Genomic DNA, 144,179 nt, shown 5'->3' on the forward strand with positions numbered 1-144,179 from the left:
CTCATAAGGAGCTCAGACAAACCCTTCCACAGGCCTGCCATTACAGCCTGCGTGAAATAGTTCACACACTATTTCACAGCCATTTTCACTGCATTTCAGTAACTTATAAGTAACCTATATGTCTAACCTTCATTTACTGAAGGTTAGGTGCCAAGTCACTAAGTGTGGGGGCACCCTTGCACGAGCAAAGGTGCCCCCCCATAGTTCAGGGCCAATTCCCGGAACTTTGTGAGTGAGGGGATGCCATTACACGGGTGCACTACATAGAGGTCAATACCTATATATAGCTTCACAATGGTAACTCCGAATATGGCCATGTAAGGTGTCTGAGATCATGGAATTGTTCCCCCATTCCAAATATAGTATTGGGGAGCCAAATCCATTCATCCTGGAGCCTCCACCATGGACATCCTCTGGAAATGCTTTGAAGGACACAGATGGTGCCCTCCTTGCATAAGCCAGTCTACACCTGTTCAGGGACCCCAAGTCCCTGCTCTGGCACGAAACTGGACAAAGGAAAGGGGAGTGACCACTCCCCTGTCCATCACCACCCCAAGGGTGGTGCCCAGAGCTCCTCCAGTGTGTCCCAGACTACAGCCATTTTGCTTTCCAAGGTGTGGGGACACTCTGGAGGCCTCTGAGTGGCCAGTGCCAGCAGGTGACGTCAGAGACCCCTCCTGATAGGCCCGTACCTGATAAGGTAGCCAATCCCCCTCTCAGGGCTATTTAGGGTCTCTCCTGTGGGTTTCTGTTCAAATTCTGCTTGCACCTTTCCATCAGGAATCCTCTGCAACTACTACTTCATCCTCTGACCTCAGATCGACCGCAGACTGCTCCAGGAACCGCTGTAACAGCAACAAAGTATGCACAAGGGCTACTTTTCCTCTGCAACTTCAGCTCTGGCCAGCAACTGCAACTGTTTCCACGGTGTGCACTCTCTGGGGACTCCCTGTCTTCACCCTACACTAGAAGGACCGAAGAAATCTCCCGTGGGGTGACGGAGTCACTCCCCTGCTGAAGCAGGCACCTTCTAAGTTGACAACCGGTTCTCTTGGACTCCTCTCCTGGTGATGAGCATGCTCCCTTGAACACAGAGGGTAGACCCATTTGACACAGACTGTCCTGAGGTCCTGCTGTCCAATTTGGAGGAGGTAAGACCTTGCCTTCCCCGAGAACGACAGTACCCCTGTGCATTGCATCTTCTTCACCTCCTGAGGCTTCTTTGCCTTATTTGCAAAATTCCTTTCTGCACTGCCTGGCCCAGGTCCCTAGCACTTTATCCTGTGACGCTCAACTCCCTGAGTTGTTCTCCGGCATCTTGGGACCTTCCTTTGTAGTGCTGCACCAACTGCATTTTGCACCTCATTTGTCCCCGTGTCCTGGGACTCCCGTGGGTGCTATCTGGTGTTCTGAGGGCTCTCTAAAGTGCTGAGAGACCCCTCTTCCTCCTCACACACAGTTGAGCACCACAGGTCTCTCCTGGGTCCAGATAGTTTCACTTTGATGCAAAACGCGACTTTCCCGGAACCAAGGTTTGTTGGAGGAATCCAGAGCCAAAAAATTTCTGCATCGTGTGACATCCAGTGCTTCATGAAGGAACTCACTAACATCTTCTTTGGGTGCATTTCTGCAGTTTTCGTCCAACCAGGGACTCTTCTTTTGCACCCTTTTCTGGGTTGGCAGGGGCTCCTGTCCTTCCTGGATCTTCTTTCGACTTCTGGACTTGGTCTCATTCCTTTGCATGTCTTTAGGTCCAGGAATCCACCATTTGCTGTTTGCAGTCTTGCTTGGTTCTTGCAATAACTCTAATCAAAACTTGTAGTGTGTCCTAAGGAAACTTACAGTGCTTTACTCCTGCTTTTCTGGGCTCTTGGGTGAGGTAATTTACATACCTTTACTGTATTCTTACTCTCCCAGTGATTCTGCACACACTACACTTGTATAGGGGGGAATTTGTGGTGCACATTCCACTTTCTTAGTATATGGTTTGTGTTGCCCCTAGACCTATTTTCTCCCATTGCATTCTATAGCATTTCCTGTTGTTTGCACTATCCTATGTCTAATTACTTACCTTATTTTGGTGTCTAGTGTACATGTTGTGTATAGTACTTACCTCCAGAAGGAGTATCGCCTCTAAGATATTTCTGGCCATGTGTCACCCAAATAAACTAATTTTACTTTTGGTAACACTGATTATTGTCTTTACCTGTGTATAAGTACTGTATAACTGTAAGTGGTATTGAAGGAGCTTTGCATGTCTCCTAGTTCAGCCTAAGCTGCTCTGCTACAGCTACCTCTATCTGCCTAAGCTGCTAGAACACTACTACATTTCGCTAATAATGGATAACTGGATCTGGTGTAAGGTGTAAGTAACCAAGATACCCACTACAAGCCAGGCCAGCCTCCTACCCCAGTTAGTAAGCTTACTGAAGGATTAATAGCCCCTGTAGTAAGCCCAACTATTCCTTTTCCTATGTCTGCCGCTATAGATACAATGCCCTTTCAGACTTGGACTGTCTCCCAGTAGTGGTACATCAAACAGCAGCCCAGGGAAGTAGCCGGAACCTCACACCTGTTAAGGATGAATCTCCAGGTCCTAATCAAGGGTTACCTATCTCTGTACTAAGCTGGCACATTGCAAATCTGAAGACGTAAATTGAAAATGCTGACAGGTGAGTTATTATTAATCAGACCTATATATATATATATATATATATATATATATATATATATATATATATATATATATCTACACACACATATAAATATATTATGTTATATTATATTAAATCAATGGAACCTGTTATCTGTTTATCGTTAGATCCTTCCTACTGTGAGAGATTCCTTCTTTTTCACTTCTTTTTTCATTTCAAAGCAGGAACTATATGGTGACTGTTATGTTTTAACAGTGATCCTGGTCTGTTGGGGGGTCAGCTTTGCCCTGCCCTTGTGATAACATTAGTGAGCAATAACTGCTACATTTTATGTTCTTTAATAGTTGTTTTATTTTTTTGCACAGATACTTTCTGAAGATATTACTAAAGAGCAAGGGGCATTAGAGATGTAGAGATGCTTTGTTACATCTACAATTTTTTTAACTCCCTCAATATATGTTTTTTGGTTAGCACCTTTCTCAAATCTGCAGTAAGAACTAGAAATTCTTTTTGAAAATCTTTGACTTTGTAAACTGTTAGTATTTTTCAAAAAGGTACTTATTATTTGTCTTTGTACATGATTTTCATAATTGTCATTTTAGAATAATAGACGCTCCACACAGCGAGGTATGTGAATTACATATCCTTAGTAGTTGCTAACCTTTGTGTTTCCTGGCTGATTTTGCCACCTCTTTGAAAGTGCACTTCATGAAATTGCAGGAACTTTATACTTACATAGTTTACACAGAAACAACACATTATCACATCAGGGCAGTTCTCAGACAACACATTTTGTTATAAAACAACACGCTGCCATAACCAAGTTTAGAAGGAATATTCCAGCCAGCAATCTCATGCTTTCCCATGTCATTGCAGCTCTTCTGAATTTGGCCTTGTCGCTCCATCCACTTGGGAGGACTGCCTGCAGACGAACATGCAAACCGTTGCTTATTATTCAGGTATGGGGGACTTCCTTGCAGAGGGTAGTGTGGGCAGATTATGGCTCACACTGCTAATTCTCTCATGTAGATTTTTAGTAGTGCAGGTACTGATTTTAGATTCACTAGTGAGACAGTATGTTGAGACTTTTTATCTGTTTCAAGTTCCTTGTCACAATGATATTTGCATTGTATTGTGTTTCATCTCTCTAATAATGGCAATCCATGCCTCTTTACATAGAACGCAGTTGCTTCATTAAATGTACTGTTTGTCTTTGCATGCATGAGGCCTATGTAACTGAAAGAAAGGGATGAGATCTGTTATACCACAACCTTCCTGAGGAGTCTGAGTGTCATGCGCCAGGCTGCCACAAATCACCTTTACTTCTGAGTTTGGGTGGGGTGCTGCTAGCTAGCCAAAAGGGTTAGACTGACGGTTGCCAGACAGTGTGGGATAGACTCAGTCCCCTACACACAGTGCTGCTGCCACCCCAGATTAGCAGTCTTGTCCCAATGATGAAAGTCCTACAACATGGCACCACCAATATTGGTTAGGCACTAACTTTGTTGATCTCCCAAGTATCTCTTCCCTGTATGTGTTAAAGGCACCTTAATTACCTTATACAGAGACGTCGGTGGTATGACGGAAATATCCTCTTCAGCTAACTAGGTATCACTTATTTTAGGCTGTAAGTTGCTAAAGCTTAAACATTAAAAAAAGGATTTCACCATAACTGGTCTTTCTATCTCTGAACTGACCATTTTTTTAAATATGGCGGACCCTCAATGGGTAGCAATTGCAACAAACATGAGACTCCCACTCACATAACATTTATTAAATCATGGGCTCACCACTGAGGAATTCATGTTCATAGTAGAGGCACAGGAAGCTTACAGAACTGAAATTTCTTACTCTTGGGTCACTTAGGGGGTATACAATGCATTGTCTTTTATCACGATTTTCTCTGTTTTGCTCTTCCATGACCTAACAAGGCTGAATAAAGATCTTTTGATTATTTTGATGATGATGATGACTAACGCTAGGCTCCTTTGTGTGTGCTGAATACAAACTCTTTGAAATGTAAGTAGTAACAACTCCGCCCCAAACATCCTGGCAGGATGGCCCATACTGTCCACACCAAGTCCCTATTGTTCACTGTCTAAGTCCAATATGCATTCTTAGTGGGGGAGCCTTTATCAGGCCCAGGTAGTTAAACATTCCTGAAAAACCTTAGAAGCTTTCGGGCGAGAAACTGCCACGTTTCTAAAAATGGCATTTTCAAAATCATAATCTACAATCTCACATTGCCATTGAAGAGGATTGTAAGTTACTATTAATTTGAATCCAAACATAACATTTCTACCTGTTCCCAGTAAAACAAATTAGCACATATTAATTGTAATGAGGTAATTAAATGCTATCCAAAGGGAGAGATAGCCCTTACAGTAGTAAAAAAACACAAATTTAGGAGTTTTTCACTATCAGGACATGTACAATTTGCAAACACATGTCCTACTTGTAAAATACAATGCATGGTGTCCTAGGGGCTGTTTAGGGCCTACCTGAGGGGTGACATATGTATTGAGAAGGAGGATTTATTAAGGACAAAAACCTTATTTTGTTAGGTTAAAAAGGCACACTATAGAGCAGAGGTCTTCAATCTGGGGGGCGGGCCCCCCTAGGGGGGCCTCAAGTGCTCCCAGGGGGGGCGCCAAACTCTGCCCAAAAGAAATATTATACAGATAACATGCCTTTGTTTTAAGCAGAAGCATGTTACTGCAGTTTTAAAAAGGTAACAGTACTTAACTGCAATGTTTAAATAGGTTTAGACATATTTAAACACTGCCATCTTTCTAAAATAATTGTGAAAAATTCTGAGGAGGCCCAATGATTTTTATTTTTCAACTGGGGGGGCGCAGCATTAAAAAGTTTGAAGACCGCTGCTATAGAGACATAAATAAATTACATGTGCCACTCAGGTGTAGGCTTATTTACCATGTTTTAGGGAGAGAGACCAATTACTTTAGCAGTGGTTAACAGAGCCAAAATGCACAGATTCCAAATGCCAACAAAAACAAAATTCAGAAAAGAAGAGAAGTGAAGTCAAAATATTTGGAGTGACTCTGCAGAGAAAACCAAGTGCAGTACAGTAGTGGTAGACCTGTCATTATTGGTACAGCTTTTCCCCCAAACATCTTGCCTTCACCCCTCCTGTTTTCTCAAATTTGTTTTTCTTGCAGCTTGAGGCCTCCTTTTTCTCCAGAGGATGAACCTTCTGCTTGAAGCCTGTCATACTCTCAGTGCAGGAAGACTGAACGTGCTCACCTAATCCTAGACTAACCTGAGTGATTCCAAGGGCCAGTTGGCTGACTTCATCTTCTGAGCTACAGGAAGACAAAAAGTTCCAGAGGTCTCCCTTTAACTGCCCATCTGACCTGCTGCAACTGGACCTGCCTTGACCTGAAACTTGACCTGCTAAAATGAGTCTCCACAAGAGGTGCTTTCCCAGGTCCTGGACCTTTAGCTGGCATCAGAGTGCACTCCTCATTGAAGAAAGGCAAAATCCTGATGTTTTGCAGTCTTCATGACCTTGAAAGGGCCTGTTGGTGCTAAGACTCTGCTACCTGGAATGTCTGCCAATGCAAGGTTTAGGTGAACTAGACTCTTCATGCTACTACCCATGACAACCAGCAGCACAAGATCTGCACTCCGTGCTAAAGCAACGACAGCCCGCAGTGACCGCTGACATGAAGCTGCAGCATCAACCATCTATGACACTCAACCGGATATTCATGCTACAGCTATAATCATCTGTGACATCAGGCCTGCTCTTCATGCTAAAGTGATGACTATGCATGGCACTCTCTCTGCTCCTTGAGGTCTCCTCTACTGCAAACTGAACTCTTTGTGTACAACTTTGAAGGTAACTTTTTCAGTGGGACTAACGTGGTCCCTGTATCCAACCTGTCCTCTATCCCAGTATGCATGATATTGTGACTTTTCCTCAGTCTAGCAAGAGCAGATGACCCTCAGTGGAACTTTGTGCTTTTAGATGCTATACTTACCTAAAACTCTGAGACTGCATATCTCCAGTCATACTGTTTGATTTGTTGTCATTCTGGTATCATTTTATTTATTAAAATGTCTAAATTGTTGGTGGTGTGATCTCACTTAATTATGGTCTAAGTACTGCATAAATACCTAACACAGGGTCTCTAAGTTAAGCCTGACTGTTTTTTGGTGGTTCACCTTGACAAGGATTGTGGCTGTTGCTTAAGTAGAGTTCCCCCCTCATCCAAAAAGCCAATTTCTTACAGGTGATTTGTGTGAATGTGCAACAATCTAAGAGTATGTCAGTGACTTAGGGCCTCATTACGACTCTGGTGATCTTTTGGGAAGACCGCCGTGGTGGTGGCTGCCAAAACACTGCCATGTTGGCGGTATTCCAACCGCCGTGTTGAGAGTCACACTGTGAAGTCTGCCAAAAACAGGCCAAAATCCTGAAACTACCAGGACACTTGAAGATTGAAAAGAGGCTATCCCACCACCAGCACCGCCAGCCTGACAAAAATCCTCTCATCAGATTACAATCCATAAATCATGACAGTGGTTCTTCCATGGCTGAAAACCATTGACAGAGTGAACCACAGCGGTCTCAACTCACATCACACAGAACACCACATTGGATAGTTTGAATACCCCACCACTGACACACACCCACTCACTCAACACACCTACACACTGCACTTTATAACTCACCCCTACACAACCCACAATCCTTTGCAAACAGAACGCCACTCACAGCCAAAGAGAACTAATAACTATACCAAATTTAGCACAAAAAAAACCTTTGCCACCTATACACATTTCACCATGCATACATCCCACATCTGCACAACATTCACAGCACACAATTTACTATCACACACAATACACAACAACTGTCACCCATTCATATCACAGCACCAACACCTCATCACTAACATTTCCTTCTACCTTTTGTCTAACACTACCTCACTGTCTTTACCCCCACCACTAACATATCCCCACAAAAATCACACATGTTTCACTGAGGATGAGTTGAGGATCATGATGGGTGAAATTGTCAGGGTAGAGCCACACCTTTTCGAAGCACAGGTCCAGCAAACATCACCAGGCCACTCATGTAGGCAGCAATCCATGCACAAGGGAGGGGGGAAGTACAATCAATGACATCCAGGCACCAGCTGGCAGTACTCAAAATTGTTGAGGGCTCCCACCTTATCCCCCTACTTTCACATCTTATGAGGAGAATGTCTTGGACATCCTGTATCCTGACACCTAAATGTTTTGTTATGCATGCTCCCTCACTACCTTTATCAACCTCAATTACAAAACTACCCACAACCCCACTGTGCCAAGTGTACAAATACCCCTATCTGGAATCCAATGTACAATAAACTTACCTGGGTCACACAGCCCTTGGGAATGGCATGTTAAGTCCTAGGAACTGATAGCACTACAATTCCCAGAAGGCAATATTCCACCATAACGAAAACCAGAGCAATGCACCAAATTTGAGATGTCCTGTATGTGAAACTAACAACCAATGTAACCCATCATGAACGTTTCACTGTGAAACAGTTTATGGCAATAAAAGCAATGCAATGGCCCATTATGATTACAAGCAGAACACAGCTACAGCTTGTAGGAGGCTGGCCTGGCTTGTAGTGGGTAGCAGAGGTACTTACACCTTGTGCCAGGTCCAGTTATCCCTTATTAGTGTAGAAGAGGTGTTTCTAGCAGCTTAGGCTGATAGAAGGCAGCTATGGCAAAGCAGCATAGGCTGAACTAGGAGACATGTACAGTTCCTACTATACCACTGGTGTCATATGCACAATATCATAAGAAAACACAATACAGAGTTACTAAAAAGTAAAGGTACTTTATTTTTATGACAATATGCCAAAAGTATCTCAGTAAGTACCCTCAGTATGAGGATAAGATATATACACAAGATATATGTACACAAACCACAATTAGGTAAGTAATAGCAAGAAAAGTAATGCAAACAGTGTAGAATTACAATAGATTGCAATAGGAGCACATAGGTATAGGGGCAACACAAACCATATACTCCAAAAGTGGGATGCGAACCACGAATGGACCCCAAACATATGTGAGCTTGTAGAGGGTCGCCGGGACTGTAAGAAAACAGTGAGGGTTAGAAAAATAGCCCACCCCAAGACCCTGAAAAGTAGGTGTGAAGTGCACCTACTACCCCCAGAGAGCACAGAAGTCGTGATAGGGGGATTCTGCAGGAAGAACAAACACCAGCAATGCTACAACAGTGGATTTCTGGACCTGAGTACCTGTAAGACCAGGGGACCAAGTCCAATAGTCGCGACAGTGTCGAGAGTGGGCAGGAGCCCAGGAAATGCCAGCTGAGGGTGCAAGGAAGCTGCCACCTGTTGGAAGAAGCTTGGAATTCAGCAAGAAAAAAGAGGACTAGGAACTTCTCCTTTGAAGGATGGATGCCACACGTCGCGATGAAGCTTGCAGAGGTGTTTCCATGCAGAAAGACCGCAAACAAGACTTGCTAGCTGCAAGGGTTGCGGTAGAGGATTTTGGGTGCTGCTGTGTCCCAGGAAGGACCAGGATATTGCCACTTGGAGAAGGAGACAGAGGGGGCGCTCAGCAACTCAGAGAGCCCTCACAGAAGCAGGCAGCACCCGCAAAAGTACCCCAACAGGCACTTAGAAGAAAAGTGAGCTGGAGTCCACACAAAGTCACAAAAGGGAGTCCCACGATGCCGGAGGACAACTCAAAAGGTTGTGCACTGCAGGAAGGAGTGCCGGGGACCCAGGCTTGGCTGTGCACAAAGGAAATCCTGGAAGAGTGCACAGGAGCCGGAGCAGCTGCAAACCACGTGGTACACAGCAATGCAGTCTAGCATGGGGAGGCAAGGACTTACCTCCACCAAACTTCGACTGAAGAGTCACTGGACTGTGGGAGTCACTTGGACAGAGTTGCTGTGTTCCAGGGACCACGCTCGTCAGGATGAGAGGGGACCCAGAGGACCAGTGTTGCAGTCTTTTGGTGCCTGCCTTAGCAGGGGGAAAATTCCGTTGACCCACTGGAGATTTCTTTGAAGCTTCTGGTGCAGGGTGAAGGCAGGCTACCCCCAGAGCATGCACCACCAGGAAACAGTTGAGAAAGCCGGCAGGATTAGGCGCTATTATGTGGTTGGTAGTCGTCTTGCTACTTTGTTGCGGTTTTGCAGGCGTCCTGAGCAGTCAGTGGTCGATCCTTTGGTAGAAGGTGAAGAGGGAGATGCAGAGGAACTCTGGTGAGCTCTTGCATTCGTTATCTGAAGAATTCCCCAAAGCAGAGACCCTAAATAGCCAGAAAAAGAGGTTTGGCTACCAGGTTAGGAGGATTGGCTACCAAGAGAGGTAAGAGCCTATCAGAAGGAGCCTCTGACGTCACCTGCTGGCACTGGCCACTCAGAGCTGTCCAGTGTGCCCCCAACACCTCTGTTTCCAAGATGTCAGAGGTCTGGGACACACTGGAGGAGCTCTGGGCACATCCCCTGGGAGGTGCAGGTCAGGGGAGTGGTTACTCCCCTTTCCTTTGTCCAGTTTTGCACCAGAGCAGGGCTGGGGGATTTCTGAACCGGTGTAGACTGGCTTATGCAGAGATGGGCACAATTTGTGCCCATCAAAGCATTTCCAGAGGCTGGGGGAGGCTACTCCTCCCCAGCCCTTCACATCTATTTCGAAAGGGAGAGGGTGTAACACCTTCTCTCAGAGGAAACCCTTTGTTCTGCCTTCCTGGGCCAGGGCTGCCTGGACCCCAGGAGGGCAGAAACCTGTCTGAGGGGTGGGCAGCAGTAGCAGCTGCAGTGGAGACCCTGGAAAGGCAGTTTGGCAGTACCCGGGTACTCTGCTAGAGACCCGGGGATCATGGAATTGTCCCCCCAATACCAGAATGGTATTGGGGTGACAATTCCATAATCTTAGACATGTTACATGGTCATGTTCGGAGTTACCATTGTGATGCTATACATAGGGAGCTACCTATGTATAGTGCACACGTGTAATGGTGTCCCCGCACTCACAAAGTCTGGGGAATTTGCCCTGAACGATGTGGGGGCACCTTGGCTAGTGCCAGGGTGCCCACACACTAAGTAACTTTGCACCCAACCTTCACCAGGTGAAGGTTAGACATAGAGGTGACTTATAAGTTACTTAAGTGCAGTGGTAAATGGCTGTGAAACAATGTGGGCATTATTTTACTCAGGCTGCAGTGGCAGGCCTGTGTAAGAATTGTCAGAGCTCCCTATGGGTGGTAAAAGAAATGCTGCAGCCCATAGGGATCTCCTGGAACCCCAATACCCTGGTGTTAGACCTGACATGCCTTAGGGTGGTCACCTCTAACTTTTTGCCTGCCTCCCTCCACTTTTTGGACCCTGTTTTGCTGGCTTTTAGACTCTGCGCACTTTACCACTGCTAACCAGTGCTAAAGTGCATATACTCTCTCCCTTTTTAAACATGGTAACTTTGGATCATACCTGATTGGACTATTTAATTTACTTCTAAGTCCCTAGTAATGTGCACTATATGTGCCTAGGGCCTGTAGATTAAATGCTACTAGTGGGCCTGCAGCACTGGTTGTGCCACCCACTTACGTAGCCCCCTTAGCCTTGTCTCAGGCCAGCCATTGCAAGGCCTGTGTGTGCAGTTTTACTGCCACTTCGACTTGGCATTTAAAAGTACTTGCCAAGCCTAGAACTCCCCTTTTTCTACATATAAGTCACCCCTAATGTGTGCCCTAGGTAACCCCTAGAGCAGGGTGCTGTGTGGATAGAAGGCAGGACATGTACCTGTGTAGTTATATGTCCTGGTATTCTAAATTCGTTTTTACACTACTGTGAGGCCTGCTGCCTTCATAGGCTAACATTGGGGCTTCCCTCATACATTGTTGAAGTGGCAGCTGCTGATCTGAAAGGAGCAGGAAGGTCATATTTAGTATGGCCAGAATGGTAATACAAAATCCTGCTGACTGGTGAAGTCGGATTTAATATTACTATTCTAGAAATGCCACTTTTAGAAAGTGAGCATTTCTTTGCAATTAAATCTTTCTGTGCCTTACAATCCACGTCTGGCTGGGCTTGGTTGACAGCTCCTTGTGCATTCACTCAGACACACCCCAAACACAGGGTACTCAGCCTCACTTGCATACATCTGCATTTTGAATGGGTCTTCCTGGGCTGGGAGGGTGGAGAGCCTGCTCTCACACAAAGCACTGCCACACCCCCTACTGGGACCCTGGCAGACAGGATTGAACTGAAAGGGGACCTGGTGCACTTCTTAGCCACTCTTTGAAATCTCCCCCACTTCAAAGGCACATTTGGGTATAAAACAGGGCCTCTGCCCTACCTCCTCAGACACTTGCTGGAGAAGAAACCTGAACCAGAAACTACATCCTGCCAAGAAGAACTGCCAGGCTGCTGAAAGGACTCACCTGTCTGCTTTCTACAAAGGACTGCTGCCTTGCTGTTGGCCTGCTGCCTTGCTGAACTCTTGTCTGGCTGTGAAAGTGTTCTCCAAGGGCTTGGATAGAGCTTGCCTCCTGTTCCCTGAAGTCTCAGGACCAAAAAGACTTCTCTTTTTCACTTGGAAGCTTCGTGCGCCAAAATTTTCGACACACAGCTTGTTCCGCGGTGAGAAAAATGCCGCACACCGACGCTGATCGACGCAACGCCTTCGGGACGACCGGAACTTCGACGCACGTCCTTGCAAGGACAACGGCGCCCGAACTCCAGAGGAGAAATCGACGCAACGCCTGCCGTGAGAGCGAAACTACGACGCACAGCCCCGCAGAACGACGCGCAGCCGGAAAACATGCAGGAGAATCCACGCACAGACCCGGGACATCTGGTAATCCCCACGATCCACAGAAAAAGACTGTCCGCGCGCCGGAAAACGACACACGACTTCGCTGCGTGAAAAATAACGACGCAAGTCCATGTGTGCTGGGGAGAAATCTACGCACACACCATTTTTCTTCTTCTGCGGCCCTCTGCGGAGATTTTCCACTCCAAACCAGGTACTTTGTGCTTGAAAGAGACTTTGTTTGCTTTCTAAAGACTTAAGACACTTTATATCACTTTTCAGTGATATCTTTACAAATTCACATTGCAACTTTATTCGTTTTGACCTACAATTATCCTGATAAATATTATATATTTTTCTAAACACTGTGTGGTGTATTTTTGTGGTGCTATATGGTGGTATTGTATGATTTATTGCACAAATACTTTACACATTGCCTTCTAAATTAAGCCTGACTGCTCGTGCCAAGCTACCAGAGGGTGGGCACAGGCTAATTTTGGATTGTGTGTGACTTACCCTGACTAGAGTGAGGGTTCTTGCTTGGACAGAGGGTAACCTGACTGCCAACCAAAAACCCAATTTCTAACACCTGGGTACCTCAGTACCATATACAAGGGAATTATATGGGTGTACCAGTATGCCAATGTGAATTGGTAAATTTAGTCACTAGCCTGTTAGTGACAAATTTGGAAAGCAGAAAGAGCATAACCACTGAGATTCTGGTTTGCAGAGCCTCAGTGAGACAGTTAGGCATCACACAGGGAACACATATAGGCCACAAACTTATGAGCACTGAGGCCCTGGCTAGCAGGATCCCACTGACACATAACAAACATACTGACAACATAGGGTTTTCACTATGAGCACTCGGCCCTGGCTAGCAGGGTCCCAGTGATACAGTGAAAACACCCTGACATATACTCACAAACAGGCATAAATTGGGGGTAACAAGGCTAGAAAGAGGCTACTTTCCCACACAGCTGGGTGCCTAATCAAACTGCCCTTAGAAAGAAGATTCCAAAGACTGAAATTTACTTACCTGGAGTGGAAATCTAGATGCCAAATTGGACGCACATGCAGTACATCCAGACAAAGGTCAATGTCAATTGCATACTCCTATACTTTGTCCCTACTCTGACACTATTGTACATTGTTCAGCTTTTAGTGCCATGTATCATACCATACACTTCACTAGGCAAAAAAGATTAACACCCATGTCATTAGTCAGACAACATTAGAGGGTATCATCAGTCATATAACTACCACCATAGTTTAACATGTTTGAGCAACGTGTATGGTATTGAAGTGCCCGAGTCCCATTTCATTCTAACTAAGAATTGTTAGCAGCTGTTATTGTCATTTCTGGGGATCATGTTAAGGCATTGTATGTATCTCACACAACATCAGTACTACTCAAACTCAAACATAACTTGTTGTATCACTTACTGCAACTGTGTGTTCCACTTCTCCCACAGGTAACCTATTATATGTGGGTGTATGGACATCAATACATGTGCATAGTCAGACATTCAGGTCTGATACATGGTAGATAGTGTGTAATCTAACTTCCTCTATATACAACATAGATTGCAGCATGTCCAACAATAATGGTGTGAGTAATGTTTATAGAGTCATACCATGTTATGGACAATCATGTGGCCTGGTCATGAGTGTTTAGTCAATACCTGGTACTTTCTCCTTTTGTCTGCGGCAGGCATGCAGGTCAGAGCCCATCAAAAAAAGGGAATCTGGCATGCCATTGCCAAGCAAGTGGGGACCCTGGGGTTCCACAGCCACTGAAGCACACACTGTACTAAGCAGGGGGAGGACCTGAGATGCTGGGCTCTGAAAACCACAGAGGCCAAGCTGGGGATGTCCTCCTAACGAGGGATGGGTGCCCGTCGGACCTTGATCCCCCTAATGGCCTGTATTTTGGTGGTGGCCTACCATGAGTTGGATGGGAGTTTGAGAGCAGCATAGAAGACACAAAGGGGTAAATACTGACCACACACATTTACATCCCTCTGCCGGTTCAGTGTATGATGTGTAAGTATTTAAGCTGTGAGAATGTGGTAATAGCTAAAGCAAAGGGTCTCCTAGGAACTTCTAGGTGTACTGTTTATAACATTGATATATAGGTGTTGACATTCTATTGTATACAGGGACATAAAACTCACCCATGTTAACCCTTTGTATTAAAGCGTGTGGTGATACACATGTGACTGTGTCATATGTGTAACACTATACTGCTTTACATGTAGCCTGTTCTGTCATCCTTCCCACCTACTGATCTATACTCCAGATATCCTGTTGGTAATTTGTCCAGGTCTTTGGTCTCTGTCCATTCCTTTTCCAATGGATCTAGCTCTATGTGCAACATAGGGTCTGACAGCTGAGAAACAGGCATATTAATCATGAGTTGTGAATTAGATGTAAAGTTCATGTGAGGGTGTGATCTCAATCTGAAATTGCACGTCATACTTGCTACACTAACTCAGCGGTGTGAAGAGTTCCTTTAGCTAATGTATGACATCTGGTAATAGACTGAGATTTGGAGTATGTATGAATTTGAAATCAAAGTTAACATTAATTCCCATTGATGGTTTGTTGTTTCACATTGATGCTCTGTATAGGGACACAGTTTTTATGTTGACAAAACATCTTGCACAGGAAAAGTTTGTGTTATAGCTTTACTGATAGGATGGTGATGTAGTGGTCAGATAGATGGCTTATGTTGTGTGTGACATTGCTGTCATATAAGGCTATGGAAAGTATGTTGTTATGACATGATGTTGGCTCAAAATGGTTTCTACCTAGGGGTGTTTTACACATAGATGTGATGTTACTGTTGTGTATGGTGTAATGTATGTGTGTGTAAAGAATGTGATGACTCTACCTCTATCTCTGTTTCTCAGCATCAGCATCAGAAGGCAAAGGAGATGGGCACAGCAGAAAGAGGAAGCTGCTGTCCACAGGGCCCGAAGTCATGATACCACCAACACAGAGGGACCGTGTGGCCCGGAGGGCGAGGGGAGTACAACGGGGGAGGCAGGATCCAGTTCTTCATCTTCGGAATCCTCCTCCAGTGGATAATTCCTGTCAGCGGCAGACTCATCTGGAACCACACCAGCCCCATCTAAGTCTACCACCCCCCTACTACCACCACCCTCCCTGTAGCTCATCACCCATTTGGCTATGCCCACTCACCTGAGAGGGTGGCCGTCTCCTTTGCCCTGCTCCTGTCAGCCCTGCTGCTCTCAGTGAGAAGGCTATTAACCTACTGAGGTCAATCTCTGTAGGTCAGTCGACCATTGTGAATGCCACCCAGGGACATGCAACTTAGATCCAACAGAGTAATGCTTTCATAGAGGGCATTCACCATACACTGCCTGGATTACAGAGATCCTTTCAGGCTCTGACCTCCACACTGATGGCAGCCAGTAACCCTTTGTCTCCCGTCCCCCTCCACCTTCCACTTCCCAATCCCAAACCACTCTTCCCTGAACCAGCCAAAGCACACAGACAGGTATGCATCCACCTCAACATCCAAGGGTAGCTCAGGCAAACATAAGCACCACAAGACACACCACCAGCATGCACACAAGCAAAATTTAGATGTACACAGAGCAAAAGTCACAACCTGCCCTTACACCCCTATCACCCAAGCATCACTGACAGCACACCTGATACAATTGCATATACTACACCAACATTCACAGATCCAGCCACTACACCAATCCTACCCACAGACAGGAAAACAGCATTCCCTCAGACATCCACCTCAGTCATCACACCTCCCGACACAACAACCACTGACACACCTACATGCAGTACATCCACCATACCTGAAATCACCACACTAACAGATACCCACCCACCACAGCATCCCTCAGCATCTCCACCCTCCTGAGCCCAAGACACATAAACTTCCTCACTCACCCACCCAACAGACACCCACCACACACAAACATACTGCACACAAGCATGCAGACAAGACATCCACACTAACACCTCACACAACCACTCCCTCTCCCGCCACATCCAAACCCTTTCGCTATGACTGTTCCTCTGTGTCTAAATAAGCTTTCCTTTCTGAGTTATCCCTTTTCCCTACTCTTCTCTCGCCAAATGACACCCCTAAATGTTCAGTGACCCTCCCAAAGTCTGGCTCTTCCACCTCTAAGACCTCCCGTGCCCCCCCTGTAAGTACCCGTGCCCCTCCCCCTGCCAAGAAGTCTACCCCTCCCAAAAAATCCCAACCCTCCCAAAACCTAAAACAAGGCCAACCCCCCCACAGTCCCCACACAGGCCCCAGACCACCATCTCCCCAGAGCTACAATAAAAGTATGAAGGGGGTCTGTTCCAGACCCCCAGCGCCGGGGACCATCATCTCCTCGGAGCTACATCACATTAGAGGGGGTTTGCACGGTCCCCCTAGAGAAGACAATGATGGCCTGGTGACCCCATTTCTGAGGACCAGCTCCTGCTATGTCCCGGGGTGCCCACCTCTGGGATGTAGCTGTTTGCTCTGACTTGGCAGGAGTTTTGACAGCTTTGACGGCCATGCTTGGCAGCGGTTGGATTAACGTATATTAATGAAAATTACTTTACGTTCATAAACCATAGAAATTCACTAATAAAAACAGGTTATGGGATGTGTTAGCTAGGAGATAGAATTTAAAAAAACACATTAAAAATTAACTTAAAAACCAAAGGTTTCAGGGACGTTAAAGTTAGGTTCTGAATTTATTCGTGCAAAATCTTAGAAATTCACCAGTTACAGTTATCTCAAGCAACTATAACTCATGCCTTAAGGTAGCTATAACTTGCGCACTCGCCATGCACTGATAATAACCCTAGATATTACAGCAGTAATGACCTCTTGTATAACATCATTGATACTATCACTGTAACATTTGTTGTAAAATTATTCACAAAAAAACTGCATGGTGTGACGCGAGTTATAGTTACCTTAGGGCATGAGTTATAGTTACTTGAAATACCTATAACTGTTGAATTTCTAAGGTTTTTTTCGAGTACATTCAGAAACTTTCTATAATATCCCTGTAACCTTTGTTTTTTAAAGTGAATTTCTAAGTTATTTTATTCTATTTTTAACTATAACGTCCTTGTAACCTTTGTTTTTTTAGTACACTTATATATATATATGTATATATATCCCAACAACTCCATATAATAAATGCTGGCTCAGGTTTGTCCATGTCCACTTGCATGAGTGTCTACTTTTTGGAGTTTTTGAGACATTTTCACTGGTTGGCGCTCCACCCCTCAAGGGCCTTCAGTCACATTCTTCTTCGAGCACTGTTTAGCACATGTAAATATATATTGAGCCCTGCACAAGCCAAGCTTTCATGTGGGTTCTGTGTGCCACTCTCATTCTAATCTCCTGCACCAAGAATTAAAGACAAAATATTAACATTTGATGTAAAGCAGACAGCCATTTAATAGCTGAAATGCAGAATGAGAAACCAGAAAAGCTGGAATCAATTCTGGCTTCCCTATGTTGTAGGAAATATAAAAACATATTTGAACTGCTGTGAATATAAAATGTGAAAACACCCCCCAACATCAAGCACCAATAGAGGCTAAATTGCCGTTCACAAATAAAAATTAGTTTAGGCCAAAACCCTCACTTACACAAGCAAGGTGAAAGGTTCATTCAAGGATGTAGCGGAGGAAGGAACACGTAAGGGTTATCTGTGAAAAGGCCAACTCATGTCTGACCAACCTACAGGTATTTACAATATTAGCACACAAATTCCTGGCACACTCCCTGTGCCTACAAACAGATTACAGACTGATTAGACACTAGGCACATAAATTAATTAGCCCAAAGCACACAGGTACCTGTCTTACAATGGGTGCAGGGAAGAAACCAAATCCCGAGCACACGGGAATCTCGGATACACAATGATGTCAGCACACACTTCAAATAAATTACATTTACAAAAAACGCAAGTACGCATTCATAGGTCAAAGAATGCTAGGTCATAAACCTTTATTGAATGTATAATAAAGAGTGAGTAATGTCTTATCTTAGGAATTAAGGGGTTGTTGGGGTTTCAAGTGTTTTCCATTTTCATCTGTAAACTTGCAAATTATCTCTTGTTAGTCTTGTGTAATAAAGTATTGTACTTAATTGTATAAAGTCTATGAACAGGTATTTGAAAAAAAACGTAGAGGCAGGACATGCAGGGCTGAGCTGTAGTCTGCAGTGTTTTTCTCCCTGTCATGACAGTTAGTAAATACTGTCTTTGGAACTGCCAAGAGGAGTCTGTGTGTACATTTCTGAGCAGGAGAGCATATTCTTTCACCCTGTGACAGTTGGTGAGCCAGCCAGGAGGTTCCTTTGTGCCCCCAACTGATGGCTGGTGCTATAAGACTGCCTGCCCCAAGATGCAGAGAGACCTTTGCACACAAACTTGATGAGGTAAGCAGAAGCCCAGTTAATTGAAGTTCTGCTTGTGCCTGGGGAATTGGGAAGGTTCTGGAACCGTCATGTCCTTACAGCTGTGGACAATGAAACCACGATTCTCGTTTAAATATGCACTCCTCTTGTCAGTACTAAATGCAAAGTTAACTGTAATATAAGAGCATGCAATCTGTTTTTATTGGTGAAAGGTTTTGTACATGTGTTGCGCAGCCTATGGAAATATATGTCTTGGTGAATTTGAAAGACCAGAAGGGCACTGAATGCAATTTTTTTTCTTTTTTCTTTTTTTTAAGGATTGCGTGCATGTGCTGTACAACCAACAGAAATATATGTCTTTGTATATTTGTAAAGCTAGAAGGGCACCGCAAGCGATTTGTTTTTTATTGTTGAAGGATTGCGCAACAGCAAAAATATACCTCTTTGTGAATTTGTAAGGCCAGAATGGCACCACATGGAATTTTTATTTTTATTTTTGAAGGGTTGTATATATGTGTTGCATGTTGCATTAATATATACATTGCATGTAATGAAAACTTATACTGTAATGTGTCCCATAAGACTTGGTAGATTAACTAAAAAATGAAAGCCTATTGTAAAAATGGTAAAGTAGAAGTATATGAAATGATTTGCCACGAGAAAGGTCATGTGAGTCTACTTTAAAATTATTGGTGTCTGGTAGCATAGTAAGGACACCTGAACATGGCGACCCCCTTACAACATATGTAGAAGGTATTCCCCAGTGACTGAAAAAAATACCAAAAGTATAACCATAAGTGGTTTAAAGCCACGCAAAAGCATACGTATCCTTGGCCAAAATAAGGAACATTCAGTGATAGAGTAATTGAGCATGTTGTCAAATACCTTCAATGTAAATATGCAGGAGCCAAATTAAGGAAAGGAGAAGCCACTTTAGCGTTATGGAAATTATCTTGTGAAGATTCAAAAGATTCCTCATAGGAAGTCAGGAAGAGACCTCGAGTCCCCATCTGTTCCCCCACCCCCATATCACCCTACAATCACTACGCCCACAGTGCCCAGCATCTCCACATTAGTGCAGCTGCAAGAAATCACTGTCAGATTTAAAAACCCTGAAATTGAAACCCCTACTCACTCCCGTGAAGGTACCACCAAGGTGACCCCAGGAATACCAACACTAAAGAGGACAAACACTCTTAGACGGCAAACTAGAATAGTGGATCCACAATGTTCAGGGCAATTAGAGGCACAGGTCATGCTGCTTCTAGACCCTACCTTTCCCCAAGAGGAGAAAAGAGCAGCGTTTAAGGGATAGCGATGACCAATCATATACGTCATAAGCAAAGTTGAGGTTGCTACAGAAAAGGGACACTTCAGGTAGAGTAATTAGTAATCAAATGTCAACTCCACAGCAAACGGATGCAGGGAAGGCAGGATGGAGCATCTATGTGCATGGGGCTGTAGAGATAATGGGACAACCATTATCTCGAGTAAGGGAACATTAATAAATAAGGACTGAAAGTAGTTATCGTTCTTGGCAGAAGAGGAAGGGAGGCATAGTAGTCTCACCTTGGAGTGTGCAGAGCTGGCTATCATGCAGTGAGAACAGGGATGAGACAAGTGAAATAAGGAGAGAAGGGCATGAGGATGACTGTACAGGCTTAACTCTGAGGAGTTTTGGGGAATTAGTGGACAGAATAGAATCCATATGCCAGCGTGTGGAGAGCATGGTTGAATTCCTCTAAAACCAAGAAGTAAGTCACCATATTTACAGTCTACAAGAAAGACCACTCATTGACCTAGATTGCACGAGGGGCACATTGAGACGGCCTAACTCAATTGATGCAAGGGGAAGAGAATGATATGTGCTCCTTATAATCAAGAAGCCCTGAGCTACAGAGCTTGCATGGCTACAGTTCCTAAGCACCTATGGCCAGCCGGACCCCTGAATGGGTTCAAGCAAGGGCACAGGGATAGATGACTCTTCTCACCAGAGCCACCCAATGAATGAGTGCTCAAGCAAATTCATGCAGCAGAGGCCTCACCACCAGTGAGACTGTCACTGAAAGAGAGGATAGTTGGCATTTTGTTGTACCATTTGTAGACAATTTAGCAGACTGAACAGAGTGGTTAGCTCCACAAATGAGCCCTTGGTCAGAAGAGGGTTCTTCGTCATTAGTGAAAGCAAAACATTTTGGCGTAGTCATCAGTCTGTCTGAGAGTGGAGTTGGAGATTGGAAATGCACGATTTAAAAGTGTAAATGTATTTTTTTGTTGTTGTTTACATCATGGAAAATGTTGAAGACTGCATTCTGTATGGTGATGGTGATCCAAATTGGGACTACCTTTACATGAGGAAATGTCTGCATATGTGGCAGAAGTACACCAGAGAGCATCATCCCCAGCACGCCACCACCTCTTTCCATTAGATACCACTGATGCATAAGGGCCTGGGGCACCACATTTTGTTCCATGGCCACAAATGGACAAGGAAAACCTCAGTAAATAGTTGCCACTGCTTACAGAGTGAGCAGGAAAAAGGATCAGATCATTTGAGAAGCAAATTGCAAGCATCACCCTGGTAGTAGGGGACGTAAAAAGCTTGCTTAGTTTCCTCATTGGGGCCGAAACAGACATAGGTGGTCATTACAACCCTGGCGGACGGTGTTAAAGCTGCGGTAATACCGCAAACAGGCCGGCGGACAAAAAAATGGAATTACGACCCTGGCGAAAACCGCCAACAAAGACAGCCACTTTAACACATCGCCCGCCTGGGCGGTACAGACAAACAGCGCGGCGGGCACCTCCAACAGACTGGTGGAAGACAATTTACCGCCCACACTATCACAACACACCAATCCGCCACCTTTTCCGGGGCGGATTCACCGTGGATAAAAACACGGCGGAAACAGCTTTTGCAATGGGAAAACGCTCACCTCAACACATCCCACGAGGAACGAGGACTCCATGGACCCGGAACTACAAATCTTACCTGCCCTTGCATTCCTGCTCATCTACGACCAACAGCGACGTAGGCGCAGAACATACCGGTGAGTACTGCACCTACGACACGGGGAGGCAAAAGTTACGGGGACACCCACCAAACACCCCCAACCCCACCCTTGCATATTACAACATACACACCAATGCAGTCACAAAAATCATAGTAACAACCCACAAGCCCCCCGGAAGAATGCAATGACAAAGCGAATAGCGCCCAAACTTTGTATTTAGCCAATATACAACTCATTAAAAAATATACGGATACATATCACGAAATCTGTCAAAAATAAATGTACAAAACAAGAAGTAGTGCAGATATGTACACAACAATGTCCGTGCACCAACAGTCCAAAAATGCATGGGCGACGCCCACAATAGATACCTGACCAAAATCCGAGAGAACACTGCCGGGGCATCAGATAGAAACACTACAGGCACCTCAGGGGGAAGGGAAGGGGGGGCACCTCAGCCACATGAATGCGAAGCCAGATCCACGACGGGGCTCCATGCCCATTGATGTATCCTGGGGAGTGCAAAGCCACAGTCTCTCAAGTCTCTACAGTGGGTGGGTTGCCCACTGTGCCATCCTGGGGAGTGCAAAGCCACAGTCTCTCAAGTCACTACAGTGGGTGGTTTGCCCACTGTGCCATCCTGGGGAGTGCAAAGCCACAGTCTCTCAAGTGTCTACAGTGGGTGGGTTGCCCACTGTGCCATCCTGGGGAGTGCAAAGCCACAGTCTCTCAAGTCTCTACAGTGGGTGGATTTCCCACTGCCATATCCTGGGGAGTGCAAAGCCACAGTCTCTCAGGTAGATGCAGGTCTCCACTGGTTCTGGAGGGGGACTGGTGCCCAGACTGGATGAGTCTCCCCGTGAAAGTACCTGTCCTGTCACTGTCCCAGCTGCACATGAGAGAACGATGCCTGATGTGCCGGACTACTGTATTCATACCCACACGGTCTTTGCCCTGTTCAGCGGTGTTCACCATGGCGGTCTTGGCCTTGTTCAGCGGTGCTTTGCCATGGCTGCCTATGGACTGTTCAGCAGTGCTTTGCCATGGCGGTCTTTGCCCTGTTCAGCGGTCTTCACCATGGCGGTCTTGGCCTTGTTCAGCGGTGCTTTGCCATGGCGGTCTTTGCCCTGTTCAGCGGTCTTCACCATGGCGGTCTTGGCCTTTTCAGCGGTGCTTTGCCATGGCTGCCTATGGACTGTTCAGCGGTAGCCTAAGATGGCGGTTCAGATACTGACATTGGTGTGTGGCATGACGTTCCATCATTGCCCAGCGGGGCTGTGAGATTCTGGACCCTCCTCGGCTGTGACTCCGGCGGTTGCGGTGGTCTCCTGACCAGTAACGATACTTGAGCCCTCCTGGGCTATGACTCTGGCGGTGGTCTCCTGACCAGTAACGATACTTGAGCCCTCCTGGGCTATGACTCTGGCGGTGGTCTCCTGACAAGTAACGAGGGTGCTGGCGGTTGTGTCTGGACTGCCGGAAATGATGGCGTACTTCTCCGCCGTGACACTCACAACAGGTTGGGGAGACTTCCTCGGGACCTTCCTCACCTTCTTTTGAGTTACAGATGACTCACCAATCGCCTTGGATCCCATTTCACTGTTTGTACCACCAGGAGTCTTGACACGGTCCCGTCGTCCAATCTCCAATTTCGAGCCTTCCCAGGGGGTGGGCTGACAGTGCCTTGGCTCCGGGTCCTACTGCCTGCCCTGGTGGACGGGGCACTCCAAAAATCTGGAACACGCACCACTTGTACTGGAGGCATTTTGGCTGAGGCGCTATGACGGGACTGATGAATTGAAGGGGGGGGGGCAAAAAGGTCAATTTGACATAGGGACAGTTTCTGACGTACACTGGGATGGGTAGTTGGAGGGGCTCTGGGAGTGGAGGAAGAGGAGGTGGTTGTAGGAGGTGTCAATTTAGGTGTTTTGGGTGCAGGTGCAGGTACTGGAGGCTGTCGTGAGGTGGATTTATGTTGGGTGAGTGATTGCCGGCGTTTGTGTACTTTGGGAGGGGGCGTCACAGACACTCTGGGAGAGGACACAGGGGACGTGTATATGGCAGTGGAGGTGGTGAGTGCAGGTGAGCGGCTTGTGGTGCTGGGTGTCCTGGTGCCTGTAGATGTGGTGCATGCAGGTGTGTGTGTAGACGAGACTGGGAGGGAGGAGGGAGAAGAGGAGGAGGGGGACACAGTGGAGACAGTGGATGTTGCTGTGTCTGTATGGGTCTGATGCTTGTGTGAGTGCTTGTGGTGAGTGTGGTGCCTAAGTTTGCTTGAGCTACATTTGGGTGTTGACTTGTGTGCATGCTGGTCTAGAGGTGTGCTTGGGATGGGCTGGGGTACAGGGGATTGGGTCTGGGTGGACGAAGTTGGAGGGGGGAGGCTGGACACAGGGACAATGGCTGCCATCAGTGCTGAGGTCAGAGATTGCAGGGTTCGCTGAAGGACAGCCTGACCAGAATGAATGCCTTCCAGGAATGCATTACCGTGTTTCAACTCTCATTCTACACCCTGGATGGCATTCACAATGGTAGACTGCCCAACAGTGAGTGACCTGAGGAGGTCAATGGCCTCCTCACTGAGGGCAGCAGGGGTGACAGGGGCAGGGCCTGAGGTGCCTGGGGCGAAGGTGATGCCCACCCTCCTGGGTGAGCGGGCACGGGGCGAACGCTGAGGGGCTGCTGGGAGGGCGGTGCTGGTAGGGGAGGTGGCGGCTGTACCTGTAGAAGTGGGGCGCACAGATGGTTCCGCCACCACAGGGGAGCTCCCATCGGGGGACGAGTCCGTATCACTGTTTGGTGATCCTGTGGCAGACGTGAAGCTCCCCTCGCCCTCCGTCCCACTGGTGAAATCAGAGTCTGTGGTGTGGCCCTCCATGGCCATGTGGGATGCAGCTCCCTCGTGCTCCGGTGCCACTGTACCTCCGCCTGATGATGCTGATGTACAGAAGGGCAGGGAGAGCAGAGAAAGGGTGGAGACAGAAGAAAGAGAGTTTTAGTGCATGGCATACCGCTACCATTGGCGGACAAGACAAACGCAGCAGCCCCCTGCATTACGCCGTGCTCCTGCCCTCTGCACATGCAATTCCTGGGAAATAGCCTACATGGCAATGGTAGACATCTGCCCACATGGATGGCAAAGGGGCAACTATACATCAATTTGAGTTTTTTTTGAGCTGGGGTAGAATGCCACATGGCCTACATAACGAAGGGGCCTTGCCTACCTAACTCGCCCTGGCCTAGGGACACCCACAGCCCACCACCCCCACCCAGACAGCTCCACAGCACGCAAAGTCCATTGCATGAGGTTGAACTCACCCCCTTGTGTCTGCTGTGATGTCCTTAAGCGCCCATCCAACTCCGGGTAGGCCACCGCCAGGATCCGGAACATCAGGGGGGTAATGGTGCGACGGGCACCCCTCCCACATTGGGAGGCCATCCCCAGCTGAGCCTCCGCCGTCTTCTTGCTGCAGCGGCAAATGTCCTCCCATCTCTTCTGGCAGTGGGTGCCCCGTCTCTGGTGGGCCCCCAGGGTCCGGACCTCCTTGGCGATGGCATGCCAAATGTCCCTCTTCTGGTGGGCGCTGACCTACATGACATGCACAAGGAAAGAGGAACAGTCATTACCTACTGCACCGTTGTTGTAATTGGCCCCCTCCCAACTCTATCCCTGTGGCCCATTCATCCCCATGCATGACTGTTCTATGTACTCTGCCCCCTTCCCTCATCCACCCAGCCCTCTCCACCCAGGCCTAGCCCATACAACATGCTCCTGTGTACTAACCTGTTGGTCTGGAGGACCGTAGAGTAGCGTGTACTGGGGGAGGACCCCATCCACAAGTTTCTCCAACTCCTGTGCAGTGAAGGCAGGGGCCCTTTCCCCAGACGCAGCAGCCATTGTCGCTTCCAGACCGAGGTCACAGCAGCACTAGCAGTGTAGGTCCTCTCCTGTCGAAGGTCAGGTATCTAGTGATTGAACAGATAGAAAATGGTGGTGACGTCCGCGGCGGTGATGTCCGCGGCGGTGCACATCATCACCGCCAGCGCACCTGTTCATTGGCTCCTGGGACCCATAGGGTCCAATGTTAACCAATGCATCATTGCGCCGCGCCCTACGACCGCCTACCGCGACGGTGTGCAACGCCAGCGCAGTTACCCCACAATTCCATTGTCCCATTTTAGAGGTCAGGCAGCCGTCATTTCAGGGTCCCGCATGGCTTAATTTACTACTGCGTCACACATACTGAGGCCTACACTCAAAACCTTTTCCGGATGGGTTAATTGTCTGGTGTAGTCTTGTGTATGACTGTGGGTACATACCTGGAGGAATGCTGACAGTTTTTTCGCTGTTGTCCTTCTCAGGCACCGTCAGTTGGGACATATTGGAAGATGGGGGAATCCGCCGGTGTACCGACCGCTGGTGGACCTGTTGACAATGGAAGAGCGACATGTCATCGTGTCCTACCGGTTTGACCGTGCCACAATCCGGGAACTATGTACCCAGTTGGAGTCTGACCTGATGTCACCAATCCGCCATCCGACTGGAATACCCCCTGACGTGCAGGTGCTGTCAGTGCTCCATTTCTTAGCAAGTGGGTCTTTTCAGACAACAATGGCCATGGCATCAGGGATGTCCCAGCCTATGTTTTCCAACGTCTTGTCCAGAGTGTTGGTTGCCCTGCTGAAACACTTAAGGAGATACATCATTTTCCCTGAGGTGGTGGATTTGCCTACAGTGAAAGGTGACTTCTATGCCCTTGGACATATCCCCAACGTCATAGGTGCCATTGATGGGACCCATGTAGCTCTGGTCCCCCCCGCAGGAATGAACAGGTGTACAGGAACCGGAAGAGTTATCATTCGATGAATGTCCAGATGGTCTGTTTGGCAGACCAGTACATCTCACAGGTAAATGCAATGTTCCCTGGCTCAGTGCATGACGCCTACATCCTGCGGAATAGCAGCATCCCTGATATGATGGGTGAACTCCAGAGGCACCGTGTATGGCTATTGGGGGACTCTGGTTACCCCAACCTGTCCTGGCTACTGACCCCAGTGAGGAATCCCAGGACCAGGGCAGAGGAACGCTACAATGAGGCCCATGGGCGGACTAGGAGGGTAATCGAGCGGACCTTCGGCCTCCTGAAGGCCAGGTTCAGGTGCCTCCATATGACAGGTGGGTCCCTATTCTACTCACCGAAGAAAGTGTGCGACATCATCATCGCCTGCTCCATGCTACATAACTTGGCATTGCGACGCCAGCTGCCTTTTCTGCAGGAGGATGATCCAGATGACGGTGTTGTTGCAGCGGGGGAGCCTGGGGAGCCTGTGGACAGTGATGAGGATGAAACTGATGAAGATGAAAACGACAACAGGGAGTCAGTCATACAGCAATATTTTCAATGAGACACAGGTGAGTACAATTTCATGTTTCACATTATATTACATCTCACACGTCTACCTCTATCCTGTACCTACATTTCACTCCCTATTTGTTAACTGAGTCGTCCCCTTCTATTTCAGTTTCACTAATGTGTTGACCTACGTGTCAACAGCTTGCACCCTTGAAAGGCTTGTGATGTGTGACATAGGTATGTTGACCTTCCAATGGCTAACCTTTTTTAACACTGTAATTGACAATACAAAGTTCACAATCATTGACTGACTCCAATATTATTGAGGTTTCAAGGGTGCTTATTGAAGTGCATAAAAATGTAGGGGGGTTGTGAAATGGGGAGAGGTCATGGTGGAATAATGTCCAGTCTATTAGTCTCACAGGTACATTGCACATCTGGCCATTGGAAGTGGAGCTGGGGCAGTTCCAATCTGGACAGGGTAACAAAGTGGGACAGTGGGGGGACAATCAAGGTAGTCTTATTTCCTGGCGGGGGTCTTGCCATCTTGCTGTGTCCTGTTCCTGGATCTCAGGGCCCGCTTTCGTGGTGGTTGTCCGTCTGCAGGGGGTTGGGTGCTGGTGTGGTGGTCCTGTGGCCGGGCCTCCTGTCCACTAGCGCCGGCGGAGGTGATGGGCAGTTCGTCGTCCTGGCTAGTGTCAGGGGCCCCTTGAAGTGCCACGGAGTCCCTCAAAGTCTTTTGAATGTCCATCAGCACCCCTACGATGGTGCCCAGGGAGGAGCCGATGGTCCTGAGCTCCTCCCTGAACCCCAAATACTGCTCCTCCTGCAGGCGCAGGGTCTCCTGCAACTTGTCCAGGACCGTTGCCATCGTCTCCTGGGAGTGGTGGTATGCTCCCATGATGGAGGATAGGGCCTCGTGGAGAGTGGGTTCCCTTTGCCTGTCCTCCCTCTGTCGCACATCAGCCCTCCCAGTTCCCCTGTGTTCCTGTGCCTCCGTCCCCTGGACCGTGTGCCCACTACCACTACCCACTACCACAGGTCCCTGTTGTTGTTGGGGTGGTGGGTTAGCCTGGGTGCCCTGTAGTGGTGGACACACCGCTGATTGACCTGTCCTGGGTAGGGAGGTATGGGTCCGCTGGGTGGGTGCTGTGCGGGTGTTCCCAGAGGGTGGCAGTTCGGTGTTGGGCTGTGGCTGGGCAAGGGGAACCGACTGTCCTTAGGCCCACGATGGTCCGGGCTGTTCATCAAGATCCAGTAGGGCAGAGCTGCTGTCGTCACTGTGGGCCTCTTCTGGGGGTGGAGTGGTGTTGTCTGGACCCTCTGGTGTGGTGACGGTCTTTCGGGTTCCTGCAGGGGTATGAGAACATGATTATTGCATGTGTGTGTTTCATGGTGTACTATGGATGGGTGTGCGTGAACCCCAGTGCAGGCATTCCTGTGTGGGGGCTTGTGTGGTGATGGTTGGGGGGTGTTGTGGGTCTGTTCAGTGGACATGCTTTAGTGATGGGTGTCCATGCTTAGTTGTGTCATGCAGGTCTTGGGGATGGGATGGGTGGTTGGTGTTATGGGTAGATTAGTGAGGAGTTAGGGTGATAGGGGAGGGTGTGAGGGTTCGAGTGTGTGATAGCATGCAGGTAGGGTGGGGGATATGATAGTGAAGATTAGACTTACCAGTGTCCGTTCCTCTGATGACTCCTTCGAGACCCTCAGGATGCAAGATGGACAAGACTTGCTCCTCCCATGTTGTTAGTTGTGGGGGAGGAGGTGGGGGTCCGCCGCCAGTCCGCTGTACCGCGATGTGGTGCCTGGATACCGTTGAACGCACCTTCCCCCATAGGTCGTTCCACCTCTTCCTGATGTCCTCCCTATTTCTTGGGTGCTGTCCCACAGCGTTGACCCTGTCGACTATTCTTTGCCATAGCTCCATCTTCCTGGCTATGGATGTGTACTGTACCTGTGCGCCAAATAGCTGTGGCTCTACCCTGATGATTTCCTCCACCATGACCCTGAGCTCCTCCTCGGAGAAGCGGGGGTGTCTTTGGCGTGACATGGGGTGGTGTGTGTGATGTGTGGTGGGTGTATGTGTTGATGAGTGTGGTGGGTGTAGTGGTATGTGGTGTTTTGTGCGTGGATGTTGTGTGGGTGATGGTGTAGTGTGCCTCTGTGTGATGGTGTTATCTATTCTGTGCTGTCTCTCCCTGGCCTTCGTCTCTAATTTGTGGTCGTAGGGGTTTGTGGGTGATGTGAGTGTGTGTTTTATATTGTATTGGATGTGTGGGAGTGGTGTTTGTATGTGTATCAGGTGTGTGTATTTTGAATTGTCCTACGTGGCGGTGTTTTGGAGAGGTGTGTGTATTTTGAGCGCGGCGGTGTGTACCACCAATGGAATACCGTGAATGAAAGACCGCGTGGATTCGTGGGTCGTAATAGCATGGGCGTGTTTCTGTTGGCGTGGAGGTGGAGGATTTGTTTCCGCATATTTATTGCTGACCTTTGGTGTGGCGGACTTGTGTGGGTGTCTGAATTTCTGCGGATTCCGTGATGTGTGTCATAATAGCTGTGGCGGTCTCCCGCCGCCGCAGCGGTGTATTGGCGGTCTTTGGCACGGCGGTAAGCGGCTTTTACCGCCAATGTTGTAATGACCCCCATAGTATTTCAAAAAGCTGGAGTTAGAAATGTGACCCTTACTGAGACCACGTTTGATGCATCGCAATTTAACCTGGTCAAACTGTGGTGTGGGATCAGCTGAGGAAAACGTACCTCAAAAGACCAGACACTGGATCACTCATGACTCAGTCTATGCAACTGAATAAGGATCACACACAGTACATCAATAAAATTAAAGAAAAGTGGACCCAGGAAGTTGGTCATGGCTGGGAAGTGACGGGGTAATGCTGAGTTATTCTATAATATAATTAAGAAAGGATTGCTGTCTAGCGTACAGGACAGCCTAGATAACATAGTGGCACTCGAAGCCAAGCCATGGAAAAACATTCAAGCACACATCATCCGTTTTCACAAGAAGACGCAGGAAAAGGAGAAAAGCAAACAGAAAGTAGCAGAGAAATAGGCAGCCAAGTTGGTGCAGCAGAAGTTAGTGAAGAAGGGAGCCATGGAAGTTGCTGTAGTGGCAGCAACCACTCACATAACTGCAATATTCGTGGGAACGGTCCTGGGGGGGTCACCCAACTACAGTACACACAGCAGCAGGATGATATAATATTGTAAGGAAATAGTAGAGGGCGACAAGGAGGTGTAGGAAGAAGTAGGATGAGTCCTCCAAGAAGGGGTCAAGCATGCTACTATTGTTAGAGGTTTAGGCATCTTATTAGAGACTGTAGCGTGAAGAGGTGGGATGAGAAAAATGGAAGAATGAGAATTTATGGTCCATCCGGAAATATAACAGTGCAGCCACAGTAGAATCCACAGATCACAAATGTGCCCCAGACACCATTGTAAAATGTGCAGTCACCAGGAATGCCCCAAGTGCAGCAAGGACCGCCTCAACAGATCGCTCAAGTACCCACACCAGTAAACCCACCCCAAAATGGACAAGGAGGGCTGGCTGTGAGGGGGGAAATCCTTTCCTGGTAAACCATCACAGAGTATTACCATATGTCCAATCTTGTCAGTGACATGGCCAGATGAGGAACCCACTGTGACAGTGCCCATTAATGAAAAGAGTTATGCATTCGTCATAGATACAGGAACTTCAAAATCCCATATTAAAGCAGGAAGACTCCCGATTTCCAACAGATCCATGGATACACAGGGATTCTCTGAGGAAGTTATAAGGGTTCCTTTTACCAAACCAGTAGAGATAGAAGTAGGGGGGAGACATAGTGACAGCAGTTTACTGTTCTCACCAGCTGTCCCCGTGAATTTGTTAGGCAGAGACTTGATGGCAAAATTGAATATGACCAGTTATTTTAAGCCAGATGGTAGAATGATTTGTTCCACCCTCCAGAGTGATGGTGCTAACAATGGACTGCTCCAGCACAGACCGGACTAGCGCATGACCTGCTGATGTGGAGGCATTTACTGAAGCAGCAAGGACAGGACCCTGAACTATCAAAAGCAGAGGTAATATTACAGATAGAGGCTTTGTAACTAACACTTACCTATGGCGCCTTGACAATCAGTGACCATGATGGTACTTTGTTGTTATGTGTCATCTTTCTTGAGCCAGGAAAGATGATTAGAGAGAGAGATACTGTAAGACAAGCTATTTGATGATAGCCCCAAGAAAAGGATTATACTTTTCCAAGATGACATACCACTAAGGACTGTACTGGAGGTCAGAATGCCCACACCAAGCAGAGCTTTGGACTCACAAGAAGAAGCTGATCTGTCACAGGTGCCAGACGTCCTGTGGACTTAGGGTCCTCACAATGTCGGCCTCATCGCACTACTGCTCCATTCCAGATTACATTGAATGAAGGTAGTAAAACAATACATGTTGTCCAAGGTAGCAGAGGAGGGCAGCACCCCCACTATACAGTCACTACTGGGACAGGGAGTAATAGACCCTGGTGTGTCACCTCACCCTTTAACATCCTTATATACCCGGTTAACAATAAAAAATGATTGGTCAAGTTTCCAATGTGACAGCGCTCTCTTGCAATATGTCGAGGACATATTGGTTTGTAGACCTACAGAGCAGGGTGTAAAAGGGACACTATGGGCCAGATTTAAGAGGGCCTAGCGATATCCTAATGACATATTAATATCTTTTTTGTTTGCGCTAATATGGCATGTTGGCCAAAAACGCAGTGCCATATTTACAAAGTTGTACAATGCTTGCATTGCGCCACTTTGTATCCCTTGTGCCACATTATGCCTGCGCCAGGCACAATGTACGCAAGGGGGCGTTCCCCCATTGGGGGTGGGGGCAAAAAAATGGTGCAAAGAAATCTAAGACAATTCTTTGCAGCATTTATTTCGGCACTTTTAATGCCTGCTCAGAGCAGGCATTAAAAGGATGCTCCCATTGGTTACAATGGGCCCCGGGGTGCTTTGCTGGATTAGCGTCTTTTTTTTTACATTAATGCTGCAAAGCACCAAACTAGCATAACAAATTCTGACATTATTTCTCTAACTACTGCCGTGTTGTGTTGTATATTAAATACGGCACGCACATGGTGGCATTAGGGGGGTGCAAGAAAAGTGGCACTGCTCTAGGGGCACTAGGGGCAGCACCACTTTTAATAAATATGCCCCTATATCTCTTCTAACCACTCTTGCCCAGACAGGATACAAAGTGGAGAAGGGAAAAATTCAGTACTATATGGAAGAAGTCAACTGACAAATTACTATCAGCATCTGGTAGACATGTAACAGATGAAGGGCCAGCATCCATTTGCCAAATATTAGAGCCACAAATGGTCAGAGGAATGCAGATGTTTCTGGGCCTCTGTAACTACGTGAGACAATGGGTATTAGGTTATAGCATTCTAATAGCCCCATTATTGCCGGCTAGCAAGCAGGTAAGAAATAAGGACAATAAAATCATGTGGACACCACAGATGAGGGAAATTTTCTAGAAATTGAAGGATGAGATAACAAATGCTCCCGTCCTGGGAAGTCCTGATTACACCAAGGAGTTCCACCTATTCTGCCACTGCAATGGTCAGGTGATGACAGCCGTCCTCACACAGAAGTACCCACTAGGACACAAACCAATTGCGTACTTCAGTGGGCTGCTGGGCGCAGTCATGAAAGGACACCAACCCTGTGAACAAGCTCTGACCACTGCAGCATTTGCAGTACAGAAAAGCACCCCCATAGTTAAGGGGGCAACAATGATGCTCTACGCAGAACATGCAGTGTTTGCTATAATCCAGAAGGCCAAGTCAACCCTGACTACTCAAAGAGAGTCTGGATATGAGGCAATAATGTCACTACCATTCTTGAAGGTTGTGAAGTGTCATTCAGTCAATCTTGCAACATTGTTTGCCCACCCAATATTAAACCCAATCAAGGATGAGCACAACTGTATGACATATGGGCCCTCATTACAAACCTGGCGGTTGGTGATAAAGTGGTGGTAATACTGCCAACAGGCTGGCGGTAAATGCTGCTAAATTATGGCCATGGCAGAAACAGCTGAGACAGACAACCCCTTTAACACCCTGACCGCCAGGGCAGAATCAACAGGCACCACAGTGGTAACCGCCTACAGACAGGCAGAAGCCAATGTTCCGCCCACTGTATTAAGACACAGGAAACCGGCACCTTTTCCGGGGCGGTACCAACGACATCAAAAGCCTGGCAGAAACAGATCTCAGAAGTCAAAGGCCTCACCTGTGGAGACTCAGGGAAGAACCATGACGCCATGGAGCCCGAGCTTCACATATTCCCAATGTTGATTTACGTCCTGCTCCGCTATGAACACCAACAACGGTGAAGACGACCACGGTGAGTACAGCTGCCTAGCACACAGGGGAGGTGGGGAAGAAAAAGATAGTGACACACACACGCAACACGCAACACTCCCACCGCCAACACCATACACACAAGCAGATGCAGCAACATAACATATTTACCCTGTACCCCTCAGGAACAATGCAAGGACAACTCCAATAGATAAAAGTGAGTGTAATAAGATAAAATAGCAGCAATACGTGCATCCAAATAAAAAAGTTTATACATATTTACAAATGAAGGGACACTGCCTAGTCCTCAATGTTATTGGGCCACAGGGCCACATTACAAAGTCCAAGGCCCCACTCACTCCTGCAACAACACAGAGAGAACACTGCAGGGGCATCAGGTTGAAAATAGGTAGGCACCTCAGGGGGACGGGGAACGGGGGGCACCTCAGCTGGCAGATGGTCCAACGCCACTAGTCCTGGAGGTGGCAACATGCCCTGTGCTTTGTCCTGGGGTGTACAAGGCCACAGTTTCTCAAGTTGGTGACTTGCCCACTAGTTCTGGAGGGGGCAACATGCCCATTGCTTTGTCCAGGGGATTGCAAGGCCACAGTCTCTCAAGTGGATGGCTTCTCCACTGGTACTGGAGGGGGCAACATGCCCTGTGCTTTGTCCTGGGGAGTGCAAGTCTACAGTCTCTCAAGTGGCCGACTTGCCCACTGGTTCTGGAGGGGGCAACATGCCCATTGCTTTGTCCTGGGGAGTGCAAGGCCACAGTCTCTCAAGTGGGTGACTTGCCCACTGGTTCTGGAGGGGGCAACATGCCCATTGCTTTGTCCTGGGGAGTGCAAGGCCACAGTCTCTCACGTGGGTGACTTGCCCACTGGTTCTGAAGGGGGCAACATGCCCATTGCTTTGTCCTGGGGAGTGCAAGGCCACAGCCTCTCAAATGGATGGCTTCTCCACTGGTTCTGGAGGGGGCATCGTGCCCAGTGAGCTTCATCCTAGGGGGATGGGGTGAGTGTGTGTCATCCCGACTGGTTCTGGAGGGGGCTTCGTGCCCTGTGATCTTCATCCTGGGGAGGATGGGGTGAGTGGATGGCATCTCCACTGGCTCTGGAGGGGGCATCATGCCCTGTGATCTTCAACCTGGGGAGGATAGGGTGAGTTGGTGTCATCCCCTCTAGCTCTAGAGGGGGCATTGTGCCCTGTGATGCAAATCTTGGGGAGTGCAAGGTCACAGTCTCTCAGGTGGGTGTCATACCCACAGGATTTGCAGGGGGCAGGCTGCACAACAGACCATGGAGGCAGGTCTTCAGAATGTCCGCCTGCGGTGACAGCTGTTCAGTAGTGGCAGTGTGCTGCTGCTGGTAGTGGTGGGGGAGGGTCCAGCCCATCCCCTGCAGCCTCGGACGGCTGCCCACTGGTGCTGCTGCTGCTAGTGCTAGTTGTAGTGGGAGGTCTCAGCCCATCCCCTGCAGCCTCTGACTGCTGCCCACTGGTGCTGCTGCTGATGGTGGTGCTGGTGGTAGTGCTGCTAGAGGAGCTGGTGGTGGTGGTGGGGGGAGGCTCCAGCCCATCCCCTGCAGCCTCGGATGGCTGCCTACTGGTGCTGCTGCTGCTGTTGGTGGTGAGGGTGGCGGTTCTGCTGGTAGAGCTGGTGGTGGGGGGAGGCTCCAGCTCATCCCCTGCAGCCTCGGATGGCTGCCCACTGGTGCTGCTGCTACTGGTGGTGCTGGTGGCGGTGCTGCTGTTGGAGCTGGTGGTGGTGGTGGGGGGGGGCTCCAGCCCATCCCCTGCAGCCTCGGACGGCTGCACCACCATGGTGCTGCTGCTGCTAGTGCTAGTTGTAGTGGGAGGCCCTAGCCCATCCCCTGCAGCCTCTGACTGCTGCCCACTGGTGCTACTGCTGATGGTGCTGCTGGTGGTAGTGCTGCTAGAGGAGCTGGTGGTGGTGGTGGGGGAGGCTCCAGCCCATCCCCTGCATCCTCGGATGGCTGCCTACTTGTGCTGCTGCTGCTGTTAGTGGTGCTGGTGGTGGTAATGCTGGTGGAGCTGGTGGTGGAGGTGGGGGGAGGCTCCAGCCCATCCCCTGCAGCCTCTGACGGCTGCCCACTGGTGCTGGTGCTGCTGCTGCTGCTGCTGGTGGCGGTGCTGCTGGTGGAGCTGGTGGTGGTGGTGGGGGGAGGCTCCAGCCCATCCCCTGCAGCCTCGGACAGCTGCACCACCATGGTTGGTGGTGTGTGCTCTGACTGAGTCCCAGCACCAGCCCCCTTGTCCTTACTGCCTGCTGGTGCAGGCCCCTTGCCCTTCCTGCCAGCAGCTGGGGATGGCTCCTTGATCCTTTTGGCAGCAGCTGGGGATCACTCCTTGCTCCTTTTTGCAGCAGCTGGGGGTGGCTCCTTGCCCTTCCTTCCTGCAGCTGAGGGTGGCTCCTTGCCCTTCCTTCCTGCGCCTGGGGCTGGCTCCTTGCCCTTTCTTGTAGCAGCTGGGGGTGGCTCCATACCTCTCCTTGAAGCACTTGGGGAAGGCACCCTTTCCGTCTGGCTGGCTGGTGGCAGGGATCCTTTCCCACCTGGAGTTGCTGGGGACACTACTGTGCCATTGGACTGGGTGGCTGAGGTGCTTGCCTGGGTTTTGACCACGCTGTCTGGACGTGAAGGACGGGGGAGAGGAGGAGTAGGGAAGTGATCAACGGTGGAGTGGAAAAGCTTCTTACCGACATTGGGGCGGGAAGAGGGAGAAGGTGTGGAGTGGAGGAAGAGGGAGTGGTTGTAGGAGGTATCAGTCTGCTGTGTTTGGGAGCAGGTGCATGGGCTGGATGCTGTTGAGAGGTGGATGGCTGTTAGGTGTCTGAGTGCTTGCGTTTGTGTACTTTGGGACGAGGGGGCACAGACACAGTGGGAGAGGACACAGGGGATGTGTGCTTAGATGTTGAGGTGGTGACTGCCAGTGAGGTGTGTGTTCTGATAGGTGTGCTGGTGATGGGGATAGTGGATGAGAATGTAGTGCTTCCGGGTGTGAGTGTATACGCAACTGGGAGGAAAGTTGACGAGGAGGAGGAGGGGGACACAGCGGAGGCAGTGGATGTTGGTATGTCTGTATCTGGATGGTGTTTGTGTGAGTGCCTATGGGATGAAGTGTGGTGCTTGTGTTTGCCATGTCCACTCTTGTGTGTTGTCCTGTGTACATGCTCATCTGCCTGTGTGCTTGGTATAGGTTTGGCTTGAGGGGAATGGGATTGGGTAGAGGAAGTTGGAGGGGGAGGGTGGAAACAGGGACAATGGCTGCCATCAGAGAGGAGACCAGAGCCTGGATTGATCTCTATTGGGCCGCCATGCCAGTGTGAATGCCCTCCAGAAATGCATTGGACTGTTGCATTTGGGCTGCCAGCCCCTGGATGGCATTCACAATGGTTGACAGCCCAACAGAGATGGATTACAGGAGGTCAATAGCCTCCTCACTCAGGGCAGCAGGGCTCACTGGGGCGGGCCGGAGGTGCCTGGGCGAAGGAGATTCCCACCCTATTGGGTGAGTGGGCACGGGCAACACGATGAGGGGCTGCTGGGACGGCGGTGCTGGTACGGGGGTAGTGGCTGTACCTATAGCTGGGGTGGACACAGAGGTGTCTGCCACCACCAGGGAGCTTCCATCGAAAGAGGTATCCATGTCTGGACTGTTCCCTCCAGTCTCCGCCGTAGTGTTCCCCTCACCCTCCATCCCACTGGTGCCCTCACCGTCAGTGGACTCTGCCTCCTGGGTCCTGTGGGATGCAGCTCCCTCTGTTGCTGGTGTCTCTGCTCCTCCACCAGATGATGCTAATGCGCATAAGGACAGGATGACAAAACAAAAAGGGGGGGTAGAGACAAAGGATACACTTGGTCAATGACGGCACCAACACCACTGTGCGTACACAACATATTCACACACAGGAAACAGCCTTACGCACTATGCAATGCACTACCAGTTACAATGCTAGTCACCAGGCCATGGGTAGGGACAGATACGGCCAACTGCAGCATACCTGAGACCCACACACCCATGCCCAGTAGTGGATGGAGGAATTTCACATCAGAACCCTGCCCAAGATGGAACCTACTATGCAATGTCAGGCCTGGCCTATGGGGCACCCACAGGCACACATCCCACACCCGGATACCACCCCACCAGGCTGAAGTAGTAATGAAGGGCACTGTACTCCCCCTTGTTGCTGCTGTGATGCCCCAAAGTGCCCATCCAGCTCCGGATAGGCCACAGCCAGAATGCGGGCCATCAGGGGGGTCAGGGTTTGACGGGCACCCCTTCCTAGTTGGGAGGCTATCCCCAGCTGGGACTCTGCCATCTTCCTTGCCCAGCATCTCAGGTCCTCCCACCATTTGGGACAGTGGGTGCTCCACCTGCTATAGACCCCCAGGGTCCGCACGTCCTTGGCGATGGCACGCCGTGTACCCTTTTTTTGATGGGTGCTGACCTGCAGAGGAAAAAGGCACAGCGAAAGGTATTAGTCAGACTGTCCTGCCTGTTACTCTCATGGACCACTATGCCCCTTACCATCCCCATTAGCACAGACATGCCCCAGTATACATGCTACACCCTGTCCAGGGCCCATCCACCAACCCCCCCTTCACGAGGCCTTCACACACAGCACTCCATGCCCCATGCATCGTACTCACAGTGTATTCACCTTTTGGTCTGGAGGCCCATACAGCAGTCGGTACTGGGTAGGACCCCATCCACCAGTCTCTCCAAATCCGCTGAGGTGAAGGCAGGGGCCCTTTCCCCAGTCACACGAGCAATGGTAGGTTCCAGACACAGGTCACAGCAGCACATACAGTGTAGGTCCTCTCCTGTTGAAGGTCAGATAGCAACTGAGTGAACAGATACAAAATGGCGGTGATTTCCGCGGCGGTGCATACCTTCACCACCGGTGTACATCACCATTGGCCACTGTACCCCATAGGGCCCAATGATAAACAATGAGGAATTTCATGGCGGATCCCAACCGCCTCCCCCAACGGCGCACAACATCAGTGGAATTACCTCATTTCCACCTGTCCCTCCCTACTGGACAGGCAGACGCCATTTCAGGGGGGTGGCAGGCCATGAATCCTAACTGTGTCACAGTTCATAATTTCACATTCTGGAAATATGACACCAAAATATTGTAACAATCACAATATGCATTGAACTGTAGTGGTTACAATGTACAGATAATGACCAGCTGCTCATTCTTTTGCCCCATAGATTGCAACCACTGAGGATGAATAGGAGATGGAGATATCCCCTATGTACAGACCTCTTGTGGACTTGGCAACAATGGAGGACAGGCACATTATCCTCACCTACAGACATGACAGGGCCACAATCACAGAGCTGTGTGCCCAACTGGAGCCTGACCTGATATCTGCTATCCGTCACCCCACTGGGATCCCCCCTCTTGTGCAAGTGCTATCAGTTCTCCATTTTTTGGCAACAGGTTCTTTCCTAAGTGACAGTGGGCTTGGCAGCAGGAATGTCACAGCCAATGTTCTCAATAGTGCTGACCAGAGAGTTGTCTGCCCTGATTAAACACATGTGCAGCTACATCGTTTTCCCCCAGGTGGAGGATTTGTCGACAGTGAAGGCTGACTTCTATGCAATGGGACATATCCCCAACATCATTGGTGCAATTAATGGGAAACACATTGCATTCCCCCCCCCATGGCAAAATGAACAGGTATTCAGAAATCGAAAAAATTATCACTTGATGAATCTGCAGATGGTGTGTTTGGCGGACCAGTACATCTCCCATGTCAATGCTAAGTATCCTGGGTCGGTGCATGATGCTTTTATCCTGAGGAATAGCAGCATCCCGAATGTGGTGGGCCAGCTACAGAGGCACAGGAAGTGGGTGTATGGGTATGGTGTGGGCCATAAGGGATAGTGTGTGGTTAACTGTTGTCCCTCAATATTTGCAGGTGACTCAGGTTGCCCCAACTTATCATGGCTACTGACCCCTTTGAGGAATCCCAGGACAAGGGCTTAGGAACGTTACAATGAGGCACATGTGCGAACAAGAAGGATAATTGAACGTACCTTCGGCCTCCTGAAGGCCAGGTTTCGGTGCCACCATCTAACAGGTGGATCCCTGTGTTACTCACCCAAGAAGGTCTTCCAGATAATCGTGGCATGCTGCATGTTGCACAACCTTTGTGTTGAGAGGCTGTGCCTTTTCTGCAGGAGGAGCAGGGTAGAGATGGTCGTGTGGCAGCAGTGGACCCTGTGGACAGTGAAGATGAGAAGGGAGAGGATGAGGACAACAGAAGTGCAGTCATTCGTCAATACTTCCAATGACACACAGGTAAGACAGTGCTATTTCACATTTCTTTAACAGTTTGATGTGTCACATTGTCACTGGCAGGCTGTGAAATCCTACTTCTATGCCCACTCACTGTACCCATTGGCATCTCTTTTTGCAGATGTTGGTGCCCCACTATTGCTCCTGGTGTGTTCACTGCAGTCAACTACATGTCTTTCCTATGTATACATTACTGTACAGTTGAACTGCAATGTTTAAAGCTTGTTAAACAAATACACACTTAAATGATTTGACATACTCCATACCTGTAGTTTTTCGAAGTGTGTTTATTGCAGTGCTCTGATGAAAAGGGGGTCATGCAATGAGCTGGGGTGATGATGGAGGAAAGTCCAGGTTAGAGTTCAGTCTATTTGTAGCGCAGGTGCATTGTCCAAGGGGGCACAGGAAGGGGAGCAATGGCAGTTCAAGGTGGACAGGGTGACAGAGTGTGACACAAGGGTGACAATCAGGAGAGTCTTATTTCCTGGTGGGGGTCTTGTCAATAGTCTCTGGCTTCTGCATGGATCACAGGGAACATTTGCGAGGGTGGTTCTCCTTCTACAGGGGGAGGGACGCTGGTTGCCTGTTGGTCCTGTGGCGGGGCTTCGGCCCATTAGTGGCAGCAGAGGTGGAGGGCTATTCAGTAGTCTGTCTAGTGTCAGGGGCCCGCTGGTGTGCCATGCCTCCCTCATACTGTTGGCCATGTCTGCCAGCACCCCTGCAATGGAGACCAGGGTGGTGTTAATGGACCTCAAGTCCTCCCTGATCCCCAGGTACTGTCCCTCCTGCAGCCAAATGTTCTCCTGCATCTTGTCCAGGATCCGGTCCAGCGTATCCTGGGAATGTTGGTTTGCTCACAGGATCGCAGTGAGTGCTTCCTGGAGAGTGTGTTCCCTGGGCCTGTCCTCCCTCTGGCACACAGCAGTCCTTCCAGCTTCCCTGTTGTCCTGTGCCTCTATCACCTGAACCGTTTGCCCACTGCCACTGACACAAGGTCCCTGATTGTCTTGGGTTTGTGGGGTGCCCTGGGGTCACTGTAGTGGTGGACACACAGATGATTGACGTGTCCTGGAGACAGAGGTATGGGCCTGCTGGGTGGGTGCTTTGATGGTGTTTCCTGACGGGGGAGGCTCTGTGGTGGTGTGAGACTGTGCCTGGGTAACCCACTGTCCCGAGATCCCTGATGGGCCAGGTTGGTCATCCAGATCCAGGCGAGCAGAGCTGCTGTCATCACTGTGGGCCTGTTCTGTGGGGGGACTGGATGTTGCTGGCACCTCTTATCCGGTGACATTGGCTGGGATACCTCTGGGGATGAAAATGCAGTGTTATTGTTTCTGTGTGTGACATATTGTGCATGGGTAGGTTGCCCTCTATGGTTGTTATTAACCTTTGTGAGTTGTTATTTGGTGGGCTAGTGGATTTTCTCTAGTGTGCATGCTGTAGTGATAGGTGTCCATGCAGGGGTGTGAGTGGTGTCCATGCATTGGTATGGCTTGGCATTGGGATGAGTGGGTTGTGATGGTGGGGTGTGTGGGAAGTGGTGGAGTGATGGGAGTGGTGGTAAGGGTGGGGGTATGTGATGGCATGCAGGTAGGGGGGTGATAGTAATGGAGAGTTGACTTACCAGATTCCAGTCCTCCTCCTAGTCATGCCAGGCCCTCAGGATACATGATTGCCAAGACTTACTCCTCCCATGTTGTTAGTTATGGGGGTTCACCGCCTGTCCTCTGTACTGCGAGCTGGTGTCTTGCTGCCATGGAACGTACCTTCCCCTGTAGGTTGACCCACCTCTTCCTGATGTCATCCCTTGTTCTGGGGTGCTGTACCACGGCGTTGACCCTGTCCACAATTCTCCACCATAGCTCCATCTTCCTAGCAATGGATATCTGCTGCACCTGTGACCCAAATAGCTGTGGCTCTTTCCGGATGATTTTCTCCACCATGACCCTTAGCTCCTCCTCAGAGAATCAGGGGTGTCATTTTGGTGCCATGGGTGTAGTGTGAGTGGTGTGGGTAAGGATGTGTAGGGTGATGTGTTGGGGTGTTTGATGTAAGGTGCATGGGTGGTGTATAGGTGATGGTGGTATGTGGCTCTGATTGTGTGGGTGCTCTTGCTGTCTCTCTCTGCTGGCAATTATTGCCATTCATAAAGGGTTGTGGGTAATGTGGGTGTCTGTTTTATAGTGGTGTGTGTGTGTGGGTGTGGTGTGTGTATGGGTGCCAGGTGTGTGTAGTTTGAATTGTCAAGTGTGGTGTTGTTTTTTGTGTGTGTGTGTATTTTGAGCGCTGCGGTATGTACCGCCAATGGTTTACCGCCATTGAATGTCAGCCGTGGTGATTTGTGGGTCATAATGTTGTGGGCGTTGTTCTGTTAGCGTAACGGTGTGGGTTTTGATACCGCCAGTTTATCACTAACCTTTGGGCTGGAGGACTTGTGTGTGTGGCTGTATAGTGACGGATTGGTAAGTGTGTTTCATAATATGGTTAGCAGATATACGCTGTGACGGTGGTATGTTGGCGGCAGTCAGCATGGTGGTAAGTAGGATTTACTGCCAATGTCCTAATGAGGGCCATAGTGTTGATGAATGCAGTCAGGCCATAGAGGACCCCATACCAGACAGCATTGTCTATTTTGTGGATGGTTCTTCCACTATTTACCAAGAAACAGGAATTAGACACACAGGGGCAGCGATAGTCAGGGCTCAGAGACACAGCTCCTTGGATACAGAAGAGGTCATGGAACAATTGCCCCTGCATACACACTATTTGGCGCAGGCAGCAGAGCTGACAGCAATAATAGCGTCCCTTAAGTTGGGAGCAGTAGAAATAGCTACAATATACTCATATTCAGCCTACCTAACAAGCTCTGTACACTCCAGTATCATGAGATGGAGTAGACAAGTATTCCTTAAATCAGATGGTAGTCCTTTGATGCATAGAGAACTCTTAGAGGCCCTACGAGAGGCACTAACACTACTGCAGGCAGGGGCAGTTGTGAAATGTGCAGTGCACACAGACAGGATTTCATGTCCTGGGGTAATGTGCTGAAGGATCGAGCAGCTAAGGATGCAGCCAGTCGTATGCCCCCAAAGGCACCATCAGATGAACAAATTGCCTCTGTCCTGCTGGCTCAGACTGCCCCACCAGAAGAGGCAGAAGCAAAGACTACCATAGGCAAGGACACATCCCACTAGACTGAGTCAACAAGGTTACACCAGAGGAAATTACAGGAAGCTGCGTCATCACACTAAAAGCACTTATGGGAAAATAGAGCGAGCATAGAGTCTGAGAGCGATCTAGTGTATAGACAGCTATCTACAGGAAAGTCAGTTATGCTGCAAGCTTTGCTTGAAATCTCCCTGGATCAGATTAATTCACAAGCTCATACTGCGAGGGACCTTTTGGAAACCCAAATACAGCAAGACTGGTTTATCCCAAATTTACATGACACAATAACCATGTACCTACATAGCTGCATGATTTGTCAGCAGTAGTCCCCTAATCCCACTCTAAATGTGATAAACTCTACCATTTTCAACCACAAGGTCCCTTAAAGGCCCTTCATTTGGAATTTGTGGAATTTGTGGATATGATTGACAAGTGCAACAACTACAGGTAACTCATAGTGGTCCAAATGGATGGAGGCAGGACGATGAGTCCATTATGATGCCAAATCAGCAGCCACATTCCTAGTTTGGAAACTGATTCCATAAGATCTGACAATGGCACTCATTTTTCTAATACAAGTTTTGAACACCTAACAGAACTACTAGGGATAAAGTACAAATTGTCCTCCGCATATCACCCACAAAGTGATGGAATTTTAGAGTGCCGGAATGGCCTCTTGAACAGTAAGATCAGTAAGTTGAGCACCACCCTGAGTAAAAAGTGGCTACAGTGTTTGCCAATAGCACTATTTTCCCTGAGAAATAATGTGGTGAATTCATTTTAGTTTCATATTGGGACACAGGAGTTTAGCTTAGCCTTTGGCTTGCAGCCCTGGTCCCATGTCACCTACTTCCTTATTACCTACTTGGCTTACTCTGTTTAATTTAATTTATTTTATCACTTCTTCCATTGTTGATATTTTATAAAACATGCCTTGATTTGCATTATCAGTGCCACGCTGAGAGGGCGTCATCATCATCTTCAAGATCGGTGATGTATGTAGGTATTATCATGTCCATTTCTCACTTATGTGTGATAGGAATATAGCGCCTGATTACAACCTTGGAGGAGGTGTTAATCCGTCCCAAAAGTGACGGTAAAGTGACGGATATACCACTAGCCGTATTACGAGTCCATTATATCCTATGGAACTCGTAATACGGCTGGTGGTATATCCGTCACTTTACCGTCACTTTTGGGACAGATTAACACCTCCTCCAAAGTTGTAATCAGGCCCATAATGTGCACTAGTTGAGGATTGTTTATATAATTGCTGCTGCAAGTGTGCCTCCTTATCAGTTTTGTTTAGGAACATACCTGCATCAGGGATCCAACATGATCTGAATAAATACATCTCACAAGGACAAGGTCATTAGAGGAGTTCCTTCCAGAATCCATTGATGCTACATGTCACCTTGCTGCAGAGCTCAACCATTGTGTCACGATGGAGTCTGACCTAGTGATCTCATTCCAAGGTAATGAGGGCTGGGGATTGCTTCTCACGGACATGACACTGGCAGATTAAGTTTACCATACCTAGCTCTCATTAGGTTACAGATTAGGCTTTCTATGGCAGGAATTTTATGTTGCATGTTTATTGTAAGATGGTTTGGGGTTTTATGTTCACACCTCTCTTCTTCCCAATTCTGCTTCTTTTACTGTTCATTATTCTAATCATTGCAGCACATGCATGTTATCGTAGTTTGCAGGTTTTCAATAAATCGATTGAAAACTCTACTGCAACTCCTTCATTGCCTATGTGTGTATGAGACTTGTTGCTAATGAGAGAAAAGGGTAACTTCTGCTCCATCACAACTCCCCTGAGAGTTGTAATCTATAGTACATGCCTAAGGCTGCCAGAAATCACCTTTTCTTTCTGAATTTTGGTGAGGTACTGCTTGTAAGCCGGGAGGGTTGGGCCAACAATTGTGACTTGTTGTGGGAATGACTCAGTCGCCTATAAACAAAAGTGCTGTCATCCCTAAACCAGCTGTCTCGCTTAGGAGCGAGAGTCCAACTATGACATGGCACCACCAACTATGGTGTTTTGGCACTCATTTATGGATTTCCTGAGTATCTCTGTCTCACACATAGTAGGCACCCTAAGTACCATTATACAGAGTTTTCCATGGTCTTAGGGATATTCCCCCTCAGCTGAATAGTGAGTACCTAACTAGGTTATAGGTTGTTCAAGATTGAACTCAAAAGGCATTAAAATAAGACTTAGTAGCCTGTGGCTTAACAGATGAGGGCAGGAATGTCACACTTATTGTGGAAACTCGTGAGGCTTATCAAACAGAAACAGTCTATTCCTGGGTCACCTTTCCAGAGGAAGATGACACAACAAACACATTTCACACACATAACACAGTGAATGTACTGCAACGGTACCAAGCTTACCGCTTTCCTATCAAGAACATCAAAATTCCTCCAGGAGATTCCACAGATAGAACGGGAGCGTCAACTACCGAAAATGATTTCCAAAACATATACTAGTATAGGACGGGATCGTTTGGGAGTCAATCTGAAGAAGCCTGAAATTCAGAGTACCACCCCTAAGGACGGTACTAAATAAGCACAAGAGGGTTCTAGAAAATGCTGGGATAAGCAAAAACAAAATAAAGACAGAAGAAGTAAGAGAGTGGACTCTCCACTTCCAGAGGGCTCTGAGAAGAGATATAGGCCCTCATTACAACCTTGGCGGGCGGTCGGCTCAGCGGGGATCTCAGCCGCAACACGGGAGCCGGCTCCATATGGAGCCGGCGATGTTGCGGCTGTGCGACAGGTGCAGTTGTACCCATCGCGCTTTTCACTGTCTGCATAGCAGACAGTGAAAAGCTCCATGGGGCCGTGGCAGGGGGCCCCTGCACTGCCCATGCCAGTGGCATGGGCAGTGCAGGGGCCCCCAGGGGTCCCATGACTCCCCTTTCTGCCAGCCTTTTCATGGCGGTTCTTACCGCCATGAAAAGGCTGGCTGGAGGGGGACTCGTAATCCCCTGGGCAGGGCTGCAAGCAGCACTGCCCTGGGGGATTTAAACCGCCGGGACCAATGTGGTGGGAAACCGCCGGTCCCGGCGGTGCAATCGTGGTGGAATTCCCTGGAAGCACCGCCAGCCTGTTGGCGGTGCTTCCTCCAAAACAGCCCTGGCAGTCGAAGAACTCAGAAATAGTGAAACTTTGAAAGGCTCATGACAGGTATACTGATACACATCCCTCTTGTTCCTTTCAGGACACGCCAGATAGATGGAGTGGGCAGTCAGAGCAACATACTGACTACGTGAAACAGAGGAAGGATTGACAGCGGTCTTCAGACAAGAAAGTAGACAAATTCCCTCAACAAAAGCCACAATTTAATCAGAGAAAGGTAGCAGCAGGTTCAATAAAACATGCTAGCAAACCTAAGAACATTGCTGACGAGCAAGACGTGGGCAGTGGCCCTGCTGGACAGTGTAGCAGAAGTCACAATATATCGCCAGATCCTGAAAGATCAACTCGATGCTAGAGCAACTAATGACTTCCTTATTGTCGAGACAGCAGACGTGCACATTCTCCCACCCAACTGGGGTCATGATTTAAATATATAAATTGAGGGAGACATAGAGTCGACTATTAGTGCAATTTTTTGGGAGGAACTTTATTATGATATCCTATTGGCATAAAGAGACTGGCCACCCTAGTACATCCGCAAGTCCCACATGGAAAGATGTAATTTTGCCTTCTTTCTCAGATCTTGTTCCAGATGTAGTAAAATAAGCCTGCACTGTTAAATGGGCTTTAGCACAGGCACTTGTGCTGTACAGCAACCACACAGGTTGTGATAAGGATTCTCCCTACCATGTAATAGCTTTCAGGACTACACCCCTGCCTCAGCCCCAACCACTTGTTAAACATGAGGTTAAAGCTCCAGTGAAAGAGATCCTCACTCAACTCAAGTACCAGTGAGTAATAGAGCCCTGTGTCTCTGCAATGAATAACCTGTTATTCCCCGTTGCGAAACCAGAAAATTCATATAGAATAGTCTGAGATTACAGGCACTTAAATAACTATACACGCACATATGTGATACAAAATGCACAGAGCACCCAACTAATTAACATAGTGCATAAAAACTTAAAAAAACAACCATGGAACTGTTTTTTTCTGCCAGAATTCAGTGCATGAAAGTCTAGACCTGAGTGCATTCTCATTTGTCTCACAAAAATATGTTTGCTGTTTCCCCTAGGGCTATTAGAACAGCCCAAGGATGGTCTCAGCCCGTATAATATCAATATTGCATGATATTGATCCAGAGGTGCTGTCCTTTGTGGATGGCATCTATCTCATAGATGACAACTTCAACATTCATCATTCATCATGCCAGGGCCAATCAGATCGTTTTAGGGTTGCAGCCCTTGGCTAAAAATTAAATTTTAAGAAAACTAAAATAGCATTTCTCAGTGTTTTGGTCCTCGGATACAAGCTATCAGATGAGGGCAAGAGCCTGGACCAGCACTTTTAGAAAAAATTGCTTAACTTCAACCACCAAATACCATCAAGAAGCTGCAGTCATTGCTATGATTCTTTGACCTTGGCAGAAATTACATTCCAGATTATGCACAATACAGCAAACCACTGTATGATTTAATTTGTCCACATTTTTCAAGCAGAATCTGGACGGTGAAACACACGTGCTTCCTTAGAGGATTGCAGCAAGACATTCTACAAGCAAAACAATTACACGCATGTGACAACAAAACACATTTGGTAATCAGAATTATTTCTGGTGCCATCGGTATCACCTATGTCATCTTTAATGAGGGTGACACGCGGTCCCATAGCATACAAATCAAATTTAAACCCAAATGCAGAACAATGTTTTGCACCCACAGGAAGGAATCTGACTGCTGTACAGGTGGCTTGCCCAAGGGAAATGCATTGCTGTTGTTACCCCGGTGCTAGCCTTAGAGACTGTCACCAAAGCAAGTGTTCCTAATGCTAAAGCATTACATCCACATTGGATTCAATGGGCAACCTTCCTGACTGCCACTGATGTAGTCTACATTTTTGATTCAAAACTTCAAACACAAAACTTTCTCCAATACGAACAGGTGTACCCTGCACCTACTAACATCTTGCCACTTGACAGGTGCAAAACTGTCATTTATACTGATGGTTCAGCATAACAAGCTGTAGGTACAAAACATCAATACTCAGCCACTTGTGCAGCTGTGAGGGGAGTGGTGAAGGATGGTGTATTCCATCCTATGCATACCAGCACGCAGACCGCGGGGGACTGCACCGCTGATTTGGTTGAGTTTAAAGCTCTTATTTTGTCACTTGACCATACAGATCCAGGACAGCTCACATTAACTGTGTGTTATTCGTACTACTGTGTCCAGTCCTACAATGATTATCTCAATCAATGGCAGTGGAACGGGTTCAGAGACTGAAAGGGGAACACTGTAAAACAAAGAACTCTCTGGGGCAGGGTGGTTGATCTTAAGGATAAGCTACCAGATGCTCATGTAATACATACATTGGATCATCAATGTGTAGGAATACACATAGTGGGAAACACTTTGGATGATGAGACAGCCAAATCTGCAGTGGCTACACCTTCTGTTGCTACAGTGACTCATTCTCACATGAGATTGGATAATGAGATTCAGGCTGCTGTGAAAGCTTTGGCTCAGGGAAAGACTCTTTCAAAAGCATACCATACAAAATAATCCTGCCATATCAGTGCACAGAATGTTGCCTTTGCTGCAATTTCTGGGGTGGGAGATCAAGTGACCTTCAACCAAGACCAGAGATTATATCTCATCAAAGCAGCACATGAGGGTGTCGCATCTGCTCATGCTTGTGTCATGGCCACAATATCACTTTTACAGAAACACTTCTGGTGCCTGGGTCTATACAAACAGACCAAACAATATGTTCTTTGCTGTGACATCTGGAAGCAAATAAAGGGCTCAAACATCAAACACCCACCACAGGCATCCCTCTTAGTGTCCAATAGGCCGCTACTATGTGTGTACCTGGGTCAATGTGGTCCCTTACAACCTGATGGTGCCTACAAATACTTCCTAGTCTCTGTTGATTCTTGTCCTAGATTCCTGTGGGTATGGCCACAGCGGTTGGCTGATGCCCGAACTGGTCTTTGTTGGTACATATGCAGTTGCAGTAATCCATTTGGACCAGGACCCTGCTTTTCCCTCAGAGACTCCATGAGGACGATGAGTGTTGAACTCCATTACTCTTTCCCATATCATCCCGAGGGTAATTCTGTTGTGGAGAGGCGGAATTGTGACTTAAAGCAGTCCTTAAGAGCTAGTGTGTTAGGTTCAGGCAGCAGTTGGCTTCATCACCTACATGGGGTCCAGAGTGCACTAAATAATCTGCTAAAACAGTCCTTGGGAGGGTGCACTCCCTATGAGGTCCTCTTTGAGATACCTATGTATGTCCCACATCTAGATGGCCCTGGTACGGTGGCAGCAGACACATCTGTTGACAGAAATGAATGTCTTAAAGGAGCTTCAGCAATTTTGTGAAGATAATTAATCCACCTTTGCTGCCACTTTAGGAATAAGGGATTTGCCAACATCTTCTACAGGCTGAATTCCTAATGTTGAAGATCTGGTTTTAAGAAAATTGCTGTGAAGATGGAATATGGTCAATCTTACAGAGTACCAGTTCCAGTCCTGGGGATCCAAGGCACCAGAACTGTCATTCTACCACCACTGCCAGATTCCAAAGGGAACAGATTTGTCTCCATTGACAACATCAAATTGCATCATGTGGCCGATCCTGCACAGTAGACCCTGAGGTCCTTTGGGTAGTCCCTGATCCCCTCTTAATATCCAATCCAATATCCAATCCAATATCTAAGGATGTACATCTTCAAAGAAGAAACAACAACACTGCTGAATATACCAGCATGTACAATAATGCTACAGATGCCTCCCTCAAGCATGAGGAGGATAGAGAATGAGCTTCTGCTGATTCCTGTTCCTACTACACTGACAAGAATTGTCCAAAATGTGGCTGTCTATTTTTCTAATGCAATGCAAACTGACAACATCGTCTACTGTGAATCTCCACGCAAAGTGGATCCATTCACCAGCAATGCACTTGCTCCTGTGTTTGCAGACTGCTCCTGGTTACTTCATTCAAGATGACTTTTCTACAAACTCATCTACATCTGCAACTGAAACTGTTTCAAAGACTTGTAAACTGTACATATGGCTTAAAAATAACTATTTGATTTATCCATATCATTATCTGTGGATACAACTGATATTGCCTGCCTTTCTGTTATGGATTGGTTTTGTGACTGTTATCTTTCTCTTGCTAAATGGTCATTATCTTCCTGAACGCTCTTCTGTCGAGCCAGTGGATGACATTTTAACACCATATCCTTCCTCACATAAGGTCTGAAGACATTTGTCCCTTATCAGCATTTCAGCAGTACCAATTCCTGATGGGATTGTTTGGCATAACGTTCCTTTTTGTATACATGGGCCTACTGAGGTTATCCAAAATCCTTATGTTTTCTTAATTTTAATGACTTATGTAATTACACCTGGGGTTTTATCTGATGACTGGGATGTTAAAATAGTTGATTCTGTGCTGTTTGAACTGCAGGATTACACTGTATTTGAAAGTGAAGATGTGTGTATGAACCCAGCGAATTATGAAAAAATATTCTGTTACCATCATTGGGAACATTACTTTCTGCACCGAGGCACTAGACATAGAGCAGTATTTAATTGTACACAATGGTAACACTGTTCAACTCCTCCTGTTGGGAGCCCCAAAGCATATGCAGACAAATTTGCATATTTTTCTGGGCATGGTACTACAAATGCAGAGTCATACTACATCAAATTACCCCCTTCTAAAATGCGAAAGATTTGGCTTACCAACACCAAATTAATCTATTCAGATTTCTTTGTTTCCTGGATTGCTGTTGAAGGTTATGAATAGTGGAAGAGCACAATTAATGAGAAAAGTGTATGGGGAACCCAAGACTGCCACATTCAGGGTACGGAAGCTTTGTTTAGAGCATGCCTGGTTCCTGTTCAAATTATATTTATAAATGACACAGTTCAAAAAACATGCTGCCTAGGATTAAGAAAAATTAAAGAAATTAATTTTCCCAGTATCCCCACACCAGTCAAATTCACCAACTGGCTAACATTCCTAAAGGTCACAGAGGAATAACAAAATTCTTGGGTTTGGAATGCTATCTTTAATTCCATACTTTTAAGTCCTGGTGGGTGGTTATTGTGGCCCTTGGACACCAATGGATGTCAGGTACATTTTGTTAATTAGCCAACCAGAACTTTGCTATGTCTCGGGTCAACACTGGTGGTATAGTTACTACATACAGTGTGGGAAAACTGTGCCATCAATGGTTGCAAACTAACACCTTAGCAGCCGTTAAGGAACATCTTAACTTGCAGGATTTCTTGTTGGGTCCATGAAAGCAACTCTCTAAAGATTCCTGTATGCCCTATTCAATGAGATCTGGAAGCTTTCTCAAATGAAAGTGGCTGCACGTTTAAGGTAGATAGATAAGGAAAATAAGGAAAACTTTTAAGCTTTTGATAATGGAAAAAATAAGCTGTCCAACAGAATATACACACTTATTAATATTGTGTCTATTACAATGTATATAATTCAGAATGACATGTCCCTTTTAGACCATGGACAAAGTCAGCTGCATTCCGTCATGCAGTTGGGTTGGACATTGCAGATAATGAAAAATGGCCGCATCTCTTGGAAACACATAGAACGTAGTGACTTGTTTGCTGCTTTAAATTTATCCAGGGAGCAACATATATTGGCTAAAAAGGAATCAAGTTGCACCATGCATAACATAGAAATGTTAGAAAAAGCAGACTTTTACTGTAGCAGAGACACCGTCAACAATATGGCTCGTACATGGGATTATGAATCTACCAGTTTCCACCTTTTGTGTCACAAAATGTTTGAACCATTTTGCTACGGGCAGATATGAGTGACTAGGAAATAGCTACATACACAAAGAGTGGGAGTTGCCCTTTTCATTCAAATGTCTGAACAGTGAAACAGAGGTCTTTCTGAGCTAAAGCGAATGTGAGACTACTGTTAGTCATTCAGTGATCTGCAAGCAGGTATCACTTCACGGTTTCTGCAATGTGGAGGTCATGAACTTGGTATGCTTTCTGAAGGGTACTCTCGTCCCTTTGATTCGTCCAGCATTTCATATACTTTTGAATGGAAGTAATGTGGGCCTGAGCAATCAGAGTTACTGCGGAATGAGACCAAGAATTGCCTATGCAATTTCATTCTCTCAAATTGCAACTTGTTGTGGATGTGTTTTATTCCTCCTTACCTAAGATATGAGTAGCAGAAATCTGGCCTCACATTGATACTACTGATAAATGTTGTCAATCTGAGCATACAAAAGGCTTTACTGTTCCAAAAACAAGTGGTGTTGACATCGGCCAAGGAGACATATGTTTCTAAATAGCGAAATCATCTTCTGAGATACAATCCTTATTAAATACCAACTTCCCCAAGCACTTTGGAGAGCTGGGCTGCAAAATGTTCAACGCCTTGAGTACTGCAGGGATTGTACCCTTCTTTAAGGCTGTTTTGGGTCTGGATTTGTTTTCACCTTCCCGACCGTCTATAGAGTCATTCCTTCAGCTATTCATTCATTCTTTTCAAGTGTGTTTGGCGAATTTCCTGTAACTTTGGCACTGATTGGTGAAATACTGCTGCTGCTATTTCTAATACACAGTGGTTGTACTTTCTCAGCTAAGTGGACTGATGGAGCTACCACCAGCCAAGCTGTGTTGTGATTGCATGATACAGTTCTTTGTGCTCCATTGCTGGAAGAATTAGAGCATGATGGGTCATTGTCATTCCAACCAGTCCTGTGATGCATGCAGCCAGTATTTCATTGCACCTGGTACCTCTTTGAGTGTCTACCTTTGGTGTGTCATGGTATTCATCCAATGCTCCTCTGGATTAATAACTGCTGATGCTCCTGTCGTAGTTTGGACTCTTGCTTTGAGCAAGACTGCTGGTCTCAGGATGACAGTACTTTCGTTCGTAGGTGACTAGGTCTCTTCCTACAACTATTTGTAACTGTTGTCCAAACCTTACCGGCTTACTAGCAGTACCTCACCGAAAACACAATAGTAAAAGGTGATTTGTAGCAGTCGCTTACGCATGGACTCAAAATACAATATCTCAGGGTTGTCGTGGTTAAACGGAAATTACCCTTTTCTCACAGATTTATAATGTCTCATACAAACAAAGGCAATAACACAGATGCAGTAAAGTTATAATAGTTTTTATCAACATAACTGCAATTTGTGATAAGTTGAATGAACTGCAATGATTAGGATAATGAATATACCAAGCAACAGTATAGTAAAGAGGAGAGTCATTGTTATAAAGACCCCCACCATTATGCAATATAAGATAAAAATATATATATATGTAAAAGATGGAATAAGCCCTAATACCCTAAGGAGAGTAGGTCTAACCTTCTACCTAAAAAGAAAGAGCTGGGTTCGTTAAACCTAATCTGCCAAAACCGTGTCCATGAGAGGAGCCCCCAACCCTCGTTACCTTGGAATGAGGTCTCTATCTCAGACTCCGCAGGGACACGAAGACTGGATCAGTGTCAAGATGACTGCAGCATCGGTATCAGCGGTCGGAATCCCTCTGATTATCTGTCTAAAAGTGTGTTGTATTTATACAGATCTACAAGGTCCCCTGACATAAGTGTTATTCATAACAATAGATAACAGGCATGCTTGGGACGGCAATTGATATCAACAATCCCTCGAAAGTATAGAGAGGGAAAATCCCTAAGTGTGAATGCCTACTGTATGTTTGTCTTTGGTGCTTGATCTTGACGCCTTGGCGCAGTGACACTGATAATAGAACCCATAACAAGTGGCCTAACTATAAACAAGGCCGCCATTTTAAAGGAAATAAATAATTAAATGGACTAAGCCAGAGCAAGCTAAGTAGGTTAAAAGTCACTGGGTGACGGGGGCACGAGTTTACAAGCCTACGGCTAAGCTAACTCCTGTTAACCCGTTAAAATAAACTAGGATTCACTACACCCTCCCCATTGCCGTAACAGGTATGATGAAGGAAAAGAAAACCCAATCGCTAAAAAGCTGCTACTGAACTAAAAAAGCCAAAAAACTTAATAAATGCTATGTTATAAAATTCGTTTTTTATAAAACATTTCAGAGATTTTAATATCAACCATGACAAGTCTAGCAAACTTTTAGTATAATTGCTTCTTTTATTAGAATCGGGAACTGGCAAGCTAATTCATCAAATTATGTGCTATATGCAGGATCTTGAAGAATGTCATCGAAGTCACCATTCAAGGATCTCAAAAATGAGTCAACATCGTCTGAAGTGAAATTGAGAGTTGGGCGGACAAACGGATCCACAGAGCAGAAGTGAGCCAAATTCATCGGTGCATCGACACTCGCTGCAGCGTCCTCATCCATGTTAGTTTGTATAACAGAAGGCTCATAGGTGGCCTCGCGGAGCAACCTCAGTCTCAAGGGGCATGACCGTATATGAACCCTCATCGGGGACATCAGCAGTTCGTGGTCCACAGGAGATGTCGGTGCAACAGCAAGACAGACCATAGGCAGATGTTCAAAGAGACACCATATGCAGCGGAACACCGGTTGTACACACCATAGTAGAGGCCGGAATGACAATGACCAGTCAAACTCTAGTTCCACCAGCAAAGGTGTACCGAAGATCCGAACCATGCGTTCACGGCACAGCGGGGTTGACGGGAGTGGCTCCATTGCTCTGTGTAGCTGGAAAGAAACAACCACCGCGAATCAGAAAATATAGCAGTAGTAGTCCGCCAATTCGAGCCAAAATAATTGGAAAGCCACCAAACACACTGGAAAAGAGTGAATGGATGGCTGATGGGATGACTCCGAAGACAGTCTGGAAGATGGACACGAAACCAGACCCGACAGCCTTAAAGAAATGAACAATCCCAGTGGTGCTTGAAGCATTGAATATTCTCGATACCAACTCTCCAAAGTGTAAGGGGAAATCGGTATTTAAAAGGGATTGTATCTCGGCTGATGATCTCGCAACTTGGAGAGCATACATCTCTTTTGCGGATGTCAAGGCGACCTGTTTTTGAAACAATAGCGCCTTCAGTCTAGTCAACTTGTCATAGTTCACATTAATAGTATCAATGTGGGGCCATATTTCAGATACTTGTATCTCTCGTGTGGGGGGAAACAAAACATGGCCACAACACGTAACGACCTTCGTGACTGAGATTGTGTAGGCAATTCCAGGTCGCAAGCCGCAACAGCTGTCATCGCTCAGAAGAACATAACTCCCATTAGAAAGAACATGAAACACTGAACGAATCAAGGGGACGGGAGTACCCTTCAGAAAACAGGCCAAATTTGCGACCCCCGCATTGCAAAGACCGTGAAGAGACACCTGTTTGCATATCATGGAATGACGAACATTAGTCTCACATTCACTTCCGCTAAGAAAGACCTCTTGTTCGCCGTTCAGACATCAATACTCAAAGGGCAACTCCCACTCTTCCTTAATAAAGCTATCTCCTATCTGCTCATATCGTCCCACTGCAAGATGTTTCAGGCAGCTCGAGAAACGAAACGTTGAAAACAGTAAATTAATAATGCCGTGTAAGAGCCAGATAGTTGAAGGACTCTCTGCTACCGTGAAGGGCAACTTATCTAATTTTTCTACTTGAAGCAAGGTGAAACGAGCCTCTCTTTTAGCCATTGTCACTTGTTCCCCGTAAAAATTAAAAGCAGCGAATATTTCACTCCCATTAAGGTATTTCCATGGAATGTGGCCACTTTTCAGCGTCTGCAATGCCCAACTCAGCTGCATGATGGAACGCAGCTGTGTTTGCCCATGATATAACCGAGACAAATCAGTCTGAGTGATATCAATAGCAGATGACACTATATTTGACAGGGAATAAATCCTGTTGGAAAGCGTGTTCATGCCATTGTCGACAACAGCCAATGTATTTTCCAAATTCTCTTTATCAAGTTGTCGTAAACGTGCAGCAGCCTCAATTTGAGAAAGTTTCAAAATTTCATTATACATGGCATATAAAAACCGTTTCGAGCGTTGCTTTCTAGGACCTAATAGGAAATCCTGTAGGTCTATACTGTCAGAAAGAGTATTCAGGTGTTGTTTCACCGCTGTTAAGGTGTTCGTTTGTACCCATTGTTGGCACAGCTTGCCCACACTGTAAGTTGTAATTATACCAGCATGCTGACCTGACAAAAAGCGAGGGTCTGGTCTATGAATGGAAAAACCCCCTGAAGAGTTCTAAAAACGCCTTTGACACTCATCAGTATCGGTGGGCCATACCAACCATCCCCCGGGACTGGAAAGTGAAGAATTGTAGTCACCACCCTTAACCAATGCATCTAGCCTATCCTCAGAAACATTTAGAAAGTGTTGCCAATCTTTAAATTTTGTCGGTGTAGGGATACTGGGCGTGTTTAGATCCTTTATTTTAGCTAATCCTAGACATGATGTCTGCTCAACAGTGTCATTTAAAAAAATAATTTGCACAGGAATTAAGCAAGCTCGAAACAAAGCCTCCCTACCCTGTATCTGCCAATCCTGCGTCCCCCATACAGTCTTCAAATCAATAGTGTTTTTCCAATATTCATAACCCTCAATTGAAAGTCGGGAAACAAAGGGATCTGAATAAATCAGTTTGGTATCTGTTAGCAACAGTTTTCTAATGTATGTCTTAGGTAATTTAAAATAATATGATTCAGCTTTCGTTGTATTATGCCCAGAAAAGTATGTGAATTTGTCTCTGTAATACTGTGGACTCCCCGCCCTTGGTGTTGAACAATGTTCCCATTGTGTGTAGTTAAAAAGAGGCCTATATCTAGTTGCACGGTGCAGGTAGTGATGTCCCCAATTATTATAGCAGAACATTTCACCATAATTCATTGTAAAATCATATACATCTTCACTTCCAAAAGCGGAGTAGTCCTTCATTTCATTTAGCATGGAATCCACTGTTTGGACATCCCAATCATCAGAGACAACATTAGGTGTAATAACATCAGACATAGAAATTTTGAACACTTATGGTATTTGAATTATCTCAGTGGGCCCGTATATATCGAACGGAACTTTGTCCCAAATAATCCCATCAGAAATTGTAATAGCTGTAATATTGACAGGGGACAAATCACGTCGGACCTTATGTGATGAATGATGCGGTGTTAAAATTACATCAACAGGCTCCACTGAGGAGCGATCAGCAATATAGTGACCATTAATTAGTAAAAAGAAAACAGTCACAAAACCAATCCAAAAAAACAATGCAATAAATGTCAAACAGAACCAGAGATAGTTCCATGGATATATCAAATAGTTCTTTTTAAGCCATTGATAGAACTTGCTACCTCTGGAAAGTTTGTCAGTCTCAGTTGAGGATGTATCAGAAGAAAAATCATCAATGTCCACAAAATAGCCAGATGAAGTCCCCGCAAACATAGGACTCATCGAATTCCCATCCACTGGTCTTGGAGGTTCATGATAGATGACGTTACCAGTCGTGGAAGTGTTCGTGTAAAATACAGCCAAATCCTGTATCGGTGTGTTCTCTGAAGTTGTTACAGGAACCAACAAAAGTTCATTTGCTGCCCTCCCCTTGGTCGAGGAAGTGTCTGGAACAGCAGCTGACATAGTTGTATAGTCTGTAGTAGCAATGGTCATCCTACTATGTAGAGGGACGTCCTGTTGGGTAGTGAGATGGGATCGGGAACTACCCAAGGGACCTCCTGGTCTACTGTGAAGAATCGGCCACATGGTGTAATTTGATGTCATCAATGGAGATGAATCTGTTTGATTTGGATCCAGACAATGGCGGAAGGATGACAGTCCTGGTGCCTTTTATCCCCAAGACCGGTACAGGTGCTCTGTATGCAGGACCAAACTCTTTCCTCACAGCGATCTTCTCACGAACCAGATCCCCAACTTTAGGAAACCAGCCAGTCGAAGTTTTCGCCAAATCCCTTATTCCCAAGGTGGCAGCTCTTGCAGATGATTTATCATCACGGAATTGTTGAAGCTCCTGTAAAACAGCGAGACGTTCTTTTATGTCAAATGGTGTTTCTGCTGCCACCATACCAGGGGCATCAAGATCGGGATCATACATAGTTGTCCCAAAGAGAACCTCATATGGAGACTTGCCCCTCAAGGACCATCTTGGCAGATTATTCAGTGCTCTCTGGACCCCATATAGGTGATGCAACCAACTACGGCCTGAACCTAATACTCGAGCTGTTAAGGACTGCTTTAGATCACGATTCCGCCTCTCCACGACCGAATTTCCCTCGGGGTGGTATGGTGAGGAGTAATGGAGTTCAACACCCATCGTCCTCATGGTGTCCCTGAAAGCCTTAGAGGCAAATGCAGGGCCCTGGTCCGAATGGAATGCTGCAACCGCATATGTACCGATAAAGATCAGCAAATCTTTTATAACAGTCCGGGCGTCAGCCGACCGCTGTGGCCATACCCACAGGAATCTAGAACAGGAATCTACAGCCACTAAAATGTATTTGTATGCACCATCAGGTTGCAAAGGACCACAATGGTCCAGGTACACACAATGGAGTGGTTTGTCCGACACTAAGAGAGACGTCTGCGGAGGGCGTCTGATAGTTGAGCCCTTAATCTGCTGACAAACGTCACAGCAAAGGACATACTGTTTAGTCCGTCTGCATAGACCAGGCCACCAGTACCGTTGTTGTAGAATGGTGATAGTGGCCTGTATACCAGCATGTGCAGAAGCGACACCCTCATGTGCAGCCGTAATTAATTCCAATCTCTGATCTTCATTTGGGATCACTCGATCACCAACATCTGGAATGGTTGCAAAAGCAACATTCTGTGCACTGATATGATATGTATAGTTCGTAGGGTATCCTTTCGGAAGGTGCTTGTCTGCAGCCGAGGCTTTAACGGCAAGCAGTATTTCATTATCCAACTTCGTCCGAGAACGAGTCACTGCAGCCACAGAAGCCGTAGCTACTGAAGCTTTGGCTGCTTCATCAGCCAATGTATTTCCGGTAACATGTATTCCTACACGTTGGTGCCCCAATGTATGAACTACATGGACACATGGCAGCTTATCCTTAAGATCAGCCACCCTTCCCCACAATATTTTGTGTTTAATGGTGTTCCCTTTAGAATCTCTAAACCCGTTCAGTATCCAATGATTGAGGTATTCATTGTATGACTGGACGCAGTAATACAAATCACAGACGATCAAAGTCTGCGTTCCTGGCTCTGAATGTTCGAGCGCTAGAAGAAGAGCCTTACGCTCGGCCAACTGGGCTGTGCAGTCCCCTAAGGTCTGAGTGTATGTGTTATGAGGATGAAAAACTCCGTCTTCCATTACCCCGCACACAGCTGCGCAAGCTGCCGAGTATTGATGTTTAGCACCCACAGCCGGTTGTGCCGATCCGTCAGTGTAAATGATGGTATCATAACTGTCTATTGGCAATATGTGTAAGGGAGCGGGGTACTCCTGTTCATACTGGAGAAATTATTGTGTCTGAAGTCTGGGGTCAAACACATAATCAACATCAGTGGCGGTCAGAGATGTTGCCCATTGAATCCAGCGTGGATGCAATGCCTTAGCGTTAGGAACGCTCGCTTTAGTGACAGCCTCTAAGGCCGGAACCGGGGAGACAACAACAATGCGTTTCCCCTGGGCAAGCGGTCTCTCCTTTATGACGGCAATCTGAACTGCCGTCAGAATTTTTTCAGTAGGAGCAAAACGTTTTTCTGCATTGGAGTACAAATGTGATTTGTATGCTATTGGCACCGTGTCACCCTCATTAAAGGTGACATAGGTAAATCCTAGGGCACCAGCTATTATTCTGATGACCAAATTTGTTTTATTGTCCCGTGTGTACAAGTGTCTAGCTTCTAGCATGTCTCGTTGTATGTCCCTTAGGATGTGTGTGTGTTCAATTGTCCAGTGCCTGCCAGAATAATTGGGCTGAATTAAATTATATAGTGGCTTTACGCGTTCAGCATAATCTGGAATATATGTTCTGCCAAAATTAAAGAAACCCAGTAATGACTGCAATTTCTTAAGCGTGTTCGGAGGCTGTAGCTGAGCACACTTCTCCAGGAAGTGCGGGGCCAGGCTCTTCCCCTCATTTGATAGTTCATATCCTAGGAACAATACACTAAGAAATGCTATCTTGCTTTTCTTAAAATTAAATTTATATCCGAAGGTGGCAAATCCCAAAATGATCCGATCGACCCTGGCAAGATGAATGTCAAGGGTGTCATCAGTGAGATAGATATCATCCACATATGATAATGCCTCGGAATCAAGCTCCTGTAAGATGGATGTGACACGGGCCGAAAACAGTCCTGGGCTGTTTTTATAGCCTTGAGGTAAACGACAAAAGCGTTTCTGAGAACCATAGGAAAATGCACTTAGGTCTCTACTTTCAGGTGCTAAATTCTGGCAGAAAAAAACATTAGATATATCCAATGTAGTTTTGTATTTTTTACGCACTATATTATTTATTAGCGCTGTGCTGTGTGAATTTTGTATAGCATAAGTGCGTGCATGACTATTCAAGTGCCTATAATCAACCACTATTCTATATGAATGATCAGGTTTCGCAATGGGAAATAGCGGATTATTCATTGCCGATGTACAGGGCTCAATTACTCCCTGGTATTCAAGTTGTGACAGTATCTCCATCACTGGAGCTTTTGCTTCATGTTTAACAGGGTATTGTGGCTGCGGGTGTGGTGTAGACCGAACGGGAATAACATGGCAAGGAGAGTCCTTGTCCCATCCTACATGATTACGGTATAATGCAGGTGCCTGCGCTAAAGCCCATTCTGCAGCTAATGCTCGTTTGTCCGTCTCCGGAACAAGATCGCAGAAAGAAGGAAAAATGACATCTTCCCCATGTGGGAGCATGCGGACATTTTCAGGTGGCCAGTCTCTCTCGGCCAACAGGATATCACTAGTAAGTTCATCCCAGAATATTACACCAATAGTGCGTTCCACGTCTCCCTCTATCTGAATTCTTAAATCAAAAACCCGATCGGGTGGAAGTACGCGGCCATCTGCCGTTTCAACTGCGATCGTGACCTCTGCCGTGCTGTCCAACAGAGACACTGCCCACTTCTTGTTCCCCAACAGTGTTCTCAATACTACTGGCATTTTTAATGGTCAGTGCAGCCACTTTTTTCTTTTTAAATTGTGGCTTTTGTTGAGCAGTCTTTTCTTCTTTTTTAACAGTAGACTGTGGCGAGTCTTTCTTTTCTTTCACGTATTCCGGACGTCGATCTTGACGGCCCCCTCTCTCGCTACGTCTATCCGGTGCGTCCTGAAAGGAACGAGAAGGACGTGAATCAGTATATCTGTCTGAGTTCTAATGTTATCCCTATTCCTGAGATTATATCTCCTCTCGGAGTAATCCGGATGAGGAGAATCAGGTCTTTTAGTTCTCCTATCCTTGAAATCTTTTTGTTTTTCCCAGCGCTTCTTAGAGCCCTCTTGTGTTTGCTTCGTACCTTCCTTATGGGTGGTACTTGGTATGTCCAATTTTTTAGGTTTGGCTCCCAGCCCATCCCGTCCTATACTAGTATAGGTATCAGAGATTATTTTCGGTAGCTGTCTCTCTTGTTCCTGGTGTGGAGTTTCCCGGAGACGCTGGCGTATCGCCAGTGCTACTGCTTCCCCTTTAATATTACTCAATATTATCGAGGAGACGGCGTCAAAATTACGCATCAATTTCATCCCCAGATCTAGGGCTGGTGCAGCCCCATGCTCATTTTGTATTTGTTTCAATACTTCCTGCAAATTGGCCAGTGTAGGGGTACCATGCGTGGTAGTATAAATGGCAGCGAAGACTGTACCCCAAGTGGCACATTCATCAACCGAGGGAACCATCCCGAATGGCAAGCACATAGTGAGCAATCTATGTTTCTCCTGTGGCCCCGTATGGTGGAACACAGCTTCCAGCTGATTTGTTTTCTGAGTAATCCAGAACGGTATTCTTTCTCGATCCGAGGGCATTTTACCCATAATGGTATGCACCGTTTGTGGATTAATCCCAGCAGCCAATTGATAACCACCAGCTACTGGCGGTGCTGGACTCGCTGGTGCAGTGTTCAATGTTCGCATTACGAACTGGACTAAACGTCTATATAATGCCACTAATTCATTATATAATATCCTTAAATCTACAAGCGGCATAGTCTGTATGCCTGGATGAGGTGTATATGTGGCAAACATGGGCCACGTCGGCCCTTCATTACTTAAAGGACCTAGCCTCACCCGCCGCAGTATATGTGGTAGGGCGCCTTCAAACCAGTTTTGATGCTCCTGATATGTGAGCGATATTTCATGATACTGGTATGCTTCGTACCTTACGGGTACGTCCGCAATGTCATAAGTGTGAAATGTGTGCGTTCTTTGGTCAGCCTCAGGAAAGGTGACCCAACAGTAGAATGTTTCCGTTTGGTATGCTTCTGTTGCTTCTATAATCAAAGTAACTTCCCCACCCTCTTCTGTAAGGCCATGCACTAATAAATGTTGTGTAAGTGCATGTCTAGCATTTGCAGGAATTTCTATGGTATTAGCCATAGTTGTTTAGAGAAACGGAACACCAAAACAGGGGAAGTTTTTCCTTTTGTGAGTTCGAGCTCCAACAACCTACAGCCTAAGCAGGTGTTACCTGTTTGGCTGAGGAGGATTCTCCCAAAGACCACGGACGTCTCCGTATAATGGTACTGAGGGTACCTGTTGTCTGTGAGACAGTGATAGTCAGGGTATCCGTAAATTAGTGCCTAAACACCATCGTTGGTGGCGCCATGTCGTAGTTTGGACTCTTGCTTTGAGCAAGACTGCTGGTCTCAGGATGACAGTACTTTCGTTCGTAGGTGACTAGGTCTCTTCCTACAACTATTTGTAACTGTTGTCCAAACCTTACCGGCTTACTAGCAGTACCTCACCGAAAACACAATAGTAAAAGGTGATTTGTAGCAGTCGCTTACGCATGGACTCAAAATACAATATCTCAGGGTTGTCGTGGTTAAACGGAAATTACCCTTTTCTCACAGATTTATAATGTCTCATACAAACAAAGGCAATAACACAGATGCAGTAAAGTTATAATAGTTTTTATTCAACATAACTGCAATTTGTGATAAGTTGCATGAACTGCAATGATTAGGATAATGAATATACCAAGCAACAGTATAGTGAAGAGGAGAGTCATTGTTATAAAGACCCCCACCATTATGCAATATAAGATAAAAATATATATATATGTAAAAGATGGAATAAGCCCTAATACCCTAAGGAGAGTAGGTCTAACCTTCTACCTAAAAAGGAAGAGCTGGGTTCGTTAAACCTAATCTGCCAAAACCGTGTCCATGAGAGGAGCCCCCAACCCTCGTTACCTTGGAATGAGGTCTCTATCTCAGACTCCGCAGGGACACGAAGACTGGATCAGTGTCAAGATGACTGCAGCATCGGTATCAGCGATGGTGGCGATGCCCTCTGGTCGGAATCCCTCTGATTATCTGTCTAAAAGTGTGTTGTATTTATACAGATCTACAAGGTCCCCTGACATAAGTGTTATTCATAACAATAGATAACAGGCATGCTTGGGACGGCAATTAATATCAACAATCCCTCGAAAGTATAGAGAGGGAAAATCCCTAAGTGTGAATGCCTACTGTATGTTTGTCTTTGGTGCTTGATCTTGACGCCTTGGCGCAGTGACACTGATAATAGAACCCATAACAAGTGGCCTAACTATAAACAAGGCCGCCATTTTAAAGGAAATAAATAATTAAATGGACTAAGCCAGAGCAAGCTAAGTAGGTTAAAAGTCACTGGGTGACGGGGGCATGAGTTTACAAGCCGAAGGCTAAGCTAACTCCTGTTAACCCGTTAAAATAAACTAGGATTCACCACACCCTCCCCATTGCCGTAACAGGTATGATGAAGGAAAAGAAAACCCAATCGCTAAAAAGCTGCTACTGAACTAAAAAAGCCAAAAAACTTAATAAATGCTATGTTATAAAATTCGTTTTTTATAAAACATTTCAGAGATTTTAATATCAACCATGACAAGTCTAGCAAACTTTTAGTATAATTGCTTCTTTTATTAGAATCGGGAACTGGCAAGCTAATTCATCAAATTATGTGCTATATGCAGGATCTTGAAGAATGTCATCGAAGTCACCATTCAAGGATCTCAAAAATGAGTCAACATCGTCTGAAGTGAAATTGAGAGTTGGGCGGACAAACGGATCCACAGAGCAGAAGTGAGCCAAATTCATCGGTGCATCGACACTCGCTGCAGCGTCCTCATCCATGTTAGTTTGTATAACAGAAGGCTCATAGGTGGCCTCGCGGAGCAACCTCAGTCTCAAGGGGCATGACCGTGTATGAACCCTCATCGGGGACATCAGCAGTTCGTGGTCCACAGGAGATGTCGGTGCAACAGCAAGACAGACCATAGGCAGATGTTCAAAGAGACACCATATGCAGCGGAACACCGGTTGTACACACCATAGTAGAGGCCGGAATGACAATGACCAGTCAAACTCTAGTTCCACCAGCAAAGGTGTACCGAAGATCCGAACCATGCGTTCACGGCACAGCGGGGTTGACGGGAGTGGCTCCATTGCTCTGTGTAGCTGGAAAGAAACAACCACCGCGAATCAGAAAATATAGCAGTAGTAGTCCGCCAATTCGAGCCAAAATAATTGGAAAGCCACCAAACACACTGGAAAAGAGTGAATGGATGGCTGATGGGATGACTCCGAAGACAGTCTGGAAGATGGACACGAAACCAGACCCGACAGCCTTAAAGAAATGAACAATCCCAGTGGTGCTTGAAGCATTGAATATTCTCGATACCAACTCTCCAAAGTGTAAGGGGAAATCGGTATTTAAAAGGGATTGTATCTCGGCTGATGATCTCGCAACTTGGAGAGCATACGTCTCTTTTGCGGATGTCAAGGCGACCTGTTTTTGAAACAATAGCGCCTTCAGTCTAGTCAACTTGTCATAGTTCACATTAATAGTATCAATGTGGGGCCATATTTCAGATACTTGTATCTCTCGTGTGGGGGGAAACAAAACATGGCCACAACACGTAACGACCTTCGTGACTGAGATTGTGTAGGCAATTCCAGGTCGCAAGCCGCAACAGCTGTCATCGCTCAGAAGAACATAACTCCCATTAGAAAGAACATGAAACACTGAACGAATCAAGGGGACGGGAGTACCCTTCAGAAAACAGGCCAAATTTGCGACCCCCGCATTGCAAAGACCGTGAAGAGACACCTGTTTGCATATCATGGAATGACGAACATTAGTCTCACATTCACTTCCGCTAAGAAAGACCTCTTGTTCGCCGTTCAGACATCAATACTCAAAGGGCAACTCCCACTCTTCCTTAATAAAGCTATCTCCTATCCGCTCATATCGTCCCACTGCAAGATGTTTCAGGCAGCTCGAGAAACGAAACGTCGAAAACGGTAAATTAATAATGCCGTGTAAGAGCCAGATAGTTGAAGGACTCTCTGCTACCGTGAAGGGCAACTTATCTAATTTTTCTACTTGAAGCAAGGTGAAACGAGCCTCTCTTTTAGCCATTGTCACTTGTTCCCCGTAAAAATTAAAAGCAGCGAATATTTCACTCCCATTAAGGTATTTCCATGGAATGTGGCCACTTTTCAGCGTCTGCAATGCCCAACTCAGCTGCATGATGGAACGCAGCTGTGTTTGCCCATGATATAACCGAGACAAATCAGTCTGAGTGATATCAATAGCAGATGACACTATATTTGACAGGGAATAAATCCTGTTGGAAAGCGTGTTCATGCCATTGTCGACAACAGCCAATGTATTTTCCAAATTCTCTTTATCAAGTTGTCGTAAACGTGCAGCAGCCTCAATTTGAGAAAGTTTCCTAATTTCATTATACATGGCATATAAAAACCGTTTCGAGCGTTGCTTTCTAGGACCTAATAGGAAATCCTGTAGGTCTATACTGTCAGAAAGAGTATTCAGGTGTTGTTTCACCGCCGTTAAGGTGTTCGTTTGTACCCATTGTTGGCACAGCTTGCCCACACTGTAAGTTGTAATTATACCAGCATGCTGACCTGACAAAAAGCGAGGGTCTGGTCTATGAATGGAAAAACCCCCTGAAGAGTTCAAAAAACGCCTTTGATACTCATCAGTATCGGTGGGCCATACCAACCATCCCCCGGGACTGGAAAGTGAAGAATTGTAGTCACCACCCTTAACCAATGCATCTAGCCTATCCTCAGAAACATTTAGAAAGTGTTGCCAATCTTTAAATTTTGTCGGTGTAGGGATACTGGGCGTGTTTAGATCCTTTATTTTAGCTAATCCTAGACATGATGTCTGCTCAACAGTGTCATTTAAAAAAATAATTTGCACAGGAATTAAGCAAGCTCGAAACAAAGCCTCCCTACCCTGTATCTGCCAATCCTGCGTCCCCCATACAGTCTTCAAATCAATAGTGTTTTTCCAATATTCATAACCCTCAATTGAAAGTCGGGAAACAAAGGGATCTGAATAAATCAGTTTGGTATCTGTTAGCAACAGTTTTCTAATGTATGTCTTAGGTAATTTAAAATAATATGATTCAGCTTTCGTTGTATTATGCCCAGAAAAGTATGTGAATTTGTCTCTGTAATACTGTGGACTCCCCGCCCTTGGTGTTGAACAATGTTCCCATTGTGTGTAGTTAAAAAGAGGCCTATATCTAGTTGCACGGTGCAGGTAGTGATGTCCCCAATTATTATAGCAGAACATTTCACCATAATTCATTGTAAAATCATATACATCTTCACTTCCAAAAGCGGAGTAGTCCTTCATTTCATTTAGCATGGAATCCACTGTTTGGACATCCCAATCATCAGAGACAACATTAGGTGTAATAACATCAGACATAGAAATTTTGAACACTTATGGTATTTGAATTATCTCAGTGGGCCCGTATATATCGAACGGAACTTTGTCCCAAATAATCCCATCAGAAATTGTAATAGCTGTAATATTGACAGGGGACAAATCACGTCGGACCTTATGTGATGAATGATGCGGTGTTAAAATTACATCAACAGGCTCCACTGAGGAGCGATCAGCAATATAGTGACCATTAATTAGTAAAAAGAAAACAGTCACAAAACCAATCCAAAATAACAATGCAATAAATGTCAAACAGAACCAGAGATAGTTCCATGGATATATCAAATAGTTCTTTTTAAGCCATTGATAGAACTTGCTACCTCTGGAAAGTTTGTCAGTCTCAGTTGAGGATGTATCAGAAGAAAAATCATCAATGTTCACAAAATAGCCAGATGAAGTCTCCGCAAACATAGGACTCATCGAATTCCCATCCACTGGTCTTGGAGGTTCATGATAGATGACGTTACCAGTCGTGGAAGTGTTCGTGTAAAATACAGCCAAATCCTGTATCGGTGTGTTCTCTGAAGTTGTTACAGGAACCAACAAAAGTTCATTTGCTGCCCTCCCCTTGGTCGAGGAAGTGTCTGGAACAGCAGCTGACATAGTTGTATAGTCTGTAGTAGCGATGGTCATCCTACTATGTAGAGGGATGTCCTGTTGGGTAGTGAGATGGGATCGGGAACTACCCAAGGGACCTCCTGGTCTACTGTGAAGAATCGGCCACATGGTGTAATTTGATGTCATCAATGGAGATGAATCTGTTTGATTTGGATCCAGACAATGGCGGAAGGATGACAGTCCTGGTGCCTTTTATCCCCAAGACCGGTACAGGTGCTCTGTATGCAGGACCAAACTCTTTCCTCACAGCGATCTTCTCACGAACCAGATCCCCAACGTTAGGAAACCAGCCAGTCGAAGTTTTCGCCAAATCCCTTATTCCCAAGGTGGCAGCTCTTGCAGATGATTTATCATCACGGAATTGTTGAAGCTCCTGTAAAACAGCGAGACGTTCTTTTATGTCAAATGGTGTTTATGCTGCCACCATACCAGGGGCATCAAGATCGGGATCATACATAGTTGTCCCAAAGAGAACCTCATATGGAGACTTGCCCCTCAAGACCATCTTGGCAGATTATTCAGTGCTCTCTGGACCCCATATAGGTGATGCAACCAACTACGGCCTGAACCTAATACTCGAGCTGTTAAGGACTGCTTTAGATCACGATTCCGCCTCTCCACGACCGAATTTCCCTCGGGATGGTATGGTGAGAAGTAATGGAGTTCAACACCCATCGTCCTCATGGTGTCCCTGAAAGCCTTAGAGGCAAATGCAGGGCCCTGGTCCGAATGGAATGCTGCAACCGCATATGTACCGATAAAGATCAGCAAATCTTTTATAACAGTCCGGGCGTCAGCCGACCGCTGTGGCCATACCCACAGGAATCTAGAACAGGAATCTACAGCCACTAAAATGTATTTGTATGCACCATCAGGTTGCAAAGGACCACAATGGTCCAGGTACACACAATGGAGTGGTTTGTCCGACACTAAGAGAGACGTCTGCGGAGGGCGTCTGATAGTTGAGCCCTTAATCTGCTGACAAACTTCACAGCAAAGGACATACTGTTTAGTCCGTCTGCATAGACCAGGCCACCAGTACCGTTGTTGTAGAATGGTGATAGTGGCCTGTATACCAGCATGTGCAGAAGCGACACCCTCATGTGCAGCCGTAATTAATTCCAATCTCTGATCTTCATTTGGGATCACTCGATCACCAACATCTGGAATGGTTGCAAAAGCAACATTCTGTGCACTGATATGATATGTATAGTTCGTAGGGTATCCTTTCGGAAGGTGCTTGTCTGCAGCCGAGGCTTTAACGGCAAGCAGTATTTCATTATCCAACTTCGTCCGAGAACGAGTCACTGCAGCCACAGAAGCCGTAGCTACTGAAGCTTTGGCTGCTTCATCAGCCAATGTATTTCCGGTAACATGTATTCCTACACGTTGGTGCCCCAATGTATGAACTACATGGACACATGGCAGCTTATCCTTAAGATCAGCCACCCTTCCCCACAATATTTTGTGTTTAATGGTGTTCCCTTTAGAATCTCTAAACCCGTTCAGTATCCAATGATTGAGGTATTCATTGTATGACTGGACGCAGTAATACAAATCACAGACGATCAAAGTCTGCGTTCCTGGCTCTGAATGTTCGAGCGCTAGAAGAAGAGCCTTACGCTCGGCCAACTGGGCTGTGCAGTCCCCTAAGGTCTGAGTGTACGTGTTATGAGGATGAAAAACTCCGTCTTCCATTACCCCGCACACAGCTGCGCAAGCTGCCGAGTATTGATGTTTAGCACCCACAGCCGGTTGTGCCGATCCGTCAGTGTAAATGATGGTATCATAACTGTCTATTGGCAATATGTGTAAGGGAGCGGGGTACTCCTGTTCATACTGGAGAAATTATTGTGTCTGAAGTCTGGGGTCAAACACATAATCAACATCAGTGGCGGTCAGAGATGTTGCCCATTGAATCCAGCGTGGATGCAATGCCTTAGCGTTAGGAACGCTCGCTTTAGTGACAGCCTCTAAGGCCGGAACCGGGGAGACAACAACAATGCGTTTCCCCTGGGCAAGCGGTCTCTCCTTTATGACGGCAATCTGAACTGCCGTCAGAATTTTTTCAGTAGGAGCAAAACGTTTTTCTGCATTGGAGTACAAATGTGATTTGTATGCTATTGGCACCGTGTCACCCTCATTAAAGGTGACATAGGTAAATCCTAGGGCACCAGCTATTATTCTGATGACCAAATTTGTTTTATTGTCCCGTGTGTACAAGTGTCTAGCTTCTAGCATGTCTCATTGTATGTCCCTTAGGATGTGTGTGTGTTCAATTGTCCAGTGCCTGCCAGAATAATTGGGCTGAATTAAATTATATAGTGGCTTTACGCGTTCAGCATAATCTGGAATATATGTTCTGCCAAAATTAAAGAAACCCAGTAATGACTGCAATTTCTTAAGCGTGTTCGGAGGCTGTAGCTGAGCACACTTCTCCAGGAAGTGCGGGGCCAGGCTCTTCCCCTCATTTGATAGTTCATATCCTAGGAACAATACACTAAGAAATGCTATCTTGCTTTTCTTAAAATTAAATTTATATCCGAAGGTGGCAAATCCCAAAATGATCCGATCGACCCTGGCAAGATGAATGTCAAGGGTGTCATCAGTGAGATAGATATCATCCACATATGATAATGCCTCGGAATCAAGCTCCTGTAAGATGGATGTGACACGGGCCGAAAACAGTCCTGGGCTGTTTTTATAGCCTTGAGGTAAACGACAAAAGCGTTTCTGAGAACCATAGGAAAATGCACTTAGGTCTCTACTTTCAGGTGCTAAATTCTGGCAGAAAAAACCATTAGATATATCCAATGTAGTTTTGTATTTTTTACGCACTATATTATTTATTAGCGCTGTGCTGTGTGAATTTTGTATAGCATAAGTGCGTGCATGACTATTCAAGTGCCTATAATCAACCACTATTCTATATGAATGATCAGGTTTCGCAATGGGAAATAGCGGATTATTCATTGCCGATGTACAGGGCTCAATTACTCCCTGGTATTCAAGTTGTGACAGTATCTCCGTCACTGGAGCTTTTGCTTCATGTTTAACAGGGTATTGTGGCTGCGGGTGTGGTGTAGACCGAACGGGAATAACATGGCAAGGAGAGTCCTTGTCCCATCATACATGATTACGGTATAATGCAGGTGCCTGCGCTAAAGCCCATTCAGCAGCTAATGCTCGTTTGTCCGTCTCCGGAACAAGATCGCAGAAAGAAGGCAAAATGACATCTTCCCCATGTGGGAGCATGCGGACATGTTCAGGTGGCCAGTCTCTCTCGGCCAACAGGATATCACTAGTAAGTTCATCCCAGAATATTACACCAATAGTGCGTTCCACGTCTCCCTCTATCTGAATTCTTAAATCAAAAACCCGATCGGGTGGAAGTACGCGGCCATCCGCCGTTTCAACTGCGATGTAATCGCTAGTTGCTGTCGCATCCAGATGATCTTTCAGATTCTGGCGACATATCGTGACCTCTGCCGCGCTGTCCAACAGAGACACTGCCCACTTCTTGTTCCCCAACAGTGTTCTCAATACTACTGGCATTTTTAATGGTCAGTGCAGCCACTTTTTTCTTTTTAAATTGTGGCTTTTGTTGAGCAGTCTTTTCTTCTTTTTTAACAGTAGACTGTGGCGAGTCTTTCTTTTCTTTCACGTATTCCGGACGTCGATCTTGACGGCCCCCTCTCTCGCTACGTCTATCCGGTGCGTCCTGAAAGGAACGAGAAGGACGTGAATCAGTATATCTGTCTGAGTTCTAATGTTATCCCTATTCCTGAGATTATATCTCCTCTCGGAGTAATCCGGATGAGGAGAATCAGGTCTTTTAGTTCTCCTATCCTTGAAATCTTTTTGTTTTTCCCAGCGCTTCTTAGAGCCCTCTTGTGTTTGCTTCGTACCTTCCTTATGGGTGGTACTTGGTATGTCCAATTTTTTAGGTTTGGCTCCCAGCCCATCCCGTCCTATACTAGTATAGGTATCAGAGATTATTTTCGGTAGCTGTCTCTCTTGTTCCTGGTGTGGAGTTTCCCGGAGACGCTGGCGTATCGCCAGTGCTACTGCTTCCCCTTTAATATTACTCAATATTATCGAGGAGACGGCGTCAAAATTACGCATCAATTTCATCCCCAGATCTAGGGCTGGTGCTGCCCCATGCTCATTTTGTATTTGTTTCAATACTTCCGGCAAATTGGCCAGTGTAGGGGTACCATGCGTGGTAGTATAAATGGCAGCGAAGACTGTACCCCAAGTGGCACATTCATCAACTGAGGGAACCATCCCGAATGGCAAGCACATAGTGAGCAATCTATGTTTCTCCTGTGGCCCCGTATGGGGGAACACAGCTTCCAGCTGATTTGTTTTCTGAGCAATCCAGAACGGTATTCTTTCTCGATCCGAGGGCATTTTACCCATAATGGTATGCACCGTTTGTGGATTAATCCCAGCAGCCAATTGATAACCACCAGCTACTGGCGGTGCTGGACTCGCTGGTGCAGTGTTCAATGTTCGCATTACGAACTGGACTAAACGTCTATATAATGCCACTAATTCATTATATAATATCCTTAAATCTACAAGCGGCATAGTCTGTATGCCTGGATGAGGTGTATATGTGGCAAACATGGGCCACGTCGGCCCTTCATTACTTAAAGGACCTAGCCTCACCCGCCGCAGTATATGTGGTAGGGTGCCTTCAAACCAGTTTTGATGCTCCTGATATGTGAGCGATATTTCATGATACTGGTATGCTTCGTACCTTACGGGTACGTCCGCAATGTCATAAGTGTGAAATGTGTGCGTTCTTTGGTCAGCCTCAGGAAAGGTGACCCAACAGTAGAATGTTTCCGTTTGGTATGCTTCTGTTGCTTCTATAATCAAAGTAACTTCCCCACCCTCTTCTGTAAGGCCATGCACTAATAAATGTTGTGTAAGTGCATGTCTAGCATTTGCAGGAATTTCTATGGTATTAGCCATAGTTGTTTAGAGAAACGGAACACCAAAACAGGGGAAGTTTTTCCTTTTGTGAGTTCGAGCTCGAACAACCTACAGCCTAAGCAGGTGTTACCTGTTTGGCTGAGGAGGATTCTCCCAAAGACCACGGACGTCTCCGTATAATGGTACTGAGGGTACCTGTTGTCTGTGAGACAGTGATAGTCAGGGTATCCGTAAATTAGTGCCTAAACACCATCGTTGGTGGCGCCATGTCGTAGTTTGGACTCTTGCTTTGAGCAAGACTGCTGGTCTCAGGATGACAGTACTTTCGTTCGTAGGTGACTAGGTCTCTTCCTACAACTATTTGTAACTGTTGTCCAAACCTTACCGGCTTACTAGCAGTACCTCACCGAAAACACAATAGTAAAAGGTGATTTGTAGCAGTCGCTTACGCATGGACTCAAAATACAATATCTCAGGGTTGTCGTGGTTAAACGGAAATTACCCTTTTCTCACAGATTTATAATGTCTCATACAAACAAAGGCAATAACACAGATGCAGTAAAGTTATAATAGTTTTTATTCAACATAACTGCAATTTGTGATAAGTTGCATGAACTGCAATGATTAGGATAATGAATATACCAAGCAACAGTATAGTAAAGAGGAGAGTCATTGTTATAAAGACCCCCACCATTATGCAATATAAGATAAAAATATATATATATGTAAAAGATGGAATAAGCCCTAATACCCTAAGGAGAGTAGGTCTAACCTTCTACCTAAAAAGGAAGAGCTGGGTTCGTTAAACCTAATCTGCCAAAACCGTGTCCATGAGAGGAGCCCCCAACCCTCGTTACCTTGGAATGAGGTCTCTATCTCAGACTCCGCAGGGACACGAAGACTGGATCAGTGTCAAGATGACTGCAGCATCGGTATCAGCGATGGTGGCGATGCCCTCTGGTCGGAATCCCTCTGATTATCTGTCTAAAAGTGTGTTGTATTTATACAGATCTACAAGGTCCCCTGACATAAGTGTTATTCATAACAATAGATAACAGGCATGCTTGGGACGGCAATTAATATCAACAATCCCTCGAAAGTATAGAGAGGGCAAATCCCTAAGTGTGAATGCCTACTGTATGTTTGTCTTTGGTGCTTGATCTTGACTCCTTGGCGCAGTGACACTGATAATAGAACCCATAACAAGTGGCCTAACTATAAACAAGGCCGCCATTTTAAAGGAAATAAATAATTAAATGGACTAAGCCAGAGCAAGCTAAGTAGGTTAAAAGTCATTGGGTGACGGGGGCACGAGTTTACAAGCCTACGGCTAAGCTAACTCCTGTTAACCCGTTAAAATAAACTAGGATTCACTACACTCCCAATGAGCGTTTACTCACGGTTGTGCCCAATGAGTCTAAGTTTGATTCTCAAGGCCACTTATGAGTCACCACTTGTGAACTACTTGGTTCTGATGACATCTGGCACTATGAATGGTGCTGCCTACATGGATGATCCTGAGCCTGCAGCATCTGCAAACTTCTGCTCCGTGGATCCATCTGCCAATACTGTGATTGATCTAACATCTGCTGAAGTGGAGTCCTTTCTGGACGCATTCCCATTTGATGATTTCAGAGACATTCTTCAAGACCATGATTATTGTTAAATGATTTGACCATTGGCCTTATTCAAAAATTTAAATATGACACCAAATTGCCTTATTAAGTGGCTCACATTTGGCGTGCTGTGCTTGTTGTGATTAACATTATGGGCTACATGTACATACGTTTTGTGAGTCGCATATTGGTCGCAGCGCTATTTGCGACTTTGCAAATGCTAAATGGTATGTTCCAGTGCCATTTCGGAGTCCCAAATAGCGATGCGACCAATTACCGACTCGCAAAATTTGCGACTTGAGATTGCGACTCGCAATTAAGAAATCTGCATCTACAAGGTAGTCGCAAATTGCAAATAGTCGTAAAAAGCCCATTTTTGCACACCCAGATTAGCACTGATTCCAAACAGGTGGTAACCAGAACCAAAGTATAAAAGCAGAACCAGAAGGCATCTGGGTTTCTCAAAATGGCTGCACTCTACGTGATTGCATGAAGGAGGAGAGTTCAGGCTGCCCAGCAGAGGAGGGAGAGGTAGAGACAGGAGAGGATATACAGAACCAGGCAGACCATATTTCAACAAACTGAGGAGGAAATATATGACAAATACAGACTGAGCAGTTATCTTAGAAATTATTGAACTGCTGAAACCTCATCTAGAACGCCAGACCTTGCGCAGCTGCTCCATCCCCACACATGCGCAAGTGCTCTGCTCACTGCACCTCTTGCCCTCAGGTAGCTACCGGGGGTGATTTCTGTTGCTGGTGGGGTGTCCAAAAGTGCCCTGTCACAATTCTTTAGACGGTTCTTAGATGCCGTACTCGCACACATGTCCAGATAAGTATACCTTCCCAGGAATGAGGAGGAAATACACAACACCAAATTGGACTTTTACAGAATTGGAGACTTTCCCCATGTAATAGGGTGTGTGGAAGGGACACATATACCCATTTGCCCACCTGCAAATCTGGACTATGTGTTCCGCAATAGAAAATGTACTCACTCACTCCACATCCAGGTGGTATGTGATGCCCATCATGTAATAACTGATATAGTGGCAAAATTTCCAGGGAGCACACATGATGCATACATATTCAGGCACAGTGAGATACAACAACGCCTAGAACATGGGGAGTTTGGTGAAGGTACTGTGTAGTACACACCAATGTCATAAATACATGTCACTGCATAACCATGTGAAGCCATGCTCATACCTGCTGGTTTGTTCCACGGGTGACAGTGCATATGCTCTGAGGCCATGGATACTCACACCATACCTAACACCTGCCAATCAGAATGAGAGGCGCTATAGCATTGGACATCGGCAAACCAGAACCGTCATTGAGAGGACCTTTGGCATGTTGAAGTCACGTTGTCGATGCCTGCACAAAAGTGGAGGTGCACTCCAGTATGCCCCAGAGACTGCACGCAAGATTGTAGTGACATGTGCCATCCTACACAACATAGCAACCAGAAGTGGGCTCCATCTCACTTTAGATGACACAGATTTGGAGGATGAGGAGCAAGAGCCACCACAACAACAGCCTGGGGATGGTAGCATCGCAAAGGAGGGCAGACGGAAACGGGACCACATTGCAACTCACTACTTTGGCAAGTATGTGGTAACCGTTACAGCACTCACAAATGTAAGACAAACATAGCCAGGTTGTGCAAAAAAAATTATCCCTTTAATGTCAGGAGTGTAATAATGAAGTGTTGACGTTTAGCCAGCAGTAAAAACGTGAAATGTAACAACGTCTGAAACATTTACATCATGTGCCTCAGGCAAATCCCAGATAAGCAAAATCACACCCTCCTGCGACTACGCCCACCATGGACCGATCCTGGTTGGTCCCGTGATGCTTGGGGGGCACTGCTACTCTGCAGGATGTGTGAATCTGAGGCAGAAACACTGCTCACGCTAGAGATGTCCTCATTATCCTGAGGGGTATCGCCAATGCCCCTTGCTGCCTGGGTGGTCTGTGTTAGGTCCACTGCATGACTGATGCGCCCTAGTCCCCTGTAGCGTAACAGTGAGCCTGGACAGGCAGGTAGTTGTGGTTGCGAGGCAGCCAATCGACTGACTGAGCCGGTCTAAACGGGCAGCAGTGTTGCGCTCTCTGCACCTTGCCTAGGCCCTATCCGCAACCATTTCCCTGCACAGGTCATTGATGGCTGTGGTGAGGTTTGCCATGTTGTTGTCCATGGTGGTGAATTGTGTGTCAACATTGGCAAATCCCTGTGAGAGGGTCTGTTGCAGTCTGTGCAGGTTTCTCTTCATCCACCGCATATGTTTATTTTGCAGGCGGTAACTGCTCAGTAGGGGTGCCTCTAGTCCTAAGAATTGTTCACCTGTGACATCCTCCTCATCTGCTGACTGTGTTTGACGTTGCCGTCTCCACCCAGACCCAGCTGTTCTATGTGGCCGACTCACACTCATCTGTGGCCCTGGTGTCAGGTTGCCTATCTCAGTGTCCACATCTGACTCCTCAGTGGTCTCATGTGCATGGTGGACAAGTGGTGTGGTCATGCACTCCCCTGCAGATACGCTGGCCACCTCGTCTGCTGGGATTGTGGCAGATTCATCTCCCTGCATACTAGGGTCATCGGTGGGTACTTGTGGGAGACCTGTGGGACACAGGGGATACACAGGGGATACACTGTCAGTGCCTCTCAGATGTGTGGTGTTTCAAAATAAATATTCCTCAAAAGTTGGACTACTGTACTACATTGCCCATAACGCATTGTTCTGTAGGTTGCAATATAGGCATGGAACAAATTTGAATGATGCATGCTTTTGTGTACTGTGGTTGTGTGCATGGTGCATTGAATGGTGTAAATAAGTGAGATTTGCTACTAACTTTTGGATTTTCCCAGTGCTGAACTGTCCAGGTCCCCAATTCCTACGACTGCCTCCGGCTCCAGTGTGGTCTCCACCATGCTCTCTATGGCTGTAAGAGCTGGTACTGTGGATGGTCCTCTACCAGTTCCGTGCGCCTCCCTCATCCGCTCTGCCACCCTTTCTTTGCTCTAGGACCTGAGGTCGTACCACCTTTTGCAGACCTCATCAATGGTGCGATGGCTGACTCCAATTGCATTGATCATCCTCTGAATGTCCCGCCAGATCTTCTTCTTCTGTGTGTCAGGGACACTCATTGCTGCTCGGCCAAACAGGACCTCATGGTGCAGGCAGCACTCCTCATTCATGACCTCCAGCTCCTTATCAAAGAATTTCAGTTTTCTCTTCCTCCCTGCAGTGGGTGTCTCCTTGGTCTGTGACATGGCTGCAGGTGCTCCTCTCAGCTGGGTGTGCCTCTGCTGTCTGTGCTGGGTAGACTCCTCCCTGTTCCATGGGGGGTACATCCTGGTTCTGATGTTATAACCAGGAAGTGTGTTTTCTTCTTTTTTTTTGGCACCCGCTCGCAAATTACGACACAGTCGCAATTTACAAATCTGGGCCACACCCATGAGCAATTTGCGAAATCGCAATTTGTGATTTCGCAAATTGCAATGCAACGCCGCACTGAATCGCAAAATGGAATTGCAATTTCTACTTACATCACGTTTTGCGAGTCGGAAATAGTGATTCGCTAATTCCGACTCGCAATTCTTCAGCTTCCTACATGTAGCCCGTGATCTCTTTGTATGTTTTTAGCTTCGTTTTTAATTAGAATTTAGACTTTTAGCACAGAGCATTTTAGTTTTGGACTCATGCATCCTCACTAGTGAGTCAGCATCCTTGTTTCGGCAATGGGGACGGTGTGGTGAATCCATTTTAGTTTCCTATTGCGACAGAGGAGTTTAGCTTAGCCTTTGGCTTGCAGTTCTGTGACCCCGTCACCTAATGACTTTTTACCTACTTATCTTCCTCTATTTTATTTAATTTATTTATTATTTCTTCAATTGTTTATATTGTATAAAACATGTTTTGATTTTCATTATCATTGCCACTCTGAGAGAGCGTCATGTACGTAGGTATTGTTATCATGTCCCTTTCTCACTTACGTATGATAGAAACATAGGTGATCAATACAACCCTGGTGGACGGCGTTAAAGCGGCGGTAAGACCGGCAACAGGCCGGAGGTAAAAAAAAATTGCAATCACGACCATGGCGGAAACCGCCAACAAAGACAACCACTTTAACACTATGACCGCCACGGCTGTACAAACAAACAGCGCAGCGGTCACCGCCAAAAGACAGGTGGGAGACAATGTACCGCCCACACTATTATGACAGGCCAATCCGCCACCTTTTCCGGGGTGGATTCACCGTTGATAAAAACACGGCGGAAACAGGAATTTCGAAGGGAAAACGCTCACTTCTACACACTCCACGAGGAACGAGGATACCATGGAACCGGAACTCCAAATCCTACCTGCGATAGTCTTCCTGCTCCTCTACCAGGAGCACGAACGCCGGCGGCGAAGACCACAGTGAGTACTGCACCTACAACACAGGGGAGGGTGGAGGGAAAAAACAGGGACACACACACGCAACACCCCCACCCTCACTAATGCATATCAATACATCACAGTTACACTGCCCAACCCCCCCGGAAGAATGCAAAGACCAAAGAAAATGAGTGTGACCATCGGAATATATTACAAACAAGTAGGCAGAAATATATATATGTACACCATGTACAAAATATATACCAGGCATAGTAGTCCAGGTACTGCACAAAGAAAGTCTGTGGAACACTGGGACCACACGGTATGGGTGCGGCCCTCACAAGATCCCCGACCATGACGGAGAGAACATTGCAGGGGCATCAGACAGCAAGAAAACAGGCACCTCAGGGGGAAGGAAAGGGGGGGCACCTCAGCCGCTTGAGTGCACAACACCAAATCCACGAGGGGGCCACATGCCCACTATTCCATCCTGGGGAGTGCAAAGCCACAGTCTCTCAAGTCTCACAAGTGGGTGGGTTGCCCACTGTTCAATCCTGGGGAGTGCAAAGCCACAGTCTCTCAAGTCTCTACAGTGGGTGGGATGCCCACTGTTCAATCCTGGGGAGTGCAAAGCCACAGTCTCTCAAGTCTCTACAGTGGGTGGTTTGCCCACTGTTCAATCCTGGGGAGTGCAAAGCCACAGTCTCTCAAGTCTCTACAGTGGGTGGGTTGCCCACTGTTCAATCCTGGGGAGTGCAAAGCCACAGTCTCTCAAGTCTCTACAGTGGGTGGGTTGCCCACTGTTCAATCCTGGGGAGTGGAAAGCCACAGTCTCTTAAGTGGATAACAGTCTCCACTGGTTCTGGAGGGGGCATGGTGCCCAGAGTGCTTCATCCTGTGAAGGACAGAGGTAGTGGATGGATGTCTCCACTGGTTCTGGAGGGGGACTGGTGCACAGAGTGCTTTATCCTGTGAAGGACAGAGGTAGTGGATGGATGTCTCCACTGGTTCTGGAGGGGGACGGGTGCCCAGAGTGCTTTATCCTGTGAAGGACAGAGGTAGTGGATGGATGTCTCCACTGGTTCTGGAGGGGGACTGGTGCCCAGAGTGCTTTATCCTGTGAAGGACAGAGGTAGTGGATGGATGTCTCCACTGGTTCTGGAGAGGGACTGGGGCCCAGAGTGCTTTATCCTGTGAAGGACAGAGGTAGTGGATGGATCTCTCCACTGGTTCTGGAGGGGGACTGGTGCCCAGAGTGCGTCACTCACACTGTGACGGACCCAGTTGCGTCAGTGCCCCTGCCGCTCATGGGCTAGCGGTGCTTGAGTTGGCGGTGCCCTGTTCAGCGGTGCTTGAGTTGGCGGTGCCCTGTTCAGCGGTGCTTGAGTTGGCGGTGCCCTGTTCAGCGGGGCTTGAGTTGGCGGTGCCCTGTTCAGCAGTGCTTGAGTTGGCAGTGCCCTGTTCAGCGAGGCTTGTGCTGGCGGTCCTTCATGGCCCAGCGGGGCTTTTACTGGCTGTCCTTCATAGCCCAGCGTTGCTTTTGCTGGCGGTCCTTCATGGCCCAGCGGGGCTGGTGCTGGCGGTCCTTCATGGCCCAGCGGGGCTTTTGCTGGTGGTCCTTCATGGCCCAGCGAGGCTGGTGCTGGCGGTGGCCTCCTGGGCAGCTGGGCTGGGGCTGGCAGTGACCTCCTGGGCAGCTGGACTGGGGTTGGCGTTGGCCTCCTGGGCAGCTGTGCTGGGGCTGGTGATGGCCTTCTGGGCAGCTGTGCTGGGGCTGGCGGTGGCCTCCTGGGCAGCTGTGTTGGGGCTGGCGGTGCCCTCCTGGGCAGCTGGGCTGGGGCTGGTGGTGGCCTCCAGGGCAGCGGGAATGATGGCGGTCTTCTCCGCTGTGCAGCTCTTCCCAGACTTGCCGGGTTTCTTGTGGCCCTTCCCCACCTTGGAAGTTGTCACAGCTGACTCCACACTCCCAACGGGACCCCTGGGAGCGGCTTTGGTGACTGGAGTCTTCCCCCTCTCCCGCCGGGCACTGGCCAACTTCTGATGCTTCATAGGTGGGGGACTGTCTGTGCTGTGGCTTCGTGCCGCACTGGCTGTCCTGGTGGCCGGTGCACTCCACATACCGGTAACTACAGGCACCACTGGTCCCGGAGATGTTTTGGCTGAGGTGCTACTTCGGAACCCATGAGATGGACGGGGTGGGGGAGGTGTGGGAAAAAGGTCAAGGGTGGACAGGAAAAGGTTTTTGGACACACAGGGATGGGTAGCAGGAGGGGGTTTGGGAGTGGAGGAAGAGGTGGTGGTAGTAGGAGGTGTATGTTTTGACTTTGGGTGAAGGTGCATGCGCTGGAGGCTGTCGTGAGGTGGATGGCTGTTGGGTGGGTGTGTGCCTGCGTTTGTGTATCTTGGGACGGGGCGTCACAGACACACTGGGAGAGGACACAGGGGACGTGTGAATGGTAGTGGGGGTGGTGACTGAACGTGAGCGGGGTGTGCTGGTGGGTGTGCTGGTGAGGGACGTCGTGGCTGTAGAGGTAGTGCATGCTGGTGTGAGTGTAGCCAAGACTGGGAAGGAGGAGGGAGACGACGAGGAGGGGGACACAGTTGAGTCAGTGGATGTTGGTGTGTTTGCATTTGTGTGTTGCTTGCGTGAGTGCCTGTGGGATGTGTGGTGCTAATGTTTGCCTGAGCTTCCCTTGTGTGTTGAGGTGTGTGCAGGCTGGTCTGATGGTGTGCTTGGGATAGGCAGAGGTACAGGGGATTGGGTCTGGGTGGAGGAAGTTGGAGGGGGGAGGCTAGAGATGGGGACAATGGCTGCCATCAGTGCTGAGGCCAGAGTTTGAAAAGCTCGGTGAAGGGCCGCCTGACCAGAATGAATGCCCTCCAGGAATGCATTAGTTTGTTGCAACTGCCTTTCTACACCCTGGATGGCATTCAAAATGGTAGACTGCCCAACAGTGAGGGACCTGAGGAGGTCTATGGCCTCCTCACTGAGGGCAGCAGGGGTGACTGGGGCAGGGCCTGAGGTGCCTGGGGCGAAGGTGATGCCCACCCTCCTGGGTGAGCGGGCACGGGCAAAGGCTGAGGGGCTGCTGGGAGGGCGGTGCTGGTAGAGGGGGTGGTGGCTGTACCTGTAGATGCGGGGGCACAGATGTTGCCACCACCACAAGGGAGCCCCCATCAGAGGACGAGTCCGTGTCGCTGGTGTCAGCTCCTGTCCCTGCCGTGGAGCTCCCCTTGCCCTCCGTCCCACTCGTGAATTCAGAGTCCGTAGTCTCGCCCTCCAGGGCCATGTGGGATGCAGCTCCCTCCTGCTCCGGTGCCACTGCTCCTCCACCTGATGATGCTAATGCACACAAGAACAGGGAGACCACAAAAAGGGGGGGGGACAATAGAAGAAAGACATGTTGAGTGCATGGATTACCACTACTGTTGGCGGACACGACAGACACAGAAGCCCCTGCACTACGCCGCGCTCTTGGGCTCCACTGTTCAATTCCTGGGAAATGGCCTACAAGGCTATGGATGACATCTGCACACATAGATGACACAGGGGCATGAATAGCTGTACTTGGCACTCTACAGAGGTGGGCTGGGGTGCCACATGGCCTGCCTTACGGAGGGGCCTTGCCTACGGAATTCGCCCTGGCCTAGGGAAACCCACAGCCCTCCTCCCCCACCCAGACAACTCCACTGCGCGCAAAGTCAGCAGAATGAGAGTGTACTCACCCCCTTGTGTCTGCTGTGATGCCCTCAAGCGCCCATCCAACTCCGTGTAGGCCACTGCCAGGATCCTGAACATCAGGGGGTCATGGTGCGACGGGCACCTCTCCCACGTTGGGAGGCCATCCCCAGCTCCGTATGTGGTAGACCCCCAGGGTCCGGACGTCCTTGCCGATGGCACGCCAAATATCTTTCTTCTGGTGGGCGCTGACCTACATGAAATGTACAGGGGAAGAAGAGAAGTCATTACCAACTGCACCGTAAAAGAGATTGGTCCCTATCCCTACCCTTGCCATGTGGCACATGCATTCACCGTCTTTCATGCACGCAGCACTCTGCCCACTTCCTTCTTACATCCAGCCCTCTCCACACAGGCATAGCCCATACAACATGCTCCCTGTGTACTTACCTGTTTGTCTGGAGGACCGTAGAGTAGCTTGTACTGGGGGAGGACCCCATCCACGAGCTTCTCCAACTCCTCCGATGTGAAGGCAGGGGCCCTTTCCCCAGATGCACGTGCCATTGTCTCTTCCAGACCGAGGTCACAGCAGCACTTGCATGGTACGTCCTCTCCTGTCGAAGATCAGGTATCGAGTGATTGAACAGATAGAAAATGGCGGTCACGACGTGGCGGTGCGTACCGTCACTGCCAGCGTACATTGTCATTGGCTCCTGTGACCAATAGGGGCCAATGTTAACCAATGCAGCATTGCGCCACGGTCTTCGACCGCCTACCGCGACGGTGTACAACGCCAGCGCAGTTACCTCACATCCCATTGTCCCACTTTAGAGGTCAGGAAGTCGCCATTTCAGGGGCCCACATGGCTTCATTTTCAACTGCGTCACACATACCTAGGCCTAGACTCAACACACATACAGGCCACCTTTTGTGTATGATTGGGGTTCTGGGTAAACTGTGGGTACGTACCTCTGAGTTGTTTGACTCTGTGCTCGCTGTTGTCCTTCATAGGCACCGTCCGCTGGGACATGTGAGGAGATGGCGGCATCCTCCTGTGTACCGACCGTTGGTGGACCTGTCGACAATGGAGGAGCGACATTTGATAATCACCTACAGGCTTGACCGTGCCACAATCCAGGAACTGTGTACCCAGTTGGAGCCATACCTGATGTCAGCAATCCGCCATCCCACAGGAATCCCCCTCAAGTGCAGGTGCTGTCAGTGCTCCATTTCCTTGCAAGTGGGTCTTTTCAAACATCAGTGGCCATAGCATCAGGGATGTCCCAGCCTATGTTTTCCAACGTATTGTCCAGAGTGTTGTCTGCCCTTCTGAAACACATGCGGAGCTACATCGTTTTTACTCAGGTGGAGGATTTGCCTACAGTGAAAGGTGATTTCTATGCCCTGGGACATATCCCCAACATCATAGGTGCCATTGATGGGACACATGTGGCTTTGGTACCCCCCACAGGAATGAACAGGTGTACAGAAACCGGAAGAGTTATCATTCTATGAATGTACAGATGGTATGTTTGGTAGACCAGTACATCTCCCATGTGAATGCCATGTTCCCTGGCTCAGTGCATGACGCCTATATCCTGCGGAATAGCAGCATCCCTTATGTGATGGGTCAACTCCAGAGGAACCGTGTGTGGCTATTATGTGAGCACCTGGAAGCTAGTCAGTGGGCATGGTTGTCTGGGTCTGGGGTTATCCCTCCAGGTTAGTGTGTGTCTAACAGTTGCCCCTTGCCATTTGCAGGTGACTCTGGTTACCCCAACCTGTGATGGCTACTGACCCCAGTGAGGGATCCCAGGACAAGGGCAGAGGAACGCTACAATGAGGCCCATGGGCGAACTAGGACGGTGATCGAGCGGACCTTCGGCCTCCTGAAGGCCAGGTTCAGGTGCCTCCATATGACAGGTAGATCCCTATTCTACTCACCAAAGAAGGTGTGCCAGATCATTGTGGCCTGCTGTATGCTTCACAACTTGGCTTTGCGACGCCAAGTGCCTTTTCTGCAGGAGGATGGTCCAGATGGCGGTGTTGTTGCAGCTGTGGAGCCTGTGGACAGTGATGAGGAGGAAGCAGAGGAAGAAGACATGTACAACAGGGACTCAGTGATCCTGCAATATTTCCAGTGAGACACAGGTAGGAATACAAACCTGCCTACTACATGTACTTTGGCACTACTACCTCTCTCCTGTCTGTCGTTTTCACCCAGTGTAGGGTCACTGAGTTGTCACTTACCCTTACGATTTCACAGATGTGGGTCCCACTGTGTGACATCTGCTTAGATTCCTCATGGACTAGAGCTGTGTGACATAGGTAAGTTGACATTACTATTAAAAAAAAAAAAAAATGTCACTGTAATTGCTAATACACTATTTTGAAATCACAGACAGACTCCAGATCATTTTGTGCTTTAGGTGTGTTTATTTAAATGCTCAATATTGGAGGGGGTAGTGAAATGGTGAGGGGCGATGGTGAAGGAATGTCCATGGCAGAATCCAGTCTATTAGTCTCACAGGTGCATTGCCCATATGGGCATAGGAAGTGGAGCTGAGGCAGTTTAATTATGGACAGGGTGACAAAGTGGGACAGTAGGATGACATCAGGGTGGTCTAATTTCTTGGCGGGGGTTTTGGCATTGTGCTCTGTCTTTGTCCTGTATCTCAGGGACCGTTTGCGGGGTGGTTTTCCCTCTGCAGGGGGTGGGGTGCTGGTGTAGTGGTCCTGTGGCGGGGCGTCCTGTCCACTAGCACCGGCAGAGGTGGTGGGCAGTTCATCGTCCATGCTAGCGTTCAGAGTCCCCTTGTAGTGCCACAGTGTCCCTCCTGGTGTTGAGTAGTTCCTTCAGCACCCCTGCAATGGTGCCCAGGGTGGAGCTGATTGTTCTGAGTTCCTCTCTGAAGCCCATATACTGTTCCTCCTGCATGCGCTGGGTCTCCTGAAACTTGGCCAGTACCGTTGCCATCGTCTCCTGGGAGTGGTGGTAGGCTCCCATGATGGAGGAGAGGACCTTGCTGAGAGTGGGTTCCCTTGGCCTGTCCGCCCCCTGTCGCACAGCAGCCCTCCCAGTTCCCCTGTGTTCCTGGGCCTCCATCCCCTGGACCATGTGCCCACTATCACTAACTCCAGGTCCCTGTTGTTGTTGGGGTGGTGGGTTATTCTGGGTTCCCTGTAGTGGTGGACACACAGCTGATTGACGTGTCCTGGGGACGGAGGTATGGGCCCGCTGGGTGGGTGCTGTGCTGGTGTTTCCAGAGGGGGGAAGTCTGTGGTGGCCTGTGCCTGTGTAAGGGGAACCGGCTGTCCAGAGGTCCCCGATGGTCCAGGCTGGTCATCTAGATCCAGTTGGACAGAGGTTCTGTCATCACTGTGGGCCTCTTCTGTTGGTGGTGTGGACATGTGTGGACCCTCCTGTACGGTGATGTTGGGTAGGGGTCCTGCAGGGATATAAAAGGATGTTTATTACATCTGTGTGTGTGTAATGGTGTGCAATGGGTGGGTGACTGTGTACCCCAGTGCTAGCATTCCTGTGTGGGAGCTTGTGTGATGATGGTTTAGGGGGGTGTATGGGTATGTGCAGTGGGCATGCTTTGGTGATAGGTGTCCATGCTTTGTTGTTGCATGCTGGGCTTGGTGTTGGGATGTGTGGTTTGTGATGTTGGGACATATGTGAGGAGCTGGGGTGCTGGGGGTGAGGGTGAGGGTGGGGGTATGTGATAGCATGCAGGTAGGGTGGGGGATGTAATAGTAAAGCTTTGTCTTACCAGAGTCCATTCCTCCACCTACTCCTGCGAGGCCCTCAGGATGCAGAATCGCCAAGACCTGCTCCTCCCATGTTGTTAGTTGTGGGGGAGGAGGTGGGGGTCCGCCGCCAGTCCGCTGAACCGCCAGGTGGTGTCTTGAGCCCACGGAACGCACCTTCCCCTGTAGGTCGTTCCACCTCTTCCTGATGTCCTCCCGCTTTCTTGGGTGCTGTCCCACTGCGTTGACCCTGTCCACTATTATTCGCCATAGCTCCATCTTCCTAGCTATGGAGGTGTGCTGTACCTGTGATCCGAATAGCTGTGGCTTTACCCAGACGATTTCCTCCACCATGATCCTGAGCTCCTCCTCCGAGAACCTGGGGTGTCTTTGCCGTGCCATGGGGTGGTGTAGGTGATGTGTGGGGTGGAGTGTGTGATGATAAGTGTGGTGATAAGTAGTGGTATATTGTGTGAGGTGCGTGGAAGTTGTGTGGGTGATGGTGTTGTGTGCCTGTGGATGCTGTTGTTCTTGCTGGTGCTGGCTCTCTCTGGCCTTCTTTCGGAATTTTTGGTCGCAGGGGTTTGTGAGTGATGTGGGTGTGTGTTTTATATTGTAATGGGTGTGTGGGAGTGGTGTGTGTATGTGTATCAGGTGTGTGTATTTTGAATTGTCCAATGTGGCTGCGTTTTGTAAATGTGTGTGTATTTTGAGCGCAGCGGTGTGTATTGCCAATGGAATACCGCTGTTGAAAGACCGCCACGTGGATTCGTGGGTCGTGATAGTGTGGGCGTATTTCTGTTGGCGTGACGGTGGAGTTTTTGTTTTCGCCAGTTTATCACTGACCTTTGGTGTGGCGGACTTGTGTGGGTGTCTGACTTTTGGCGGATTCCGAGATGTGGGTCATAATAGCTCTGGTGGAATTCTGCGGCGCTGTGTTGGCGGTCTTCTGCACGGCGGTAAGCGCCTTTTACCGCCAGTGTTGTAATGACCGCCATAATGTGCACCTGTTGGGCATTGTTTACGTAATTGCTTTCACAAGTCTGCCTCCTTATCAGTTGTTTAGGAACATACCTGTGTCAGGGATCCTACGTGATCTGTATAAATATATCTCACATGAAGAAGGTCATTAGAGGGATTCCTTCCAGATGACATCTATGCTGCACGTCACCTTGGTGCAGAACTTAGCCTTTATGTCATCACAGAGTCTGACCTTGAGACCTCATTCCAAGTTAACGAGGGTTGAGGGTGCTTCTCATGGACATGGTATTGGTAGATCAGGTTTATCATACCTAGCATTCATTAGGGTGGAAATTAGACTTTCTATGCTAGGAATTTTTCATATATTGTTTATTGTATAATGGTGGGGGGTTTATATTCACAACTCTCATCTTCTCAATTCTGCTTCTTTTACTGCTCAATAGTCTAATCATTGCAGCACATGCATTTTATCGTAGATTGCAGTCTTTTTAATAAATCAATTGAAAACTCTCCTTTATCTCCTTCATTGCCTATGTGTATATGAGACTTTTTGCTAACAAGAAAAAAGGTTAACTTATGTTCCACCATGACTACCCTGAAAGGTTTAATCTAGAGTCTATGCGTAAGGCTGCCAGAAATCACCTTTGCTTTCAGAGTTTTGGTGAGGTACTGCTTGTGAGCTTGGAGGGTTGGGCCGACAGATGCAAGTTTTTGTAGGTGTGACTTACCTACAAACACAATGCTGTCATTTCTAAACCAGCAGTATCGCTTAGGAGCAAGAGTCCAACTACGACAATAGGCCAAGCTCAGACCATCAATTAACTCCTTACCAGACAGGGAGATCCATTAAGGTCCAAGCCCCTGCCACTAGAATAAAATTGAAGGAGAAAGTGCATTCCAAACACTGAGGCCCTCATTATGACATAGGTGGTAAATCCCACTTACCGCCATGCTGACTGCTGACAACTTACCACCGCTGTGGCAGATATCCGTTCACCATATTATGACACACACACACCAATCCGACAGAATTCAGCCACATACACAAATCCCCCACAACAAAGGTCAGTGCTAAACTGGCGGTATCCAAACCCACAACGTTACGCCACCAGAACTACGCCCACCACATTATGACCCACGAATCACCACAGCGGACATTCAACGGCAGTAAACCATTGGCGGTACATACCACCGCGCTCACAATGGACACACACAAACAAAACAAACCACATTGGACAATTCAAATAACACATACCTGACACCCATACACACACAACACCCACACACTCACACCACTATAAAACACACACACACATTACCCACAACCCTTTACCATTACAAACAACTGCCACCAGAGAGAGACAGCAAGACCACAGACACAACCAGAGCCACACACTACTCACACCTATACACCACTCACGTACCCCACATCACACATCCCAACACATTACCCAACACATCCTTACCTACACACTTCACACAGCACCAATGGCACCACAAAGACACCCCCAATTCACAGAGGAAGAGCTATGGGTCATGGTGGAGGACATCATCAGGGTAGAGCCTCAGCTATTTGGAGCACAGGTGCAGCAGATATCGATAGCTAGGAAGATGGAACTATGGTGGAGAATCGTGGACAGGGTCAACGCCGTGGGACAGCACCCCAGAACAAGGGATGACATCAGGAAGAGATGGAATGACCTATGGGGGAAGGTACGTTCTATTGCAGCAAGACACCAGCTCACTGTACAGATGACTGGCAGTGGACCTACACCACCTCCCCTACAACTCACAGCATGGGAGGAGCAAGCCTAGACAATCATGCATCCTGAGGGCCTGGCCGGAGTATGAGGAGGACTGGACTCTGGTAAGTCAAATCTATATAACTATCACACCCCTACCTACATGCCATCACATACCCCACCCTCACCCTCACTCCCATCTCTCCACCACTACCTAGACACCCCACCATCACATCTCACTCATCCCAGTGCCAAGCCCTGCATGCTTCGCCAATGCATGGACACCCCTCACAGCCCTGCATGGACACTCATCACTAAAGCATGCACACTATAGAGGACTAATCAATCCACCATACACCAATGTACACAAGTGAAAGCTGAAAGGGCTAATACAACCAAAGAGGGCAAGTCACGGATGCACAATATGTCAGACACAGAAACCATAACACATCATTTTACATCCCCACAGGTACCCCAGCTAATGTCACAGGAGAGGAGGGGCCAGCAATATCCAGTCCTCCAACAGAAAAGACCCACAGTGATGACAGCAACTCTGGTCTTCAGGATCTGGATGACCAACCTGGCCCATCAGGGACCTCTGGACAGTCGGTTACCCAGGCTCAGTCACACACCACCACAGAGCCTCCCCCATCAGGAAACACCACCACAGCACTCACCCAGCGTGCCCATATCTCTGTCCCCAGGACACGTCAATCTGCAGTATGTCCAACTCTACAGGGATCACAGGCCACACCTCTAACCCATGACAGTCAGGGACCTGGGGTCAGTGGCAGTGGGCACACAGTTCAGGGGACAGAGGCACAGGCTAACAGGGACACAGGGAGGACTGCTGTGCACCAGGGGGAGGACAGGCTCAGGCAACCGACTCTCCAGGAGGCACTTGCAGAGATCCTGGGAGCATATCAACATTCCCAGGACATGATGGCCAGATCCTGGACAATGTGCAGGAGAACAGGCGGCTGCAGGAGGGACAGTACCAGGGTATCAGAGAGGACTTGCAGGCCATCAACAACACCCTGATCGCTATTGCCATGGGGGTGGCAGACATGGCCAACATTATGAGGGAGGCAGTCTTACACCAGCCAGAAATCTGAACAGCCTTCCACCTTCGCTGCTGCTAGTGGCCACAAGGCCCCACCACAGGACTCACAGGCCACCAGCACCCCTCCCCCTGCAGAAGGAAAACTACCCTGCAAACGTTCCCTGTGATCCAGACAGAAGCCAGAGATACTTACCAAGACCCCCACCAGGAAATGAGACTCTCCTGATTGTCACCCTTGTGTCCCACTCTGTCACCCTGTCCACCTTGAACTGCCATTGCCGCCCTTCCTATGTCCCCTTGGACAAAGCATCTGTGCTACAAATAGACTGGAACAATACCCTTGACTTTCCTCCATCATCACCCCATCCCATTGCACTTGCCCCTCAAAATGTGAGAACTTCAATAAACACCCTTGCATCAAAAAATAATTTTGGAGTATGTCAAATTTTTCAAGTATGCATTCTTTTAAACAGGTACAGACATTTCAATTCAACTGTACAGACAATGAGCATAGATTAAGGACCTGTAGCTGGCTACAGTGATCACACCAGGAGCACATGTGAGGTCACCAACATCTGCAAAATTAATTGCCAACAGGTACAGTAACTGGTCTTAGAAGTGAGAAATAGCAGCATGCCAGTGTCACAGAAATTCCAACAAATTTAATAGAAATGTAATGAAACACTGTCTAATGTGTGTCATTGGAAGTATTGTCGGATCACTGATGTTCTGTTGACTTCATTGTCATCCTATGCCTCCTCATCTTCTCTGTCCACAGGGTCCACTGCTGCCACACGGGCATCCCCAGCCTCCTCCTCCTGCAGAAAAGGTACATGGCGTCTCAGGGCAAGGTTGTGCAACATGCAGTATGCCACTACTATCTGGCAGACCTTCTTAGGTGAGTACCCCAGGGATCCACCTGTCAGATAGAGGCATCTGAACCTGGCCTTCCGGAGGCCAAATGTCCTTTCTATTATCCTTCTGGTTCGCCCATGAGCCTCATTATAACGTTCTTCTGCCCTTTTCCTGGCATTCCTCACAGGGGGTCAGCAGCCATGATAGGCTGGGGTAACCAGAGTCACCTGCAAATATTGAGGGACAACATTTAGCCAAAAGCTATCCCATATGGCACACACCATACCCATACACCAACGTATACTGGGTAGGAACCAGGGCTCACCTATTAGCCACACCATGTGCCTCTGTAGTTGGCCTATCACATTTCGGATGCAGGTAATCCTCAGGACAAAGGCATCATGCACTGACCTTGGATACTTAGCATTGACGTGGGAGATGTACTGGTCAGCTAAGCACACCATCTAAACATTCATTGAGTGGAAACTCTTATTATTTGTGAACCTGTTCATTCTGACGGGGGGAACAAATGCAATATGTGTTCCATCAATAGCCCCAATTATGTTGGAGATATGTCCCATTGCATATAACTCGGCCTTCACTGTGACCAAATCTTCAACCTGGGAAAATACAATGTAGCTGCACATGTGTTTAATCAGGGCAGACAACACTTTTGTTAGCACTATTGAGAACATTGGCTATGACATTCCTGCTGCCAAGTCCACTGACCCTTGGAGAGAGCCAGTTGCCAGGAAATGGAGCACTGATAGAACTTACACAAGAGGGGAGATTCCAGTGGGGTGACAGATAGCAGATATCAGGTCAGGCTCCAATTGGGCACACAGCTCTGTGATTGTGGCCCTGTCAAGTCTGTAGGTGAGGATAATGTGCCTGTCCTCCATTGTTCCCAAGTCCACCAGGGGTCTGTAAATGGGGGTATGTCACCATCTCCTATTCATCAGCAGTGGTGGCAATCTATGGGGCAAAAGAGTGGGGAGCCGGTCACAATCTCAGCAATGGGGCTACAACAGAACTTTGCATGCTCTGAACCTGTAATGGGTAAGTGTGATTTGTACAGTATGCCCAATTCACCAGCGACGCAGCAAATATCCATGGCCTGCTCCCCCCCTGAAATGGTGTCCGCCTGTCCTGTGTGAAGGGACAGGTGGAAGTGAGGTAATTCTGCTGACGTTGAGTGCCGTTGCGGGAGGCGGTCGGGAACCGCCGTGCAACTCCTGATTGGATAAAATTGGGCTCTATGGGTTACAGTGGCCAATGGTGATCTACGCCGGCGGTGACGCTATGCACCACAATGGGCGTGACTGCCATTTCCTATCTTACTCCTCACTTGTTACCTGATCTTCAACAGGAGAGGACCTACAGTGCATGTGCCTCTGTGACCTGTGTCTGGAACCTACCATGGCCCCGTGTGACTGGGGAAAGGCCCCCTGTCTTCACCTCGGCAGAGTTGGAGAGATTGGTGGATGGGGTCCTACCCCAGTACGTACTGCTGTATGGGCCTCCAGACGAACAGGTGAGTACACTGTAGGCACGATGCATGTGACATGAATGCATGGAGTGGTGTGAGTGAAGGCCTCATGTAAGGGGGGTTGGTGGATGTCCTCTGGGTGGCGTGTTGTTTGTGTGCTGGCCATGTGTGTGTAAATGGTGCTGTGAAGGGGTATGGTGGGCCATAAGTGTAGCAGGCAGGACTGTTTGACTAATTCTATTTTCCTGTGTGTATTTCCTCTGCAGGTCAGTGCCCATCAAAAGAAGGGTATGGCATGCCATTGCCGAGGATGTGAAGACCCTAGGGGTCTATGGCAGACAGAGAACCCACTGTCGGAAACAGTGGGGGGACCTGAGATGCTGGGCACGTAAGGTGGCGGAGGCCTAGCTGGGGATGGCCTCCCAATGAGGAGGGGGTGCCTGTCGAACCCTGACCCCCCTGATGGCCCACATACTGGTGGTGGCCTACCCTGAGCTGGATGGGCGCTTGAGGGCATCACAGTGCCTGCCATTACAACTTATGCATGGTAGGGTGATATCCGGGTGGTGGATGTGCGTCAGTGGGTGCCCCTAGGCCAGGCATGACATTGCAGCATAGGTCCCCTGTTGGCTAGGGTTCAGAAGGGGAATTCTTGCTACTTAGCTCATAGGCATCCACTATTGGTCAGGACGGGGTGGGTCCCAGGTGTGCTGCATTTGGCGGTGTGTGCCCCTCCCCGTGCCTTGACTGTTAACTGTTTCTCTGGTAGTGCCATGGCATACTGCGTAGGGCTGTTCCTTGTATGTGAGGGTGCTGTGTACGCCAACGGTGGTGTAGGTACAGCCATTGACCAAGTGTATCCTTTGTCTCTTCCCCCCCATTTTTGTTTTGTCATCCTGTCCTTATGTGCATTAGCATCATCTGGCAGAGGCTCAGAGGCACTGACGACGGATGGAGCTACATCCCACAGATCCCAGGAGGCAGAGTCCACTGACGCTCAGGGCACCAGTTGGACGGAGGGCGAGGGGAGCACCACGTCAGAGACTGGAGGGGACAGTTCGGACACAGATATCTCCTCTGATGGAAGCTCCCTTGTGGTGGCAGACACGTCTGTGACCACCCCAGCTACATGTACAGCCGCCACCCCCGTACCAGCACCACTCTCCCAGCAGCCCCTCAGAGAGTTACCCGTGCCCGTTCACCCAGGAGGGTAGGCATCTCCTTCCCCCAAGGCACCTCAGGCCCTGCCCCAGTGAGCCCTGCGGCCCTGAGTGAGGAGGCTATTGACCTCCTCAGATCCGTCTCTGTAGGGCAGTCAGCCATTGTGAATGCCATCCAGGGTCTGGCAGCACAGATGCAACAGACTACTGCAATTCTGGAGGGCATTCACACTGGTTTGGGAGCCCAACAGAGATCAATTCAGGCCCTGACCTTCTCTCTGATGGCAGCCATGGTCCCTGTTTCTACCCCCCCTCCAACTTCCTCTTCCCAGTCACCATTCTCCGCAACCCCAACCCATCCTAAGCACACAGGCAGAAGATCATGCACACAAGACAACACACACAAGTGTCACAGGCAAACACAAGCACCACAGTTCATCCCACAGGCACTCACACACACACCATCCAGAAGCCGACATAGCAACATCCACCATTTCCAATGTCTCCCCCTCCTCCTCCACCTCCCTCCCAGTCCCGTCTGCACTCACACCTGCATGCACTACATCATCATCCAATACCAGCATAATCACCACACCAAGCAGAACATACACCTCACTGGCAGACACCTCCACAACAGCCATGCACACATCCCCTGTGTCCTCTCCCACTGTGTCTGTCCCCAGCTCCTAAGGTACACAAACACAAGCACTCAGACACCCAACAGCCATCCACCTCACAACAGCATCCAGCCCTTGCACCTGCATCCAAAATCAGCAGACAGACACCTCCTACAACCACTGCCTCTTCCTCCACCTCCATTCTTTCTCCCCCCTCCTGCCCCAGTGTCCCTAAAAAGCTGTCTGTTCCTATCCACCATTGACTTCTTCTCTACCCCTCCCCCCGTCCTGCACATATGGTGAGGATCGGAAACACCAAGCCAAGCACCTCAGCCCCCAAGTCCACATGCCCTGTCATCACCACACCCATTTATGGTGGAAAAGGATCCAGACCATATGTCCTGAAGGTGAAGGAGCCTGCACCAGGCAGCCTCAAGGGAAAGGAGCCTGCCCCAGCTGCCAGAAAGACCAAGGAGCCTGCCCCAGCAGGCAAGAAGATAAAGGAGCCTCTCCCAGCTGCAAGAAAGAGCAAGCAGCCTGCCCCAGCAGGCAAGAAGGTAAAGGAGCTTGCCCCAGCTGCAAGACAAAGCAAGGAGCCTGCCCCAGCAGCTGCTAAGAAGGTAAAGGAGCCTGCCCCAGCTGCCGGGAAAAGCAAGGAGCCTGCCCCAGCAGGAAGGAAGATCAAGGGGCCTGGGGCAGGAACTGTGAGAGAGCCCCCAACACCAACCATGGTTGTGCAGCCGTCTGAAGCTGCAGGGGATGGGCAGGAGCCTCCCCCCACCAGCAGCACTATCTCCTCCAGTGGACAGACATCCAAGGCTGCAGGGGATGGGCAGGAGCCTCCCCCCACCAGCAGCACCTTTGTCTCCAGTGAGCAGCCATCACCGCGCCGGACGGTATGTAATCCTGCCTCTATGGGCTGCTGTGCGGCCTGCCCCCTGTAAATCCAGTGAGTATGACAGCCACCTGAGAGACTGTGACCTTGCACTCCCTAGGATCAAGAGTACAGGGCATGATGCCCCCTCCAGAACCAGTGGGCAAGTCACCCACATAGCCAAGACACCCCAGGACCAAGAGCACAGGGCATGAGACCCCCTCCGGAACCAGTGGGTAAGACACCCACCTACCCCAGACTCTCCAGGATCAAGAGCACAGGGCATGATGCCCACTCCAGAACCAGTGGGCAAGTCACCCACATAGCCAAGACACCCCAGGATCAAGAGCACAGGCCATGAGGCCCCCTCCAGAACCAGTGGGTAAGACACCCACCTACCCCAGACACCCCAGGATCAAGAGCACAGGGCACAAGGCCCCCTCCAGAACCAGTGGGTAAGACATCCACCTACCCCAGACTCTCCAGGATCAAGAGCACAGGGCATGAGGCCCCCTCCAGAGCAAGTGGGCAAGTCACCCACTCAAGGGACTGTGGCCTTCCTCTCCCCAGGACAGAGCAGAGGGCATGTTGCTCCCTCCAGAGCAAGTCACCCACTAGAGAGACTGTGGCCTTGCACTCCCCAGGATTAAGCACAGGGCATGTTGCCCCCTCCAGAGCAAGTGGGGTATTCACCCACTCGAGAGACTGTGGCCTTGCACTCCCCAGGGCCAAGCACATGACATGTTGCCCCCTTCAGAACTAGTGGTGTTGTTCCATCTCCTGGCTGAAGTGCCCCCGTCCACTGTCCCCCTGAGGTGCCTGCCTATTTACCAACTGATGCCCCTGCAGTGTTCTCTCCGTGTTGATGTAGGTGACATGTGTGGCCTTGGACTTTAGCCTGTGGCCATTTAGCCTACGAACATTGTGGACTGGGCTGTGACCCTTTTTATGTACATATGTATATATCTATTATCTTGCCTATATTATTTTTCTAGATGTGTTGCTATCATTACATTCACTTTTTCAAAAGCATTTTGTCATTGCATTATTCATTTGGGGTGCGGGGTAAAATGTTTTAATAATGCATCAGGGCGTGTGCATGGTGTCTGTGTGTGTGGGGTGTTTGTTGTGCGTGTGTGTGTCACTGTTGTTTTCCTCCCCCCCTCTTGTGTGATAGGTGGCTATACTCACTGTCGACGTCTTCGCCGGTGTTGGTGTCCGTGGTGGAGCAGCACGTAGAAGATCATGGGGAAGACATGCAGCTCGGGCTCCATGGGGGCGTGGTTGTTCCCTGTGTCTCCAAAGGTGAGTCCTTTCCCTTCTGAGCTCAGTTTCCACCAGGCTTTTGATGTCCTTGGTACCGCCCCGGAAAAGGTGGCGGATTGTCTGGTCATAATATGGTGGGCAGAACATTGACTTCTGCCTGGCTGTAGGCAGCTCCCGTCGTGGTGGCTGTTGTTTCCACCCTGGTGCTCAGTGTGGTCCATTGGCTGTATATCAGAAATCTTTCTGCCATGGTCATAATTTGGTGGTACTTACCGCCAGCCTGTTTGCGGTATTACCCCAACTTTAACACCAACCGCCAGGGTTGTAATGAGGCCCTGAGTGTTGAAATGCATTTCTATTTGTGCAAATTAACAAAATGTGAAACGTTAATTTTCAAACAGTTAACCAAAGGAAAAGAGTAGCACACTGTTGCAAATGGCTTTTCTGCAGGGTCACCCCCAAAATTTTGCCTTCCTCTTTCTCCTTTTCTGACCTTATTTTTGCTGGCTTTAGGAGTCTGCACACTTTACCACTGCTAATCAGTGCTAAAGTGCATATGCTCTCTCCTTAAAACATGGAGACATTGGCTCATACCCAATTGGCTTATTTAATTTACTTGTAAGTCCCTAGTCAAGTACACTACATGTGCCCAGGGCTGTAAATTAAATGCTACTAGTGGGCTGCAGCACTAGTTGTGCCACCCACATACGTAGCCCCCTAACTATATCTCAGGCCTGCCTCTGCAGTGCCTGTGTGTGCAGTTTCACTGCCACTTTGACTTGGCATTTAAAAGTACTTGCCAAGCCTTAAACTCCCCTTTTTCTACATATAATTCACCCCTACGGTAGGCCCTAGGTAGCCCATAGGGCAGGGTGCTATGTAGGTAAAAGGCAGGACATGAACATGTGTGTTCTATATGTCCTGGTTTTGTAAAACTCCTAAATTCATTTTGCACTGCTATGAGGCCAGCTCCTTTCATTAGAAATCGTTAGGGCTATCCTCATATAATGTTTGAGTGGTAGATCCTGATCTGAAAGGAGAAGCCGGGTCATATTTAATATGGCCAGAATGGTGATACAAAATCCTACTTAATGATGAAGTTGGATTTTATATTACTATTTTAGAAATGCTACTTTTAGAAAGTGAGAATTTCTCTACACTTAAATCCTTCTGTGCCTTTCAATCCAGGTCTGGCTAGGTGTAGTTGACAGCTCCCTTGTGCATTCACTCAGGCAACCTCAAACACAGGATGCTCAGTCACACTTGCCTCCATCTACATATTGAATGGGTCTTCCTGGGCTGGGAGGGTGGAGGGCCTGACACTTACATGTCAAAGGACAGTAGCCTGCCCTCACACAAAGGACTGCCACACCCCCTACTGGGACCCTGGCAGACAGGATGGAAATGAAAGGGGACCTTGTGCACTTCTAAGCCACTCTTTGAGGTCTCCCCCACTTCAAAGGCACATTTGGGTATTTAAGCAGGGTCTCTGACCCTACCAACTTAGACACTTCTTGACAAGACACTCTTGTCACAGACACTTCCTGGAGAAGAGAACCTGAGCCAGAACGTGCAACCTGCCAAGAAGAACTGTTTGGCTGCGCAAAGGACTCACCTGACTGCTTTCTGTGAAGGACTGCTGCCTTACTGTTGCCCGTCTGCCTTGCTGCTCTCTGGCTGTGCTCTCCAAGGGCTTGGATAGAGCTTGCCTCCTGTTCCCTGAAGTCTCAGTACCAAAAAGACATCATTCCTGCAAGAAGAACTCCCTGTGCAGTGGAAATTGATGCACAGCCTGCCAGAAATGAGGCACAGCCTGCATTGCGGTGAAAAATTCACAGCACGCCAAACCGGAACGACACAGCCCGACTTTGCAACAAGATGATCGACACAGCGCCAGTGTAGTGACCGGAAATTCGACACACAGCCCACTTGATCGACGCACAGCTGAGCCGTAACGATGCAGCCCGACTTCCAGAGAGCAGTCGACACAGCATCTGCCGTGTAGTAGACATTTCCATGCAATGCCCACCTGATTGACGCAGCACCTGTGACTTCGTCCTGTCAGTGCCGGAATTCAATGCATCGTCCCCGGGCGTCTGAAAACCCCGCAACCCCAAGAGGATCCAAAACCGAGCGCTGAAAATTGACGCACAGCCTTCCCTGCGTGGACAATAAATGATGCATAGTCAGGTGCGGCCCGAGAAATCGACACACACCTCTCTGTTTTCCACGCATCTCCTCTGTGGTTCTTTGCGGAGATTTTGAACGTAATCCAGGTACTTTGTGCTTGCAAGAGACATGTATTGCTTTCAAGAGACTAAAGACATTTTATATCATTTTTACAGTGATATTTCAAAATATACTTCTTGCATATTATTTGTTTTGACCTGCATCTTATCGGATGAATATTATATATTTTTCTAACACTGTGTGGTGTATTTTTGTGGTGTTCTACTGTGTTATTGTATGGTTTATTGTACAAATACTTTACACATTGCATTCTAAGGTAAGCCTGACTGCTCAGTGCCAAGCTACCAGAGGGTGGCCCGAGGATAATTTGGATTGTGTGTGACTTACTCTGACTAGAGTGAGGGTCCTTGCTTGGACAGGGGGTAACCTGACTGCCAATCAAAGACCCCACTTCTCGCACCAATGCCAAGGTTGACCTTCCAAATGTCAAATTAGGATACCAAGGGGCAGATTTATACTTTTTGCCGCAAACCTGTGTTAATGCTGGTTTGCGGCAAAAAGTATAGTGCCGGCTAGCGCCATTCCTAGATGCCGGCCGGGGGCCATATTTAAGGAATGGCTTTAGCCCGTGATAAGGCCCTGTTAACGTCCTTTTAAAGGATGCAAAGAGGGCCTGTGCGGCAAATTATGGACCGTCACTGTTTAGAGGCAAAAAATGTGCCTCTAAGCAGTGTAGTGCCATTTCCTGGCACACAAGCCCCATGGACATGGCTCCTGTCTTACTAAAGACAGGAGCCATACCCATCACCCCAATTGCCATGCCCAGGGGATGAATGTCCCCTGGGCATGGCCACTGGGGCCAGCGCCGTGCAGGGTGCCTTAAGTCAGGGTTCCAGAGCGGCGTTAGATAGAAGAGAAAAAAAACCTACCCGGACTTACTATCGGATGGGTCCCCCATCCACGGGTGACCTCCTGGTGTGGGTAGGGGTGGGTGGGGGTGTCCCTGGGGACAGGGAGGGCACCTGTGGGCAATTTCCCTAGTCTCCGACCATGGAAATCTACCTCCACGTCCCCTTATGCCTGCCCATACCCTGACGTTAAATAATGGCCCTAAGCAGTCTTAGCGCCATTATTTAAGGCCCTCCTTCTCCCGTATATGATTTTTGCATGGGTGGATAAATAAGGCCCTTGGGCCTTTGTCTCATTTTTTGCCTGGGAACGCCTACCTTGCATCTCATTGATGAAAGGTAGTTTTCTGCTGGCAAAAAATGTAGTGACTCCAATATTTTGACGCTAGACATGTCTAGTGCCAAAATATAAATATGGAGTTAAGTTTGCGCTACATTTGCGTAAAAAACAAAAAATGACGCAAATCTGGCACAAACACAGTATAAATATGGGCCCAAGTGTTCTTGTGGACGTTTGTTCAAAAATGGTTACACCAACAGCTCTCAAAGAGGATGGCAGGAAACCTTGGATCAATCATAGCCATGTGCTTCTCAACCCAACTGCTCGACAAAAATAATGGACAGTTCAAACGAAACAAGAGGGGGGATGAAGATTGTTACCCTAAAAGGGCCCTCCTACAACCATATTTTGGACTATCTACTGAAGGACATTGCCAGAAATATATATGTTTATTTTTATATTTTTCTTTTATCTCTTAAATGTGTCCTTTTTCCTCTTTGCTAGCAAAGTACTCCCAAATTCAAATATCTTTCTTGTCTGAAGAGAGCTCTCTAGTAGTGATGTTACCCCTAATGATCATGATAAGTTGTCAGACATCATCTAGTATCAGCACATCAGAAATAGGTGCAGAAGCCACAAATTAATCATGCTTTGTGTGTTCCTTTATTCCCTGTGCTACTAGTTCAGAAAGACTATACTCCATGAAGGCAGTACCACCAGACATAGCTAGTTGCCTATTGCACCTGTACTTGCATAGCATAAAGGCCCAAAAGCAATTGACGCATGTCAGAGTAGTACGCTTCCTAGTCAATGCCACAAGATACATTGCCGGAAGTATTATACATCCTCACAGAAAGACAAGGGATAGGAGATACATAACAAACATGAGAAAGACAGGATGCCCCACCACTGTAGATTTGTTCATAATGGTCTTAGAACTAGGTTTCCTAGGGGTAGTATACCCAGCAACCGACTGTAACAGCTATCTTGCAAACCCCTTACCCCCAGAATGTGTCCCCTGGCCAGGACGCCAAGCCAGAAGGTAGGTCTTTGCTCATAATCAGTGACATCACAACATAAATCTTTCTGTAGGGCCATGGTTTTATGAAACAGCACTGAGGTTAGCCAGGATACCATAAGGAAATGCACACCCATCTGGGACGAAAATATTCCACACTATACCTGGCTAAACAGCATTGTAAGTCCTCAGACTGTCATGAAACTACCCACTGGTTCCTTATGTTTCAGGGGAAATGGGATCATCAACATAGGTTGGAATATTAGTTGCAAGGTCACAGTCTTCCTCCTCCATGTTGGGGTGGAAGACATGCAAGGGGCACCTCCAGCCTTATGGATTTCTTCTTGCAGTGTGGAGAACTACTATATGCCCAGTTACCACCTAACCGGGGAGTATTTTGTTCCATAGTAATTTTGCACGCTCCAGTTTTAGTGACACCAGAAATAAATATATCCGCCTTGCATAAGCACCCTGTGAGGTATTCAACAACCTTGCTACATCATAGCTAGAAGAAGAGAACTGCAGAATACTGTGGCACAAGCACCTGGAATAAAATCCTTCAAGAATATCACTTCTTCAATGATGCTGAGCTATACTTTGGGACAATCTTGCCATTTGTCCAAGCTAAGGCAACCGCTTGTTGGGTCCAGATCATGAAGTGGGAAATCATCAAGGTCATTAACACCACAAATGAAGGCTTCAATGCAATAAAGGAAGAACTGGATGCCCTGAGGATAATGGTGCTAAAACACTGTTATGTACTGGACCTTATGACGGCCATGAAAGGGCATCTGTAAAGGGTTTCTGTAAAAAGATAGGTACTGCATGGTGCATGTTTATTCCAGGAAATGACGCAGAGAATGGAACTTTGTCAGAAGCAATACAAAAACTGCATAATTTACAAAGCAAAATGATAGATGAAGGAGGTGCCCCAGATAGTTGATTTAGTGGTTGGTTTTCAGCACTGCCATCCTGGATGTCGGGATTGTTGGAGGCTCAGTTACCAATGACTATGATCTTGCTATACTAGTGTGTGTTAGGAGAATCGGCACTAAGGCAGGAGGGATGTTTTCAATTAGGACGCCAACACAAGAAGTGGATTCCCACGACAATATGTATCACCTGGTATCAAAGGCAGACCTAGATTTAGATAGGGTAGTAGAAATATCTACTGGGGGGAATGTTGTAGGAAATGTAAAGAATAAGTGCACTACCATGAATATGAAATGTGAAAATATCGGGCAACATCAATCACCAATAGAGGCTACACCATGGTTCACAAATAAAAATCAGCTTAGGCCAAACTCCCACACTGGCACGAGCAAGGTGAAAGGGTCATTCAAGGATGTAGCTGAGTAAGGAACACAAAAGGGTCACCCGTTAAAGACCAACTCATGTCTGGCCAACCTGCAGGTATTTACAACATTAGCACATAAATCCCCAGCACACTCTGCATGCATACAAACAGATCACAGACTTGTTAGACACTAGGCACATAACTGAATTAGCACAAAGCACACATTTGCGTGACTTACAATGAATGCAGGGAAGAAAAAAAATTCTGAAAAATCAGTATTCTGGGAGACACAATGCTATCAGCACACATTTCAAATAAATTACATTTACGAAAGGGCACATACGCATTCATAGGTCAAAGAATGCTAGGTCATAAACCTTTTTTTGAATGTATAATAGAGAGCGAGCAATGTCTTAAGAATTTGTGGTTATGGGGTCAAATGTTTTCAAGTGCTTTCCATTTTGGTATGTAAACTTGCAAGTTATCTATTGTTAGTCATGTGTAATAAAGTATTGTACTGATTTGTATAAATATTCCTGTAAGTGAACAGGCATTTGAGAAAAACAGTAGAGGCAGGTCATGCAGGGCTGAGGTGCAGTCTGCAATGTTTTTCTTCCCATCAAGACAGTAAATACTGCCTTTGGAACTGCCAAGGCGAGTCTGCATGGTCATTTCTGAGTCATAAGAGCGTATTTGTTCACACTGTAACACCTGCTTGACCAGAATATGTAACACTAGCAAAAACATTATTTCAACATGCCTTCTTTTTCTTCCTTCTGCCAATGAGAGCAGGTAGAGTGCACGTGGCAACTGATTTGCCTCTCATGTTTACTTATTTGTCTTTGTCATCAGGGCAGGCTGGGGAGTAATGATTTTTTCTAAGCTCACATTTAAAAAAATGTCACATTTAACAAATGACTCGCTACGAAGTTATATATCTGATGTGCAAAAATGAAACCATTCTGCATTTTGAAGAAATTAATTTTTTTGAATTGTGAAGATGTTTGTTGTTCGATTTTCATGCCAAATATGATCATGTCTCGGCTCGTACATGTGCTCTTTGAGCCAAGCACGGCCCTTGGCTCGGCTCTGGCTCGGTTCTCCTTTTTAATTTGTTGGCTCGCGGCCACCTCTTCTATGGCCACCTCTAATATTTGCATGCACAGTTTATGCTCCGATAATTAACCTTGTGAACTAAGTCAATAATCTTTGCACGCCTTGATGCTCAAACACGAATAATGGCACAGCAGAGCTTACTGTAAGATGCACTGTTCAAAATGGCTCTTCGAAAGGAGAAAAATAGTCCAGAGGCTACATTACAGCACAGAAGCGGTAGCTTTCAACATTCCAAATGCAAGCCTATTTAATAAGCCTGGAGCATTAAGACGCATCGATTAAAGACGTAACCTAAAACGTTCTATTATGATGAAGAGCAGTGGAAATTATGCAATGTTGTTTAATCATCTCATCTGAAAGTAGTACTAGCAGGCATATAAAAGAATCTAAAGGAAATGTGCCCAAGGTGCATGCAATGTACTCAGATCGCAGATCTGTCATTTCCTTCATTGTTCAGAGTAAGGTAAGTATTGAATATCTTGTTCCCACTAACTTACAGGCTCCATGCAAGACCGAAAGAGAGAAAACTAGTGTAATGTTATCGCTAAATTGGTTGGAGCACACCGTTTATGTTAGTCTTGACAATGTATTGTGCTTCTGCCAAGATTATCATGCAGTCACGTTTCAGAGTTCAATAAAAAGCTACGTGTAAACTAAATGGGATTTCGGAGAAGAAGGGCCTAGCAATTTCATCAGGATATATAAAAACTGTTTCTTTACAAATAGAATCAAGGTCAAGACAACACTTGTTTTGCGATGCAATGCACTTGATGAGTTCTTTGGATAACTTTGGGTCAGGTATCGCAATTTGATTTACCTGCACAGGGATGTAAAATAAGAACTAATCCTCTCTCAGCAACTAAATTATCGTTTTGTTTCAATAATTTGTGCTATTGAATACGGACACATAATTACACCAATACTATATTTAGCATTTCTAGAAATGTGTTCACTTTTCTTTTAATCACGTCAAGAAAGAACAAAATCCATGCTATAATAGTATGTATGTTTACATAGTCCTGAAGTCTGATCTGTCACTTTAGCACTTCAGGCTTTATTTGCAAGCACAAATTCTCTAGAAGGCCCTTCCCTATTGGGTTAATGTAGTGTTGTGATGTACTGTTTTGTTGTGTTAATGTGTTGCTAATTTGGTGTTTTGTGATATTGATTTGTCGTGCTGTGGTTTTGCTATGTTAGTGTTTTGCTGTTTAGAGATATGGACCCTCATTATGAAGCCACCGCCAAAGTCGCAGCCGCCAAAAGACCGCCAGTGTTGGTGGTCCGAAGACCGCTGTATCATGACTCACCCCAGGATATCTGCCCATATAACGGCAGAAATCCGACACCGCCGGCCTGACCGATGGCAGTTGAGAGGCGGTTCCACCGCCAGCAATGGCACGCCACGCCAAGAGGAACCCACCTGCCATACTACGAGATGTAATACAGCACAGCTGTTCCTGCATGGCAGTGCCTCCAGACATAATGAGTTGCTGGTTCTTCACTAAGCTCAGGCTCCAGCCCATTGGGGCAACATTGCGCACACCTCACTTCACAGTGGCCCTCCTCTGACATACAAAGATCACCAACTTCTTCCTGCACATGGGCATTGACCCAAACAGTGCAGCAACCATCGCCTTACACCTCGCAAACAGAGTCAAATTGACAGGGCTCCCCACTCAACCTCACTCCCTCTAACATTCTCCTCTTCCTCATAGGGCACAATGGTCTTGACCTGCAGGGAGATGATGGTGATCTAGGCACCAAGGCAGGTGGTGTTGGATTCCCTGGCAGATGTCTCATCACTCATCAGGGATGCTAGCAGACCTTGGCCCCTCAGTCCTGGTCACAGGCAGAGGTCTGACATAGTGTACCATCCTAACAGATCCCATCTGGCTACTTGGCAGTTCACAGATTTTGGGCTAAATGTTTGGGGTCTCACACTCACATTCCTATAGTCAATTTTCAGATAGAAAATATGATTTAAAGTATGAGTCTTTGAAGTTTATGTTGGAGGTCTGCTTCTTTTTTAAGTGCTCACTTTCCTGCACTCCTGCATTTCTTCCTCTTGAAAGCAGTCAGCACCAGCAGCAGCAGACACTCCATTTCTTATAGCCTCATAACACATGTCATGGAAGTGATTACATTTCCCACCTGGATGTAATCCACAGTGATATACGTATCAAAAAATGAGCCCTGTGCCTCATCCCAACTCTTTATGATTCTTCCTTCCTGAGATGTGCCAATGTTCCTTCCTTGTGACCTCTCTCTGAATCAAAGAACAACCTTTGAAGTGTATGAGGGTAACCTTGCTTTCCCCTCTCCAGTATTTCCCACCCAGCTTACATGAATATAGCAGTACACAAATCATCTGGGGAGATTCCTCTACTTCCTCTCCTCATGTTTCACCATAGAGGCCTGGATTTCCCAAAATGGAACCCATAGTCTGCTTTGTATTGTACCAGGCACACAGACACCCAGGGCCAGATTTATACTTTTTGACGCAAAACTGTACTAACACAGTTTTGCGTTAAACATTTTAACGCTGGTTATGCCATTTCTTAACGCCACATGTGCGTCAAATTTATACTTTGACGCACTGTGGTGATAAGGACACCTTAGAGTAATTTTTTTTAAGGCTAACTATTGGGCATTGTCGTAAGGCAAAATAAAGTTAATGCAGGAAAAATGACTCTAATCCATTTTGCGACATGGAAAACGTCGCAAAATGAATTTGCGTCATTTATCCCTGCAATAGCGTAAAAAAGCAATGCAAACGCAGCAAACACTGCCAAGGAGCCCCAAAATGGATCCCAGAAGCCAGGAGAGACCCCCGGGAGACCACAATCAACCAGGAACCAGCTAGGAGAACACAGACAAGATGCAGGGGAGAGACAAGAGGAAGTCTTGCTTCAGCGCATAGGAGCATGAAATTCTGGTCAGAGAGGTGAAGGAGCACCGATATCAATTATTCATCACCTCTAAATTGCTAATTGGGAGGAGAGAGGCAATTTGGCAACAAATTGTGGACAAGATTAACAGTGGGGCAGAGGTCAGGAGAACTGTCACCGAGTGTAAGAAACGCTGGCATGACTGCAAGCGCAGGACAAAGGAGAAAATGGCAAGAAACAGGAAGCCAGGACTGCAGACCGGATGTGGAAGCCCAGCACCGCAATAGGACCTGGACGAGATGGAGGAGATGGTTGCAGCCATCATCCTGGAGGAAGATCATCTCAGGAATCGCAGGACAGCGCAGACTACCAGGAAACGACACATATGCTGTGTAAGTTGCATAGGGAACAAAAATGCCTAAATGTCAAATTCAAGAAGGGGGAGGCACATACCTACTACACAATGCATGTCAGCCCTGAAAATCAGGCAGTGGAAAGGGCACAGTGGCATGGCACAGGTACATGGGTTGTGCAGGGGCATCCAGGGGCACAGCACAACACCAACAACCTTTGCATGGAGGTACACCGCCATGCCAAGGCTGATGGAAATGCGAAAGAAAACCAGGAGGTTAGGGAAGAACATAAAACTGGGCTGCTGCCACAGGACAGCTGGTATTGTTAGAATGTAAGGTAGGGGACAATGCCCAGTCTCAGGCCATTGGCCCAAGCCACATTTACCATTGACAGCACTTGCCAATACTACCTGTGCTGTGTGTGCAGGTCAAATAGGGAAGGCAGTTAGGTGCCCATGGCACAAACACACCCAAAATTAAGGATCAGTATGACTACGTGATCAATCCCCATCAATCCCTATCCAAGTGCAACTCCTGTCAACTGTTCATGTCCATAGACCCAATAAACATCAGGCACTGTTACATACATTATGAAGTACACAGCAGTAATCTCATACCCATGCTGCCTATTCCAGGGTATACCCTGGCGCCTGTGTCACAAGAGCTGCAATGCCACCATGCAACATCTCAGGTGTCATAGTGCTTAGACAACTGCATTGATGGGGAGGACATATGTGTGCAGCTAGAAAACACACCCACACAGTCATAAGAGGAAATGGAACTCTGCCATGGCCCATCAGTGCAATGCAATGTAGCACACATACGCAAATATCAACATGAGAAACTACCAATGGTGTCACCTGTGTTGTTTCATGGAAATACAATACATGGTATGGTGCTAGGTCTCAGCACCGTATAGGTGTATGTGACAAATGATAGACTGGGACAGGGCCACATTTTTATGTGTGGTGCATGTGGCATCAGCAAACCATCAAGCATTGCAAGGCCTTACCATGCAAATCGTAGCAGAGGGAGGGTTGTTTAGGACAAGAAGGTGGCAAGCCAACATTTGGACAGAAACCATACCTAGAAGATGTGACGCAGACAAATCCCAAAACTGCCCACACTACATGTGACATGCAGGTAGGGCATATGCCTGAGAGACTGAAAATATTAATGACAGGAACAATGCATGGGAACCAAGATTACAACGTACCACTAAAAGGAAGTCAGTGACATCACATTACAACTGCCACAACACAGACACACTAATTGTACAATATCTCATTGCAGAGGACAATGGCTCTCCTGTGAATCTGCCTGTCCTGGACTACTTTGATGATATGGATGACCAGCTGACAGCCATCAGCCAGGAAACCCTCCAAGATGTTCTGGAAACCCTCCAGACACCACCTCCAGGAGCACACATGTAGCAGCCATCCCAGAGGACCCACTAACCCCTCCAATTGTACGACCTGCCAGCTCAAACACAGCTGAGGACTCTGATGACACTGGGACCACCTTTGAGAGGACAATTGTGGGAGTGCAGCGGGAGCTGGCAAAGGAGTGCGGGTGGGAATGCAAACTATGGCAGCCAGCCTTGAGGGGATGCACAAGTGCATGATGACATCCGCAGAAAAATCAGCAGCCAAACAACTCACCCAATCACAACTGCAAGGAGTTCAACAGTGTGTGAGGGACCTCACCACCGATGTGAGGGAGTTGCAACAACACCTGCCCTCAAAATGTTGCAGCTGCATGCATGACAACAAGCTGGACTCCCTCAGGGCAGACATGGCTGCCTACCACAGGGATGTTGCTGCCATACTCAATAATCAGCATCTCCTCCTTGCTGCATTTTTGCCATATCTCGTTACACAGATGGCAGCTGCCGGGAATTTGAAGTCCACTTCTCCAACCACTGAAGTGTGTTTTGCCCCCTCAAACCCACCACCACCACCATCAAGGGCAGAAGAGACAACACACACCTCAGAGGATGAAGATGTGGAACAGATCACCTTTACCCATAGGAGTTCCCGGTAGCACCAGCCCATGTCACATGGGCACTGTTTTTCCTTTGTCCTGTACTTGATAACATGCCAGTGTTGCTACAGTTGGTGACATGCACTCTTCACCCACACACTGTTAACCTTACCACTATGGACTGCAATAGTCTCTGACTACCCAATTGGCAATTCATGTTCCTACACTGAACAACACTTCATCTCAGCATGTCAAATGGCATGTCCCTCAACCTTGCACTTGTGTGGCATCACAATAGAATGCTTTACACTAATGGGCTCACAAACCAGGACTATGTAAATATTGCACTACAGTATTTAAAATAAACAGCACCTACACAACCACCTTTTCTCTGTGTAATGTTACACATCTACTTTGCTGGAGATTTGTGATGCATGTAACATGTCAATGGTCACAGAGTGTCAATACCAGAGTGCAGAAATAATGTGGCACAGATATTTATGCACAAGAGTCAGGATTTTAATTCATCTGTGCTGCCTGTGCCTCATTTCTGAAGTAAAAACAGCACAAACTTACAAAATATAATTGTAATTTTTATGTTTGCGCTGCTGTTGGGTTAAAACATGAGGCAAATGCTGTATAAAAATAGTATATTTCAGGCCCAAAGTATGTACAAGATTAAATTCAATGCTGGCCACATCCCCTACAAGACACTAATTGTGTATGTGACATTTGACTCAAAACATACATGTCACACCCACAACATACAGCAGGAATGGCAGTATAAGAGTGTTTGGCCAATATTGTCAGTTGGGAGTACAATTAAAAACACAAAGGCATGAATTTTGTATACTTGACCTCATCAGAAATTGACACCATTCAGTTTATCAGGGTTCACATGAACATCAGGATGCAGGCAGACAACCCACATGACCCAAATGATGACAGCTTTAAAATCACACCTACCTGTCCAAAACATGGGAACCATAGTCACCTTGTGTGGTGGGTACAATGGATGGTAGATGCATAGAGATGTAGCTTTGTTGTAGCTGCCAATGTGACAGTTCAGTTGGAAGTGGGATCTTGACACGTCAAGAGTGGGATGCAGATGCAGGATGGAATATACAGGCCAACAGAAAATTGGCACTGTACACCCATGCAAAAACCAAGATCCCCAAGCATATGACACATGTTGAAAGGAGTACCTAAAACTTTAATAACTATATAAAAGAGAACTTAAGACTATGTCACACACCTATACTAACCTAACCTATCCTAACTATACATTACCCACAGCTGGCCCTAACTACCCTATGCTAAACTTACTTACCACATTTTACTAAACACTCTAAACATTTACCCCTCGCCCCCTTATATGACGGGACACATTTAGGACAACATATACTAACTTAAACAGATACTAACTAATCCTAAACAAATATATTTTTTTGCATTTTTTAAAATTGCATAAATATATTTTTTATAATATAATACACAAAAGCCCCAACATCAACCCCCAACCACCCACCCACAAACTAACATGTATTAATATAACCCCCACCCCAACCTACCTATCCTATCTAAAGTAGCCTACTCTAACCTATCACTAAACCCCCTAAACCCACTAATAAACAGGATGAGGAAAGAGGAAGGAGGGAACAGAATTAGCGGCGAGGCAATGCAGTTCAGAGGTTTGCCCTCTTGAGAGTTTTTAAAATCGATTTTAGCCTCCAGCAATTCCTATCCACGTCCCGCTGGAGAGTGTCAATCTTCCTTAGGACCTTTCTTATGTCCCTCTGTAGTTGCCTGATTGTGGCCATGCCCACACAGCTGCTGTGGTGGTCTGTGTCCCTTTTGTTGTTGCTCCTGCAGGTGCCGTGGTGGGGTGCTGGAAGTGAAGGTGCAGCACGTGTTGTGGCTGTAGCTCCGAGGTTGAGGGTGCAGCAGGTGGGGCTGATATACTGGTGGCCACTGTGCCACTCACTGGCGACACCTGTTGTGACCAATGCCGGCCCCCCGGGCTGAAAGCCCCCCATGCTCCTGTGGCTCTCTCCCGACTATGGCATCTTTCCATCATTCTAAACCCAGACTCAACATCCAAGATATGCCTGTATCTCACTGCCCGCCTCTGGAACTTCCTTATCTCTGCGGCATTCATGTTGGCAGCTGTACAAATGAGACAGGTAACCATTAGTGTCATCATTATGTGATGCATGTACAGATGATAATCTAACACTGTCCCTCAAAGTGCGCATGCAGTCCAAATTACAGTTCAGATGATACATTGGCAACGCAGCCTAACCATCAAATATTTAACAGCACATCAAAGCACAACAAGATGTGTACAAAATAAAGTGATCAGTGCATTTATGTAGTGCAGTGTGTCACAATGCAAATGCATCAAATACTTAACATGGGCCAGGCCGACTAATCCCTATCATCTGGATCAACTTCAAGGCACACAAGACCTGTGATTTGTACATGTGATTGGCAGGATGGTATGCAGTTGCTAATCATAAGGGGTCAGTGTTGTTTGGGACACATGCATGCTTGAATTAGATGTCTGTCATCTACACTGTGACCATCCCACCTACCTACATATATGTTCTCCCCCTACACCTGTGCCTCAGGGGGGATGGGCATGCAATACATCATCACAACCTTCACGGACAACCACAAAGCCATGTCCAGCTGTACATGGATTTAGTGAGTGGAACACATGTGAAGAGGCCTGCCAACTAGGAGTGAGGTATCCATTGGTCGATCACATCTACATTCATGTTTGCTTTTGTGGACAACCATCAACAACTGATCTGCCAACACATTTCCAAAATCACCCACATTGATGCAAGCACACATCTGGCCTTGACCTGCTTGCATGCCTATAACATACCACATAAGTGCCACATAAATGTAGTACAACATTTGGGGCTAGATGCTGGGGACAGTCACCCATACAGTCCTACATGTGCAGTACAATACAGGGATACACAATTTTTTGTGGAAAAGTGATGCATCACTGTCTTGTGTAAATGAGGGTATGACTTGCTGTCAATATTCTGACACTGGACCACCTCCAAATCAAATGTGGGCCTACATGTGTCTGCCAATCACCTTGTTCACATGCTGCTGCCTATTGCGCAGCACAAGTCTCCCAAGATATGAATCTCTGACTGTGAATGCCTAACCCTCACATGGAACACTATGTCAACCTCCAGTCAAGTCATATATCAGATCACGTTCCAGCTCATCATATCTTGGAATGAGTCCAACACACAAGAGTCAATCACACAACAGCTGCAATCACTACACAGGACGGACATTTTCACAATTACTGGATATGTCTGGGTCCTCAAATCGAGCCACTTCCCTGATGGTATAGTGGGCCAGTCCACCTGTAAGACATGGAAAGGAGATATATGCTCAATGCCTGATCACTGTATAAAAGTGTGGACAACATATCACAGTGTGTGATGTTTTATATGAGTGAACTGCAGATCGGGCATGTAGACACTCCAACAGACATACCACTGCAAACTTGCATTGACACTGACACTCCAGTGAGTGATAGACACACATAAGCACTCATGCACTGGGCCTAACAATTGTGTGGTGCTAAACCTGACTACAAAGTTTTGTGGCTAATCCATTTCACATGGTACTCCATGTCATGATTTGTAATTGGGTGGGAATTGAAATGGCACTTCCCTGGTGCACTGCAATACAAGTGACTTAGATATTGTGGCTTGTGCATCAAGGGACAATGATTAACCATGGAATGGACATGTGGGTCAATTTTTAGTCAGCAATTATCATGTATTCAGTGGTCCATAACAGATGTGGCACAGTTGTATGTAGGTAACAAATGCCCCATTGGCAGTGTCCTCTAAGCTGTATATGACCCCAATGTTAGCATGATGGCAGGGATCATGGGGCATATTTATACTCTGTCTGCGCTGAATGTGCATCAAATGTTTCGATGCACATTCGGCGCAAACCTTGCACCATATTTATACAATGACACCTGAGCCCACGAACGCCAAAAGTCCACTGTGTGCATCATTTTCTGGATGTGGGAAACCGCCTTGCATTAATGACGTGCAAGGTAAGCGTTCCCATACAAAAAAAGACTTAAACACCCGTGTGGCATATTTATGCTACCGTGCAAAAATCCCGCATGGCCGGGAGGCGGTGTCGGAAAATGACGCACAGCCCAATTTGTGTAAAAGAATAACGCCTGGGTCAGGGCAGGCATTAAAATGGGGCAAACACACCAGTACTTAAGGAAAACACACAGAAGCAACAGCAGAGCTCCAAATGGAAGACATGGAGTTGCTTTTCATCCAGCATGCACGCAGACGCAGAGCACAGGACCAACAACAGCAGCTTCCACAACGCCAGCAGGGACCCCAAAGGCAATGCAGAAGGCAGGAGAGGATATTCTGTACCAGGAAAACCCTTCTGGGACTCCGGCAACAAGACATCATCCAGAGGTACAGACTTAACTGGCAAGCCATTCAGCAGCTGCTACGCAACATTGAGCCACAGTTGGCACCCAGCTTGTAGACACCCCACACCATTCCACCAGAAACCAAGATGCTAGCTGTCCTCCAAATGTTGGCAAGTAACTCCTTTCAAACCATTGGTGCCCTGGTTGCCGGAATCTCACAGCCCTCATTTTCTGCCTTTCTACCCAAGGTATTGGATGCCATTATCTCCCTCACACCCACCACATCAGCTTCTCCAACACACAGCAGAAGCAGCAGGAGACCAAACAGGGCTTCTACCAAATCAAGGGCTTCCCACACGTGCTTGGTGCCATTGACTGCACACATGTACTCATTGTGCCACCTGCTGCAACCGAACATCTGTACTGTAACAGGAAGCACACACATTCCATCAATGTGCAGGCCATTGTCGATCACCGGGGATTGATCACCAACATTGTGGCAAAGTATCCTGGGAGTGTACATGATTCGTTCATCTTCCATCACTGCACTATCAATCAACACTTCCAGGATGGACGATATGGAAATGGCCTAATTGTTGGTAAGCACAGAAACCCAGTTCTATACACACTGCAGAGCAACCCTGTAGGACACACAACACATACACCACTACATTGACACGTGGCCAAGAAGACACTGAGGTTCTGACACTGCTAGGCATGTTTGATATCCTCACCCAATGGGATACACACCTATGGACAAATGACAGTTCCAAATAACAACAGATGCCATTCCACAGGTACAAGGGAACAATTTAAAAACAACACAAGGACAATGACATGGCCTTAACTGTCAGTACAACTTGGAAGATGAATCTTTCAATATCACATCAATAACACTCAATCAAACACCCTTCCAAGCAATAAGTACTGTGTAAGGTGTGTGCAATGTGTTTTGCTGCAGGTCAAACACCATGAGACACATAGCATGATGATGATGACTACAATGAAGGTGACATAGAATCATTGAGGCTGTACCAATATCTCACATCACTCCTACTCTGACATTGCCCACTACCAATAAGCACGTGGACTGTGCTAAGAACACATATTGATGTGACAAATTGAAAGTGCACATTCCTACACATATGGATTGAGACAATTTCACAAACACACAACAGATGTACAGGCATATGGACCTTCTGACTCTCAAAACGACAACCTCACAACCAAGTTAGCCAGCTGAACTGGACCAGGTTCAGTAGTATAGGTACATGTTTGAACTTAAGTCAACTCAGCAAGGGCAGATAAATAGGTCTGCAGAGAACTTGTCACACGTAGGATATTTGTGCACTGTGAGTGTTGACAACGTATGGAGATGTGTTGTTCATTGTCACCTAGCCAAATCAAAGGGTGTCAGTGATGTTTAACAGATTATATTGCATATGTTAAATTGGATGGGATGTCCAGGCCATATAGATGCAACCGTGTTACAACCACTGTGGAATTGATTCTGTGTATGGAAGTATCATGTCACCCCCAGTTAAGACACATGGATCCTCCTTTCACATGGCATAATGCAGGGGACTACACAATGTACTGCAACTCTACAAAAATAACGCTGACATTAGGTCAATCAGCCAAACACCAGTTCAGATAATGAAACAACCCAATGCTGATGGTGCATCCTAGTAGCCTAGGATTCCACACAATAACACAAACACATATGAGTCACAGACAACACAAGAGAACAACTGCCATGCAAAGTGATAATCATGGTGCTAGCAACATCAACATGTTCTCACTCATTTTCTCTTTCAGCTGATCAGGGGTATGGGATCCAGCCATGGATCATGACCCCATTTGTAAACCCAAGCACATCATCAGAGCATGCCTATAATGAGGCACATCGGAGGGCACGCACCATAGTCGAGAGGACCTTTGGCATCCTGAAGTCAAGATTCAGGTGCCTCGACATCACCGGAGGCAGCCTCCTATACTCCCCAGAAATGGTCTGCAAGATCATTTTGACCTGTGCTATCCTGCACAACATTTGGCAACATGGTTCATTGCAGCATATGGCATACATCTAAGACACCATCATTCACTAAGGAAAAAAATGCCTCATACATGAGGCAGTGGATGTGTTATAGCATTAGTAACAGAAAGGTATGACCAGAACTTGACAGCAGTAAGTGTTACATCAGCTATCTTTGCAAGGAGTATGTGTGACAAGAATTCCATATAAGCAGCAAATGTATAGCACGAGTGCCCCAGGTATGACTAGCATTGCTCACAAAACATCCGCTGCACATGCCATCCCAGGTCATAAGTCATGCCACTGCCATGTTCTCTGTCTCTCCCCACCCATCTCGAGGGGGCCTTGGAAATGGACTATTTGTACCAAGATAATTCCTCATCTACACACACCCAGACTCACATTCTGACTCCAGTGTGCTTCCCTCGTTAGTATGGTATGCCATAGTCATTGTTCATCTGTCTGCATGGACTTCTGGTCGGATAATGCACTGCCTTGTAGTCTGTAGGACCTGTAATCACCTGTCCATTGCTTCCCATGTGAAAGGTACTGTTGGACCTTTGAACTTGAGTCTCACCTACAGGACTTGTGAGAGACTGAAGCTGCACACACCTGTGAGCACCTCCATGCAGACCAGCCATTTCAACATGCACTGCCCTTGCAGCTGCCTGGAACAGCATAGAAACTGCCATTATATGTATATCACTGTTATGCATTGCTGTATAAATCACTTGGGTAACACTGGCCTTGGGTTATTGTGTAACGTTGCAGCACACAGGACAAAAACAGTTTAAATTTTCCACAGTGTTGTTCCACCTTTGACCAGTCTCAGTCTGCTCACTGTGTATTTGACTTGTTCGTTTTTGTTCCTGATTGACCCTGCATCCTGTTATCCTGACTGGTTCCTGTCTTTGCATTACCATAAAGGTTCCCTGTGGCTACATTTGTCTCATAGTTGTTTTCCATGCCCTCACTCTCCTTCCGGGGTAATGTGTCAGGTAGGTCTACAATGAATACTCAAATGCATTGTATATCGTAATCAGTTTACTTATCGTATCATGGGGTGGAACTTTTCTTCAAATAGCCTAATCATGGCCCATCCCTTGTCTGTGTTTCATGTATGAATGAGTAACAAATAGTGACAGTGTACCATGGCTGTATGCATGGATGTGCCTCCAGCATAACAAACAACGTTAGATAATGTGCATGAAATGTCAACACATGTTTGTACCCTGATGGTCCACACACTGATTCGCATCGCCCCCAAAATATTGATGGGGTTTGCGTGGGGAATAGCTGTGAGATTAATCAGCACAGAGGCACTGATGTTCCCGTATGCAGTGGGAATTTTAGAGGCCACCCTGTGTACAAATGTTGAGAGGAAACCTGCTGGTTTAAAATTACTTTTTCATTAGCTTTGTGAGGACACCAAGGTTGCCCTGTTGTCTCATAAAACTTCTGCAGTGCCATAGCTGGACTATCCCGTTGTGTGTTGTCTATTCCTCTTTGGCTTTTGTTCAATTCAGGTGTGAAGGATACTTTGTTAATGCAGGGAATGGCTCCACAGAAACATGACTAGACCTGCACGTAACTGTGACAACAGGGACCCCAACAATGATACAGGCTACACATTGGCCCTCACACTTGAACTGGACACCTTTGTGCAATTAACTACTGGAAATATGTGAACACGTGCTGCTTGGTCTTCTGGTCCTCCACTGCCACAGGAGAAACATAGGTCATTTATACGACTCAAACTGTGGAGTGACATTACATTTGTGGATTGGTTTTGGGACTCGATGTCACAAACACCATACCCACATAGCATTTTCAAATGCCTGACTCATGGGTAGTATACAAACAAGTGCCCAGGAAGTGCCCAGGATATGGTTTCCAACATTCCAGGACATGTGATGGCTTAGTCTTGGAACATTGCCATGATCAACCGTCTTCTATCTATCCTGTGCATGGTTTGTCATTGGAGATGCTTATGTCCCAAAAATCTGGGAAGTTCACACAGCATTTGTTGATACGTGTATGACAAACACACTTCCTTTCTCATGTCCACACTGAAAAGCATCTGATGGTTGGCCACATTGACAACACATGCATACAAGCACACTTATGAAAACACGTCTTGTGATGTCCACACAGTGGCAATAAGTTACTGTATTGAGTTGTGTAGCCTTGCTATCCACTATTGATGCACAACCTGCTCAAACTGGGTAATACCAATTTGTATTCCACATGTTTGGGCATCTATTGCGTCAGTGAAGAGTGCAAATCTGGTACAACAACTAGAGGATCATGATCCGCAGTAGTATGATCTGCCACATGTGCTCATACACCGGAATGCACAATGTAGGTGCAAACAGCCTATCTCTGTATAGTCACACCTGTCATGTGCTATAAAATTTGAGAAATGACCGAAACCCAGTAAAAGACAGAAATGTTGACAAATACGCGAAAAAAAAGATGCACATGTATCAACAAATGCCACATATACGTCGAAAAATGACACTTACTGCCATGATACATCCATTGGCCCTAAGCGGTAATTCCCACACTATACCATATGAAATTGGTTAACTATGAAAAATATTAGAAAATATGGATGCGGGTAATTTCTACACATGTGTGTCAAAAGAAATGATGCACAGACTGTAAGCGTTATAATATTTTATAGTATAAGAATAAAAATGCACCGCATTTGAAGCAGGAAGTGATATAATAGGATGTCCTGTTTACAGAATTGGTACAGTGGGTGTACTTTCACTTTGCAGTCTGTGATTTTTCTTGACTGTGTGGCTGTGTTTGGACTTGTCTCTCTGGTAATATTGTGAATTTTTCTCCTGTGTGCTCTTCATATTGTCTTTTGCTGTTTCCTAAGTGTCAGTGGTATCCTGTGTAAGTATATTTTTGTCATTTCTGGTATCTAATTTTGTCTTTGTACTGTTGGGAGTCTGTTGTGGGTAGTGTTAGTTTGGGGATAGTTGGGCTATTGTAGTGTTATTTTCATTTTTATTTCCCTCTCCTCCTTTCCCTTCATTATCCTCTGTATCCCTTAATTCCTTCTTTTTTTCAAGCATTTTGGGGAGCTGAGGGGGTTTATTTGGCTGGTGTGCCACTTCCTCCCATTGATGATAGAAGCAGGTGGCTGGGTGATACAGTGGTGTCACACAGAGGCAAGGAGGCTCCGGTGGGCAAAGGTCCTGTACCATCTTCAAAGAATATACACCACACCACACAGTGACCACCAGCTAAAACATTGTTAGGCTGACCTGGTTGCCAGGGAGCAAGACCTGATGGACCACCTGGGGATTGTGATTGGTGGCCATGTTGGTGAGTACAATTCAGAGTAATGTGCACATTTAAATGCTCTGTAGTTACAGTAGCAGATCTGTTCATATGCTGCAGGCAATGTTTTTTTCGACATGAGGAATGCAAGTTAAACATACAGTGGCCATGAGTTATACAATAATTCCTCCACATTACCGGAATTTGTTGACGGTACAGCTGCACTGAGTTACAAACCACAACTGGAGCCGGTAAATTAGTGCTGCCTTCACGTCAATAGATGATGCAAATGTGGCTCTAACATATGTTTTAGGCATGGTCTGTGAGTGTACCAGAAAGACATGTTTTTAATCCAGATATTTTCAAGAATTAATGTGTCCCCCAATTATTTCTGATACATATCTGAGCTGGATTCTGACGCATACGTAACAAGTTATTTCTGATCTCAGGTAACATCTTAGGCTGATAGTTTGACTTGGTTGTGCCGCAAATAAATTATGGATAGATGCCAAAAGTAATGCACACGGGTTCATATCTAAATGTTTGGTGCTACTTTCAATAGCTGTGGCACATAAAATGTAGCAAATGAAACAAATTGAGGGGTAACAACTGTCCATGACACTCTGTTCATTGTACCTGTGTGTTTTACATTGGTCTTAGTCACAATAGCTGGAACAGAGCTAATGCATTTACCATCTGTGTTACTCTAGTGCCATGACCTTCTCATAAGTTATGGGATCATCGTGGGATACCTGACTTTGGGGAATGGATGATCACAATGTATTAAGTGCATGATGTCGTGCAAGGGACCCTGACCAATTCCCTCATACATATAAAGTTCACTAATACTTTGCTAGTTTAGTTTGGCACACCCATGCTGATCTAGTGCAGCATATGTTTACTAGCTAACCTCCCAGTATGGAGGCTATCACTGACATGGGTGTATGGTAAGATCAGAAGACCAGTATTCCTGTGACTGCTGTCATTCCAAAGGTACATACAAATTGAAACCTACATCATCATGATTGACACTGTGGTATATTTGCTAAACCAGGTGTTAATAATATCACAGTTTGCTGTATATCCGCTTATCAACTAACTTGGCAAAAGTAAGATGATGAATGTGGCTCTTCTGTGATTTCCTAAACCCATAATGGGTAAACAGGGCAATGAGTGACACATTTCAGGTTGCAATGACTACACCTGTGCCCATGCAGTCTGTCATGGATAACTACAATATACACTGTAAACATATATCTCCTTGTTGTATCCAAATATTAAAACTGGTCAATCCATGGCTAGCCTCAAACTGTCACCAAATAATGCACAGGATCCCTGCCATTATGGTGTTAAAGGGGGCATATGGGGCTCAGGGTACACTGTTGATGTAGCATATGTAACCTAGACACAACACAGACCCTACATGTAAGGGACCATAGAAAGCATGACAAATCATGACCTTAAATCAACCCACAGGTGTGTCACACAGTAAATGATTGTCCTTTGATGCACAAGCCACAATACCTGAGTGACTGGTATTGCAGTGCTCCAGGAAAGTGGCTTTGCATTTCTCTCATTACTACAAATGATGAGAAAAGTACACTCCATAAATGAGTCTGCAAACAATTGATGGGGCATGTTTGACACCACATGATAGTTAGGGCCACTGCATGTGTGCAGATATGTGTGTATCACTCACTGGAGTGACCGGGTCTGTACATGTTTGCAGTGGTATGTCTGTTGCAGTATCATCATGCCTGAGAGGCTGGAATTTCAGATTTAATGTTACACACAGTAATTGTATTTGGAAGAGTTGTACAGTGCACAGACAGTGAGCACATTTCTCCCTTCCATGCTTTACAGGTGGACCTGCCCCCTACACAATCAGAGAGGTGGCTCGATTTGCGGACCCAGACATCTCCATTAAGTGTTGATATTTCTGTTCTGTGTTGTGTTTGCAGCTGTTGTGTGATTGACTCCTGTGTGTTGGACACATAGCAAGGTATGATGTGTTGGGAAATAATCAGATATGTTACTTGAGTGGAGTATCACTTTTTTTCCATCTTTGAGTTGGACAATCATCAGCGTTTAGTCATATTTTGGGATTGTAGTAGAGCCCTGTAGGCTTGGTCATGTGAATAGGTTGACATTTGTTGATAAAACTTTTATCAAGAAAATTTAGCAAAAGGCCATATTTATGATTTAGTCAGCAAGTCAGACCGTGAATCTCACAGAATAGGGATGCCAAAGTCTCACCCACAGACTTGAGCCTCCCTGTTCACTAACAAACATGTTTGACTGTATGTTTGACTTCCTAGCAGCATGTAGCTCCACATGTTGTGCTACGTGTATGTGGCACTTGAGTACAATGTCATAGGTGCGCATGCAGCTCATGGCCAGATGTGTGCTTGCATCTATCTGCTTGTTGTAAAACATGTATTAGTGGTATTAAATGATGTTGACAAGTGTCTTCATTTCCAAACATAAATGTGGATGGGATTGTCCAAGGTTTGGGTGTATCCTAGTTGGACATCCTCCTTACCTGTGGTGGACTGCCCAAACCCATGTGCAGCTGTCCAAAGCTTCCTGGGTGTCCTAGATGTTGGAAAGTATTTGTTGCTTGTCCATCCCCCCCCTCAGGCACGGGCTTAGGGTTATGAAATGTGTACCTAGGAGTGATGATCCAAATTTAGTACACAGACATGTAAATCTGTAAATCACTTGTCCAAAACTGGGATACCCACTCATGATTAGCAACTGCATTCCATCCTGGCAATTCCATTTACAAATCAGAGATCTTGTGGCCCTTGATTGTCATCCAGAAGACAGACAGTAGTTGTCCTGTCACATGTGGAGGACTTGCAGCATTTTTTATGTGATAAATGGCTGAACTATGATGCATAGGTCATTTAAGTTGTTACACATCTTTTAGAGCATTGCTGTGCTGTTTGATAGGACATGTGTAGGCTGCGTTGGGATGTACTTCCTCAGGGACAATCTGTGATCTGTATGATGATATGGCCTGTTTCTGCTACATTAGATGTATTGTCTGATTTACTTCAGCAGCTATATCACACAATGAAGTACCTAATGTTTGGTTTTATCTTTTTTTAACAGCAGCCATTATGAATGCCATCCAGATTTAGGAGTTTCAGCGCCGGGAGGTGCATTACCGCCACATTCTGGATGTGGAGTCTGGGTTCTGCCACATGGCACGGCGTTATCTCCATGAAAGAGGCTCCAGAGTGTGGAGGGCATTTGCCCAAGGGGGCCCTTTGGTGTCCACTACAGCCGCCACCACCAGCACCGGTACTACCACCCAGGTGGCACCAACCATATCAGGCACCACTGCAGGACCATCAACCTCCACTGCTCCCGGACCTATGACAGCACCACCTGCACCTCCTCCTACAAGCATGGCACAGACAACCGCACAAACATTGTCAACTGGCACCCAGACCACCCCTGCTGCAGTCATTGACCCTGCAGATTTCCAACGAATACAACATGACATTGAACGTATGTTGAGGAAAATGAACAGGCTGCAGCAGGAGGTGGCACAAGTTAATAAGAGAGTGCGTGCCATCAAGAAGACCCTACGGAGGGCGAACTTGTGAACAATGTACCCTCAGCCATGATTCCCTCCCCTCCCTCCTCTTTCCTGGTTCTTTAAATTAGTGGGTTTAGGTGGCTCAGTGTTAGGTTATAATATGCTGTTAGTTTAGTTAGTAGTAGTGGGTTGGGGGTGGGGGTATGATCATTTTAATATCGTTTTTATTATGTGTGTGGGTGGGCGGGGGATGATGTTGGGGTTTTGGTGTTTTAATAAAAAAAATATGGAAAATATAAAAATACAAAAAAATATATATTTGTTTAGTATAAGATAGAATGTGTTTAGGTTAGTATATGTTGTCCTCCATGTGTCCCATCTTACAAGTGGGGTGGGTGGTTAATTTTTAGAGTATTTAGTTAAATGTGATAAGTAAGTTTAGCTTAGGTTAGTTAGGGCCTTTTGTGGGTAATGTGTAGTTAGGATAGTTTAGGTCATGTAAGGTGTTTCACAGGTTTTATCTTCCTTTTCCACTGTTAAATACATATTTAGGTACTCCTTTACAGTATGTGTCACATGCTTGGGGATCAGGGCCTTGCCATGGCTGAACAGTGTCTCTTTAGTATTTGCATTTGTGTCCCATCCTGCAACCAATTCCCAATTGAGCTGTTACATTGGCAGCTACACCAGAGGTACTTTGTTAAGATTCTGCCATCCATTGCGCCCACCACTCAAGGTTACTATGGATCCCAAAGTGTTGCTAATTGTTGATGTATGTTTTCAATCTCATATACTTTGGGACCAGATTTGGTATTGAGGACACTGTGTTACATCTGCCTGCAGCCAGATGTTCAAGTGAAGCCTTATAAGGTGAGTGGTGGTATGATCTCATGTAGTATGGTATACATTACTCACACCTATCATTTGTTACATTGTTCAGCCAGGTTACTTATTTGTGCGTACACTCATACACATCCATTTGTGCTGTATGGTGTGTGTTAGGAAACTTTGGGGTCAAATGTAAAAAACGTAAAGATTGGCTTGAAGGAAAATTTGAAGGCAATAATTTTTGGCTTAGACATCCTTTGAGAAAGACTTATTCTGTCCAACACATCATTATACTTTTTAGTTTCTATTTCCCTCAGAATTAACCCTCAGGAAGGGCAGACGGTGGTACAATCCAGACCACAGTGCATAGTTATCAGCCCACATTCTTTCAGGGCAGTTGTATTGACATTCTGTAATCATTGACATGAGGCAAACATCACTGATCTCCCTCACGGTTGATGTGTCACATGAAACAGAGACAAAGTGGTTGTATAAGTGCTTTAGTGCTATATTTACATTGTCCATGATTGTGAGTCCATTGGTGTGACACCTTCTGTTGTGATCCTGCACAAGTGCAAAAGGACATGTCATTGGACATGCTGGGGTGAAGTGCAGAGGGACAGGAGTTGCCAATAAGGTAGTGAGAGACAATCACAGGGCAGAGTGACAAGATAAACAGTGGGCTGGAGAACAGTACTCGAGAGCAGCTATTGCAAGACTGGCATGTTACAAAGCACAGGACCTTGGTTATAAGTGGCCAGGTGGCAGGGACTAGTGCTACCGGGTACTCTTACGGGTGAAGGTGATCTGTTCCATGTCTTCATCTTCTGATGTGTGTGTTGTCTCCTCTGCCCTTGGTGGTGGTGGTTGTGAAGGGGCAACACACACCTCAGTGTTTGAAGACGTGGAGTCAGACATCCTGGTAGCTGCCAACTGTGGGGCTATTAAGGGCAGTACTGCAGCAAGGAGGAGCTGCTGGTTCTTAAGAATAGCAGCCACATCACTGTGGTAGGCAGCCAGGTTGGCCCTGAGGGGGGCAATATTACATTTGTGCACGCGTTGAAAAGTTTGTTGTTGGAAGTGTTGTGTCAACTCTCTTACAGCTGTGCTGATTTCCTTCACACTTTTTTCAAGTTCATGCAAGATTGATGTTCGCCCTTGCATGGCTGCTGCCTGTTCTGCAGTTGACATCATGCACGAATGTACCCCCTCTAGGCTGGCTGCCATATTTTCCATCCCCACCCGCACCTCCTCGGCCAGCTCCCGCTGTACTCAAACTACAGTTCTCCCATAGCTGGTGCCAGTCTCGTCAGAGTCCTCAGTTGGGTTGGAGCTGGCAGGTCGTACAATTGGGGTGGTGGGTGGGTCCTCTGTGATGGCTGCTGTATCTGTGCTCCTCCTTGCGACTGAAGGTGGGGTCTGGAGGGTTCCAAGGACATCTTAGAGGGTCTGCTGGCTGTTTGTCGGCTCGTCATCCATGTCATCAGGGTAGTCCAGAACAGGCACATCCCCAGGAGAGCCATCGTCCTCTGCAATTAGATATTGTACAATTAGTGTCTGTGTTGTGGGATTTGTAATGTGACGTGCCTGCCTTCCTAACTGTTGCACATTATGATCTTGGTTCCTGTTCATTACTCCTGTCTTTAATATTAGCATTCTCCAGAGGACTATGCCCCACCTGCATGTCATATGTATTGTAGTCAGTTTGGGGACCTGACAGCATCACATCCTCTATGTGTTGGTTCTGGCCAAATTGTATATTGCCACCTTCTTGTCCTACTCAACCCTCCGTATACTTCCATTCTCATGGTGAGGCCTTGTACTGGCTGTGGTTGTTCTGATGGCACTTGCACCACACTTACCAATCTGGAACTGAGCCGGTCTCGGATATTTCACATCCAGCTGCATGTTGCTAAGACCTGTCATATACTATGTATAGCATTGGCATGGCACACTACAGATGTCAGCATTGGTAGTGTGTAATGCTGATGTTGGGGAATGTGTGCTACATTGGATTACAATGATGGTCCTAGCAGTGTTCCATTTCATCTTCTGACTGTGAGGGTGAATTTCACTAGCCGGTGACATATGTCCTCCCCCTCAATGCTGTTGTCTGAGCAGTATGACATTTGGGATGTTGCATGGTGTCATTGGAGCTATTGTGGCCCAGGCACAGGGTGGACCCTGACATATGCAGCATGGGCATGACATTAGTGCTGTGTACCTCATAATGTTTATGACAATGGCTGATGTTTGTAGCAAACTATGGACAATCACATTTGACAAGATTAGAACATTTTTATTGATTGCAGGGGAATGATAACATTGTCATCCTGAACCCTCTAATTTGGGTGTGTTTGATCCATGGAGACGTTACTCCCATTAGCTACTTGACCTGCACACAGCAGAGGTGGTAGTGGCAACTGTTGTCAAAGTTAAATTCTGCTTGCAGATATGGCCTGAGACTGTTTATTGAGCCCTAGTTCATGTAGGGAGAATACCAGCTGTTGTGTGACAGCAGGGCAGTGTTACGCTGTAACCTACCCTCCTGGACTGGCTTTATCTTTCCAACATCCTTGGCATGGCAGCATACCCCCATGCAAAGGTTGTTGGTGTAGTGTAGTACTGTGCCCCAGGTTTCCTCTGAACGGGTTATGCCCCGTACTGTGCCCCTTTACCCATTCCACTCCCTGAATAACATGACTTACATGCATTGTGCAGTAGGTATGTCCACCCCCCTGCTTACAGTTAACATTTGTGCTTTTTAATTCCCCATGTGACTTACCCTGCATCTGTGTTGTCTCCTGGTAGTCTGCGCTGTCCTGTCCTTGAATCCCTGTGACGATCTCCTCTGGGATGACGGCTGCCACCATCTCCTCCATGCGGTCCAGGGCCTTCTGTGGTGCAGGACTCCCACCTCCAGTCTGCAGTGCTGCCTTCCTGTTCCTGGCCATCTTTTCCTTTGTCCTGCGCTTGCAGTCATGCCAGCATTTCTTGCACTCGATAACTGTTCTCCGTACTCCTGCCACACTGTTTATCTTGTCAACAACTTGTTGCCATATTGCCTCTCTCCTACTGACTGGCAACTTTGAGGTGACAAAAAGTTGGTGCTGGTGTTCCATCACCTCTTTCACCAGAATTTCCTGCTCCTCTGCACTGAAGCTACACTTTCTTTTTTCCTTCTCCCTCTCCTGGGTCTTGTGTGGGTCCTCCTGGCTGGTTCCTGGTCTGTTGTCATCTTCCTGGGGTCGGTCCAAGCATCTAGGATCCATTTTGGCTCTCCTTAGCACATTTTGCAGTGTTTGCACTGCATTTGGACTCTATTGCGTCAAAAAAACGGCGTGCATCCGGTTTGTGCCACCGTGCTTCAAAGTATAAATTTGACACCCAGGCGGTGCAAAGAAATGGTATTAGCCGGCAGTAAACTTTTTGCTGCAAGACTGCGTCAGCGCAGTTTTGCATCAAAAAGTATAAATATGGGCCCATGTGTGTGTAATGATGACAATATAGCGCTAAACATGGATAGCCCACTTTGCTGTCCCAAAACTGTGAAATATGGTATGCTGACAGTGCCTTAGCTGATCATCTTTGACTGAACGCATGGGCACAGGTGTAGTCATTGCACCTGAAATGTGTCACTCAGGGCCATATGTACCTATATCAGGTTTTGTGAGTCACACATTGCAAGACTTAGCAACTAGCAATTAGCAAGTCGTATGATCTTAGGTAGAACACTCGAAATGACACTGTTTGCAATTCACAAATGGTGTAGCAAATGACCTACCTCTTGAATAATGATGAGGTAGGTCTCATTTTGCAAATGCCTTGAGAATGGCGGCACTCATAGGGATGCTGGCCTGCTGGGCTCAGTAGACCACCATGTCTGTGACTGCTTTCATATTGGGATGTAAATATTTGTTTAATTGCAGCCTTGGTTCAGCAGATGTAAACAGAAAGTATTTCAAAAACCTTTTTTATTACTGAAAAATAATTTTGAAAGCAGTCAGTGGTCCGTGGAACAACTTCCTACTCAGAACAAGGTTTTGGCCATGCATTCACAAAGAGAAAGGGATATATGGGGACCCCCCTTTTTGCAAATGAGTTAGCACCAACTTGAAATGGATGGTAACTGGAATTGCTTAGTGCCAGCATTTGTGCCCAAGAAAAAAACAATTAGCCGCCTGTGACTCGATAATAGGATAGAAACGCCTATTCTTAAATGCCACTGGAAAAGCCTGTTTTATGATTGTGTAATGCGATAGCAGAATGGGAAAATTGGGGTTGTGCATTTGAAAGAATATTTGTCCTGACGTAAACACAAAAATTCAGAAAACTAGGCTGTTTGTGAAAGTTATAAAAATCTTGGTAAATATGGCCCTGAATAATAGTTGGACATGCCTCAATGAAACTCTGGACTGCATTGTTAACATGTATAAACATGTGTAATATATCTCAGTACTGGTACGCTAACAGTTTGTTCAACTTGCATTCCACATGGCCACAAACATTTCATGCAGCATGGCAAGGCATCTGCTACTGTCACTCAGGAGCATTTTACTGTACACATTTGTCAATGTGATACTCACCAACAGGGCCACCGATCACCACACCCAGGTGGTCCATCAGGTCCTATTCTTGTGCCACCAGATCAGCCCAGTGATGCTTCAGCTGGTGCTTGTTCCGGGAGGTGTTGAAGACACGCTTCAGGTGGAAGAGCACCTTCCCCCAACGCAGCCGCCTTGCCTCTGTGTGATACCCCTGTATCACACGGCCACCCGCCTCCAGCATCACTGGAAGAAAGTGGCACACCAGCCACAGAAATTCCCCAAGCTCCTCCTCATCCATGTGGCTCAGCCTCGCACTTCCCAACATGGTATGGAAAAAAGGAAACTTAGAAACCCAAATTACAGATCCCAATTAACCCAACTAATCTAACCCCCAAACAGACACCCGACAGTACAAATACAATTCAGACTACAATAAAATACACAAAAACACTTACACAGGCACAATATACAAATAGGATACACCAAAAGACAAAAAATAGACACCAAAAGATACAATATACACAATCCAAATGAGAGCAACACCAACACACAGCCACACAGTCAAGAAAAATCACAGACTGCAAAGTGAAAGTACACCCACTGTACCATGTATGTAAACAGGATTTCCCATTACATAACTTCATGTCCCCTTTGCGCCCCGTTTTCTGTCTTGAGTGTATTTTTTTGACGCATACATAGTTTGCGTGAATATATTTGACGCATAACCTCCATGTGTGGCAAAATACCATGCATTACCGGAAAACTACTATTTTTATGGATATACCCATGTGTGGGGTTTGCTGGTGGAGTTAACGCTAGGGACCCATTGATGTTTAGTATGCATTTGCATGTTTTTTTGATGCATTTGCATCACAATTTATGACTCAAACTGTATTTGCTTGATTTTTTATTATTTAACATGCATGCAGCCTGTATCTAGATGAAGATAGGATGGTATGTCCTGCAGTGTGTGTTATAGTGTTTGGCCGCATGTGGTAGACCATGCAACTGCGCCCCACATTTATACTATCTTTGTGCAGGATTTCCTTTGTTTTTCTGATGCAAAAGCAGCGCAAAGTTAGGAAATTCTATTGGAATTTGTAAGTTTGCGCTGATTTTGCATCAATAAATGACGGCAAGGATGTGCCACAAAAGTATAAATCATGGTCCCTGTGTTGTGTGTGTGAATTGACTGTTACAACTATATGTGTCCTTCTTATGGAACGGCATGCAATACATTTTGCGTAATGGTCATGTATGAATGTGTTACAAATAGGTATCAACTTCAGATAGCAATCAATGATGTACAACAGTCATGATATGTGTTTGTAATATGTGTCGACTCATTTGATGTGTGTAGTTGTTTGACTTTGGGGACATTACATTTCCCCTGACAAACAATGTACAGGGAAACTAGAGGATGGTTGATGAGGGCTATGTCGGATATGTTACCCCTCACATGTCATTAATTGTTGGCCATGACTTCATGGTGACTTCTGTGTAAACTATTCATATGTCTGGCATTTGTACATGTTTGGTAGGTACAGTGTTTGCAAAACTGGGCCTCAATTCCGATAATAAAATTGTTATGTACTAATGTTACTAATGTAAATTACCTATGTTCCTCCTGTGGCTGTGGTGGACCTGCAGCCCTGGCTGCATGTGTTCACATATTCAGAAGTGCATTGCACAAAATTGTCCAGTTCAACTGTGTGGGCATGTGTACTCTGTGTCAGTATTGGGCTCCATGATGTTACGGTTTTCTGCATGTCTAGTCAGGAGTCTTTTGGGGCAACTCTTGAGTTCACATAGTATATTGCAAGGCAGATTTGTCCTAAAGCAGAAGATCAGCTAAAGGCATACAAGGGGATAGGGCAGCTATGGTACGGCAGATAATACAGAAGAGTGAATACAGAGCAACCTCAGTGTGGACAAATATGTAACGGGTCAGTAAAGGACAAACATGTAGGGGTCATCACTACGTTTATACACAGGGTAGGGCTCAGAACTTCCCACAGCAACAGGGAACGTCAGTACCTCTGTGCTGATTAATCTCACAGCTAGTCACCACAAAAGCCCCATAGAAATGAGGGCTGTGATACACCAGCAACCAGGGCACCTGTTGTTTGGAATGAGCCACTTGCCAACATTTGCAGGACAGATAGCAGTTTGATCACCAGTGGAATATTGTGTGAGGTCTGCAGGCTGACTGTTATCTGTGGCTCAATATGGCGCAGCTGCTGCTGTATGGCTTGCCAGTTGAGTCCGTACCTCCAGATGATATCCTGTTCCCTGAGGCCCAGGAGGGTTGTTCTTTGTCCTGAAGACCCTCTCCTGCCTTCGGCACTGCCTTTGGGGTCCACGTTGGTGTGGTGGTAGATGCTGCTGTTGGTCCTGTGCTCTGCGTCGTCTGGCATGCTGCATGAGTAGCACCTGCATGTTGTCCTTCTTGAGCAATGATGTTTCTTGTGTGTGTTTTCCTTAAGTAGTGATGTGTTTGCCCCACCCAGATGTTAAAATTTGACGCAAATTGGGCTTTGCATCATTTCTCGAGTCCGCATCGCACCTGTGCATCATTTTTGCCATGGTGGATAAATATGCACATGGGTGTTTGAGTCATTTTTTGCATCTCATTGACACAATCCATCATATAGGAGCAACTTTGACTGTTGCTACAAGGTGCCGGCGGACAAAGTCAAGGTCAGCCACGGTGATGCCCACGGCAGCATCGCTATGCTGATCACAATTTTGCTTTCAGCCAGCCATATGGGCATTGCAGGGGCCCCTCTTCCTGCACCCTTGGAATGCACACTGTCAACTAAGCAGACAGTGCGCATTCCCAGGGTGCTGGTTTGCAGCAGTATAGGCCGACAGGCAGCCTGGCGGTGGATGGCATCATTATCCGACAGGGCAGCGCTGCTGCCCCTCAGATAATGATCCCATTTCCACCAGCCTTTCCCTGGTGGGTTTCCCCGCCAGGAAAAAGCTGGTGGAAGGGGTGCTCTGGGGCCCCCTGGGGGCTCCTGCACTGCCCATGCACTTGGCATAGGCAGTGCAGGGGCCCCTGTGCAGTGCCCCATCGCGCAGGTCACTGCCCTATTTACGGACAGTGATCTGCGCGACGGGCCAGACAGAGGGATTGATGGTGGCTCCCGGCAATGTCCCGGCGAGGCATTCTGCTGGGCTGGCGGGCGGAAACTATGTTTCCGCCCGCCGGCCCAGTAGACTGTTTGTAATACGGCCTGCAGGGTTCCAGGAGGGCTGGCGGTCACTAGAAAGCCCATAATGAGGGCCTATGTCTCCACTTTTGACAGACAATTTCTTGGAGCAGTCCACTCACTGGCCAATCCTATGTCTGAATATGATGTGATTGTTAAAGCTGGCAAAGCAAAAGATTTTTGCCACCCCTAACTGTCACTGTAAACTGACTCCTTTCGCCAAGGCTTCAAGATGGAGTATTTCATGGCAGAGGTCTGCCTGCCATCATTTGCCACTGTGGAAAAGACATTGCCAAGTTTGACAGTTAATTAGTCACTGGTGATCTGTTCCCCACGGTCTCCCCTACCATCTTCCTCTATGCTTTATCTCCTCCAAGTTGGGCTATTGTTTGTGGGAGGGCTTGATCTATGTGATGGTCAGCAGAGTCATTAACTTGACCCCTAAGGTTAGTTCAAAGACTGAATCTAAGTAAGGACTAGCTCAGGAAAATACTACAACACCCAAAGTATATGAGGAAGCAAAACTATGGCTACAATAATACCATGTTTGCTTTGTAGACCTTTTTATAGATAGAATATTTTATTTTAATCATCTTACATGGTATGCCAATGCAAAGTTAATATGTCGGTTAAGTAAAACACCCAAGGCTTAGTGTAATGTCCCATGGACTTACACTCTAATCAAAATGAGAAACTTTCTTTTTGTATGCCCAAAAAGGACTGTGTAGGGCATAACCAATTTACTAAGGTTCCCATCAATGAAAGATATGAACTAAAACTGGCACAGGTTGTCTGTGATGAAAATACAGTATTCTCCATGATGGCAATACCTAAGGCATTAGCTCTGCAGTAGCTATTCTTGAACTGAACATTAGTATTCAAACTGTAGATAATCATATCAGTTTTGCAGTTGTGGTGCAAGGCTAATTTTCTTTGCTGCAAACCTCACTGTGGTAACTCACAGAAGCTTTAGGAGTTCATTTGCACCTACATACAGCATATTGGTGATTCCCAATCTAAAGCATTTCTTAACACAAACCAACATAAAAAATTCTTGGATTTTCTTGGAAAAGTTGTACTCATTTGATGCCATTGGTGCACCATAACTTACATCAAGAAGTCAAAGAGAACAGTTAGGAGCTTCCCAAGTAGATCCTTAAATTCAACTTACTTCCTGTACTGAGTTTGTTCTGGTAAAGGAAACGATGAAAGTGGTCCCAGATTATCCGGACTCGTTGGTGAGATGTTTAGGGTCTTTAGAGGATGTACTACACATTGGTGCCCAAAAGCAAACAATGTTTCCCAAGAATCTGCAAGATGTTCATAATTTTGGAAATGGTGGAGGCAATTTTGACTACTTTGGGTATAAGTTTTCATTTTGACTCGTGATTATGATTTTTCATGCAGTCAGGACCATCAAATCAACACCTAAGGAAGCCTTGGAGTTTGTTGCTTTTACATTGAAAGTGAGTTTGAAAACTGAGTTCAAACACAGAGAAGAATTAAACAAGATTAGCTCATGCTTCATAGAAACTTTAAGAGCTAAACTACTGATTTTGAAAGACTTTGAAGAAATATTAAACTATATCTTTTGTGGCACATTTTTGGATCTTGACTATGTGAGGAAACAGACAGGATCCTTTAATCTTTCAAGACCTTTTTTATATTCATAAAGCACAAGTTAAGGAGGTCATGAGTGTGTGAGAAGTAAATAGGTGGTATTTATTTATAGAACAACAACATTATTTACCATCAAATCCAGCATATGTTCAAAGTTTAGTAGATTCCAATTTAAGATCCTGACCATTGCAAAAGTGAGGGCAATATGGGACAAAGAAAGAGAATTGTCCTACACGTGCTTAGCACGGTGCAGAATTAACCTGCCCATAGATATTTAATTCAACTCCTGTCTAAAACAATGTTTGCAGACCATATTTGTGATTATAAGGAGGAAAGCAACAAGTGATGTGAAGAAGCTGAGTAAACTAGGTGTAGCCCCCTGCAAAACCTTATTTTTGTATTTTTTAAATCCTGCAACTTACTTGTTGAGGAGGACTTATCAAAGACTACATTAAGGAGGAAAAATGACAGGCTGTGATCAGAAGGACTTTGAGTGAATTATTTTTGTATTACTTTTTTTATTTTTTAAATTTAGCAGTTTACTTCTGGAGAAGGACTTTTCAATTACTTTTTCTTGTAACCCTTTCGTCAAAGACTTACATTCTCTTTTAATGGATCCTAATGTAAATTGTTTTACATATTGTTTGCTAAACCTGGCATCCATGTCATGGTTGCCCCCTGACTTTTTGCCTTAATATCTCCTGTTTCTGACTTTGTTTTTATTGACCTCAGGAGTCTCCAACTTTACAACTGCTGACCAGTGCTAAAATGCTTGTGCTCGGTCCCTAAGATGTGCTTTCATTGGCTTATTCCCATTTGGCATAATTTCTATAATTTTGCTAGGAAAGCGCACTCCATGCCACTAGTGGGCCTGCAGCACTGATTGTACCACCTACTTGAATAGCTCCTTAAACGTGTCTCAGGCCGGCCATTGCAGAGTCTGTGTGTCCAGTTTTGAACTGCCATGCCAGGCTCAAACCTTCCTTTTTAATTCATATAGGCCATCCCTAAGGTAGGCCCTAGGAAGTCCCAAAGCCAGGGTGCAGTTTATTTAAATAAATTGGACATGTACTTTTAGAGTTTACATGTTCTGGTGAAGAATAACTCTTAAACTCATTTTTCACTGCTGCAAGGCCTACTCCCCCTCCCAGGTAAACATTGAGATTACCATATTGCATCTTATAAGTGTAATTCATGAACTGGGAGAGATAGTCTTTTCGAGTTTGGTGTCCCTGGAATCACAACTTAAAATCTTATGGTGAAGTCAGATTTTAAAGGGCAATTCTGAAAATGGCACATTTAGAAAGTTGGCATTTTCTTGCTTTAGCCATTTGCTGCCTGCTGCCTGTCTCTGATCACTTGTCTGGGTTGGGGGGCTGCTGGGCTTTGTGTAATCCCCCTGGACAGCTAAACACAAAGGGAGCTTAGCTGTGGCTTGATGGGACAAGGAGGAGTTGGACACCGCCTCACTTACACCTCAACGGGCTGTGTCCTATCCACACTCAAAGGACTGTCATACGCCCTGTCATGAGTTTGGAGACAGGATAAATAGTTCAAGACATCTTTGCACTTCAAAGGACTGTCTTTAAAGTCTCCTCACATCAAAGGCATGATTGGGTATAAGAACTATACCTCTGACACCACAACCTCAGTACACTTCTGGACATATGGATACTAGCCAGGAAGGACCACTGTGCTGCAGAAGGCCTGCTGCTCTGCTGGAATGCTGTTTGCTGGACTGACCTGTACCTGCTGCCCTCTTGGCTGGGAGTGATGGGGACTGGACCTTAATCTTTCCAAACCAGAGTGTGTCCAAGGGCTAATTGTCTGGCCTACTCCAGTGGAACCGAGACATTATCTATTGCAGGAGCAGAACAGATGCATCACCACTAGTGCATGGAGAAAAGTGATGCATCACCTCTACTAAGTGGGTCAGAACTGGTGCAACCAGAATAGCAGTGCCACTGTACCTCACATCTTGAAACTAGTGCATCACCTTTGGAAATGGCACTGCAGCATTTTTCTTGGTGCAAGATCCTCACATCCCTGTTTACAGCAACCTCAGCAAGGATGCTGAAGCTCTTAATTGCAGCCATTTGGGGTTTGCTTGTGGCTTACCCTGACAAGGATTGTATTTGGTGCTTGACCAGGGCTCACACCCAGGCAACCAACAACTCAGTTTCTCACATTTGTGTTGTGTTGAACTTAAATGGTTTACATAAAATTGATTTACCTACTTGATTATGTGATATCAATGGGAGCTACATAATTCTGATGAATGTTTCATATGTTACAGTTTATAAAAAGACAAAAGTGAAGCTATGTATTCACCAGGAATCATGTATTCACAAAAATGATGGTTAACAAGGAAGGAGAGTGAGAATTATGTCAGAGGTTTGAAGCACATTAGTTTATTATATACATAAGTGTTCGCAAGTGTTTGGAAAATTGCCATTCATACTAAACCGAGGTACTGACTCAAAAGTTAACTAACACTTTTGAGAACATTTGCACTTTTGAGTAAGTTTACTATTTTTTCAGTATTCACAAACTCTGTGGCTTATTTACGAGAGCCCTGTGCTACCAGAGTTTTGCTGTTTTAGACGCTCCAGTGGTACAGGCCTCTCAATCAAATCAATGAGGTGACCTTGCGTGGCATTACATGTCCTCGTCGATATAGAGCAAGGTTGCCTTGCTCTGCATCAAGAAGGTGTTCCATGGGTATTGCGGTGGGTGTTCTCATGCAACACCTATGGATTCTGACACTGTCCTAGATTTAGAAAAATCACAAACCTGGGGCAGAGCCAAAACCGTATGCCTCGCCAAAGCAGGTTTAATGAAGAGAAATGTTTTTATTTAACCTACTTTTTCCTCTTCTGCAGCACACATAGAATGAGGAAAATGCCTCCATGGTTTGTTTTTGGTGCAGGAAGGTATCCCTTCCTGCACAAAAATAGTCCTGCCAACAAAGCAGGCAAGGGTGTCTGCATTGATGCTATGCATCAAATGTTGCACCAGCGCTGGATGAAATTACAGAAATGCAGCATATATGCTGTTGTCAGTAGGTAGTTAGGACCATGTTTCCATAGGAAAACATTGTTTTGACTTGCCTATATCTTTAATGTCGTTTGATGAATCTTCACAGAAGGTTTTCGGTTGATCTGTCTAGCGAGGGCTGAGAAAAAGGGGGGAGGGCATAAAAGTATGTTTCCCATGTGAATATATATCTGGGCACAGCCCAAACACAGATATCATGATGAGATCTGATTGGCTGTCAGCACATTAACCAAGAAGTGCTGGCAGCCATCTTGGGACCAATATACATGATAGCACCCATTCAACTGCATTGTGGTGAATGGTAGTTTTTGAGGGTCACAAAAAGGAGAACATATAAAAGGTAATAGCAAATTTTAGTTACAATATAAATCATTTGTTGATGGCATCATGCTAATGTTAGAAAGTGTGGCATGTTATAAGTTTATTTTACCCTGCCGGGATTTCAAGAATCATGTTTGAGAGAAAACTGTTTTCTCATGCTCTTACTATAGAGGTTATGGAAAGTGCTCCAGAAGCTACAATGAGAGAATATTTTCTTTAAATTCCCATTTTCTTTCTCAACCATATGAGAATGAATTCTGACATTCTCAATAAAACATGTATTTTCAACAGAAGCAGGCTGTCAGTTGATTCGCTTGTGTTCTACTACAGCCTACCAAAGTGTTCTAAAGAACAACTAGAGCGCTAACAGTCTTACTTATGAAAAAGTGTGCCATACCTGAAGCCATCTTGACTGAGTCAAAATGGTAAAAGTTAAACAAAATAATTTAGAAAGGGGCAAAATGAGGTGTTCATTTTGTCATAGAAATTATGATTAGTACTGTAGGGGAAACAGCCATTACAACGAACGCTGAACACCGCATGCCATTACCATGCAGGCTTAACCATGCATGCACATTGCCACACATGCCAATACGATCATCATCAAACAACTTTATTTTAATTTGAAGAGTCATAAAGCACACAAATGAAGACAAATTAAAATTGTGTTGATTATAATAATTTCAATACTTATTCTAGTGCAATAGAATACTGCAATAGCACCAATGATTGATAAATAAAGTGGAGGACCCACAATAAAAAGTCTACCTACTAAGACAAGAAGCTGGTAAAACAGAAACTTCAAGAGGAAGCCTAAGACAGCTCCAAATGGGTCATAGTACCCACAGAAGGCAACTCAGACACAGTCTATCACTAAAAACAAAAGTGCATAGTGCATGAGGCATTAAAAATGTAGAACAAAAAGCTGTGAACAAAACAAAGTGAGCTGAGTGTATGTAAAGAGAATTTCTAAAATACAAGCTATAAAAAACACATGTGATATTGGGTTTAAAAATGAAAATAAAATTCTGATGTTTAAGTCATTGCTTCCAGAGGAGTGTTGTAAGGTGTTCTAGCATGAATAGCACAAATACATTTGGACTGCCAAATCCAGGCTAACTGGAGGAATCTTGCGACCCCCAAATACACCAACCTAGAGGTATCAGTTCTTAAAATCCTGGTGGCAACCAAGTAACTTCAAACACCTAGTGATCTGAACAAAGGTAGTTGACATTTTCTCCTCTAGACTTCATACCCTTGACAACAAAATAAAAATGGAGGTACACTGGGCACTCAGTAATCTGTTGTTACATATTTACCCACTTAGCACAGAAAGACATACTGGGTAGAGACTGGTATCTAAATAGTAAGAACAATTTCCTGGCTAGAGTTGGAGTGATCTCATCAATTGTATTTTTGTAGCTGAGGAACAACTTAAACTCCAGAAAATGCAGGGCCAAAGAGCCTCCAGTGCTACCTATAATTTCTTGATATACCATCTGCCAATAGGCTGCTTTGATCGAGGTCTTGGATCCGGGCATGAGGGCCACAGGTGGTGCCCAAAAATATTCCAATCCCAGCATCCTGAGCAAGAACCTAATGTGCATAAGCCTGGGTATGCACTGGATGTCAGGAAGGACTAGTACATTTTTGAGGGATGGTCTCTAAGAATTCAGGGCAGTTGAGAACCTCCACGTGACAGGTAATGTTCTTGAATGCCAAGTCTAGGTACAATGCGACCAGTGGAGTGCTCTTTGGGAGTGCAATTAGCTGCCTAAGAAACCCGTTCTGAAAGAGAGATAGGATTCTGCAATTGACATGGGCCCAAATCTCTGCTCTGTATAGAACTAGCCCCAGAACTTAGGGATTGTAAATTTCTATTGCTGGAGCGGCTTTCTTGGAGAAGGTTTTGTTATATAATGTTAACAGTCAGGATGAATAGTGCACTAGCATACAGTCAGCTTTGGAGACCTGCATAAACCAGTCTAGGTTCGGTGTTAGCTTTTGCCTTAGTTAGTTACAGTTAAATACTTGCTCAATTGGAGCTGCATCAACAAAGAGCTTGCATATGTAAGCTTTGCCTCTGGTAGGGTTGAAGACAATAAATTTAATTTTTGCGCTATTGAGTTCTAGATCCCGCTCAAGACAAGAAGTGTTAAAAATGATGCAACAATTTCTGCATTCTGCGCAGTGATTTGGAGTGTCATCTGCAAACAGCATAGTAGGTACTCTCCTGGTCACCAGCCTAAGAACATCACAACTGTCCCTGTTCAGCCTTCTCACAAAATCATTTCTGTAGAGGGAGAATAAGGTGGGGGCCAATGCACATCCCTGCCTGACTCCCTTCCAGATGCTTATGGGTGGGGTCAACTGCCCCTTGTCCCCCCATTTTACACAGTCATAGTTCTCCTCATGTAGCCTTATCGTAATAGCCAATAGGGTGAGCGGGATACCGAACCTGCCCTCATTGCCGCCACCGACGACATCAGGGCCATGCTCGACAATAGCAAAACTGCGGCCCTCATCCTCCTGGAGCTCTCTGCCGCCTTCGACACTGTCTGCCACCACACCTTACGCACACGCCTCCACAACGCATGGATCTGGGACAAAGCTCTGTAGTGGACCACCTCCTCCCTCTCCGGCAGAACCCAGAGTGTCCGCCTCCCCCCTTTCCAATCTGAAGCCTCCAAGATCATCTGCGGCGTCCCCCAGGGATCATCCCTCAGCCCTACGCTGTTCAACGTCTACACAGCCCTGCTCGCCCAACATCATCTCCTACGCCGACGACACCCAACTGATCCTCTCCCTCACCAAGTACCCCCTCACCGCCAAATCCAACCTCCATGAAGGAATGAAGGCCGTCGCCGAATGGATGAAGAACAGCAAACTGAAGTTGAACTCAGATAAGACGGAGGTCCTCATACTCGGCGCCAACCCCTCAGCCTGAGACGACTTCTGGTGGCCAACTGCTCTGGGAGCAGCCCCGACACCACTGACCATGCACGCAACCTGGGCGTCATCCTCGACTCAACACTCTCCATGGTCAACCAAGTCAGCGCCGTCTCCTCATCCTGCTTCAACACCCTCCGCATGCTCTGCAAGATCTACAGATGGATCCCCACAGATACAAGAAGAACAGTCACCCAGGCCCTCATCAGCAGCAAACTTGACTATGGAAACACCCTCTACGCAGGAGCCCCGGCCAAACTCTTCAAACAACTGCAACGCATACAAAACGCCTCTGCGCGCCTGATCCTCGATGCCCCAGCCACAGCCATATCACTCCCCATCTGAGAAACCTACACTGGCTCCCCGTCAACAAATGGATAACCTTCAAGTTCCTCACCCACGCACACAAGGAGCTCCACAACACAGGTCCAGCCTACCTCAAAAGATGACTCACCTTCTACACCACGCCCCGCCAACTCCGCTCAACCAACCTCGCTCTCGCCACCGTCCCCCACTTCCGAAGAACGACCACTGGAGGCAGATCCTGCTCCCTCCTCGCTGCCAAGACCTGAAACACCCTTCCTTTGCCCCTACGACAGACTGAAGACCTGCTGACCTTCAGGAAACACCTCAAAACCTGGTTATTCAAGCAGTAGCAGCACCCCCCTCCCCTCAGCGCCTTGAGACCCTTACGGGTGGGTAGTGCGCTCTACAAATACATTGATTGATTGAGTGATACCCATCTTGCCCAAAATTGTACAAAGCATGGCCCGAATGGACTGCGCATAGGTCAACAAATGTAACAAAAGGTCATCCCCTGTTTACCATCTCTGTCCTCCAAAAGAGAGAGTTAAAGTAAAGCCTCTTCTGTCTCTACAAGGGTTACCTCTAAGTTGTCTTGATCTTTGAGTTTTTCTGCCAACTGGGGGTCCATGTCAAACCAACCCTGGGCTTCCAGGCAGGAATATTAATTGCTAAAATGGGAGACCCATTGTTGAGATTGCAAAAAATATCCCACAGAACTCTTGCAGTGATTGGATAGCAAAGCCAGCTTGGACTAAAATGTTACATTATCTTTGGTAGACAGAGCTTAGGACAACTGATCCTAGAGAAAGTCTTCCCAGTCCCTCTTGTCCCTTTCCAATTCTTTCTTATAGCTTGCTGTATCAGCCATAATCTGCGGCCTATCCTTGGTATTGATTGCTTGCAATAGTTGAGTTTTAGCTGTCCTCCATCCCATAGTATTCCAGGGGATTCTTTTTGCCTTGTATACGGACAATTAATGTCGTGGGCCAGCAGCTCTGTTATATTTTCAAAGAAAATCTGATGAACTTTTGACAATACAAGCCTTCTCGCCTCTGGGGCAATGTTGTTCAATTGCACAACATGCTCTGTGGCCATGGAGTTCACTGCCTCCACAAGTTTGTGATGCCTTTCGATCCATCCCCATTTAGTAGCCTTGCCATTGTTGGCGAGTTCATATTCCCTGTTTGAACATGGACATGGGCTTTTGGGACGTTGGCAAGAGAGCCCAACAGAGTCAGACTAAGGGCATTGTGGTCACTGTCCACCCTATCAAGAACCACCATGTCCTGGACATGCAGCCAACTCTTTTAGCTGATCAAAAAGTAGTCAATGCAACTTCTGTTACCATGCCTGTTGAAGGTATGCTTGCCACTAGTATCCGAAGGAGCCAGCCCAGCCCATTTTGTGACTCTTAAGTCAAACGTTAGGGTAAGAGCAAGTATCTGGGATGCCCTCTAGGACCACTTAACGGGGGGATGCCTAATGACAGAATTCTCCATTCTCTATCTTGCTCTGTCAATAGATCTGGGTCTAGTGAGGTGAGAGGTTCAAAAGTAACGTTCAGAACACCTGCTCTAATGAGCTCCCCACCACTTCTATGCTCAGTCATTAAGTCCTCCAGGGTGAACGTCACTTGGGTTTCAGGTTTTCTCCCAATATCCCGATTATAGACGTTAATCAACAACATGGAATTTCCACTACTGAAGTCCATTCATACAGCCAGCACATCCAGGGAACTGATGGGTAAATCCCTAACTGAATATTGCAAGCCTGTGCGAATCCATGTTGCCAAGCCCCCTGAGGACCTGTCACTGTGTGATCGACCTGCATAGGATTAAAGGAAATGTACCCATTCCTAGTGACTGCCACATTGCTCCAGGTTTCCTGAACTAGGCAAATATCATAATTTTCTATGGATTGACCCCAGTCTGCATCCCCCAGCTTAGTACCAATTCTATCAATATCCCATGGCAATATTTTATTCCATTGGCCTACTCAACTCTCAAACATTTCATGATGGACCCCCAGACCCCCACAAAATCTTTCCTGTCTACTGTGCCCAACTTCCCTATAGCTGGTCTTGCTAATGGATTATCTCATAATTCACAGATCAATTACTCTTTCTCTAGGTTCATGCTTTCCAGGGGTTCCTCCTCAAAGTCTTTGTACCTATTCTTAGGGCTTCCTTCATGTCTGGCCCCTGGAGAGATATTGCTCAGTCAATCAATGTTCCCCAAGCAACTATAACTGACACAGTTGTCCTATGGATCATGACTACGGGTGACCTGCAAGTTGTGATCACCCCTGTATCCTTGTGAACATCTCTGGCACTCTCTTCTCGCCCCTTCTCTTCTTTGTATGGAAGGCCTGGGATTTGGACATGGCATCAGTGTTTGAGTCAACTGGAGTGTTTAACATCTCATCCACCTCTTCCAGAATAACATCTGTCCTAACCACTACCCAGTTCTTGCCTGCTGAGCTAAGACTTTTTTGTGGTCGGGAGGCCTTGAGCAACCGCCATAGCTTTCTGCTTCCCCATAGCCACTCTAGAAGGGGTGCAGGGAATGTACAACCTCCATGATGAAGAACCACAGACTGACCGAAAGTATTGAGCTCTAAACATTAAAAGCCATGGTGAAGGTCCGACAAGTGTAAATCATTAACTGCAATGAGCACACAATACCTTGTGCTGACTGTTTGGGAGAATGGCCCAGCCCAGCATCCTCCCGGCTCCGACAAGTGCAGACAGACCCGCCTTTAGCCCCCATGTGTCCTGCTGGAGTCTAAGGTGTGCTGTGTAGTGTGTTATGCAGAGCCCTACCCCCTTGCAGCAACTCTGTAATGGAGCTGCTGGGGCTGCTGGATTCACAAGTCCCCTGTTGCCTGTAGGGTCTCTAGGGCCAGGTCCTCCCTTCCAAGCATCTCCGGTGTTTCAGGCTGTGGGAGTGCAATGTGCACTTTGTAGCATATCACAGGGAGCCCTGTCCCCTTGCAATGACTCTGCAATGGGAGCTCCTGGCACTGGGGCTGCTGGATTCTCGAGTCCCCATTGCCTGTGAGATTTCTGGGGCCAAGACCTCCCTTCCTATTGTCTCTGATGTCCCACGCTGTGGGAGTGCAAGGTGCGCTTTGTAGCACACCATGATAAAAAAAAAACACAAGTTCCATAGCTTGGTGTGAAGATCACTAGACTTTCACACTGAGCTGTGGGGGTTCGAGTCCAGCGGAACTCATGACCACTTCTTTTTTAAATTAAAAAAATATTTTATTTAAAATAATAAATATTTTTTTATCTTAAATCTAACTCAAATATCACATTCTGACTGCTGGAAATGGGGTCTCTAGTTGGCAGAAGTATACACCCATGTCCAAATAGAGACCACAATCCTTGTCAGGGTAAGCCACACACAATTCAAATTATTCTGTGCCTATCCTCTGGTAGCTTGGCACTGAGCAGTCAGGCTTAACGTAGAAGGCAATGTGTAAAGTATTTGTGCAATAAATCATGCACTAACACAGTGAAAACGCCACAAAAATACACCACACAGCTTTAGAAAAATATAAGATATTTATCTACTGAGTTAAATTAAGGTAAAAATGATCAAGATTCAATAAGCACAAGTTGTGATATCACTTTTGCAAGACTAAAAAGAGCCTTAAATCTTAAAAATCAACAGTTGTCTCTTGTTTGTACAAAGTACCTGGTTTGCATCGAAATTACCACAGATGGAGACTGCAGAGAAGGAGATGTGTGGAAAAATAGAGTGTGTGTCAGATTTTCTGATGCAGCACAGATGATGCGTCATTTCGTTCCACGCTGCAACGGGCTATGCGTCGATTTCTGACATACAGTCTTGGATCCTCACTGCGATGCGGGGTTCTTTGGACACTTAGGGACGATGCAGGGGAAAACCCTGTGAGTGCGAGAAGAGGTGACAGGTGTTGCGTTGATCCTGTAGGCAATGCCTATAATTCTCTGTTGCACAGCAAGTGCTGCATCGATTCTTCACTCAGGAAGTCGGGCTGTATCATTCTGGCTCTGCTGTGCATCGATCCGGTAGGGTCGTACTTCGAATTTGCGGTCCCAATGAAGGCGCTGCATCGATCTTAGCTTGGGAAGTCAGGCTGCGTCATTCCGGTTTGGCTGCGAGGCAATTTTCTTGTCACAGGGCAAGCTGTGCATCGTTTCCGGCAGGCTGTGCATCGATTTTTGGCACACACAGAGAGATTAAGTCTTTTTGGCCCTGAGACTTCAAAAAACAGGATGCAAGCTCAATTCAAGACCCTTTCTGATCAGAATCTACCACTCAAACTGTATATGAGGGTAGCCCTAATGTTATCCTATGAAAGAAGCATGCCTCACAGAAGTGAAAAACCAATTTAGGAGTTTTCCACTACCAGGACATATAGACCACACATGTACATGTCCCTCCTTTTAACTACAAAGCACCCTACCCTATGGGTTACCTTGGACCTACCTTAGGGGTGACTTATATGTAGAAAAAGCTGAGTTTAGGGCTTGGAGAGTACTTTTAAATGCCAAGTAGAAATGGCAGTGAAACTGCACGCACAGGCCTTGCAATGGAAGGCCTGAGACATGATAAAGGGGCTACTTATGTGGGTGGCACAATCAGTGCTGCAGGCCCACTAGAAGCATTTGATTTGAAGGGCCTGGGCATGTGCAGTTCACTTTACTACAGATTTACTAGTAAATCTAATATGCCAGTTGGGAAGGAACCAATTTTTCCATGTTTAAGGGAGAGAGCATATGCACTTTATCATTGATTAGCAGTGGAAAAGTACGCAAAGTCCTAAAACCAGCAAAAACAGTGTCAAAAAAGTGGAGGGAAGCAGGCAAAAAGTTGGGGGATGACCTCCCTAAGGCTGTCAGGTCTAACACTAACTATTTGAGATAATAAAGCCTAAAAAAACCCTATGTCTTTCCCTCTCACTTTCTTTTACTCTTTCTTTCCTTCAATCAATTTCTCCCATTCAGACACTTACGCACCGACTCACAATCACTCAGACACTTACACATCCACTCACAGACCCACTCACACCTCATGTGCCCACTCAAAGACCCACGCACACCCTGATGCAGCCACTAAAACACTGATGTACCCACTCTCACGCCCAGGCAAACAGTCTGACAGCCCCACTCACCCTAGTTACACCCTCTCACATCTATTCTCACAACCAGAGAGGCCTCGGACAACTCGCACCGTGCATGTCTGAAGACCTCTGTACAACATAGGGTTGAGTGGTTCGGGTGAGTTGGCTGCAGGGTCTGGTCTTGCAGGGAACCTCCTCTGCGCATGGCTGAAGACCATGCACTGTACAAGTTTGGGTGCTTATAGGGGGTTGGATCTGGGCCTGGCCGAAGGCCTTGTGTGGTAGTGGTTGGATTAACATGTAGGTGGTCATTATGAGTCTGGCGATCCTGGGACCGCCAGACTCATGATGGAGGTTGGACTGCAGCGCTAGCAGCAGTCCAACCTCCACATTATGACCGTGGCGGAGCTGTCACGATCCGACCGCCGGCACTGCCAGGTTGTCGTCAGTCAACAGCTGGCAGTCTCGGCAGTCGCCATATGCCAAGGCGGCGCTGCAAGCAGAACTGCCCTGGGGATTACCAGTTGCCTTTCCACCAGCCTCTGCATGGCGGTAGCCCCGCCATGCAAAGCCGGTGGGAAGGGGGTGGCAGGGGC

Source organism: Pleurodeles waltl, chromosome 2_1, assembly GCF_031143425.1.
Source record: "Pleurodeles waltl isolate 20211129_DDA chromosome 2_1, aPleWal1.hap1.20221129, whole genome shotgun sequence".
Classification (NCBI taxonomy): Eukaryota; Metazoa; Chordata; class Amphibia; order Caudata; family Salamandridae; genus Pleurodeles; species Pleurodeles waltl.